General features: G+C 44.6%; 7 protein-coding genes and 1 long non-coding RNA gene across 10 annotated transcripts; 4 read left to right on the plus strand and 4 right to left on the minus strand.

Annotated features, from left to right (window-relative positions):
* Window positions 1-3879: 3879 nt before the first annotated feature.
* LOC135398562 (uncharacterized protein K02A2.6-like) lies at window positions 3880-6150 on the plus strand. Its single transcript, XM_064629953.1, has one exon. It carries the CDS (start codon window positions 3880-3882, stop codon window positions 6148-6150), a length of 2271 nt encoding a protein of 756 aa, XP_064486023.1.
* Window positions 6151-6349: 199 nt separating this feature from the next.
* Window positions 6350-7087, plus strand: LOC135398563 (uncharacterized). Its single transcript, XM_064629954.1, has one exon. The coding sequence runs from the start codon at window positions 6350-6352 to the stop codon at window positions 7085-7087; it is 738 nt and encodes a 245-aa protein (XP_064486024.1).
* Window positions 7088-8835: 1748 nt separating this feature from the next.
* Window positions 8836-66086, minus strand: LOC135396598 (serine/threonine-protein kinase VRK1-like). Of its 2 annotated transcripts, none has more exons than XM_064627648.1 (14): window positions 66010-66086; window positions 61500-61585; window positions 55802-55957; window positions 55075-55130; window positions 54915-54984; window positions 49301-49497; window positions 46872-46970; window positions 43253-43385; window positions 41318-41438; window positions 38524-38582; window positions 31820-31983; window positions 30899-31016; window positions 9421-9630; window positions 8836-9070 (listed from the first exon to the last, which is right to left on the minus strand). In XM_064627648.1, exons 2-14 carry the CDS (start codon window positions 61546-61548, stop codon window positions 8976-8978), a joined length of 1527 nt encoding a protein of 508 aa, XP_064483718.1. In that variant the 5' UTR covers window positions 61549-61585; window positions 66010-66086; the 3' UTR covers window positions 8836-8975. The 2 variants fall into 2 exon arrangements, with proteins under 2 accessions (XP_064483718.1, XP_064483717.1); XM_064627647.1 differs by lacking the exon at window positions 66010-66086 and adding an exon at window positions 62986-63094.
* A 204-nt stretch (window positions 66087-66290) lies between these two features.
* LOC135396603 (uncharacterized) lies at window positions 66291-81729 on the plus strand. The gene is made up of 16 exons (XM_064627653.1): window positions 66291-66621; window positions 66681-66823; window positions 66891-66961; window positions 67038-67189; window positions 67501-67592; window positions 67667-67776; window positions 70738-70840; window positions 70917-71003; window positions 71054-71144; window positions 71207-71258; window positions 72204-72313; window positions 72376-72544; window positions 75457-75598; window positions 79700-79783; window positions 79838-79947; window positions 81536-81729. The coding sequence occupies exons 1-16, from the start codon at window positions 66306-66308 to the stop codon at window positions 81579-81581; spliced, it is 1878 nt and encodes a 625-aa protein (XP_064483723.1). The 5' UTR covers window positions 66291-66305; the 3' UTR covers window positions 81582-81729.
* LOC135396604 (uncharacterized) lies at window positions 81682-87616 on the minus strand. Its single transcript, XR_010423466.1, has 3 exons — window positions 87591-87616; window positions 83510-83681; window positions 81682-82414 (listed from the first exon to the last, which is right to left on the minus strand). It is a non-coding gene; the product is annotated as an uncharacterized LOC135396604 (long non-coding RNA).
* Window positions 87617-92005: 4389 nt separating this feature from the next.
* Window positions 92006-98450, plus strand: LOC135396601 (microtubule-associated proteins 1A/1B light chain 3C-like). The gene is made up of 5 exons (XM_064627651.1): window positions 92006-92149; window positions 92848-92903; window positions 95838-95944; window positions 95998-96163; window positions 98255-98450. The coding sequence occupies exons 1-4, from the start codon at window positions 92104-92106 to the stop codon at window positions 96158-96160; spliced, it is 372 nt and encodes a 123-aa protein (XP_064483721.1). The 5' UTR covers window positions 92006-92103; the 3' UTR covers window positions 96161-96163; window positions 98255-98450.
* On the minus strand, window positions 96554-99978 carry LOC135396599 (mediator of RNA polymerase II transcription subunit 29-like). Of its 2 annotated transcripts, XM_064627649.1 has the most exons (5): window positions 99460-99978; window positions 98178-98533; window positions 98049-98107; window positions 97486-97579; window positions 96554-97427 (listed from the first exon to the last, which is right to left on the minus strand). In XM_064627649.1, the coding sequence occupies exons 2-5, from the start codon at window positions 98322-98324 to the stop codon at window positions 97218-97220; spliced, it is 510 nt and encodes a 169-aa protein (XP_064483719.1). In that variant the 5' UTR covers window positions 98325-98533; window positions 99460-99978; the 3' UTR covers window positions 96554-97217. The 2 variants fall into 2 exon arrangements, with proteins under 2 accessions (XP_064483719.1, XP_064483720.1); XM_064627650.1 differs by lacking the exon at window positions 99460-99978 and having other exon boundaries at window positions 98178-99431.
* A 28209-nt stretch (window positions 99979-128187) lies between these two features.
* Window positions 128188-129791, minus strand: LOC135397964 (uncharacterized). The gene is made up of 2 exons (XM_064629439.1): window positions 129461-129791; window positions 128188-128784 (listed from the first exon to the last, which is right to left on the minus strand). The coding sequence occupies exons 1-2, from the start codon at window positions 129761-129763 to the stop codon at window positions 128278-128280; spliced, it is 810 nt and encodes a 269-aa protein (XP_064485509.1). The 5' UTR covers window positions 129764-129791; the 3' UTR covers window positions 128188-128277.
* Between the last annotated feature and the right edge of the window lie 14388 nt (window positions 129792-144179).

Here is a 144179-nt window from a genome sequence, read left to right on the forward strand (position 1 = left end):
CTTTGGTTTCGAATTTTCTCTTCTTTCCAGCTTTTGTGAATTGCTAAAGCACATCTTTTCCAAACAATTAACATCATGATCAAGTAACAGCATTCCTTGCAGCATATCTTTCGTGGGGGCTACTCCGCTGTCATGGCCCTGTTTGATTTCATCCACGACTTTGCATTTGCTTTATATAATAACCTACAAATTGAAATATTGGTGTTGCATCTCTCCAATGCATTTGACCGTGTACGTACCCTATAGAAAGCTGACATGATCATGGATCATGGATTGGCTTCCCAAGATCATGGATTGGCTTCGGGACTGATTTCCTGTCTGATCGAACCCCATACACCTGGGGTATACGACAGGAGTCAGTCTTGAGACTTTTGCTGTTTCTTGTCTATATGCACGATATGTTAAGTAAGATTAATTGTAAAGCATGTTTATTCGCTGATGACTGCGTAACATATCGCGCGATATATTCCGAAAAACATAGGGATGTCTGAACGTGCGTCCTCAATATGCCGATCGTTCTCTCTCTCTGTTTCTTTTTTTTCTTCTGTGTGCTTTGCTTATGGCTCACCTTGCTCGCCTTATATTACGCACCTTTGCAAAGCAGTTTAGAACACATCAACGAGTGGTGTTACAAATTGCAAATCAATTTGAACACCGACAAAACTATGTCTATGCTGTTATATGTAGAACAAAGGCTTTGCCAACATCATAGTATACTTGCAAGGGAGCTTAGTACACATATCTTGGGGTCGCCGTCCCGTCCGATTTTAGATGGAATTTTCACGTGCGCTTAATTGGCATCACTGTCAAGAGAAAGCCTCTTCTATCTCAGAAGAACACTTCATTATGCTACTGCTTAGGTCAGACTACCGGTATATAGAACATTCGTGTTACCGATCGTCACGTTCGCCAAGGTAACTTGGGACCCCTTTGCTGCGTCTCTTTTGCGGGTTTCTTTCGAATTGTCGCCACTATCCGAGTGTATTATGTGTAGATATTATATAATTAATGTACGTTTCCTACTCCTTCCCAGGTTCCTTCTGGGACCAGCATCCTGAAATAAATGTATAAATCGCTATATTTTCGTGTCATCCCCTTTGTCTTCCGGATTCCTTCTCTCTACTGACTGCTCATATGCAGACTGTAATCAGCAATTCTATCGCTTCCGTTGGTTAGCTGCAGTTAACGTATATCTCATGCTTATAGCCCACCACCGACTTAAACATTTCTATCACAATCCCCCGTCACCGGACCTCGCAACCTGGAAGGTAAAGGTCGCTCAGATGAAGGGAACGATGAGCACATATCACGAATATCACTACCCAAAGGCAGAACCGGCTGCTCGAACACGTCTTTATCGTTATCAAAGTACACGTGTCCCAGACCCGAGGGCTCATAGGGACGCGCCGACGAATGTCAGCACTGATATCTGGGTGTGCCATTCGTTTGCTCCTGCAGGTGACACTCAAGGGGCATTTTGCATGCAGAGCAAAGAAAAGGCACGCTCATGGGTTAACGGCAGGTGTGTAATCACGTGACGAGTAGCAGTAGTAGTAGTAGTAGTAGTAGTGGCACCTAATCCCTTTTGATACAGGGCAGGCTTCCGAAAGAAAAAGAAAGAAACGGAGTCCACAGGTGCACAGGAAAGTAGAAGATAGAAAGGAGAAAGGGAAAGGAAAAACAATAACAAAATAGTCACTCGTCATTTGCCGATACGTCACTTCCACTTGTGTTCGCTGCTGCCTGTTTAAGTCGCTCCCACTTCACTAGACGGCACTGTATCCTCTTGACCGTGTCGTGTGGCTGCGGCGCACTGGTTTCGGTTTGTTGGTGGTACAGCTTGTCCTCGATGTCCTCGGTATCTGTCGGCTCCATTTTTAGTGGGATTTCTTTTAGCCTGTGGCACTCGAGAAGGATATGTTGGAGGGTCTCTGTTGCTTTGCCGCAGAGCTGACATGTGGGGTCTATATTCCCAAATATTTCATTTTTTCTGGCATTTGTAAGCAAACACCCGGTGCGGGCCTGAAAGAGGAGGGCGCTTCGCCTATCTCCTATGTAGTCTTCACAGGGCTCAGGTTGCAGCTTGTTTTTCATGTAATGTTCTAGACTCTGCTTCTTCCGTGCTTTCTTTGTCCTGTCGTCTATTTCGATTTTGTTTATTTCTGTGGTTGTTATCTTCGTCCACTCTCTTTCGTTGCGTGCTGTTTGCCGTTTCGTTCCGCCACTGTACTTTTTGTCGTATTGGTTGATTTTAGCTATCCATCTAGACTTTAGACCGCAATAGCGAATGTGTTGGAAAACCTTCTTTACCAATGCTGATTCTGGTAGGTGGATAAGGCGCCCTAGGTAATGAGTTTTGGATCTTGCATCGCGCGCTGCGGACGTAGACCACGCCATTTCCCCTTGGATTGCTGCATTTGCGGTTGCGAAATTTCCTCCTAGCACCCAGTTTCCCAGCTCTCGTTGGTGACGATCTAGAGTCTTGATTGTGACCGGAGAGAGTACGATGGCGTCATTCGCATAGGTGAGAGCCGGCACTGCTGTCGTTTTCCAGAGTTGCCTACCCACGCTGTATCGGTTGTATGCATGCCTTGCTAAGTTCCAGACATGTCCTTTTAGTCTATTTGATTGCTTTAGGATGTTTCTTTCATGTTGCTCTAGATATTGTTCTCTGTCGGTGAGGGTGACTCCCAGGTATTTGTACTCTTGAGTGTGGGCTATTTGTTGACCCTGGAGCGTGAGAGGTGTGTTGTCAGGCTGTGTGCTCCCGAAAGCCATCCATAATGTTTTTGAGGAGCTGAACTTGAAGCCATCTTTTTCCGATTCTTCTGAGCATATATTCAGCATATGCTGTAGGGCCTCTTTTGACGGTGCTATAAGAGCAATATCGTCGGCGAAAGCTATCGCCGTGATCTTTGTCTCAGCCGGTTGTCCTGTGGTCGACAGGGTATTTAGGGTGATTCCCTTTGCCTCGTCTTGCAAGCGTTTCAGCATGTCGTTGATGTATACGTTGAAAAGGGTTGGGGAGAGAGGACAGCCTTGTCTTAGACCGACCTTGATTTGCACCGGACTCGACTTGTGTTTTCCCAGCTGATATGTAGTTGCGCAATCTTTCTGGATCTTATAATTTCTGGATCATGGTTATTTCGTCGTCGAGTAACGCAATTTTTCTTAGTTTTCCAAACATAATTTCATGGTCCACAGCGTCATAAGCTTTTTCAAGGTCGAGGAAAGCGACAAACATATCTTCATTTCTTTTCCTTGAGAGTTCGATAAGTTGCGTGAGGATAAAGACGTTGTCACTCCCTCGTCTATTTCTTTTGAAGCCCTTTCGGTTTTCACTGAGGATCTGGTGGTGTTCACAGTGCCTCTGGAGCCGTGTGTTTAGGATGGAAGCAAAAAGTTTGATTGCTTTGTACTGTGATAGGACGGTACGAGTCGATATCGGATTTCGATTTGCCAGGCTTGCATATTAACCTGGTTCTTGATACTGTCCAGTCTTTCGGGACTCTGTTTGCGGAAATGATGCCGTTGTAGCAGCCTCTTAGGGCTTCTAAGCCAAAATCAGCAAATCAAGGCCAAAATCTAAGGCAAGCCGAAATCCACCCTGTTACTGAAACGGTAGGTCGCATCACTACCAAACCAGATAATCCCGCTGCCAGTAGAAGGTCACGTTCTCAACAAGAACAAGTGCGACCAGCTCAACACTACGCATCTGGGGATAACAAACGAACCGCTAAGAAGCAACCAACTTGTGGCTGGTGTGGACGTTCTCATCATTCTAGAAGCTCCTGCCCGGCTAAAAACGCCTCTTGCAATAAATGCCACAAACGAGGACACTTCGCTGCGGTTTGCCGTTCAAAGGATCAGCCAAGAGCAATGCAAGGTTTCCTGGGACTTGCGTCATCATCTACTTCCGCATCGACGTGGGACCTCGACGTCGTGGTGAATGGAATTTTGTTACCTTTCCGCATTGACACAGGAGCCGACGAATCCGTTCTATCAGAAGCTCTCTTCAACCGACACTTCTCGGAACTGACGCTACGTCAACCACTTCGAGTACTCTGCGGTCCCGACGGGACACCGCTGAACGTCGTTGGAATGGTAACACTACAACTTGCCTGTAAGGGCAACCATTCCGATCAAAACATCTTCATCGTTCGGGGACTGAAGAAGAACTTGCTGGGGAGTCCGGCAATAGAGGACCTTCGTCTACTCGCTCAAATTGACAACGTCGAAAATATGTCCGTAAACCCAAGAAAAGACTACCCACAACTCTTCCGAGGCCTGGGAGTTATTGAGGGAGACTACTGCCTTCGCGTCAAGTCCGGAACGATACCCTTCGCCGTAACTTCACCGAGGAAGGTTCCACTACCATTGTACGAAAGCACCCAGGAAGAGCTACGTGAGATGGAGCGCTTAGGAGTCATCTCACGGGTTGAAGAGGCAACTGAGTGGTGCGCGCCTATGGTGGTGGTGCCGAAGAGGAACGGCAAGGTGCGCATATGCGTCGACCTTACGGAACTTAACCGGTTTGTTCTAAGGGAGTGGTACCCGATCCCTTCAGTGGAACACACGCTGGGACGGCTGTCAGGAGCAAAAGTCTTCTCGAAGATTGATGCCAACGCAGGTTTTTGGCAGGTTCCATTAAGCAGTGACAGTCGCCTCCTCACCACCTTTATCACTCCATTTGGTCGTTTTTGTTTTAACCGACTACCATTCGGAATCTCATCAGCACCGGAACATTTCCAAAGACGCATGACTGAAGTGCTGGAGGGTCTGCCAGGAGTTATTTGCCATATGGACGATGTACTGGTGTTCGGCTCAACTAGGGAACTTCACGACGCAAGACTTCGCGCTGTTTTGGACAGTCTAACAAAAGCCGGAATCACGCTAAACTCCCAGAAATGCGTCTTTGGAGTGGAAACTGTTGACTTTCTCGGTAACACTATTGCGGCAGATGGCATCCGCCCCAACAAACGAACCCTGGATGTCATCACGAACATTCCTGCCCTGACCTCAAGAACGGAGCTCAGACGTCTTCTCGGGCTAGCGACGTATCTCGGACGTATTGTGCCCCGCCTTTCAGACCTCTTAGCACCCTTGACTTCCATGCTGAGCAGTAAAAGTGAATTCGTGTGGGAGGAGCCGCAACGAGAAGCTTTCCTGCGTTGGAAGGAAATACTGTCTTCCTCACCCGTCCTAGGGATTTACGACGTAAACCGCGAAACTATAGTTTCTGCCGACGCATCCTCCTACGGCTTAGGTGCAGTCCTCCTGCAAGAACAAGATGATGGGTCGTTATGCGTCATCGCCTACGCCTCCAGGACCCTTAGTGACACTGAACGTCGCTACGCTCAGATTGAGAGAGAGGGGTTGGCACTCGCCTGGGCATGCGATAGATTTCAAGAATTCCTGATCGGCAGGTCGTTCCGTTTAGAGACTGATCATAAGCCGCTCGTGACGCTACTTAGCACAAAGTTTTTGGACGACCTCACGCCTCGTCTTCAAAGGATAAGAATGAGACTCATGAGATATTCCTACACAGTTACGTACGTCCCAGCAAAACAACTCATTGCTGCCGATGCGCTCTCGAGGAACCCAGTGCAGTCAACGGGCCCATCGATACTCGACCAAGAAGTCGGAGCATACGTCCGGATGGTGGAAAGTTCACTACCTGTCACTTCGATGAGCATCAAAGCTATCAGTACAGCGCAGAAGGACGACAAAATTTGCCAAGCACTTATCAAGTTCAGCACGACCGGATGGCCCTCTCGCCGCGATCTTAGCCCAGAAATGAAAGATTACTGGGAGTGCAGAAACAGCATCACCTTTGCAGATAACCTCCTCATGTTCAAGGACCGGATTGTCGTACCAGCCTCGCATCGGAAGTATGTGCTGCAGCAGATACACAGCGGCCACCAGGGAATGGTGAAATGCAAAGCAAGGGCTAAAGACAGCGTTTGGTGGCCAAGTATAGCGCAGGACATCGAGAACTTCGTTCGCAGCTGTATTCCCTGCACTGAACATGCGGTGAACCGAAAGGAGCCATTACTCCAAACACACCGTTCACCCGGTCGAGGCATTACTGTAAACACCGTTCACCCGGAGACCTTGGCAAAAGGTGGCTATGGACCTTCTTTTCATTAACAGATGATGGTGGCTCATCGTAGTAGATTATTACTCTCGATTCCCGGAGATCGTCCCGCTCCACAACCTTTCATCGGCGACGGTGACAGAGCATTGCAAATCTATCTTTGCGCGTCATGGAATCCCAGAGGAGGTCATTTCGGACAACGGACCTCAGTTCTCCGGAGAGCACGCATCACAGTTTAAGAAGTTCGCCGAGATGTACCAGTTTCGCCACGTCACATCAAGCCCTCGGTACCCCCAAAGTAACGGCCTCGCGGAAGCCGCTGTAAAAATCATCAAGAATTCAATGAAAAAGACTGGCGACCCCTACGAGTCGCTACTCGCCTACCGGTCATCTCCTCTGCAAAATGGGTACTGTCCCTCTGAACTACTAATGGGTCGGAGACTTCGGACAACCATACCGACTCCTGACAGCAACCTTCTGCCTAAGATCCCAGACTACAACGAGTTACAACGGAAGGAGCTGATGCTGAAAAACAGTCAGGCAGCCGCCTATAACTCTCGCCATGGGGTTCGACGTTTACCGGAACTCAACAAGGGAGATAAGGTCTGGGTCATCGACCTCAAACGTCGGGGAATCGTGGAACGAAGGGCCGGCACACCACGGTCGTTCTGGGTGAAGACAAACGGAAAGGACGTGCGCCGAACGAGGAGTCACCTGGTGCGCTACCACTCCTCATGCGACCAAGATGAAGGGAGACTTCCAGCATCACGGGACGTGCAGTGTGAAAGTTTTCACGGAGCACTGCCATTACAGGAGACTACACCCGGGATAGAACCAACGTCTACACATGACACAGACGACTCGTCTGTGGCCACTGGCGATTCTACCGTTAGGCAAGGGGAAAGTGATTCTGAGGAAAAGTGCAGGGACTCGCACCAACATACTCGGAGTGGGCGCTGCATCAAACCACCTCAAAGACTTAATTTGTAAAGATGTTAACGTTTGTATCGTATTCTTCATTGCGAATGTTATTGTAGTTTCAGAACCAGGGATCAGAACTATTCTTGTACCAATTATACTTTGTTATATTAGTGTGCTGACGCTGTTCCCGAAGAAAGGGAGATGTACGATACGCGTGTGATAGGCTTATCAGGAGTTCATGCACATGTCAGCAGATAAGCATGTACGGAAGAGGGGGCGTGGATCGCTTCCGGTAGGTTGGCTTAAAAGTGACTGAACGGGAATAAACAAGTCTTATTCCAACTGCTCGAAGTTGTCCGAGAGTGTGCCGTTTGCCGCGTCGGCCGCAGGCCTGACAAAACAGTGATTGGGTCATTTAGTTTCAGGGCATAGTCGCTGTCGCGCTGTGGGCGGGCCGCTTGATCCGTTTGAGGCTTATCCGTGGTCATTTTCTTTTTCACTGAAATGAGCCGCGAGAGGCGATTAGATCGCGTAGCGCCGAGATACGCTTGGCGCCATCTCTCGGCAGGAACATCGGCGGGTACATATGACAACCGCCGAACGGCTCACCAGTCCTTCTAGCCCACCATAGTGCGACCAGGACCTGCATTGCGTTCGCCCAGCACGCTTTCGTCTACGGAGCAATGCATTGGATGCCACCCCTGTGTTTACTTACATCCAACATGTAGAGAAGTTCGTCTGACGGATATAGGAGCCCTCCTCGGTCTTTGCGATTCGTTAGTCGACTGGCAGTCTGGCTTGCCCTGCTTTTGAGAACATTTGGGTAACAATTCTCACACGAAATTTTCTCCACAGCAACACGGGCTATGTAGCCTCCAATGTGTGCTGTAGGGGACAGTTGAGGGCTAGGTACAAGTTCCTAGATAGGCTCATTGTAAGATTGCTTGAACATTTGTAGGATTGACTCCGCTTCATAGGGAATCATTTCCAGCACCTTTGTTTGCTCCTCTGGTGCAACATTAGTAATTGCCGGGTTTGAGTACGAGGCAACTGTGTGTGGGATACACCAGGGCCATCGCTGCAAGATGCATTAGTTTAATAAAAAGGCTAATGTGCATGTGCTTACGGCTCAATTCTTCTGCAAACAGTGTCACAAATGCCAGTGCATAGCACAGATACTCACATGCAGCCCATACGTGCAGACTGCAAGCAGAAACGTTGGCCACATGCACCGGTTTTGTGAAACGTCGAGGCATTATCCGATCAAAACAATCTCTACACAACATGAATTTCTGATATGAACAATGAACAAAAGAAATAGTTTTGCACAAATTCATACAATTATCCACTAAAACCCCACTGCAAGCAGCACACTAAGTTTCAGACGTCACTATACACCTCATAAAACGATAGCTTTTACTTTTCAAACGATGTGTAGGCTACCAAAGGTTACAGATGTCACTGAACCGGTGTGCCACGAATGCTTTGGAATCCTTGAGAGACATCGTCGGACCCAGTCCGAGAACCTCTGCTTATGTACTTGCGAACTAAAAAAAAACTTTTGACATAGGGCGTGACAAAATAGTGATGCAGGTGAGCTGGTGCATCCATGATCAGGAATGAGCATGAACTTGTTTCCTGTATGTTCTTGTGTGGCCAACACTCAGGCTTTCTCATCATAGATATGACACCTGCAGTTATATGTTAAAAGTGGCTCTTGTAAGTCACACCAATTAACTGCCCTCAACTCCGCAATGTTGAATGTTGTCTTGCTGACAGGCATAGTGAGGACTGAAGAGGTAGAGGTACTAAACAAGTACAAGATAAAACTGTTTATTGTCAAGAGCTGGAAGTTTTAGAATGAAAGCACAAACATGAAACAGGATGATGGTAATAAATATTTACAAGTAGCAGTGCAGTATCCCCCCCTGTACAGTATCCCACAGATGGGGTTTTGTCAAATTTCAGGGCTGCATCCACCATCCTCATCACTGTCAACAGGAGAAGTCTGTGATGCAGTGGAGCAAAGAGGCCGCTGCCTTGTCTTCTTAGCTGAAACATACAACAGGAACAACTCAAGCGAGACAGAAGGTAAACACAACAACTTTTACTGTGCTGCTAAACATGTAGAGTGTGGGCAGTAAAACCCTGAGCTTGAAGGTACACCTGTTTGTTTACTTCTTGTTGTAATTGTCCATCCTCAGGGATATACTGGTTACTTCTAGTTTCCATCACATAGGCTGTCTGGGACATGAACTACCACCAAGAAAAACTTAGGACTACCCATAAGGAAAGGATGAAACTTTTTGTCACGGTACAATGAAGAGGAAGATACATCAGGGCTTCTTGAAACGAGCAAGAAAGAGTCCAAAGAGCAGCTGGACGAAAAAAGTAAGACTTACCCAAGGACACGACAGTTTGGACTTTCTGATCTCGTGTTCCATTCAATGTAGGGGAGGCACTTCCCCGCTTGCTCTTACTGCTGGGAGCAGACTCTTGCTGTTGTAGTTCCAATCGCCGTTGTAGGACCTGCAGCATGGCTGGTGTTGGGTTATCCAGGCCAATGCCAGAATATCCATTTGCTCCACTTTCATTTGCTCCTTTTGTACTGCCTGAAAGTTAAAGTGCTCTATTGTGAATTTCCCAAAGGGAAAAAAAGAAGAAGGTAGGAAGAAGCACAGGATTCACAAACTCGACACGAGTACACAGCCAGGGCCAGCACGAGCCAAAGCCAGCTGAATGACGACTTCCAATACTGAGCACACAAACTGAGTATGCTGGAGTATGCGTCGCTGCTTAGCACACCCTCGCACATGCGAATTACACGTTTGCTTACAGTCCAATGCGTTCAACAGCTTAGCACAACGTAGATGGCTGGCGCTATAGACAGATTGCTCACGAAACACTGATTGTCCTTGACCTTGATGTCGGTCGTGTGTTACCATCGTTATCAAACAAGAAGCATGGCAATATGTATTGGGAACATGCGGCACAAGATACACGGATTGTCCGTGCGACGTAGATTGGGTCACACGCGCAGCACTGTTGTCAACGTAAGTTCTGTCGGTTCTCCAGGGCCACCTGTACCCATAGGTCGGCAAATTCATTCATGATGGCCTTCACCGACTTCATTCACCATCACCTCATAGAGAATGATGTGATGTTGAATGAAGGGCATGATGTGATGTGAAGTTGAAGTTGAATGAAGTCCGCGTGATGGGTTTTGAAGTTGAAGTCCGCATGATGGGTTTTGAAGTTGAAGTCTGTGTGATGGGATTTGAAGTTGAAGTCCGCGTGATGGGTTTTGAAGTTGAAGTCAGTGTGGTGGGATTTGAACTTGCAGTCCGCGTTATGGGTTTTGAAGTTGAAGTCCGCGTTATGGGTTTTGAAGTTGAAGTCAGTGTGGTGGGATTTGAAGTTGAAGTCAGCGTGTGTGGGTTTGGAAGTCAGCGTGATGGGTTTTGAAGTTGAAGTCTGTGCGATGCATTTTGAAGATGACGGATAGGTTTCGCAGTCCTCATAATAGGTTTTGAAGCCAATAATGTTTAGTCGATGTCTGACGTTCACGTGTCGTGACTGTTACTTCTGCGAACGCGTGCGGAGTGAATGGCAAATGTGTATTGGAGTGCAGCGAGCGAACATAAACGCTTCGCGTTTCGTGTCTGGTGTGGGCGTATGGGCCTGACACTGCACTGCAGATGCCTGCGGGCTCCCCCCCGTCGTTGTGTATCGGCGGACGCAGAGAGGGAAAGTGTTTGGAACGCGTTACTCTTTCGCGTAGTGGGGCACCGGGGGCAATGTCATGTAGCCGGAGTCAACTGTATGTTGCAAGTGTAAGCGGTAGATTAGATCGAGAGGCAATTTGGCGTTCTGCGGTCGCGCGGTCTGCACGTTGCGGGTGTTCTGTTTGACTTATTTGCTCGCCTATAGCTATAATGTGTGTATATATGTATATTGAATGGGTTTGGATTTGAGCCTTCGCCTTCGGTCGCGTATGCAAGTTTTACTAGACGACAGTAGATTGCTGTCCTGCTGACGACGTGTGTTTTGCTAGACTTATTTTGTGTTTTATGAGATTGTTTTTTTTTTTCTTTGTGCGATTGGGATCCATATAGGACAAGATCGGACTGGCATTGTTTTTGTGGACATCTCATTTTAAATGTAATACACAGAGGTCACTATAGGTCTCTCATATATCTGAGGTGCATAGGTCATGTTTTGGGGAATTATCTGTTCCGCATGCGTGTAGCATCCATCGGACACAAGTGTTCCATCAGAGGACGCAGCTGCTATTTCTTAGATATTCATCACCAATAAAGTACATTTCAGCAGAAATGGGGAAGTTCATTACCACCCAAAAGTTGCTAGTTACGAGTTACGTCATTTACCTAAATATGTGATGAAGTTACAACCTTCAAGTTCTGAAAATCAAATTAAGTGAGAAATGAAAGTTCTTGCTACAGTGCCGAAATGAAGTTGGGAGCGGAGGTCCGAATATATCTTGTCAATTGGGCACAAAGTGAGAATTTGAATTCCAAGTTCTGCAAGTTCCCATTTTCCGCGCACATTTTATAGAACCTTGCCAAGTGTGGCCTCATCACCTTCCCTGTTAAAAAATGCACTCCACGAACACCAAACGCTCTCCTGCGACGTAACTCAGAAGCACGTCGGAATTGTGGTAGCGTACATCCAGTACATCGCGCTGCAACAAGGCGGAGCAGACAGGGTGCTGGCGCCGCGCACGTGCAAGGGGTGGGGTCACTGTCGTCGGATTTTTCAGCAGCAAAATAAAAAGAAAGGAGCCTGCGTCGTGCGTTCTGCCTGTTTGGACGTGAAGCGGAACAGAAATTTTTAACTTTGCTCATAATACTTTGGCGAAGTTACCTCAAAAACTGACGAACACTACAGTCAAGTGATTATGAAGAGAGGTTGTTTCAAACATCAAATAAAAACGGGCAAGAGTGGGAATTGTTGTAAACTGTGTCGACACACATTTATTCACAGATTGTGAGAGAGGAAAAGAAACTATTTCACGGACTGTAAATTGGTGGTCTTGCGGGCTCCTTGCACTCTTCACTTCAATTTGCGCCTCACATTCTCTATGTATTACATGGGTCCAAATGTCTCGGTCGTTAAGAATTCACTTAGTGTTCGTCCGTATATACCCTCCACGGAGGAAAAAGAATACAATGGGTTACACTTTTCCGAGGGCGGATTCTCAGTTTTTGGTGTCAGTGATTTATCCAGACCCTCCTACATCCCTGTGACACCACCCACCCCAAAGAAAAAAAGTTTGGCGACACCCCCTGCAAAAAAAGGGGGCTTGCTATTTCAGCTGTAATGACATGTCGGTAATTATACCTGTAAAGCTGTTATCACGTAGCTGTAATAATGACCACGCCCCCTGCTTGGGATTCCGGATAAACCACTGCAGTGGTGTATTGCATGAAAGAATGAGAGTAAAAATATATGTCCAGTGAAGGTGATCACAGGTCGCTGAATTCTTCATGACGGCTATTTCCAGTGACAATATGCATCATGTCACAAGGACCCATGTAATATTGAGTGACAGGTCACGATGTATTGCGATGTCGAAGCGAATACCCCCGCGTCACGAGTGAAAAATGGCACGGCGGAAAAGTCAGTCGTACGAAGTCACATGAACGTGCAAGGTGCCGGCAGGCAAGAATGTCGTACGAAGCCACATGAACCTGCAATGTGCTATGCGCTCACTTAGCTGTCAACAACGGGCGCAACATTGTGCACCAACGCTACCGCATAAGCAACATACCTCCCACCGCCGTTCACATGCGACAGCGGAGGTCAAACGTTGCTTTCCTCCTTTCTTGGTGCACCCTGCTTCCAAGCCAGACCGAGAGCAAGGCGACCGCACCTTCCAAACAGCATACCCCTCCTCCGTTTACGCTTTCGCCGCCACTACTGGGAAATCCACGCTAACAGGAGCGAGGATGACGCCAACGTCGTAATATTCCAGCAGCGGGCAGCCGGGCACACCAACGTAGGCCTTCGTTGGTAGTCAACTTCAAAACCCCATCAGCGGTCTCCTGAAGCCACATGAACGCACAATGTGCTATGCGCTCACTTATCTGTCAACAACGGACACAACATTGTGCAACAACCCTACCGCGCAACCAACACACCATCCGCTGTTCACATGCGACAGCGGAGGTCAAACGTGGCATCCCTCCCTTTCCTCCTTCATTGGTACGCCCTGCTTCCAAGTCCAACCGAGTGCAGACTGACCGCACCCTCCAAATAGAATACCCCCCTTCGCTTACGCTTTTGCCGCTACTACCAGGAAACCCACGCAAACACAGGTGAGCAGGACGCTAGCGTCGTAATCCTGCAGCCGGGCACACCCAACGTAGGCATTTGTTGGAGTTCAGAACCCATCATAAGAATTCAACTTCAAAACCCCATCACAAACTTCAACCTCAAAATCCATCACCGACTTCAGAACCCATCATAGGAATTCAACTTCAAAACCCCATCACAAACTTCAACTTCAAAACCCATCACCGACTTCAGAACCCATCATAGGAATTCCACTTCAAAGCCCCATCACAAACTTCAACTTCAGAACCCATCATAGGAATTCAACTTCAAAACCGCGATGGGATCTGAAGTTGAATTCTGGTGATGGGCTCTGAAGTCGGTGATGGTTTCCGAAGTTGAAGTCGATGATGGGTTCTGAAGTTGAATGATGGGTTATGATGTGATGGATTCTGAATTTGAAGTTGAATGATGTGATGTGATGTGTTCTAAATTTGAAGTTGAATGATGGGTTATGATGTGATGAATTCTGAAGTTGAGTGATGGGCTCGTGATGTGATGGTTTATGACTGTGATGTGATGTGATGGGCTTAGCATAAAAATGACCATGATGTGATGTTGAATGAATTCTTAGGAAAATGCCGACCTATGCCTGTACCTTGGAGCAGTTGGGAGCGTGTGCAGTACCTGTGTTTATTTGACTGACTTCTGTGTGAGCGTACAATACTGCTCCTGAGACACTGCACGTCATAGTAGCCATCCACGTCCTTCAACCCAATCAGATATTCGCGAACATCCACGCAAAATTTCGAGAAAAATATGGGATTCAGCAAAATTCCATGCCAAAAAAAGGATTCAGCAATGAATTCCGGATTCCGCAAGATTTTGCAGAATCGTGGAAAGCCAGCGGCCTTACTAATGGCTTTGCACCCCGTTGTTTAAAAACAATCATTTTATGGGCATGATACACCTCCGCACATGTACACTTCGTACATTAAATAGCTATGAGCACCACTTCGGAGTGTCTGAGTAATCCACCTAAAGATCACATGACAACTGAAATCTTCAGTGAACATGAAATAATACGAGGGGTGTTCAAGTCAAACCGGGACTTTGTCTCCTGAGTGTACAAATGGCTCGCGCTACTTCTTTTTCGTCATTTTCACACTCGACAGGCATCCGCGTTCACCGCGTGTGGTCCAAAGTTTGTGCAAAACAGAAGACACGTGTTGGACAAGATGGCCGACAACGAGGTGAGCACGCACATCGAACAGCGAATTGTCATGAAGTTTCTCGTGAATGAAGGCATAAAGTCATCTGAAATTCACAGAAGACTTCAGGCTCAGTATGGCCACGATACACTTAGCCGCAGCTAAGCGTTTGAGTGGTGCAAACGGTTCCGAGACGGCCGTACATCAGTGCAGGACGATCCCGGCCAGGACAGCTCAGAGCCCAGTGTCAGAGTCCCTCAGAACATCCAACTTGTGGAGCACCTGATCCTCAAGGACTGACGGATAACATGTCTCCAACTGGCTCGTAAGACGGACCTTTCTGTGGGAACGTTGAACACTATCATTCATGAACACCTCCAGTTTCGGAAAGTTAGTGCCCCTTGGGTCGCGAGGCAGCTCTCCGTGTTTGACCGGCAAAGATGACTGGAAACCTCCCAAGAGCTAAGGTACCGTTTCGACACTGAAGGACAGCCGTTCCTTGATTGGATCATCATGTGCGATAAACTGTGGGTGCACCATTTCACTCCTGAGTCTACACGCGCATCAAAACAGTGGAAGCATCCAGGCTCGCCAGCTCCCAAGAAGTTCCGAAGCACACCGTCTGCAAGTAAGGTCATGACCATGGTTTTCTGGGACAAGGGTGGTGTTGTTCATGTTGATTTTCTGCCCAGGGATGTGCATAAGGTGCTGAAGCAAAAGTGCCTCATCACCAAAGGAGTCCTCCTCCTACAGGACAATGCACGCCCCCATACTGCCCCCATCTCACGACACGCACCTTACAGGAACTTGGCTGGGAGTTGCTGCCACATCCCCCTTACAGTCCAGACCTCGCCCCCAGCAATTTCCATCTCTTCGGGCCACTGAAGGCGTTCCTTGGGGGCCGCCATTTCAGCTGCGACGACGAGGTCAAGCGGCTGACAAAGGAGTGCGTCTTCGAAGAAATCCACCACCCACCCTACAGCCCAGACTTGGCACCGAGTGACTACTTCCTGTTCTCAAACTTGAAGAGGGATCTCAGAGGACGGAGATTTCAATACGATAGTGAGGTGCAAGCGGCAGTTTTCCAGCATTTTGCGGACAAAACTTCGGACTATTTTTTCAAGGGTATAAGAATGCTTGTTGAAAGGTGTCAAAAGTGCATCGAAGTTAAGGGTGACTATGTCGAAAAATGATACACTTGTTTCCTCTCTATGACTATTAAAAGTTGTTTGGGCCGGAAACTTATGGAACCACCCTGATACTACATGTGGGTAAAGTTATACGCTTCCATTTGGTTCACAGAATAAGCCCTCAAAGTCCAGAACAGCTTGCTTTTCATCTCATCAGAATTGCAGCATTTTGTAAATATATTTGAAAGCATAAAGTGATCACCATTTGATCCTTGTGCACTGTACTTGCAGACGTAAGCTTTCTGCAAGCCGGGAATTCTAAGTGTATGCTAGTGCACAGTGCTAGTATAACAATGCTAGCACACATATGCTCAAAGGAGCAAGGAGGTGACACGATTGCTCGAAACGATGCTTCATTCATAAAGCAGTCTGACAGGAGCTACAATGCACAATATTTTCACTGCATGGTGTCCTGTCACCGCGCACTTATTTGCTTTTATAACAAAAAGGGATGAAGGTCATTCACCATTTCCGACATAACACATGCTTAGAAGCGCAGCGTGTGTGCGAGAAGGCACGTGACCAAAACTGAATACTCCGTTATTTCAACATGTGTCTTCTACTAAGAGTAGAGTATCGGAACTACTCAAATGATGACCTCAATGTGACGTGAGGATGTCAATGATGGTACCACGACAGACATGCTACGAGAGGAAAAGATGCAAATTCATCGATGACCGAGACTAACTTGACACAGCAGTTTGACACTTCAGCAGCATTAGCATCAACGTTGCTGACAATATATAAAAAAGTAGAGGTGTGCAAAATTATATATCGAAAATTGGATAACCTGTATAAGTGTATATCCTGTAAAACTGTTTAATTTCGCTGTCTTAATAATTCGCGAATCCGTGTGGAAGCGGAAGTCGTGGGATCATACAGATCGGGAGGTCCATGACATGCCGGCAGTGTCGTAAAGCTGCTACATGCCATCTGGCTTATAGAGGCTTACCGTCAACTCCAATCCCATGACAACGACATACATGTTGGTTTTGTGAAAGCAGGTACTGTAAATGCAGAAATTTTCACGAGGACTTAATGTTTGCGAATTTTGCGATTGAACTTTTTTCGCGAAATTAAGGTTCCGCAATATACCGGGTGTTTCAGTTAAATCCCCGGGCTAAATAATTCGCGAACGGGTGCACCAATCCACGAACTTTCTTTTTTACAAGTATCTGTCCGATACCACCTACAAGCTGCACACTGTGTGAATGAGTGGGAGGCGCTCATTATTAAAATAAAAATGCAAATGAGTTTCGTAAAAAAGCGTAACTTCTGAAGCAGGGCGCTGTCGGCATTAAAATGGGTACTACCCCTTTTGAGACCTTCAATGGACACCTTTTAGAGAAAAATCTGCCACCGAAGCGGGTCATTTGTTGCAGTAATTAATTGGTTTCGGTTTACGTATTTTTGTCGCGGCGCAGCGCAAAAGGACGCTCTTTCGCTCCCTTATCCATCAATAAATTACGTCCTCACATTAATGAATTACACCAATGAAATACGCCCTTTTGCGCTTCGCCGCGACCAGCCGCAACAAAAATACGTAAACCGAAACCAATTAATTACAGCAACAAATGACCCGCTTCGGTGGCAGATTTTTCTCTAAAAGGTGTAAACTGAAGGTCCCAAAAGGGGTAGTACCCATTTTAATGCCGACAACGCCCTGCTTTAGAAGATACGCTTTTTGACGAAACTCATTTGCATTTTTATTTTAATAATGAGTGCCTCCCACTCATTCACACGGTGTGCAGCTTGTAGGTGGTATCGGACAGATACTTGTAAAAAAGAAAGTTTGTGGATTGGTGCACCCGTTCGCAAATTATTTAGCCCGGGGATTTAACTGAAACACCCGGTATAGGTAGCAGGGATGAAAAAGTATGGGCATTGGAAATCGCGATGATATGAGCTCCACGAAGACAAATCGACTTACTTGATGACCTTTATTCTCACTAGGGGTGTGCGAATCCGAATATTTTAAGTCGAATCGAATATTGAATCGAATGGGGGAAAAAATTCTGAATACCGAATCGAATATCGAACATTCGTGCAAAATTTACAATATGTGACTTTTGCACTAAAAGTTTCCATTTTGTAGCCCATGGCTTTAGTATAATTTTTCTGGCATCAACTGTCACAAGAGAGAATGTGTCACAATAGTGAATGCAATTCTTCTGTTTAAAGCCCCTACTCTTTAATTTTACATGAGGGTGCTTCCTGCTTTCCAGGTGAGCCTACATTTACTGAGTACTGGAGAGGTTACCTTCATTTCAAAATTTTATGTCCGGCCGTAGCATGCTACACGGATGAGGCTGTAATTGCTTCAGACAACCACAGGCCATTTGTGAAACAAACGAATTGGCATCCTGCCTCAGTTTTGACACGAACACCCTTTAGTTTCTTTGCACTCGCCCTAGGAAGTTGCACTACTGAAATTTTAGACGTAGAGGACATCTTTAAGACACCCATCTTGTTTGTGGGCTGTAGTCATTATTCAAGAGTTTAAATGCAACCTCACAGACACAAAATCAAAGTCCCTCGTCGGCACTGCTAAAGTGCATGGGGGAAGGAGGGGGGGGGGGGCACCACTCCTTCCACAGAAGATGTCTACAAAACTAACTTTGTATAACGTTATCTCAAACTAAACACCGTCCCACCAGTGTTGGTCCTGCAGCAAGGGCAATTTCGTACAGCAGGCTTCACCTCATGCACGAAAGCATCCGGTAAAACCCACTTTCGGGTTGTGTCGTTCATATTCGTGGAATAGTCGAATAATCTAATATTGGATATTCGATTCGCGAATCAAATAGTTCGAGGGTTTGGTATTCGATTCGAATTCGAGAACTCGAATATTCGCACACCCCTAATTCTCACACTTTGTTCTTGTCAAACATTTCTATAATTAAAATGCCCTTCAACATCAGTGGTTTATTCGCATAGTGTATCACTTGGCATTGCAGATACCTGCTTTCACAAAACCTGCACGTAGGTCATTGATATGGGGTTTGAGTTCACGGTAAGCTTCTATAAGCCAGCCGGCATGTAGGAGCCGGCTAATTCTTGTTGTTTACTGTCGGCAGTGTCATGAACCCCAGATCTCCCCGATCGCGTGATTTCTGCTTCCACATGAATTCGCAAATTATTAAGACTGCGAAATGAACCACAATTACAGTATTTGCAATGCCAAGTGATACAGTACGCAAATAAACTATTGATATTGAAGTGGTGCTTCAATTACAGTAAACCCTCGTTAACTCGAACTCGCTTATCTCGAAATATCGGTTATCTCGAATATTTTTTGCGTCCCGATCCATGTCCCAATGCTTCCTATGTACAGTCAAACTCCTTTAGAGCGAACGCCTTTTTAACGAAAGTACCAGTAGAACGAATTTTTTTTCGCTGTCCCGCCAGAGCCCCATAGGACTAATATATTTTTCAAATATTTAGTACGAATTTCTTTACAACGAAAATACCTTAATAACGAACAAAAATGTGGCCCCTTCAACGTAATTTCCAACACATACAACGAAGCTCCTCAGGGAAGTTCGGCGGGTTTTATGAGGATTATACGTACATACCAAGTTTTTCTCCCGGTGCGGGCCCCCTCCTTTATGATCTACATTTCCAAGTTTTGTCGTGAGAAAGGGGTGACATCATCAGATAATCTGTCACAAAGCCTCCCGGGCAATTCCCGGTCACCTTGGAGTGCGAAGCCCGATCGACCTCCTTTCTGACCTGAGTTCACAGCGTCCAGCTCCTTTATGATCTACGTTCCCAAGCTTTGTCTGGGGAAAGGGGTGACATCATCAGATGATCTGTCACAAAGCCTCCCTGGGCAATTCCTGGTCGCCTTGGAGTTCAAAGCCCGATCGACCTCCTTTCTGACTTGAGTTCACAGCATACAGTGCAGACCATAACAGCAGCATTCACGAAGAGTCCGTTGTGGCGGCCAGTTGTGCTATGGCAGATATGTCAGCGAAGGGCGGCAGTGCTACCTCTGCAAGAGCATCCTCGAAGCGGATGCAGTTTACAGTCGAGGAGAAGATCGCGGTGCTGAGAGCCGTTGATAGCAGGCAGAAGAAATCGGACGTTGCGAAAGAATTTGGGATTAGTGCTTCTACACTGCCGACTTTTTTGAAGGACCGATAGAAGATACAGAAGCAGCATGACAACAACGAAGGATCCTCAGCGCGAAAAAGAATACGTGTGGCTAACTTCGAAGAAGTAGACAAGTGCGTTTACCGATGGCTGTTAGAGGTGAGATCCCAGGACATACCCATATCGGGCCCAGTGTTGTGTGCGAAAGCAAGGGAGTTTGCAGCCATGTGTGGTGTCAAAGAGAAATTCAAAGGAACGCAGGGGTGGCTCCGAGCCCTTCGTGCACGGCACGGCATCGTGTTCAAGTGTGTGTCAGGAGAAGAGAGGTCGGCCCCTCAAGATGCTGTGCAAGGTTGGCGAGACCAAGAAATGAAACAGGTGCTGTCACAGTATGCCCCAGAAGACATTTTTAATGCGGACGAGACCGCGCTGTTTTTCAAGCTGCTACCAGAGTGTACGCTGGCAGTGAAGAATGACAATTGCAAGGGAGGGAAGAAATCCAAGGAACGCATTTTGGTCCTCCTTTGCTGTAACATGACCGGGACAGCGAAGCTGAAGCCGCTAGTGATAGGCAAGTCTCGAAATCCACGCGCATTCAAGAACGTACGCAGCCTCCCGGTAGACTACAGATGGAACCAGAAAGCCTGGATGACTACGGCGATATTCACCGAATGGCTGCTGCAGCTAGAAAAGAAAATGAAGGAACAGAAAAGGCACATCGCTCTCATCCTGGACAACTGTTCTGCACACTGCAAAGTTCCCAAGATGACGTACGTCAAAGTGCTGCTTCTTCCACCGAACTGTACATCGGTGCTTCAACCCCTCGACCAAGGCATTATTCGCTCGCTCAAGTCGCATTACCGAAGACGGATGCTGGAGAAAATCCTCGTCAACATCGAAGCAAAAGTTCCAAAACCAACGAACATAGATATCCGCCAGGCCATTGAAATGTTGGCTGGCGCATGGCGGAGTGTGACGCAAGAGGTTGTTGAAAATTGCTGGCGCAAAGCCGGGTTCATCGAGTCGAGAGACGACGAGGAAGACGACGGAACCATTTTCACCGCAGCTAACTGTTGTGACGATCATGAATCCTTGCAGAGGGCATGGGTAGGATATGCAAGAAGGATCAACCTCCCGGAAAACTTGCTTGCAGAGGACTTTGTAAGTGCCGATGAGCATGTTGCTGCACGTGCGTCGCAATCCGAAACTGATATAGTTGCTGAAGTTCAGATGGAGAAAGACAGAATTGAAAGCGAAGAGGAAGAAAGCCAAGATGAAGAAAATGAAGAAGCGCCAACTGTGACTGCTACCAAGGCACTACAGATGATAGATAAACTGCAGCGGTTCCTTTCTTCTTGTAACAACGTGCCTGAAGCACACTTTGGAAGCTCGGACAATCTGCGTATTTACTGTTCAGAGAATGCAATGAACACACTTGTTCAAAAAAGGCTAACTGATTTCTTTGTGCGCAAATAAATGTGTTCTGTAAGTGCATATTAACAATTTGAGTGGTCTCTCCCTTCTTGGTTTTATGGTTATCGCCAGGCGGACCGAGCGAAGCGGAAATGTAAACAAACAAGATGGCGGACATCCCCTTTAACGAAGTGACCTTTACTACGAAATTTTTTCGCGGTCCCCTGAGCTTCGTTCTAAAGGAGTTTGACTGTATTTGGGCCCTTTTTTGCCCGAGTACGGATATCTCGAAATCCCATCACCGGTAGGTCAGCGCACCTACGGCTGATAACGTGCATTCTTCGTTCCCCGAGGCTAGGTCAAGGTCAAAGCCTTTCAGTCCTAGTGACTCACGCCTCACGCGCCGCTAGCTGTGGCAGGCAGACAGCACTACCCTTTCCACCCAACGTCACTCCTCCTCCTCCTCTGCATTCGTCCGAGCTTCTCTTCGTTTTGTTCTTCACGCCGCCATGATGGCTGAACAACGTGCATGAAAGTCCCTGACTTTGGAGCGGAAGGTGGCACTTATCAAAGGCCTGGTAGAAAGTTCATCAAGCCAATAGCATGAACTGTTTCATTCATGCGGGTTTCTGGTCTTCCATCGCCGTACCGGAGCCAGCAGACTAGTTCAGTGGCTGTGATGAATTGTGCAACGATGTGATGCGCCACGCATGTTTTGGGGAGAGTGACTTAGGACTTGAACCGCTTGAACATCGAGGACTATGCGCTTTACGACGGCGATGTTCCAGTAGCGGTGAACTGAGTGATACAGAAATCGTCGAGAGTGGCCGCGGTAGTGGCGTGCCGGGAGGAGCGTCTCATGCGTTGCATTGAAGTGCTTGAAGATGCTTTCTTGTTCACAGACGCAAATGCCAAGCAGATTGCAATTACGGAGTTATTCAGTGTCAGGTGATGTTAAAAAATAAATGGCTTCGGAATTGTTTACGAGCCCTATTACTGTAGGAACGCTTTTTTTTTTTTTACGTTTCATAACATAGCGCATTGTAGTGTTCGCTTAACTCGAAACCCCGCTTATCTCGAAATTTTTTCCGGTTTTTACGACTTCGAGTTATCGGGGGTTTACTGTATAAGTGCTCGAAGAGGATAAATTTGCGAGAATAAAGATCGTCAAGTAAGTCGATTTGTCTTTGTGAAGCTCATATCGTCGGTAATTCCAATGTTCATACTTTTTCCTTCCTGCTACCTATATTTTGCGTAACCTTAATTTCACGAAAAAAGTTCAATAGCGAAATTTGCCAAAATTCAGTCCTCATGCAAGTTTTTACTTTTACAGTTTTTTCGAATATACAGTAAACCCTCGTTAACTCAAACTCACTTATCTCGAAATATCGGTTATCTCGATTTTTTTTGCGTCCCGATCCTTGTCCCAATGCTTCCTGTGTATTTGGGCCCTTTTAAGTCTAAGCTTTTTTTTTTTGCCCGAGTACGGATATCTCGAAATTCCATCACCGGTAGGTAACCATACCTACGACTGATTACGTGCATTCTTCGATCCACCAGGCTAGGTCAGGGTCAAAGCCTTTCAGTCCTAGTTACTCGCTCTCATCCTTGCAACATGCCACTAGCTGTGGGAGGCAGACCACACTCCCCATTCCACCCAACATCACTCTCCTCCTCCTCCTCTGCATTCGTCCAAGCACCTCAGTTTCGTTTCGTTTTTCGCTGCGTGATGGCTGAACAATGCACACGCAAGTCCCTGACTTTGGAGCGGAAGGTGGCACTTATCAAAGGCTTGGCATAAAGTTCATCAAGCCATTATCGTGAACTGTTTCGTTAAAGCAAGTTTCTGGTCTTCCGCCGCCGTACCAGAGCCAGCAGACGAGTTCAGTGGCTGTGATGAATTATGCAATGACGTGATGCACCTCGCATGTTGTGGGGAGAGTGACTTAGAGGACTTGAACATCGAGGACTATGCGCTTTACGACGGCGATGTTCCAGTACGTGGTGAACTAAGTGACACTGAAATCGTCAAGAGTGCCCTCAGTAGTGACGTGCCGTGAGGAGCGTTTCATGTGTTGCACTGAAGTGCTTAAAGATGCTTACTTGGCAACAGAAATTTGAATTTTGAACACGCAGAAGCGGCCTACGACCTACAACTACCGTAGCACACGACAGCAGCAGCTCCTATGAGAATGTGTAGAATGTTGATAATTGCAGAATCCTTCGTCTAGCACAGAATTTCCCTTATTTTTAGGGGTGTGCGGATATTCGAGTTCTCAAATTCGAATAGAATATCAATCACTCGAAGTATTGAATTCGCGAATCGATTACCCAATATTCGGGTTTCCGGATATTCGACTATTCACCGAATATGAACGACACCTCCCGAAAGTGGTCTTCACCGGAAGCTTCCACTGCACGAGGCGAAGCCTGATCCACAAAAGTGAAGCCTGCTTTACGAAATTGTTTATGCTGCAGGACAAACACAGACAGATTGTAGTTTAGCTAAAGATAATGTTAGCCCAAGTTTATTGTGCATACTTTGCGTGAGGAAGGGGAGGCTGTGGGGGATTTTGATTTGATATCTGGGACGTTGCCATCAAAGACTTTTAAATAATGCCTACAGCCCAGGAACAAAAAAGGGTGTCCTAAAGATGTAATTTCCCCAGGGCATGTATTGTAAACTCCTTCCTATAAACTCTGTAGATGCTGAAAGATCTTTCAGCAAGTATAAAATGTAGGGGTGTGCGAATATTCGAGTTCTCGAATTTGAATCGAATATCAAACAGTTGAACTATTCGATTCGCGAATCGAATATCCAATGTTCGAATTTTCGAATATTCGACTATTCCACGAATATGAACGACACAACCCGAAGGTGGGCTTCACCTGATGCTTCCGTGCATGAGGTGAAGCCAGCTTTACGGAATTGCACTTGTTGCAGGACAAACACAGGCGGGACGGTGTTTTGTTTGAGATAACGTTATCCAAAGTTACTTTTGTAGACATCGTCTGTGGAAGAGGTGGCGCCCCTCCCACATGCAGTTTAGCGGTGCCGACGAAGGACTTTGATTTGATGTTTGTGAGGTTGCCTTTAAAAAGTTAGAACTCTTGAATAATGACTACAGCCCACGAACAAGAAGGGTGTCTTACAGATGTCCTTTACGTCTAAAATTTCAGTAGTGCAACTTCCTAGGGCGAGTGCAAAGAAACTAAAGGGTGTTCGTGTCAAAACTGAGGCAGGATGCCAATTCGTTTGTTTCACAAGTGGCCTGTGGTTGTCTGAAGCAATTACAGCCTCATCCCTGTAACATGCTACTGCCTGACATAAAATTCTGAAATTAAGGTAACCACTCCAGTACTCCAGTAAGTGTAGGCTCACCTGGAAAGCAGGAAGCACTCTCATGTAAAATTAAAAAGTAGGGGCTTTAAACAGAAGAACTGCATGTTTCTCTTGTGACAGTTAATGCCAAAAATATTACATTAAAGCCACGTGCTTCAAAATGGAAATTTTTCGTGCGAAAGTCACATATTGTAAATTTTGCATTAATATTCGATATTCGATTCGGTATTCGGAATTTTTCCCCCATTCAATTCGATATTCGATTCGACTTAAAATATTCGGATTCGCACACCCCTAATAAAATGATTGCAGGTGACAGACCGCATCAGATGAGAACATAAGATATCATGCATGGGTAGTTTCATTTTAAATCGAACAACGTATGAAAGTCGTATTTTTTAATTCGCCCAGAAAAAATATATGTTAGAGGACAGTTCAAATGACGCAAATCGCGCCACGTGCGATGCTCGTGCGTGTAGTAGTTTCCGCGTAGGAGAGGGGGAAAGCCGGAGGCTACTTGGGCGCGCTTTCTTCTGGACCGACTTTGACGGGATCTAGAACCGCTGCCTTTATGCCTAGGAACTGGAGGATTTTTGTGATTATAGGCTGCACCATAGACACTGTCGACAGCCACCCACAGAACTCTGAGAGCCACAGATTTTCTGTTAAAAAATGCCAAACTTGGCGTAAACGTTCAAAAAGGCCAAACTTTGTTACCAATTTTCTTCATGACGGAACGTCTGAGAACATCGAGCTTAGTGCCATTCGATAGGACGTTGAAAGAGCTTTCGTGCTGTATAGAATTCATTTTTCTCAGCCCAGTTGTTTCTGCGTTATTAGCTTGAGAATCACACATGGTAGGCGAAAATTGCCAATGTTGCATCTCAATTTTCTCAAAAATGCCATCTTCGATTTCCTTGATTATTTTTCAATAGGTGGCGTCATGTCTCTACTTTAGACGCCAAGTGAGAAAATCTTATTTTTGCCTGAGAGGCGCGCAGCGATTTTTTTTTTGTCAGGCAGGGTGCACGAGGCTGCAGCCTTGCGTGCCCCACCCACGAGGACGCGACCTTACACCTCTTCTTTGCTACGCTTCTTCTTTGCTATGTGTCCCGCTGACGGAGAAATCAATGACCACACTGCGTGAGCTTGTTGTAGTGTCCCCAGAGCATCACTTTACGTTTACCCAATGGTCTCTCAGTTCCGTCAGGCTCATTCAAACCGTGGGAGAGTACATGAGTTGCCTGTGCACCCTTGACGAGAAGCCCCAGTTCGACGAACATACCGACAAAGCTGTGAGAAGAAACGAAGCGCCTCGTAGAGATCTTTATCCACTCGTAACATCTTAGCTTTTGTTTCAGGTTGCCGCCAGTCCCTCAGGCAGGGTGAAAGGCACATCCTTTTCATTGGTAAAAGAACAAAAACCGAAAGTTTCGAAAAACGTAAAATGTGCCCATTGCGAGACCCCTGCAGGTGGTGGCTGCCACCATTGGATTAGCATCATCCGATAGCTTTAGACATGACCTTTCACATGATATAAAGTGACAGGGTTCAAGCGCATTCTTTGTCCGCTTAGTATCGCAAAACCACGAGTGGTACGCGAAAATTTTGCATGTTCGATCTTAATTCTTTCTGAAAAGCCGGAATATTTTTCACGATTTATTCCACAGGGGCAGAATTATGCCGGTACTCTGCGCTGCTGGTAAAAAACCTTTTCTCTTTTTGATTGAGACATAGGACTGCCTTTCCGCAGAGCGATTTTTCCACACAAAGGCGCTTTTCGTATGTTTACGAGCGCGTTTTGCTTCGTAGTCTTTGCTTTGTATTTAATACCCAGATGTTGCATTATGTACTTATTTTGCACTTATGATACGTATGTTAATTTTTTCCTTTAGAGACGCAGGGCAATACTTTCGTGGGCGACTTGAACTTGCTGTTACGCACTTTCATGGGAGTCGCATGCACGACGTGTGGGTATACGCACGTGCGCATATTCACTATTCTCCCGCACATGTGCTTGAGGCAATGCACATACGCACGCTATGAGGCTGTCGTGCGAGTTAATATTAAGAAAACAGAACTATGGCCACAGGGGACAGAAAGGTACAGTACCTGAGAATACAAATTTGTGGTCGCATGGTTGCAGTCGCCTCTTAACGTGGGCGCAATAAGTGATAGTTCCGAAGGTGTGTATGCTCTCTTTAATTAGTTTTATGCTCCGTAGCGTTATTTCGGAACCACGACGAGTGGTATAAAACCCGTAAGGCCGCTGTGATGACAGTTGCTGCTCTCAAGTATAACACGTTCGCCCTCACCGAGACGTGTCAATGTCACCGTGGGAATCAAAATTTCCGACAGAACAACGCACAACTAAAATCCCTCGTTTCCGGTAGCCGTAGGTTAAACCCTCGGTGTGGTCTTCAGTAGTCCTTCTGGCATCCATGCGCTTGAACCCATTCACTTTATATCATGTGAAAGGACATGTGTAAAGGTATCCGATGATGCTAATCCAATGGTGGCAGCAACCACCTGCAGGGGTCTCGCAATGGGCACATTTACGTTTTCGAAACTTCCGTTTTTCGTTCTTTTACCAATGAAAAGGATGTGACTTTCACACTTCCTGGGGGACTGGCGGCAACCTGAAACAAAACCTAAGATGTTACCAGTGGATAAAGATCTCTACGAAGCGCTCCGTTTCTTCTCACTGCTTTGTCGGTATGTTCGTCGAACTGGGGCTTCTCGTCAAGGGTGCACAGGCAACTCATGTACTCTCCAACGGTTTGAATGAGCCTGACGGAACTGGGAGGCCATTGGGTAAACGTAGAGTGATGCTCTGGGGACACTACAACAAGCTCATATAGTGTGGCCATTGATTTCTCTGTGAGCGGGACACTTGTAGCAAAGAAGAGGTTGAAGGTCGCGTGCTTGTGGGTGGGGCGCGCAAGGCCGCAGCCTCGTGCAACTTGCCTGACAAAAAAAATCTCTGCGAGTCTCTCAGGCAAAATTAAAGATTGTCTCACTTGGCGTCTAAAGTAGAGACATGACGCCACCTTTTGAAAAATAATCAAGGAAATCGAAGATGGCATTTTTGAGAAAACTGAGATGCAACATTGGCAATTTTCGCCTACCATGTGCGATTCTCAAGCTAATAACACAGAAACAACTGGGCTGAGAACAATGAGCTCTATACAGCATGAAAGCTCTTTCGATGTCCTATCGAATGGCACTAAGCTCGATATTCTCAGAGGTTCCGTCATGAAGCAAATTGGTAACAAAGTTTGGCCTCTTTGAACATTTACGCCAAGTTTGGCATTTTTTAACAGAAAATCTGCGGCTCTCAGAGTTCTGTGGGTAACTGTCAACAGTGTCTATGGTGGAGCCTATAATTACAAAAAAGCTCCAGTTCATAGACATAAAATTAGCGGTGCTAGATCCCGTCAAAAATCGGTCCAGAAGAAAGCGCGCCCAAGTAGCCTCCGGCTTTCCCCCTCTCCTACGCGGAAACTACTACATGCACGAGCGTCGCACGTGGCGCGATTTGCGTCGTTTGAACTGTCCTCTAACATATATTTTTTCTGGGTGAATTAAAAAATACGACTTTCATACGTTGTTCGATTTAAAATGAAACTACCCGTATGTAATGCTGAGCCACAACAGTGGTTTGAATCTCTAATTTTATAAAATATTTTTTGTTCCCATACTACCCAAGTAAATAAAGTGTTTCCCTTTTCACGCAGCCGTTTACATCTCGACGCGGAATTTTGAATTTGCCGCAGCAGAAAACTGAGGGCCTTATCCATCATCGTTTGCGGTGATCACAACTGACTGTGGTTGCGTAGTGTTGCAGTATGTCGTCGGGAGTGCCATATATTGTTTCCGGTGCAAGCACGGGAGATGTGCACAGCATCTCGCCAGTTCGTATCATCCACCACAGCTTTGTGTTTGTGAGACATTTTCACAGACAAAAGTTCGATCAGTAATTGCCTTGGAATTGGGCAGCGCATGTGGGCGTGTTTACGTTTGACATGTGGGAGTCCTCTAAACCAGTGGTTCTCAAACTGGGTTCCGCGAGCTGCCTTCCCGTGTTCCGCGAGAAGGCTGCCGCCTCGGCCCCTATCTATTCACAGAACTTGAATTCCCCCGCCCAAGCTCGCCCCGCAGGCCAGAGGCACGTGCACCACGGCTGCGGCGTTCGTTCGCAGAGCCACGTGACCAGTGTTAGTCACCCGTTCAGTCGCCGCACGTGGTGCAGACGTGTGGAGTGCAGCGCAGAACGCCCTTTCGGTACTTTCAAGTCGGGAGGCCAACAGCAGATCCCGTATGAGTAAGAACGGCAAGTTTAGGGCATACTGCAGCAGTTACCTGCAGTATGGCTTTATCGACTGTGCGGGAAATCCTCAGTGCGTTATATGTGGCCAAGTCCTGGCGAACAGCTCCATGAACCCAGCAAAACTTTTGCGGCACCTAGTCACGAAACATCCATCGTACAAGGATAGGACCAAAGACTTCTTTGAGAAAAAAAAGCAGCAGCTGGAAATGCAGAAGCTGAACTCAGCTAAACAGGTAAGAAAGCTGGAGATTTCTTGCAAAGTTCAAATTTGAATAGCCTGCTGTTTCTCATCACAGAAAACGTGACCGTCCCATAGCACAACAAAAGCAACGTACCTGCTGAGCTACCGGATAGCGAAGAATCTGAAGCCTCACACAATATGCAAGGACCTTATTATTAGAGCCTGAAGTTTTCGGGAAATATTTTTTTCTAAATTTGGGGAGTAAAAATCGGGTATATAAACATGTGCTCTAAATTCATGCAAATTCGGGTGGAAAAACTTCCAGCACGCTAAATTCGGGGAGAGATTGGGCTCAGTTACTCAAACTGGTTCGGTACAAATGGTGATGTAACTGTATCTGTTGCCAAACAAGCTAGTGTCCATTCCTACAGACGTCTCAGTCAGGGCAATTTGCCGGGTAAAAATCGGGTTTCACCCTAAAGAGGCAACCTTCAATTCGGGGACGAATTGGGTTAAACCCTAAAACTTCAGGCTCTACTTATTATGCCCTGCGTACAAGACGTGGTGAGAACGGTGATCGGCGAAGAGCACTTGAAAAAGGTGCAACAGATTCCGTGCTCCAACGACACCGTTGGACGAAGGATTCGTGAAATGGCGGATGACGTGGAGAACCAAGTGATCGGGGGTGCGAAGAACTCATCAAAGTTTGCCATCGCCATCGACGAGAGTTGTGATGTGTCTGGCCGGCTCCAACTGGTGACATTCGTGAGATACGTTTTGGATGGTGCAATTGTACAGGAGTTCCTTTGCTGCATTGAACTGGTGACGACAACGACTGGAAGGGATATGTTCAACGCGCTAAACGATTTCATTGTTAGAGGAGGACTTAGCTGGATGAACTGTATCGCGGTTTGCACTGATGTGCCAAACCATGACAGGACACGTGAAAGGACTCGTTGCGCTGATCAGGCAAGTGAACAATGACGTTACGTTTACCCACTGCACGATTCATAGAGAAGTCCTGGCTTCAAAAGAGCTGAGCAGCGATTTAATGTCTGTGATGAACCATGTTGTCAAAGTCATAAACAGCGTCAAGGCGAAATCCAATGCCGCCCACCTTTTCAAAGCGCTGTGCAATGAGAGGGGGGCAGAACATCAATACCTGCTGCTCCACGCGGTAACGTTTTAAGCAGGGTCTTTGATTTCAGAGATGAGCTGGCTGCTTTCCTCTCTGAGGATTCAGCCCTAGCAGATCCATGCATGCAGCAGTCTTTTGTGGTGCGGCTAGCGTACCTCACAGACATGTTTAACATCTAAACCTGCTTAACCAGAGCTTGCAAGGGAAACAGGTTACTTTAGTCAGCGCTGCAGATACCATCGGGGCAGATACCATAACTAGGAGGAAGAGGAGGAGGAGTATGACTGGCACAGGCGCCACAGGGGAACATCTGTTGCCTTCTCCGCTAGTTCGTATCACCCGCAAAGGCAAGATCCTATCATCCGGCCGGGATTCTGGCAGGTACCGGAAAAGAATTTGCATCATCCATAATCGAATCATTGAGATTGCACTGTACTAAAGTTTCCAGACTTTTCAAAGTGCTTATTGTAGGTTAATTGCGTTCCTTTTTTGGTGATTGCAAGACTGCCAGCAGAGACTTTCATGGACCCATGAGAGCTATGATGGTGTTTCACGAACCTCCATAGAGACAATGGTAATTCGAAGTGGCCGCATAGCAGGACCACTAAATGCCAATGTGTAACACGAACCAAGCGAGGACACACTGCACCATGCATGGAAAGTTAGACACGCCGACCAACATTACCTGTGCCAGTAGATGATGTCTTTCGGCATTTAGCACTTGGGTAGTGCCCTGGAGATCGGCCCACTTTCTTCTGCCTTGGCTCGCTTTCCATCGCACTGTTTTCCACCTCTGCCACCCTCTGCAGAGAACACAGAAAAGAGAGCAATTACTTCAAAATTCTGAGGACGTTTTTGAGTTCTGTGTACAGTTCCCTCCAGAAAAGTCATGTGGAGCAGAAACGAAATGCAAGCAACAGCCATGGCCTGCATACACAAACAGCTTCAAAAAGGCATCAAATGTTGCAAGTACAGTGCTCAACCGATATTACAGACTCCAGAAGTTCAGATTTCCCAATTTTGTTGACAAAACTAGTGGTTCAATAGCGTAAGCTAGTACATAATACATGACAATTCCCTCTGGTGTAACATTTGATATGTACAGGAACAATGCTAGCTGTACAAAAATATGCGTCAAGGTAAGTGACGACGAAATAGTCAACTTCTTGACTTGCCAACAGAAGGCACAGACGGCAGCAACGAGGATACTGACATTACCCTGGCTACCGCGGCGATCCTTGCAGCCACCAACACGCTCATGAATGAGTACAGCAAAAGTGTTACACTTGCAGAAATTTGCCACGAGATATTGTCCCATGTCATGCAGCAAAGCACACACACACAGCTTTTTTCGGGCCACTTTGAATATTCCATGTTAAGACTTTAGAAACCAAGTGCATTTTTGCCACTCACTAAAAATTCAGAGTGCTCAATAATGTGGAGTAATTCTGCGGCTCCTAAAGGCCTGAAAAATATGTCCACAACTGCATATCACAAAATTAAATCAAGCTCGGTGAAGTTTTCACTGCGCCATTGCAGAGGGCACTTCCATCCTGCACCATATCATGGGAGGATCGTGGGCACACAGTGACTATTTGGTGCTTACCTTTAGCTTCGGAGATTTCTTTGGTGGGGGGAACTCCAGGATACCGTCGCTTACTTGGCCCTGTGACCGAATGCCATCTGCGAGGGCCTTCCGTAGCCGTTTGTAGTCTGGTGCCTGGTCAAATTCCATCCCTGCCACGTACTGCAGATATGGCATGATGCCGGCTGCCACACACAAGCGTTGTCAGGTGTCAATGAGTGAAAAAAAAATAAAAAAAAAATAAAAAAAGTAAGAGTGACTCCCACACCGTAAGTCTGGAAAAAAATCTATGTGCCACACCGCTGACATTGCGTAATCAACATCTGGCAATTGTATAATAATTAGAATGACTGAGAGGGCTGCCGGTACATGGCTACATGAAGAAACTGGAGCGATAAGGACAATGAAGCAGCGGTCCCGTTTACTCGTGTCTTATCTGTTGCCTTATAGCTCCAGTTTCTTCACATAATTGTATGATAATTTTGCATTTGGAAAGCTGAGAAGAAGATAATTTCTGTGGAGAGGACGTTGCAAAGCACAAGAAACTGAGGCATCATACCTAGGGGTTTGTGTTTTAGGGTTAAAGCCTGTAAAACCTGTTTTTACCCCCAATTTGCAACATTGTCACTTCCGGTAAGCCCCCCGAAAGCTAACTTATCAAAGTGCCAATTCAGCCACCAACATGCACACTGGAGAATGCTAAGCATTGCACATTCAGCATGGCTGTTCCACACATTGTGTTCACCTAAAATGCAAGAAGTGCTTAGTTTTATTTTCGACCCGAAAATTTGCTTTTCCACTCAATATCGCCTGATTCAGTAGGAGGAGAAGTAAGCAGACCGATCTCGCCCGGCGCTGCTTGGAGAAACTATGGTTCCTAATTCCTCGAACCTTTTGTGGCCGCGCCGTGGCGCTCGCGTGCCTTGGGAGGCTACACTACGCAGCCTCTCGCCTTGGTAATACACTTTTCAAATTCTACTCGTGTAGTACATACACACATAAGAAAATAATTCGATAAATAAACGCGATCTTCGCATGTCCAGCAAAAGGTCACTTTTCTTGAATCTTTCCTTCTGCTTCACATTTTCGTTCAAAACTACATGCTCCTTCAGCACAGGCTGGGCAGATCAGATAAGCCTCCATACAGAGGATTCCCTTTCTGTGCCGTGCAGAAAAACAGTGTAAACGCGTGTGCAAATGGCTATTCAGTGAGTGTCGGCAACAGGATGAAGACAAAAAGCAGGCTAGCTGGTGATACATGATTACATACAAAAACTGAGAGACACATGAATTTCAGAGCACAGTGCCGCCTCATGCGTCGAAGATGAGCTTTATCATGCAGAAACAAAACAAAAACACATGTATCGGGTGACGCTGTCCGAACTGCCTTTATCTTGAGTTGCATTTTCTGTTTTCTTTTCATCTTTTTCCAGGACGCAAGAAGCGACAGTGTGCTCCTTCACCCTCTCACATTGGGGGTGAAGGAAAGACAGGTCTCCGAAGATGCGCAATGAACAAAAAAAAGAAAAAAAAAAAAGATGTTCCTTCACGAATTTTTTGCGGACGATCTACTGAGTGGATTTTTGTTCTGAAAACGGCTACAATATCAGGTGACCGAAAGAAACAGATGTTCTCATTGAGACAACTTCGTAGCTTTTATAATTAAAAAGTTGATTAACGATTTGTTTAGGTAATTAGTTACTCAACGGTTGAGCAAAAGATGGCCAAGAATGTCCGCCGGCCCAGAGATGATAGGAGTAAAAACAGGATGTCTGTAGCCCTTAGTTTTTAAATGAAAAATCAGTGGCGAAGAAAAAAAAGACACCCTGTACATTATGTTTTATGGGAAGGATATTGGGGTTCCGGAAAAGCCACATTATAAGTTGGGAGTGACTTTTTCGGATTAAATGCGTTTCTCAGATTCGGGGGGTAAAAATCAGGCGCTATTTTTAAATCTGTAATTCGGGAGAAATCGGCGATAATTGTGTCTTCGGGTGTTATCGGGTGTTTTTGTCCTCTTGTCTATTGAGTCCTTTCCTAATCTCTCTTTTTTGTTTTTTGTTGTTGTTGTTTTTGCGGGATCGTGACCTGCCAGCGGTAATCCTTGAAGGCATAGACAGTGTAGACACACATGGGTGTATTGCTGGGAACGTAAGTGACCCATTCTTACACTCGTTACACGTGACGACTTTTATTTGTTTTCAGTGGAAACGTCACTTGAGGATTTCATAGTGACTGGAATTCGGGGAGAAAGCGGGTTTAACCCAAATTGGTCGGAGGTCAGTTCGGGGGGGAATAACCGTGCGGAATTGGGTTTAACCCGAAAAAGTCTCTCCCTAATTATAAGTGGTCCCGCACTGTAAGCGGTTACGCTATAAATGGTCTCCACTGTACAAACAATTGAATGGATGGTTACACAACTGTAACACGACGTCAGCCGTGTGTGAAGCAATGTTTAATGGTTCTTATAATGCAATGGTTGAAATGGTTCATCATCATACGATGTCTGTCAGTCAGTCCAGTCGTGCCTTTGTAACAGACGCTGTAAAAAGTCGTCCAGATTTCGAACGATAGATCCCGCGCAAATTGAGATAGGCGCGTGAAATTTTAATACATGAGAGAGGAATCGTTTGACCTCAGGATTCCGTTTGTGGATCCAGTATAACATATCGTGAGAGAAGGGTCTCTGTGTTGTGTATGGTAGGCTGCATTAGTGGGATAAACGGCATTGAGAGTTAGTCAACATGTTCCATGCAGCCTGCTTTGTGTGCATCTCCTCACTTCTATGTTTACATTGTGAATTTCCTGTACTTTTTTTAGAAACTGCGCATATTTCCATCTGTTACTGAACATAACTCTGGAAGCTGGGAGTACATTTACTGGAACCTGCAATGCCCAGAGTAATGTGTTGACCATGAGCTCACAAGATTTGCAGACTATAGTGACAGAAAATTGTAAACAGTATAAAGCAGGGTCCACCTAACGCTCGAGTGTAATGAGGTCAAGCCGACTAGCAGAATGGAGCCACACACCAAAAGAACAATGCATGGGTGTGATTGGGCTTTGCAGTTTTGGAGCAGAAATGGTAGCAGAGAAAATGCCTGTTTGGAGTAGCAAAAGCCAGTTTGGTAGCACCTTAATAAACTGACAAAAGTGCAGTGAGGACAATGTTTCACGAAACGTTTAATAATTAACTGCTTAAAACAATATATTTTAGTAATCAAGTGCCTCGTTGGCTATTTCTATTCCACTATACCTTTCTAGATTTGCAGGGGCTGCTACAAGCTTAGCTCTGCTTTGTGATAGGAGGGTCCGACAGCGCTCTATGTCTCTAAAGGTGGTTGATTTCATACCATTTGGGATCCACTGCATGACATGACGTCCTTCTTGCATTTTCAATGTCATCCCGCAGTTTGTGCTCCGTATTTTTCTCATTCGTACAAATTCATAGTAAAGAATTAGGATGTTGAAAGCGCATTCTAAGGACATAGGCGCAGTTTAAAGCGCAGTGACACAAGTGCCTTTGAATTTGTTTTGAGATATCGACAAAAACAAAACGATCTAGCGATGAATTGAGTATGCATTTGTTAACGAATAGAAGTCCTAAACAATATGAGTATGAATGCGACCTGCATCTACATATACAATTTTATACAAGGACCAAAAGCAGACCAAGACAAAAACAGACCAAACAAAAGACCCCTCTGTAAGAACTTCTTTTGTGCAACAAGGTTCAAATACTAAACTGCTGTAACTGCTGCCCTAGCAAATAAACTAGTCGTGCAAGCCAGCCAGGCCGATGTCAAAACAAAGCGCGACTGAGAGACGCACGGTACGTATTAACATAGACTGAGAAGTTGCCCGCCAAAAAGAACTCGTTACAAGTTACCGTGTGAAAAATGTAACTAAGTTAATAACGAAGTTCTTCAGCCTGAAATATAACTCGCAGTTACTGAGTTACTTAAAAAAAAAGAACAAGTTACTTCCAAGTTACTTCGGATACAAAATAGCATTACGCAGGTGCAACACGCTTAGATCATTTTCGTTTATGTCCAACAACATACTTCTCCCGGTTTGTAAACAAATGACGTCATAGTGTTCGACAGCGCCACAAATTTGGTAGAATTGAACTATGCTCGAAGCTAGAGAACAAGGTCGCACCCGGAAGCGACGGTCTTGAGGGGATTACGGTATGGTCCCTTAAAGGAACTTGCTCCCTGTGGGCGCACAATGGTTCAGCTTAATTTCAATCTCATTGATCGAATGTCACGCTTTATGGCGAAAGATGCCATGAGGGAACCGGAGAGAAAGCAAGAAAATATGTGGATGCGAGTGAAAAGCGAGTTAAAAGTAACTTGGAACTTAACTGAAGTTACTCTGGCAGAGTTACCTGAAAAAGGAACGAGTTCCTCTTAAGGTTACCAAACTGCAAAAGTACCGAGTGAAGTTCCAAGTTACCAAAAAAAGGAACTTAGTTACAGTAACGAGTTACCTCGAACTCTGCGTATTAATGAACACTCTCTCTCCTATGGGTACGGCTATAATATCAGCTACGAAGGCCATGTTACAATAAAAAAAAACACAATGAGCTGATTACCTGTTACTTTCGACAATGCCAAAGCCATGCAGGTACCGCAATACGTGTTTGAGCGTGCCCGCAGATAGTTTCACCAGAAGCACAACCGGAACCATGTGACCGCCGCATGGCAGTGCATGACTCAGATTGGGTTACATAAATGGCTTAACATGGCTTGAACTGACTGGATAGTCGACAAAGCCAGTTGGGTTAGCCGGACGTGTAAGCCAGTGAAAGCAAAAACTGCTGTTTTCTTACTGTTGTTCTTCAAAATGGGGGAAGAAATCAAAATAGGCGCACAGTGGCGCAGGAAGTTCAACATTTTGGCTTTTTGTAGCAGAATGTAGCAGGATCTCGCCTGGGCTAAAAAATGTGCAATCGGCGCAGCAATCACACCCCTGACAATGGCAGTAAAGTGAAGTGGGATTCACCTAACTCTTGAATGTAATGAGGCGAAGCCGACAGAATGGCGAAACCGATACCTCGCTTCAGAACTATTTGAAAAATACTCCAAAATTCCAAACATTGAAAATAGGTTGCAAATAATATTTCATAATTGGAAGTTTACGTCACAAGACAACTGAGATCAGAGCGACGCCACAGCAGTCGGTCTGTGGACTGCTTTTGCCCACCTGAGGGATCTTTAACGTGCGATGAAAGCTCATCACACGGCACCCTGTATTTAACGTCCCTCGCGGAAGATGGCGTGCCTAAGCAACTTGTACCCTGCCATCAAGTTGCTGGCGTCCTCGGCCGGGTTCCAACCCGCGATCTCGGGATCAGAAGGTGAACACGCTACCGACTGAGCCACAGAGGCCGGTAGGTTGCGAATAGCATTTGAATAGCATCAGATATTCATTTCGTATTCCAAATTTCGAATATTTGCACAGATCTATCAGATATGGTAACTTGTGAAAAGTGAAGCAGGGATTCGGTACGGGCATTCACTGTGTGTCGAAACAAATACAGTAGAATCTCGATGATACGAATCCCACGGGGTCGCGGAAAAAATTTGTATCATCCGAAATTTGTACCAAACGAATTAAACCAAAATAAAAATTGAGGCAAGAAAATTGACAGTGACTGTTCATTATCCGTTACTGTCAGTGAAAGAGGTCGGTCGTAACGCTTTTGTGTCTCCGTTTTTGACCAATGCTGCCCAAATACGCGAGATGATTCAAAAGACGTAGCACGTGCTTTCCACCCGCGAGTCGCGCGACAGTGGTCTAAAGCGAGCTTCTCCTAAAGCACGCAGGCGTTAGGTGAAGCCGACTTGCGGAATGGTGACGCGTAATGTTGCCACAAGTTGTCCCGATATGTTCCTTCCACGTGTTCTGGTCGCTGTTTTCCGCCAGAGCTATGTCACACAGCTTCGCGGTTTATTGTTGCGAGGGGGGGGGGGGGGTAAAAAGGTCAAAACAGAGATAAGGTGATAAGGTTCCGGGCCGTGCAATCCCTTTGATCTTATCTCCTCCACCACCACCACAAGGAAAGTCATTGCTTGCATTGCGCTACATGATGTAAGGGCATTCGTGGTGAGGATCGCCCTCCCTTTTCGAAAGAAGGAGCAGCATGACTCGCGTGCTCTAGCGTCATGGGGGAACGACCTCTGTCGCATCCTTGGCTCATTCGTATCACCCGTAAAGGCAAGATAACGCGTTCGTATCATCCGAACTCGAATGCATGGGAAGAAAGGCATTCCGGCCGGGACCGGAAAAGAATTCGTATCATCCCGAAATTCGTATCATCGAGATTCTACTGTATCTCCAAAATGCTTGGAGAGTGAATTATCCTTTTATGTAAGTGCACATGGGCGGCTGGTAAACACAAAAAGGGTAAAGAAATACAGCTGTCATTGGGGCCCGTGCCCGGCTTTCTTTGGTGTGGTCTAGAGAGAGGACGTTGGTGCTCCCATCTGTCGGATCTGCCACTGTAGACATACTGCAGCAAGCACAAGACACGATGCCTGGTTCTGTGTTGTGTCCCTCATTAAATCGCTGCGATATGTCTACACCATCACGTTACCAACTACCCCATATATCTACAGTGCTGCACCTGATAAGCCCCTGTTTCATTGAATATGACTAAAAGAAGATATAGCTAGTTGGACCCTTACGCACTGCTCAGATAGACACTCAGTAATGCTTACCAGGTGGTCGTTTCCCAGGAAAGCAGCTTTTCATCAAGGATTGCAGGTCTGCCATATACCTGTCATAGAACACTCATAATTAGATCCAAAGTAAAACAAAATTAAGGGAGGTGTGCTAGATGTGTTTATCAGCTTGGTTCACACACTGGCATGATGGAAGATAAGGAACAGCCTTATCCTTCTCTACCAAACCGTACTCAGTGCTTACAGCTGTCATTAGACAGGCGAGATAGTGTGCTTTTATTGTACTAATGATGACAAATGCACCTAGTGCACTGTGTACCAGTTAGGTAGAGAAGCTGGTCCCGAGTAGTAAAGCCTGTAGTAAAATTCAAAAGGTACAATCCAATTTTTATTTAACTTGCGAGCTAATGGAAATGACTCACTCACTGGTGAGCACTTGGCTGCTGCCTTAAAGGGGCACTAAAATGCAAAAAAACAAGTTCACCTCAAATTATGTTACACACTATGTTAATTTCGTACTTGTTATCATAAATGGAAACTTTGATTCTGTTATGGAGCTACAATCGAAATTATATCAGACTCTTTCTTGCTTCGGCGCTAAGCAGTGAACGACGCTTCAGCTTGTGCATCGGTGTTTTTAGACCATGCTGCTAAGCGGACTGGTGTCCGAAGGACGTGAAGGTAAATGTTGTCAGTGGAACATTCGCGAGAACTGTTGTGGGTTACAATGCAGTGAATCGGTATTGAAAAATGCAGCAGTGAGCACCATGCCACGCATATACGGAACACTACAATCGGACCTGTTCCAAAACCACACGTCCATGATAGGTATGCGCGCAGTTCTCCTGCTGTCTCATTGGATGACGCCAATTTTGCCTCTTGGGGATCCCATTCGTTGCCGCCAAAGACGGCTCTGTTTTCGTTGAGTTTTCCTTCTAAACGGTAGCGCTGTGTGAACTAATTTTGCTTGCATTACACTAATTGAAACACAGACTTTCATTTGAGATCAAGTTGTTCTTGCATTTTAGTGCCCTTCAAGAATGTTTACCAAATGGAAATATCTACGATAGCTCCAACCATTTCTCAATTATTGAGGGATTTTCCTGACGCCCCGGTATAGTTTGGAATTTCATGGCCATCTCATACGTGGCCCACACACGACCCTGTAACTTGATGCTTCAACATGCTGACAATACAACAACACTTCATAATGGATCTCACATCTGTGACATCTGATGCGAAAGTGTCGGAAAGAAATCTGTACGTTAACGAAGGCAGAGCTTCATTGTAAGGTATTGTATCTGAAGTCGCTTCACAGTTCCTGTAAAAGCAGCAGTTGTGTTCCAGAACATTGCTGCAGGAATTACATCTTTTTGTCACCCAAAATGGAATATCATTCACTGTTATGACAAGATGCCGCCAAGAGACAGCAGTACAACCTACAGAACATGCGCTACAACAAGTTATAGTTAAGGCCCCTGGTCTTCTGCTGCGGCAAATTCAACATTCCACAATTTTCCGTGGCAAGGAGTCAATGGCTGCTTGAAACGGGAAACACTTTATTTTCTTGGATAATGTGGGAACAAAAAATATTTTATAAACATACAGATTTAAAGCACTGTTGTGGCTCAACGTTACATGATATCTTACGTTCTCCTCTGACAATGAATGCCATCTGTCGCCTACAACCATTTTATACCTGCTGAAAGATCTTTTAACACCTACAGAGTTTGTAGGAACTGACAAATACTTGATCGCAATAGACGCTAAATTTGGAGCGAGCACCCTTATTCTGTTCCGAAACCCAATTAGTACCGTATCTACTCGCATAATTTGCGCGCTTTTTCTCCAAAAATAAGTCTGAAAAGTTGGGGGTGCGCAAACTGCGTGGCAGCGTTCGCTACAATATTCAAACGATGCAAAATTTCAAAATTTTAGTATGCCGGTCATATAGGCTCTCGGTAGAGCCGATATTGATGTTATCACTACATTGCGCGAGACCGAAAGGAGTACCCAAATACCGCGCAACCTCTGACGGCTGGAGGCAAAATGCTGGCGCACTACCACCCATATGCCGGTGAAATACGTCGAGACGCTGCTGGAAGACGCTGCTAGTCGCACTGGACAACTGAAAGCACGCCATGTTTGCCAACTTTGTCATATTGTGGGTTTGTAATAGCGTGTTTGTCCACCGTTAGAAGTTTGAGTGACAGTATCGTCCATCCATGTCAGTAGGCCATCACCCGAAAGTGTGCACAGATCAAACAAAAGCACTGCAATAACTTCGGTAGCACTGACAGCGTTGCAAAAAGCAATCGCCACGGTCGCCGACACACGCGTGCCAGATATCCGCCCGCGAACAGTGCGGGTGCGCAAATTCCCATTTTTTGTTTTCTTGTCATTTTTAGTGCCAAACTAGGGGTGCGCAAATTACGCGACGGCGCAAAATATGAGAGTAAATACAGTTGAAGGGTCACATGTACCATGGAGCAGTTGGGAGATTTTATCTGACTTATTCAGTGTGAGCGTGCAATACTTCACCTGAGACACTGCACGTCGTAGTAACCGTCCACATCGCGTCCTTCGACCCAATCGGATTTCCCCGAAATTCCATGCAAAATGCTGCGGAATTTCGAGCAAAATATGGGATTCCGCGAAACTCCATGCAGAACGAAGGATTTTGCGGAATTGCAGAAACAACTGGCCCTTACTTATAGTTACCATTTGGCCATCATCACACATTGTGTTGTTCTAGTAGACACAGCCTAGCTGTGTCAGAAACTAGGTAAGTGAATTATAGTAGAATGGACATTTAAAAACAAATACGTACCTGGACTTTTGTCGGCTGACATATTCAGGGTCCCTGAGGTTGTCCTCCCAGGGCAGCCTTCCACATAACCATTGCAAGATGTTGTAGCCTAATATCTCCAAATCTCCTCTACGAGAATGAGCTGCCAAAAGAGCAAAATGCACCAGGTGAACAGTATGCGCCGCAATAAAAAGGACATATTTTGGCTCACACCATCTGACGGCTGTCCAAGGCACGTAACGGGCTGACCTAACACACCTCCCTGCAGCCCCAACTATAATCACACTAGTGACTAATTTCAAACGCATTACCCACAGCAGGGCAACTTCTTTTTAGACTTGTGGCGAGACTTCTGACACAAGCCATGGCAGTTTATGCTTTTATCCCCAAAATATTATGTCCAGGCTTTAAAGCAGGCCCACCTTTAAATCAAATCAGGCTTTAAAAACATGTCACGTGGTTGCAAACTGCAAGGGAACAATGCCTTGAATTGGTCACTTTTGATACAAATTGGCACATTACCACATACGCAGTATTCACATCAGAATCCACATCACCATGCTTTATTTAAATACTCCTACCAGCAAGGATCAGCATAGTCTCCAGATCACTGACAAGCCTTATAACAGTGCCTTGGATTTGAAACTGATTTCGATTAGAGTGCTATCTCAGTGATCCTCCATTGGGAAACCATCGTCAGAGGGCTTTTGCCGTTTTCGGACACCACCTCCCATATTAGATTTGGAACCGAAGCCTGAGATGCATTGCATGAGGAGCATGAGGATCATATATCATTCCAGGGTACCCTTCTGCCCTCATAGGAAGGTGCTTATAAAGCTCAGCTACCAAGACAAACACAGTCATTCATAAGCTCTTGATGGATACAAGTGGCTACCCATGAGGCTTATATCTGTTTGTCTCCATAGCTATGGCCGGGTTCTTGTGGCCGAGGTGGTTTGTGTGAGGTCACATCTGCCTTTGTATTTCTTTTCTATCAATATAATGGGCAGCCACATGGCTTTTTGAGGTTTTGCATGCATATTCTTAAGTTACGTTGCTCATAAAAAAAGGCAGGAAAAAAAAAAAGAGAGCATGTGTTAGACATGAGTGCAGCAGTTTGTAGATGACGCAGCACCACATGCAGCATTTTATTGCTGCATGACATAGGAGTGTGCGATTCAAAGAAAGCTAGGGCTATACGAATACGGCTATTCACAATATTCTAAGTATTCAATATTCATGTATAGTAGTATAATAGCTACTGGTATTTGATGATTAGAGTCAAATAGTAGGGTAAGATTCGGGTGCGCGAACACGAATCGAATATTAATCTCTATGATATGGCTCTCAGAATTCAATATTGATGCAGGAACTGAGACCACCATGTTTGCCCTATTCTCATGCATGGAAGTCAATGTTTTTGTCGCTCTGTTTATTCTTTTATGTCGAGTATGGCTCCCACAATTTGTCTGTAGCTTTCGCACTCATAAATGCACCACTGGAAGTTCATCAGATAAGTAGATAACAAGTGAAACGTGTAAATGCCGCTTGGGTTTCTCTGCATACACCATGAATCATAATCATTGCATCATCTGCATCAATGAATCATACGAAAAACTCATCCTGCAGCATTCCCATACAAATAGCACTCTTTTCCCATAAAAATTCAAGAGTGTCCCCATTTTGGCGCTGAAACCACTACCAAAATGGTAGTCAATCTCCTCCAACACTTGTCCCTATACAATAACTGCTGTAAAGGGGCTATAGAAGACGTGAGTTGATCCTAACGTTCCGAGATCACATATCCCAAATGTCTAGTCATAGTCACAATGTCACACTGAGCCTGTTTCACCGGTAAGTTTGCAACTGTCACAGTGTTTATACTTCATCGCAGACTTTCTCAAACAGGTGTCCGCTACAACTGTAGAAGCAATAAGTGTAGAAGAAACAGAATACCTCCTATATGTGCGTCCCTGCTTGTGAATTCTATAGTGCCGTCATGAGCCTTTCGCAAGTCTTCCTTGTACTCTTTATGGGTTCCATCATCCGACCGATACCGGCATGCCAAGCCAAAGTCCACAAGATACACCTGCAAAAAGGTATACAGTCTTCCCTCGTTAATATGGACACTTTCGTCCCCGACCAAAATTGTCCATAAAGCGAATCGTCCATATTATTGAATACCAAGGAAATAACAAAAACAATGCTGAAGGTTTATTGGAAAAAAATCCTGAATTAGTGCCTGCTTGAAGGTATACTTCGTTGCACATTAGCAAAACGTCGGCAACACGTAAAGCCTGCTGCTCATTGTCCTCAAATAATTTAAGAGCAGTCTGTAGTGCCTCTTGATCCATAGCAGACATGACCATTGGCTTGGCGTTGCTGAAGTCGTCGACGCCAGAGCCTGACAACTTGCCTTGACAACTGTACCACCTCTGTTTTCATGAGATACCGAACGACTGCAATATGTTTAGCTAAAGGCATAACTGCTTGCACCAGGATCAATTGCCCGTGGGCGTGTTCCGACCTGTCATGACGTCATACAGGATTTTCGAGGCTCTTCATGTCCGCAAATAACCCCCTTTCCACTTATAGTTCTTGTGGGTGGTTGCAAAGGAGAGGGCATAGCTCCCTATATGCCACGGAACCTCCTACTTTAAAAAATTATCCTGTAGAATGTGGGGAGAGGCTTGCCCTCCACACCGATACTGTACATAATAACGAGACTAAAATACATGGACTATACAGGGTGTAACAGCTAACTGTGAACATATTTTTAAAATATATATATATAACACTTTCTCCAAGATGAAATCAATTGCAATAGAGCATATGCTGAAGGGCACTCCCTAGGAGGGCATTAGCAAAGTCCAAAGGCAATGCCTTAATTAACTTTCATTAATTAACTTTTTAATTGTAAAAGCTACAAAGTTGTCCCGATGAGAACATCTCTTCCTTTCGGTCACCTGATATCGTAGCCGTTTTCAGAACAAAAATCCGTTCGATATATCGCCCGCAAAAAATTCGTGAAGGAACGCCATTTTTTTCTTTATTTTGTTCATTGCGCTTCTTAGAAGACGCGTATTTCCTTCATCCCCAACGTGAGAGGGGAAAGGAGTACAGTGCCGCCTCATGCGTCGAAGATGAGCTTTTAACTTGCGGAAACAAAAACAAAAGTATCGGGTGACTATCGGAACTGGCCTTATCTTGGGTTGCATTTTCTGTTTCCTTTTAATCTTTTTCCAGGACGCGAGAGGCGATAGTGTGCTCTTTCTCCCTCTTGCATTGAGGGTGAAGGAAAGACGTGTCTTCTAAGAAGCGCAATGAACAAAATAAAGAAAAAATGGCGTTCCTTCACAAATTTTTTGCGGGCGATCTATTGAAGGATTTTTGTTCTGAAAATGGCTACGATATCAGGTGACCGAAACGAACAGATGTTCTCACTGGGACAACTTTGTAGCTTTTATAAGTAAAAAGTTAATTAATGAAAGTTAATTAAGACATTGCCTTTGGACTTTGCTAATGCCCTCCTAGGGAGTGCCCTTCAGCATATGCTATATTGCAATTGATTTCATCTTGGAAAAAGTGTTATACAGTCGACCCCCGCTTATCCGGACTTCATTTATCCGGATTCCGCGGTATCCGGACAAAAGGCGCGGGAACGGATTTTCCTCCATGTATTTTGTTCTCGTTTATCCGGACTTCAGCTTCCGGACTCGGACAAGAATTCAAGGGAACGAAAGTCGAAAATTCTCGTAATCCAGCTTCAGTTATCCGGACTACCGTGAGTAAGAGGAGACGCTGACCCCACTTCGTCACCCTTTTCGCTGTTTCGGGGTTATTCCCGTCACACGCCAGGGACCTACATTCCTCTGTAGGGGAGACAACCGTGCATGATGACCCCCTTTTCTATTGGTGTGCGTTCGGGCACGTTGACCAATCGAGTCATTTGGAAATATCTCGAGGAACTGTCCGGTTCTAGAGGGGAAAACTCCAACCCGAGGGCCTGCTGCTTACGGCCCGTTGAGCTGCGATTCCTGATGCAGAGGCTCACTGCGACTGCCGTAGATGATGCTGCGGTTTCTGACTACGTTGACGTTGATAAGGATGATGACGCGTGTGCAGCTATGACTGATGACGGTGTGATTGCTGCTGTTGCCTCCTATCACGTGCAGCAAGACGGTGCCGATGACGCCGGTGAGAAACAAGGCTCGAACATTGACACTTTGCGACCGCACTGACATTCTTCGAACAGCGCAACAGCGTGGCTCAACTCTATGCAATTAGCAAAAGTTTGCAGGAATCGAGTGCCTACACTACTATGTAACAGCAGTCATTGACGAGATTTCTGTGTTTTAATTCAACCTTGCTCTGTAGGTCGTCTCTATTCGGTCGATTCATTTATCCGGATGCCCCGGTATCCGGATGATTTCGCCGGGAACGGCACCGTCCGGATAAACGGGGGTCGACTGTATATATTTTTAAAAAATATGTTCACAGTTAGCTGGGACACCCTGTATACTATGGTTTGTACAGTGCTGGACCGCCCACTGTCCGAAAAGCGAGTTTCCATATTAAGGAGACGAAAAATGCATTGAAAAAGTTTGGTCCTCACAAAAATCGTCCATAATTCGAGTTGTCCATATTAAGGGGGTCCATATTAACAAGGCACAACTGTACCTGAGATAGTGCACCCACAATTTGTGCTACAAAAACTCAGAGTTCGAGGTAACTCGTTACGGTAACTAAGTTCCTTTTTTTGGTAACTTGTAACTTAACTCGGTACTTTGTACCGTGGTAACTTTCAGAGGAACTCGTTCCTTTTTCAGATAACTTTGCCAAAGTAACTTAAGTTAAGTTCCAAGTTACTTTTAACTCGCTTTTCACTCACCTCCACATATTTTCTTGCTTTCTCTCCGGTTCATCCATGGCATTTTTTACCATAAAACGTGATATTCAATCAATGACAGTATTTTATTCAAGAAGTAAAAACCGCTGCCATTGCAATGAAGCTGAATCATTGTATGCCCACAGGGAGTAAGATGCAAAGCGTTCGAATATACCTCTACCAGAGAAACGTCATCATGACATTGGTAGACAGACTGAAACCGAAACAAATCGGCGGGAGAGGGCTGGGTTCCACGAACGGGCACTTGGTCGCTGCCTCACATTGAAAGAAAAGTAGGACTGAGGGTCGCGTCCCTTTAAGGGACCATATCGTAATCCCCACAAGAGCGTGGCTTTCGGGAGCGACCTTATTCACCTCTAGCTTTGAGCGTAGTTCAATTCTACCAAATTTTGGCGCTGTCGAACACTATGACGTCATTTGTTTACAAACAGGGAGAGGTCTATTGTTGGACATAAACGAAAACAATCTAAGCGTGTTGCACCTGCGTAATGCTATTTTGTGTCCGAAGTAACTTGGAAGTAACTTGTTCTTTTTTTTAAGTAACTTAGTAACTGCGAGTTACATTTCAGGCTGAAGAACTTCGTTATTAACTTAGTTACATTTTGCACACGGTAACTTAACTTGTAACGAGAAACGGGTAACTTCTCAATCTATGCAAAAACTCACCTTGTTTTCATTGCCCTTCCCATAGCCAAGCAAAAGGTTTGATGCCTTCACATCTGCATGGATGTAGCCAAAGCTGTGGATATACTCTAGAATGTTTATCTGAAAAGAGGTCAGATTTTCCGATACAGGCTTTGCAGTACAACTTGTCCTTTTTTCAACTCTAATTGTATGCGGGAAACTTACATCGCAGACTGTGAGCAGAAATTGCTACCTCGTGTGCCAGTATTGTGTAGACTTTCGTTAATTCAAACCGGACGGACCACAGATTTTATTATGAATTACAGTAAGTTTGAATTAACAATATTTTGCCTACATATATGCTGCATGACAAAATTATGGTTCCTTATGCTTGTATGTGCACATATAAAGCACATTGTTTCCTCTGCTAAACACGTCTATTGTATCAACATTCTCACTTTTAGTTGAGGACGACATTTCAGTATTTCTGATACTTAAAGATGCTTGTAGTCGAAGACACGCGTATTGAAAGATTAGCACTTGCAACCGGTCTGAAACGGAGGATTCGGAGCAACGAAGCTCTGCCTTCCCAAATGTGCGGAGCTGCACTTATGTGCATGCGTCATGTTTGAAATAGACTTTGTTTCAAAAGGACTATCGCATCTGGGAACACATGTATGAGACAGATACGGTAATGTTCGTCACCGGTTCACAGTCAGCTTGGCAAAGTTTCTCTTCAAAAAAAGAATAAAAGTTTTATGTTCCCTAGTATTCCAGCTCGCATGCCCACCTGTCAGTCGCCAAGGCCACCAAGGTCCCACCCCAGCCACTCCTTGATTGGTCACGTCCACACCTAAGGGTGCTCACCGATTGGCCGTGTCCGGGTGACGTTTCCAGAGAGGGAATCCCGGAATACTCTCAACATGTGTCGTCGGCTTTTGACACGCATTACATCAAACTGCACAGGAACAACGCCACCAATTGGCGCCAGACTTTCGGCGTTATTGTCAGTGACGAACGTGGAGTAAAACGAAACTATAGTTTCAGAATCAACTGAGACAGATGCGATAGTCCCTTTAAGTGCAATATGAAATATTGGGCACTTCGGGTGTTCAGATGAGCTCCAAAAACCATGCAGGTTTGAAGCAAGATGAGTATGGTCCAAATTATTGGACACAGAAATACATTGGTTCTGTGGGGACATTCGATGGTACAACAAAACTGGAAAGCACAGATTATCGGTAGGGAACTGTATGCAACGGAGGACGATGTCTGTGTATGAGCAACCCAAGCAGCTGAAGTTTCGTTGATGGGCATGCATTTTGTGCTTGTGCATTTGGCTCGTGTTTCACACTGCCCCAAGAAATGGCGTAACCGATAGAAAACAGAAGCCACTGTGCAGGCTTCATTTCGCTACTTCCTGCGGGCCGAAACACTTGACGAGGGAACGAAAAGTTTGAACTAAGAGAAGAGGGCGTCCAAATTAAGGAGCTTATCATTACATTGAAAACAGAGCGGGCCAAACAAAAATTCGAAATATGTTTGAGTTGACCGAAAGCACGAAATATGGAGGTTTGAATTAACGTGAGCCTACTCTATATGGTTTTTAGGGGGACATCAGTCAATCTCGTATGCAGGCAATTTGTTATATATTATAACAAAAATCATATCACTGGGGTTTCACTGTAGAGAGTACTTATTACAAAGTACTACGAGGTAGCATTTGCACACAATGTACCACAGAAGTACGTTTTCATATGGTGCTGGATGGATCCTGCATAACTAGCATAGTAGTGATGTGGTACAATCCTACACTGGCATTTTGTGATTCTGAAAGCACAACACTGCCCACAAAGGATCTGGTACATTGCGTCTAATGTGAGGAAAGAAGGTTTGCCTCCGCTACTGCTGTGACAAGCATCCAGATTTTCTTCAGAGTCTGTACATTAAAGGGACCATGAAGAGGCTTCAAAACATCTACAAACATCTTTAATGCATTCCTACCGAAAATTAGTTAGAAAAACGGAGATATGTACTAACTAAAAATCATAAGTAGGCTGCAACACGGCTGCTGCCGGCACAGCAAAGGAACTAGATATGATGTCAGAAGCAGGTGATGTTCCCCATTGGTGGGATGGCTTGGAATGAGCAAATGATGTCAGGCCGATCGTAGTGCGTGTGCTGCACGGCAGCTCACCGCTATTTTTCAGTGTGAAATGCAATGTGGTAAAAATTCCATGTTTCAGATAAAAGCTATTCTTGAGAACTATCCTCAGCAAAGAACTTAATTTTTCAGTGTCGGTTCATGGTTCCTTCAGGCTTTATAAAAATCCGAAAAATTCTGGTATTTTGTCGTCAACTCTCAAGACACACACACCTCAATTGCGCAGGTACATTTGTAATTGTGTGTGGCGCTTTGTGCTTCTTGAATACAGATGCAGCAGGTTATCCTGCAGGGAGTTCAGTCTTACCACATGTCTGCCGATCGTGTAGGCAGTTTTCACAGGTAACATCCGGTTGCTACGGTCAAGCACTTTTTGTAAGTCCTCCCCAAATCTCTCCATCACCATGAAACGATAGCGGGAGCCAGCGTGGTCATGTGAGCCAGATCCCATGAAACGTGGCATTCCCAAGTAATCCAGCTGATGCTTGCGAATCCAGTTACTTACTGCATACAGACAAACTTAGGCTTACCACATAGAAAAGAAATAATAATAGAAATGGGTTTGGGATTTACTGAAAAAGCCAGCTCTAGCTGTAGATTGGAGCAGCTTTGTGTCACATCCCATGGAAACTTCAACAACAAAATAACTGCCAATATCACATAAGGTTTGGCACTTCCAGAGATTGATGCACAATGATGATGATGATTCCATCGCTCACCATCACATAAGTCATTATCACTCCCACTATTGGGTCTGTATTGTCAACCAGAAAGCACCTACAACATTTAATTCATTCACACGTATATGAGGTGTGATGTGCAGGGTATCGGAGCGAACCGAAAACCGGAACCGAAAACCGGAACCGAAAACCGAAAAAAACCGCTATTTTGGTGCGAACCGGAACGGAATCGGAACCGTATACGTTTTTTTCGCTCAGGAGGGAAACCGAAAAATATATTTAACGGTTTTCGGTCCAAGAAAAAACATAGCCGGTTTGGACTACGGATAGGCGAATGAAACAGACGTCGTGTGCTCTGAAGTCATGTCATGGATACTATACGAGGGTTACGGTTACGGTGGAATGTATGTCGGTATACTATGACCCTTAGGCTCCATTTGTAATGGTTTATCGTTCGCGCACGCACACAGACTTAGAGGTACATGTGACTCTCTAGCAATGTGCCGTAGTGTTCGTTTTAATTTGATCCCCGCAAACTCTCCTCAACTAAACAGCGACCCAAGGGGGCTGCATAACGGCTTCTTTATCGGTAATGTCGCGCAACGCGTCCCTTGTTTGAGAGCAGCTAAGTTGAATACATTTACGTATAGCGAGGGCAAGCCCGTGCGAAGTGGCATCTCTTTTGTGGACAGGACACGAAGAAAATAAAACGGAGCCGTCGAGCGCGTTTGTGAGTGAAGGTGTTCCTCGATTTGCGTCGTACTCGTGCGGTGGTGCTTGCTGGCTAGACAGTAGCAACAGACATTCGGATGGGTCGCGATCGCTGCAATCCAGCAAGAAAGTACTTTACGTATGACATCACGACAAACAAGTCTGTTTGTAGCATGTGCTTCAAGAAAGGAGAAAGCCCATTTGAACAGACAGTAACCTACAGGAACCATGAGCTACCAATTTCACAGCTGTCTATTAATATTAAATACCATGTATGCGGAATAAACGGGTTTAGATTTTGTAACTTTTTTTTTTTTTGTGGGGATGAATATTCCCAGCAGAAGAACCGGTTAAAAACCGGTATGAACCGTTATTTTTTTGCTCCGGAGCAGAACCGGTACCGGATCGTTTATGATGTAACCGGAACGAAAACCGGAACGAAAAACGTTTCGGTTCGACACCCTGGTGATGTGTAACTGCCTGCCAATCCACATTTTGGAAATCACCATATTTTGCAACAAGTTCTTGTGCTGGTACAAAATCTGTCAAGCATGCACAACTTCAGTTATAAGGATCAGATTTTATGTTGTCATCAATGTTGTTAGAAAGGGTGACTGCAGCAGCTACAAAGTGGCTGGTGCATTGTGGGCTGTCTGAAGTGTGCTGCACGGGAAGCACTAGGGCTACTACAGATTACACACTGGAAACTGCATTGGCATGCACCGTAAAAGCTTAACACTGTACGATATGCTTGCAGGGACAGCTTTGCACAGTTCATGCTCACTGCACAGGATAACATCTGTGGCCAATGCAGTGCATCAATCTGACCATAATACTGTGACACAGAGTTCAGTTTAAAACAGACAGAAGAATTTTCATCAACACATCCTTTTTCGCTTCATGTTCGATGTCGAATTTCAGCTATTTAAGTGAACACGTGAAATAAGTTTACTTCATGTATTTTTCTTAATGAAAACTTCGGAGAATGCGGGAATAAGTAAGTTAGAGTGGTGAAAAGTTAGTTTAGTAGACACGGGTAATGCGGGTTTATCTCATTTTACCCGCAACCTGCAATGACATTGAATTTCTACCCGCAAATCGCAAAAGTACGCGGGTATCTCCAGGTATACCTGCACCCACCTCTAATTATGAGCAATGTAATTGGTACTACACATGTCCCCTAGTTTTCGTTACCAAACGATTCAGTTTGACACCTATACACTCTGCAAGTAACCGAGCATTCTGCGCATATCTCCTCTCCCGGTTACTTCACTCGGGAAGCCCTATTGGCTACGGCGGCGCCCTCCCTCTTCCCTCTCACTATGGTAGCTAGATGAATATTGTCTGGTGTGAGGAGCGGCCGCAGCCTCCTACCCGACGGAGTGGGACTGTTGCGGAAGACGGCCACCAGGCGCGCTGCTCCACGGATGTATGCTAGTTTCTGTGCGCTCTGGCTAGTCCCCAGGCGGAGTTCGTTCGTGCGTGACGTATCAGAGGGTGGGATAAAGACGCTGCCGCGTCTTTGAAGTGCTTTATTTTACTTTATCGTCGGCTGGGCACTGTTTTGTGGAATGGTGAACCTTGAGAAGACATCTAACGCCAGTGTGAAGAAAAAGCAGCGTGCAAAAACGAACAGAGCGCAGACCATCCGTCGTCGTATATGAAAGAATTCAACATGGATGGCCTACGCTACTGTTCATAAACACTCTTCAAGCTTGTCTCCAAACTTGAAGATATCTTCACAAGGTTCTTTTCATGCCGTAAAAGGCGTGCAGACAGCCTATAGTAGAAGTCATGACATGTGCTATGGGCAGTACTTGATGTACCAAGTACCCAAGTAGTACTTTAAGTACATTTCTGTGTACTTGTACTTTACCTTAAGTACATTTTAAACCGTGTACTCTGTATCGTACTTAAAGTACTCTTTTCTGAGTACTTTCCCATCAAGTACTCAAGTACCCAAACTGGACTCCAGACAAAAAGTCACAAAAGAGTATCAAAAATGCACCCTACTAAAAGCGCTAAAATGACAACAAGAAAACGAAAACCCATAGATAGCACTATTTGTGTGTTTTCGTCTTCTTGTCTTCATTTTAGCGCTGAACAGCCCAGTTGACTGATTACCTCTCAACATGTAACTGCAAATTATGTCATTTGATTAAGTTCATATTCACAGGTTAGCACTTAAGCTAGGACTTCATGGCATTAGAGCATTTGTCAAGAATGCTCGCTAAAGTTTTGCCAAAAAAGCAAGACACATATACTAAACAGTGAAATGCAAAGTGATACAAATTAAATTCACAATGTACTTGATGAATACTTGAAGTACTTTGCCTAGTACTTTGTACTTTGCACATCACTGGCTAGGGGGAGCCTTATGGAAATGTTGGCCGTCAAGCCCATAGTGAATATTTCACGATGAACATTGTAAAATTCTATGCTGTGATGAGAATGCACTTCCTCGTAAAGAGCATTAACCGTTCTCGCGCAGAGCGGAGCAAAAGCAGAAACTTCCAAAGGAGTCGCGTCTCCAGTGAATACACTTATGTGAGCATTCAGACTCGTGTACAGATGTTCTTTTTCATTGTGTGAATATGTATGTACATATATATCCTGATGAGGGGACGAAACAGGTTATTTCTATTGCTGTGTATAATAAATCTTGTTTTGGCATTGCCAGGTTGAAGTTTAGATATGATCGTGTCTTCACTGACTGATAGGAAACTTTATACATCGAGGAACAAAAAGAAAGATCAACAGACCTTGTTGTTATGACATTAAAAAAAGAAAACTAAAAGGAAGAATGGACGAAACAAAACTGATAAAAGGAAGAGATATAAAAGTTGAAAAGGGAGGTTGCCATCAGCTTTGTCACGTCCGAGCTACGCATGGGACATACCAAGCTGAGTACCTGATCCGTTGCATGCTTGGATAAGCGATCTTCAATGCGTTTTAAGCTATTCGTTTTCCATCTATATTTACCTCTCACTGTTCCATTCCTCCGCAAAACTTCTCGGCCACACGGGCGAAAACGGCCCATTCAGCAGACGCGCTTCGGGAGCGTTCGGGAGAATCTTCGCATACATCCGTGTTGGCGCGCCACCTGACGGCATCTTCCGCGAACGGGCCACCTCAGCTGCGGCACTCCTCACACCAGACAATATTCATCTAGCCACCATACTCTCACTGCCTCCTCTCATGCGCAGAGACACACTTGCACAGGGTATTATGTTTTATCAACCGATTTTTCCCCCCCTCTTTTTTTGTGAGAAAAAAACAAACAATAAAAATGGGGGGGGGGGGGGATCATTTCACAACCAGGATTCTAGGTGTCGCTTTTTTACGGTGCTCGAGCATTTGCTTGCAGAATTAAATAGTATACGCAAACAGTTCATACACAGGGAGATTCCTCTTCGATATAGATGCACTGCTTTTTTCCGCGCATGACAGGGGTGTATCCCATCCCAAAACCAAACTTTTTTTTCTCACACTGTCTGCAAGATTTGATATAACAACAATGATATACAGCAATAGAATACAGCATTTGATAGCACTATACATGTCTCCTTTCATCAATTAGTGGGGCAAATTAGTGAAACTAATTATGGCTTCCATGAGGAAGCCTATTTTTGGACTCATCTTGTAGGCCCCTCAGCTTGGAATGTAAATACATTAGCCCCCCATGGCAAAAATTAATGCGTCTAATTTTAAAAAATTGATTAAAATGAATCACACTATGCATACAGTCAGAAACAGTTTCAAAGGCAATGTTTTGCCCTGGTGATGAAGAATTTAATCTGCCCTCAGGGTCGCTGGTCGGCCAAGAGGAAAAGAGAACATGCACTATACATCGTCTACTCAGTAGACGAAATAAAATGGGTATGTGAGAGTATCTGCGCACCGATGCACATCATTGGGAATAAATGCCTTCAAACTTAATAAAATCTTTGGATTCTAACATAAAAAAGCATGTATATATTCTCTACGAAATATCGGTACTCTTCTAACAGTGATAGTGCAATTAAATAAAAGTCAAATAAAAGACAAACGTACCAACAGACAACCTTTACATTATAGTAGAACACTGTCTGGTGGTTTGATCACTATATATATTAAAACAAACTTCATTCACGAGAACAGCGTTCTCTAAAACATGGTTCGATGAAACGAGCCTTCCTTTCGTCAAAATGTAATTTGCTGAAGTGTTACCTCTTCTCTAAAACGAGGCTCGCTAAACTGTAGGGGAACCCAATTGTAGCCGAAGGTTTGTTCGCATATAGGCATGTATCGCCCACACTACAGCTCTAAAAAATCGTGGCACGTGATTTCCGCTAATACAGCAGTAAGGCAGGGAACACGCCGGACACGACCATCTAGTAAGGGTGCTATGCACATGGGGAGGGGGTTGGCGCTGCAGTCACCAAGCGAAACCTTAGTATTACAGGCCCACAAAGGTGTTACATGAGAATGCTCCTGCAGTGCACACCCTGTGTGTGTGAAAAAAATAAAATAAATGGACGTGACACTCACTCTGCTCTTGCTTGCCCACCCTGTAGTAGAAGTGCATCTCTGCAAAGAGGGGGCCGTTGCTGTGTGGTTCCTGAAGAGGAAGTGATAATACTGCATAACACGGTGTACAAACAGCTACCATGTTTGCTGCTTATGAGTTCCATCCAAGTCCCGCACTTACTATTTTTACTACATACGGTGCGTCCGCAGTCACAGGCTTTGAAACTTGGTCTGAGGCTAGAAAGTGAATGCACAAGGGAACAATGAGTCAATAGGTAGCCAAATATAAAGGGATATAAAAGGAAAGTGTTCTATCTTGACTCACATGGAAAAATAACAGATGCACTTGATAGGAAATACACACACTGCATGGCTTACCCAGGAAAGCGTCAAGCATCACACATACCAACATGAGAGCCTGAAAGATTTCCCCCAACACGAGACACAATAAACGAGCAATGATCCCTCGTACGAGTGAAAACTTCCATCCTTAACCAACTAGAGAGACGTGCTGCAGTGCCACCAGGTGAAAGATCGACACAACACAAGATATTCGACATCAAAAAAGCCTTTATTTCCAAAGGCGGTACCAGTAAGACACACGAGCACCTGTTCAGTCGATCTGCAAGTGTACAAGCACAGAGTCCGTAGTCACATCACGCTCACATTTGATGAGTGTCCAAGATGAGGAGCTCGCATCCACTTATACATGACGAGCATGCACTGTCCTACTTGTCATTAGGTACACAAACACTCAATGACATGACACAATACAATACAACTGAGTTCAGGCACACTATTCTTCTGGAAAACAGCCTTCTAACTATCTCTTACTAAGGGTATTCACCTGAGAGAATACATTAGCGGAAGACGGGCCTCATCGGAATAGCATAAAGTGGTGCACTCACCCAGGTAGATCTCCCCAAATCCTCCTAGGCCCACAGCACATCCCAACCGCCACTGTTTCTTGGTAACATCTGTGAGAATTACCCCCTGCGGTAGAGGGTCTGGCAGTCGGTGACCATTGGACGCAATCCTTGGGGCTGAGGCAGCTTTCTTGGGAGCTGCAACAATCAAGTGTACAATCACTAAAGCATCTAGCTCTCCACAAATCCAGAAAATTTTACAGAATTGGCTATGTCTCGCAGAACCAGCAGTTTCCCTCAGAATCGTGTTTTTTTCACGGAATATTTGATATAGTATCACAGTATTATGTAAGGATTTCAATCAATCTGCAACATTTTCGCAAGTTAAACCAGATCAGTTGTGATTGCAATACATGACACAACTGATACTGCTAACATTTACATGGCTGAATGTGCCACGACTAAAGAAAATTTAACGACAAGGGTGCCCGGAGAGAAATTGTTAGAGTTGAGTCTAATTTTCTTTGCGCACTGAAACGCTAGGAAAGGCCGGAAAAGTGCGCAGGTTGAGTCGGTGAGCAATCTTTGCAGAATGCTGCAACGTTTTTTTTTCTTACTTAAGGTTTTTTTGCAGTAGAGAGACAAGGACAGAAGAAACAGACAATAAAATTTTCCTTTAGTTGTGAGTACACAGCATTCCTGTCTGTTTCTTCTGTCCTTGTCTCTCTACTGCAAAAAAACCTTAAGTATGACTTACCAACTACCCCGTGTCTCTACCTTAGTCAATTTTTTTCTCTCATGCCCGCGGAATCCTGCGGGAATATAAATTGCACTTTGCGGAAATGTTAATGTTTCACCGCAGAAAACTAGGGGCTTTAACAATCACTGCTCTTGTATGATAACTCAGAAATGACAGGCCACAAAATAGATGCAATAATCTTGCTTCCTTCTGGCTAAGCTCCCATTTGCAGGAATACTAACTAACAAAAATGTTACACCCTTTGCAACTTCTAAGAAACAAAAGAGCACTAGTCAAGGACTCCAGAACCCTCACTTCAACCACCTCTATGAGATGAGAGCAATAAAAACGAAAGGTAAATTTTCCCTCAAACATGCATCTTCCGCACAATGCTGCTTATCAATTCAAAGGAAGATGAAAATCCTCTTCTCTGAATGGTATTTTTCAAATAATCAGATCCAAAATAAACTTGTTTGAGTCTCATTTACCTTACGTGACATCTGCATGTAAGAAGTGCAGGCTCCTGGTTATTAGGTAGAACTAGTGTGGGAACAACCAGAACTAGGAAAGGCAAACTTCCCAGCTAGCATATAGGTCTTGCGATATAAATGCTGATGCAAATGTTTCATTCACAGAGTGCTTCGTTTTCAAATGTGCGCCTCGTTGCCTTTGGTGGGTCATCATTCACATGGAGTCGTTGAACATGAAATGTATCAAGTTGTTTTCGAATCTGGGTCAACAAGATACACCTTCCATGCTGTGAAGCCCGATCACACGAATGACCAGACAAATTAGCCTTATTAGGGTGTCACTACAGACTAAATCTTGCATCTTCAGAACCTTACCAAATTTATTTTTATTTTGTATTTATTTTCTAGCGCCCACTAGCATCCAGCCTTTTTGGTGCTTCAATACACGTGTGACACTACATTATCTCAAAATATTGTTTAAAGGTAAGCTATCTCACACGAAATGGTGGCATAGTACGACCGTCACTCGACAGAATACATGACAAGAGCAGACGCCCGATATAGAGCATATTCACCTATGTCACATTGTGACGTGCATGCGTGAAGCTCCTCCCACAGGTGGTCACTTTTCGTGGTGGCAACATTGAAAGATGTTGCCACCACCATAATGTGGTAACAATAGTTTTCATAAAAGAGAATGTGAGAACGAGAATGACAAAGGGTCTTCAGAAAAGAGAAGGAGATCGGCGCCACTGTATTATAAAAAATTTTCCCACGATAACAAGATCTAGATCCCTCGCAGAGTTGATCAGCATATCCACATAGTATGGAATGTAGAAGGTTTGCAAAGAGCAATCACCATTCGAGGCTTCGTTTCTGGGCAGACGCTACATCAACTCGGAAGCTGCGCCGAAAAAGTGACCACCACCGTGGCTGCAAATGCACCCTATTGAGAGTATGTCAGAATTCCTCCTCTGGAAAAACGAGAAAACTTCACTCCCTAAGAACCGTACCTTAACCGGTATGTACCTTCAGAAAAGGAATGCCGCGGCCATCTCATACGGTTACGGGGCGTCTGGACGGCACGCCACCGGAGCTTCTGAGGACGCAGATCTTTAAAATTAGTCTATTTCATATCTAAACACTTTTTGGACAAAAAAATTAGCCAGGTAGATTGTCGGCCGGTGCCGAACATAACGGTATCGGTTTCATAGATGGGTTTCCGGATACGACAGTCCCTTTAAAGGAGCACTAAGGTGACTCAAAATTGTTTTGGTCTTGGCTGCGCAGTGTTCTGCAATGAGTATGCAATGAGAATGTAAATGAGCTCCAGCGAAAGAACGACGGGCGAAGGTGACCTGCAGAACTTGGGTGAGCCACGATATAGCTATTCTGGGTCGCAAGTCTAAGAGTCTGAGGCTCTGTTAGGGCATCCAAAATGGTCAGCCCTTCACAACAGCGGCAGTGATGAGGAGACGGAAATGGACCTTTGGGGAGCAATGTTTTGCATTGCAGATTGCACACCCTACGACGTCATTTTTCTCAAAACTATAAATTAATTTTGTGATGCTTCCCCTTTACATGGAGAACTACTATTTTGGGAGAATAGACCTTTTTCACACTGGCCTATGCGCATGCGTGTGACCTTGAGGCGCCGGAGGGGATTATCTCCGTCTTCACTAGATGGCGCACTAGGAGGACAACAGAAGTGGAGACCAGTGGGGAGACCGCATGAATGGCGCGACCTTGTCGGCCCCACCTCCGGACCGGTTTTAGTCCTTTGTGCTACCCACGTGGATTTGTTTGACGCGCGCCGAGCATGGTTCGTTGGAGAGCCACTAGGATACGACACGTATGTGAAAGAGGTCCATACAGTGAGAGACATGTGGATGGCAGAGACATAAATAGAGTAACGTTCTCAAGACACACGATGTAGTCTGTAGTGGCAACTTAAAGGCGTAGCGAAAGCATATCCCGTAAATGTTTCGTTTTTAGCTGCAGCAGGCTGCGCGATAAATACCATGTGCTCCTATACAAGACGAATAACGCGGATGACCCGTAGCTTTAGTGTGTAAGCAAGGTCTTTGATATGGGAATGCTCCAGCGTGGTTCTTACTGAATTTTTGAACAAAAATTTAGTGTCTTGCAAGGACCTTGCTGGGATGTAAAACACAGTTTATGCCCAGAGCTTCAACATAACACAAAAATATTTGAGCCACAGGTATCACACGAGAGAATACATGTGGAGGTCCTTTCTCGAACGCGATAGACGACTCCTAAATGTTAAAGAACATAGCTTAGAAAGGAAGGCTGGTAAATACAACAGAGGGCACCATTCATTTCTTGCGCTTCTGGTTTCTGCTGCTGATTTCTAGTGCAAGGAGTGCTAACACCTGTGGCTTCGAAACTACAGTTCTGACTCCAGATAAGCAGAATTTGCACTGCAGCTCCACGAGAATGAGAATACCGATGCAAAATCGAGGGTTTTCGAGGACTGTGTAAAATTCCAGTTTTCCAGACGTTCAAAGTGAATTTTCAAATTCCAGGGTGCAAGGAGCAGTGGGAACCATGTCTAGAAATCCCAAGACTACTTCAACAAGTCCATAAAAGTAGGGGAGAAGTTGGCACCAGCCCGTGACACAGCGGACAAGATGGGCATGAGGGCTTGGGGCTTAGTTTGTGTCACTGCACCAGATCAGCCTGGGGTTCAGACGCTACTTCATATACTGCTAATTTTTCGGGAATCACACAATCACTGTTAGAATAAAATATTAGGTTACTTGATGAATTAGGTATCATAATATTACTCCCCCCGAGACCAGGGAAGTACGAATTATACACACACACACAGACAAAGTCTTTATGGTATACTATTGTAACAGCTAGAGAAGCAGGTTTGAATGAAAGGCTATTGAGAGAGACACTGTTGATCCGTTACTGTGGGAACTTGATAGCTTTGCATCCTTTACCTTGTGGTTTTCTTTATACTGTAAATGTATTTTCATTCGCAATGTACAGTCAAACTCCTTTACAGCGAACACCTTTTTAACGAAAATACCACTACAGCAAATTTTTTTGCGGTCCCGCTGGAACCCTATAGGTCCAATACTGGACATCCTTTTTAACGAAAATACCTTTACTGCAAATTTTTTTTGCTGTCCCCTGAGTTTCGTTGTAAAGGAGTTTGACTGTATCAATTTTCGCAAATCATGCATGCAGTCATTTTAGAAGTTATTCGTGAGTATTGAATTTCGCGATTCCAGGGCTGCTTATTTTGTGGGGTAAACGTCAAGGTGTGTTCCCGAGTACGATTTTTCATGATTTTTAGCGGTCGTGAAATACGCGATAAATACAGTCGACCCCCGTTTATCCGGACTGTGCCGTTCCCGGCGAAATCGTCCGGATACCGGGGCATCCGGATAAATGAAACGACCGAATAGAAACGTCCTACAGAGCAAGGTTTAATTAAAACACAAAAATCTCGTCAATGACAGCTGTTACATAGTAGTGTAGGCACTCGATTGCTGCAAACTTTTGCTAATTGCATTGAGTTGAGCCACGCTGCATGTTGCGCTGCTCGAAGATTGTCAGTGCGGTCGCAAAGTGTCAATGTCCGAGCCTTGTTTCTCACTGGCGTCATCGGCACCGTCTTGTTGCACATGATCGGAGGCAACAGCAGCAATCACACCGTCATCAGTCATAGCTGCACACGCGTCATCATCCTTATCAACGTCAACGTAGTCAGAAACCGCAGCATCATCTACGGCAGTCGCAGTGAGTCTCTGCATCAGGGATCGCAGCTCAACGGGCCGTAAGCAGCAGGTCGTCGGGTTGGAGTTTTCCCCTCTAGAACCGGACAGTTGCTCGAGATATTTCCAAATGACTCGACTGGTCAACGTGACCCGACGCACACAAATAGAAAAGGGGGTCATCGTGCACGGTTGTCTCCCCTACGGAGGAATGTAGGTCCCTGACGTGTGACGGGAATAACCCCAAAACAGCGAAAAGGGTGACGAAGCGGGGTCACCGTCTCCTCTTACTCACGGTAGTCCGGATAACTGAAGCTGGATTACAAGAATTTTCGACTTTCATTCCCTGGAATTCTTGTCCGAGTCCACAAGCTGAAGTCCGGATAAACGAGAACAAAATACATGGAGGAAAATCCGTTCCCGTGCCTTTTGTCCGGGTACCGCGGGATCCGGATAAATGAAGTCCGGATAAACGGGGGTCGACTGTAATACATCGCAAATAAAAATATGTTTACAGTATTTGTCTGCGAGTCTAGTAAAATTTCAGCTGCGTTTGAGACGTTATTTGCATGTGTCTGTTTCGTACTTCCCTAGTCTCTGAGGTTTTAATATGATGAGTTCTAATCAGCTCCCTTGCTTTTCAGTCATTCTATCCTGGCATTAGGCATAGCTTCATGAGACCCTAATTGCCATTTAATTCCACCATTAAGGATCATGTGTAGTAGGTACTTTGTGGCCATTTCTGGCTCTGTGGAATTATCTAATAGATAAAGTTCCTTTACCTTTTCTCTTCTGGGGCAGACCCTCTTCCGGAGAGTTTCGTTTTGGCATCTTAAGTTTGTGCTGGTAGCATTCTAGGCTATACTGCCTGAAATATATCCAAGTGAGTGCTATCATTAAACAAAGTTTTCACACCAACAGTCATGGGTTAAAGCAACAATGTGTAGATGATCAACTACTGTAGTCGAAAAAATAGAAAAGAGAAAGTTCCCTAGACTAGCGAAGCCTCCTCATTGGCTGAATCAAACACACAACAAAAGAGAACGAGCCAAAAGCTCATCCTCTTCCACTACCCTAATGCAAACAACATTATGGTGAAGCTGGTAGAGCTACAAAAAATTAAAATCTTCACTGAGTATCTTCAGCATATCAGTAGATCATGGTTGGGGTTTCAAAATGTGGGAGAGTCAGTTTACTTGTAGGCAGACACTCTGTCAGACAGAGTATGCAACTATCTAATTACTTAAAATTTGAAGATTTTTTAATTAGATGTTTTCCGGGAAATGCAACACAGCAGAATTGGAAGCAGTCATTATTTGAAGCCTCCCCATTTCGCTTTTTAAAACTTAGATCTGTGCATATTTTTAGACATCCATCGCCAAGTTTTGCACGCAAATAAGCCAAAACCGAATCCACACACTTCGGGAGGGCAGGAAAATGATAGACTATTGCCTCCAGGAGTTTACTGGGTCACAAAGCAGTTTATCTGGCTGGCAGGTGAGCACCTAATCCAATCTGTTCCATCACTCCAAAGCACGTGGCTCTCCGACGTTAAATGAACATTCCTGTCCCCATGGCTGAGACATGCTTGGTTTCAGTTTTGGCTCACTTGTGTAGCAAAATTTTGCAATAAATATCACAGAGTACATGCACGTTTCGGTATCTTTAAAAAAGAGGGTGCACCTTTAAATATGACTGGCTTCAATTCCATCTCACATTTCCCTAAAGACACCTATCTAAAAGTCAGAGGTGTACAGACTGTACACTGTTAATATGATTCAATTTGGAATAGTGAATACAGCAGTTCCACATTTTTGAATAAATATTTGATTAATTTTAAATTCACAGAGATACATTATCGGTTATTGCACAACAACTATAAATGACAGGGAGGACCTTAGGAGTAACATAGGTAATGATTTAAGTACTAAATGATTAAGTTAAAAAAACATTAAGTTAAAATACCAAATACTGACTCCAGTGATGGAACTGACAAGAGGCTGCCTGCAGCCAGTCTTGGAGCAGAAAAATTTTGGTTTTGTAGCCACTTTTACAGTCCATGGAGAAGAGTGTACCGAATCCTATTTCTGTTACATATGGTGTAAGTACAACTCTACATCACAAACTTGTTATTGGCATAAGATTGCACAAAGCACTTGCCTCGTGTGCTAATATGCAACTAAGTAAAAAACGTTCCAACCCCCCCCCCCAATTATTTATTCAGAGAAAGGACAAAGCACTAATTTTTGCATGAAATTTGCAGCGTACAGATGTGGGCAAATGGAGACGACAGCAGGAAGGAGCGGACTCCCCCTCGAAACCCCTTTTCGTCCCACACGCATCACGCTCTTGCGCAAGGCAAAGCATGCATCTCTGTGTACCTGCGTTGAGGATTCCAGTGCGTTATACATTTCTCTCCCTGAAGGACACTGCTGAATTTTTGCTGCCTCTGCGTCAGATGCACAGCGCTCATATTTTGTGCATGCGTATGATGCGCAAGATGAAAAAAATGATCAGAGTTGTCGCTACTAAACACAAAGAAAGAAGGCCGTGAAGCACTCGGAAGGTTAAGTAAAAAAATGCGAAGTACAGTAAAACCTCCAAAGTCGGACACCTCTCTACCTCGGACAACTCCCCATGTCGGACAAGATTTCATAGCACCGGCAGGCTCCCATTGAAATTACATGGAGACGAAATTCTCTATGTCGGACACCTCCCTATCCCGGAAGTAGGACAGGGTTTTGCCTGCTAAGTCAGACAAAACCCTGGCCAAATTACCTCAATATCGGCCCATCTTTGCACCGAAAAGACCCCAAATGAGCCAGGGCTCTTGACTTTCGCCTTTTTCCCCCCTATACTGGTCCCAGCATTTTGTTGTTTTAGTTTTCTTTTTCTAGTCCAAAAACGGGTGCTGTAAGCCTACATTCTAGCTATTCTTTGTGTGAGCACTTGTCTTCGGTTTGTCTAGAGCCTTGGAACGTGCACTGCACCAAGGCAATGAAAAGTGGGCTGACGCTTCAGAGACAAGTCTTTCAGCTCAATTCTAAGTGGGATTAAATTATCAAGCAAGCAGCACGCTGCTGGAAAAGCTCCAAAGGTAATGCCATTGAGTGGAATCTGCACAGAATTGAATCTACCAAATTAAGTACTAATTATCAGTGAAGAGTGGGTAGAGAGTTACCTGGCACCACTAATGACCATGAATTAAAAGAGGGACATTTCTGGCAACACAACTGTGATCTTTTCCATTTTTGTTTCCCTCGTATTCTGTAACTCGGACACCTCCCTAAGTAGGACACACTTCGGCTGCACCGCGGGTGTCCAAGATAGGGAGGTTTCACTGTAGTTGTAGCCTGCTGTAACCGAACTACTGTAGTTAACTACAAAAAAATAAGTTTAACTAGTAGTTGTAACTACCATTTTTGCAAGTAGTTTCTAACTACTTTTTAACTACCATGCTGCAGTTTGACTACAAGTAGGTAACTACTGCACATCCCTGCTAGAGAGCACTCTGAATTTGAGGTGTCTGTAGCTAACAGTTACAACATTGTCATTTCTACATTCTGCCAGGTAACCATCAGCATTAGTGGTGGAGAGGGATCTTTAATTTTCTTGGAACACCTTGCATTGAAACATCATATTCAATCAAAGAAAGGTCTGAAGAAAGGTCAAGAAATCACACAGCGATTTTTGCCAAACGTAAACTCCAGAAAGTCAGAACCCTACTTGTAAGCTTGTTATGGAATGGAAAAAGTATGTCTGTCTATGTAGACAAGCAGAGACACTTAACTGAAGTGCTTTAGGCTCTTAGGCATATGAGCCTCCTCAGAGCCCTTCCGTGACGAAAAGTTATGGTCAAACATGACATGTCTGCGCTGCATTAAGCTTCACCAATTAGTGAAGTTGGTGCTTTGAAATTTTACATCCATTTCATAATTTTCGTTTCAGCTATTCTGGTGAGTGCCTCGCAAAGGTTATTTTCGGTACCTGCAGCAACATAAAACAATGCTCCAGGTTGTACAAAACAAGACATGCTCACACGGAGCAAGTAAAGCAAGAAAAACAATGTTCCATACAGTCCACATTCCATGGACAGGGAACATAAGTATTCACCCAAAGTTATGTAAACACACATGCTAAGTGTGTACTTATGTGGGTTAGTGCTTCACTTCAGAATGCAAAGCTCACTTGACCTCTCATGACTTGGAACATACATGCAGGCTTTGTTTTAAATCCTAGGTTTTAAGTCTATTTGCACCTTGCACTGGCCACATACAAATCTGCACCAGAGCCAAAGTTGTTGTTGCACCAGAGCCAGCGTGTACTTGTTCTGCATGCCTCAGTAAAGGCCGTATTACTGATATGTGCACTTTCAAGCTTATGTATTGCCAACTGCGCTTAGTTAGCATATTCCAGCTGAAATGTAGCCCAGGTTCAATATATATGTTCGTGACCGTCCCTTCATTTCACCAAGAGCATACCACATTGATGAACGTGAACACTAGCCGAGCGGACCCATTTCGTGCGGAGGGCGTGTGAAAAGTAAGCTGCACAACAGCCGGGAAACAATGTCCGAAGTCAGACTTAAGACTGCTTGTGCACAAGCCTTAGGTGACGGCAATACCTTTGTTGTTTCACTTCATCATACATCTTTTGCGAAAGATAAACCATTCGTGAACGGACTCTGCGTGTTCGTGTGATACGACCTGTCATTGGAATTAAAGCGATCCACATAGCCCAAGCTGACAATGAGCGTTTGAACATACGGCTAGAAATTTGGTTCACAACGTTGACAACAGTCCATAACTTCCTCAACAAGCATTAACTTTGCACTTATATAACAGTCGTGGAAGTGGGTATGTCATGCGCCCAAATTTCGAAAATACAAACTAGCAACGGCTGGTCCTTTTTTTTTTCTTCTGTCCTTTATCTTGTACACACACGGAGCACGAATACCCACCGTAGTTGTATATACACAGATGTAACATCAAATTGCGTCCGACACCAGCGGTGTCTACAAATATAAATGTCTGCTGATCAATGCCCCGTACATGTTTAGTGTCAAGTTCTCAAATGCCGCTAGATCAACAGAGTGAGAGGCACTCTAAGCCTACCAACACTTTTAGGCCTAAGCAATGACGTTGATCCGTACACGGGACGAATTTCAGTGTACAAACGCGGCTAACGTATGGGCCAAAGCACTTTTTTTAGCTTTATTTGTTAACTTCGCGTTGTTTCCGAGCCAAATACAGCAATGTGCAACTCAAAGAATATGTGAAAAAAGTTTCAAACCTCCAAAACAGAAGCTGCCGCCATTGATTCAAATAACAATTTAAGCTTGGAACCCAGATCGCCCGATGCAAGACGAATCCGGCTCTAGCATAGAGATCAGTGCCCCATGCAGATCTCCTATTTTATTATAAAAACTGACTTTACAAATCTGTCGCACGTATAATACATACACGAAATACTTTTGCTAGCAAAACATATCCCTTCTTCCATTTTTTTATTTTAAAAAATTGTTTGGGCCGGTACTGTCGGTTTCCGTTTTCATATGTTTCCGTTTCCGGACGTAAGCAGCATGGAAGATGTCTGCAGACTGTTTAACGTTGTTGTGCAGTGCAACGAAAGCAGACAGAGACCAAGGTTTGCAAGAACTGCAGAAATATTTGCATAAAGCTCAGAGCAACGAAATAAAGCATTTGGAGGAATGTCTATTTAAGATTCTGGAGGAAAAGCCTTCTTCATGGAGGTTCAAGCTTGGCGGTCTGCTAGGCATCAAGTCGTTAATTTCACACATGAAGGATGCACAATACGAAGGAAGGGCAGGTTTCCGAGACAAGACTGTTGCGATATGTTTGGATTTTCTGACGGACTCCGAAGTGAGAGTGCGCCTCGAAGCAGGTATTTCATTGTAACTGACATGGCTAATGCTACATACACTGACACGTCTGTTGAGACAGGTCAGGTACTGGGATTGCTCTGCGCTTTCGACGGCGTTCAGATATATGCAAAGTGCCACCCCCGCCTTGTCAACCTCATTACAAGTAACCTTAGTTGTGAGAACCAGCATGACATCTCGATCGATGAGAGCAGAGAATTGCAGGTTTGTTTATGGACAGAAATGTGCAACTTGTAGCACATGTTCTTCACTATCATTTGTTTCCTTTCAGAATGAAGGACGGAGCGCAGCCAAAGTACTGAATGACACTGCCCCTTGGCGTTTCTTGGAGACAAGCCTAAAGCAAGCCTATATTTATACTTGCATATTTCATTTCTCACACGTTGTAGTTATTGTTCAATTTAACCATCGCTTTCAGGTGCTTACAAGCCATTGCAGGGGGCTGTTCAAGTCGCTTCAGTCCATACATTGACAAACCTTTCATCGATTTGCTGATGCCCGTTTTGGTGCACATCAATCGTTTTGTTCGTGAAGCTGGATTTTGCCTCTTGTCAACAGTGATTGGATGCTGTAAGTGCCTTGATGCCTTTTGATGATAGCAGCCGGGAGAAAATACGGGTGAAGAGAATACATCATGCTTCACAGTACGCCTGCTATCCTTGAAATGCATGCCATCCAGGGACCATAGCTCTACTCATCACCAATAAGAGGGCGGGGCCTGCAGTAGAAACAATAAATGTTGGGAATCTCTATTAGAGTAGGATTAGGGCAGATGTACAAAGCATATGCAGCATTTCATCGCTGATAAAGTGAAGCATCTAACCCAAAGAAGCATGGTCTGTTGCTCACTCTTGCACTCACAGTTGTACTTGTTCCCCTAGGTTCAGGGCCAGAGACAGTGTTTTCTGTACAACAATTAGGTCCTCAAGTGGCAAAAGGCTTGGCCAGCGGACTTGCTGACAATTGGAGTCAGGCAAGTACACGTTGTCTTTACGATTCCAATAGCCTCGTGGAGGCGCACGATTTATTTGGGCTCATGGGCTTCAGGTTCGTCTAGCAGCGTCAGAAGCCACACGAAAATTTCTTCTCGCATTTCCTACTGAAGAGGAGCGTCAAGCTTTCTTTCCTGTACTCATACCACAAATGTGCCTAAACAGGTACCATTTATTTTATGAAATATAACCGCAGTGTGAAACGTTCATATTCATCTTGCATATACCACATTTTCCAGTTATCACTGGAAAATGTGTATAAATGTGTGTGTGATGGATATAATAAAAATACAGTACTTTTTATTATATCCATCACGGAGGCAATGTTTGTTCGAAGACATCAAAGCCTTTGTAGACTTGGGTTTCCTCACCACTCGTTGTCTCACATTCCTTCCCAACAGTGTTGGCCTTCTGAAATGAGTCCAAGATCACCGACACCTCGAAGTTGTCCCATTTCTTGGACACATTTCACTACCTCAGCAAGCTTGTCACCTCTATCCGTTCTTTGTGTATACGTGCTCGCCATCTATCATTTCCCCCATTTTTTCAGAGCATGTCGTCTAAGCGAACAATTTATGCCCATGTCACACATGTGGACCAAGGCTTGAGGTTGCAGGGCGTCTCCTTAGGAACGGCTCTTACGGGAAAAACTCTCATGTATAATGCGCAGTGGTAGATCATGTGCACTGCCTCTTCCAGATACTTTTTGAAACATATAACATGCACGTTGTACAGTGGAAAATATGGTAGTTGGGTATTGGATGGAGTAAGCTTTATAATTGGCTGTCTTTGATTCAGTGTATCTTAATACCACATGTTGTTTAGACAAGAGCATGTCTGACCTCTAGAGCCTTCTTTTTCGAATGTTTCCTACTGTAGCCGTTGTTTGAGGCGCAACAATTTCAGTGGGAGCACCTAGGTTCGAAAATAACATTGATACTGGAGGCCTCATGTAGGAGAAAAACTGTTAATCAGAATGGATTAACTTCCTGATTGAACTCCTTCTTGTTGCCAAAGAGGATGTGATGAATGATCGACACATTGCTCAGGATGCACGTTGGTGGAGCATTACTTTGAGTAGTAAAATGCCATGTCATAGTTTATTATGTTGGTACTTGTTAGTCCTGCGTGTTTCGTACCATGAATAACATTATGTAGTCCGGATTAGAGCACTGCACGGGCCTAATTTTCAGGCCCGGCCCAAGCCCGGCTACTACGGCTGGCACCCGGCTCGGGTCCGACATCTTCTATATATTTCCGGCCCGGGCCCAGCCCGTACCCGACTGTTTCCATGCTCAGGCCCGGTCCTGGCCCGCCTCTGCTCTATCTGTTCTCGAGGTTCGGAGGCGTATTTAGATTTACTAAAGAGCACAGCGCACCAAGGAAAAGGACGCAGGTAGTTGGTGGAGATTAAGGAGGTACACTCGAACGCAGCAGCGGCTGTGTTTGTCTGCTGGCAAGCCGCTCTGTGCTTGGAGCTTGCTTGCTTGGGAACACAGCGCGCAGCGGCGTATGTACATTGCGGTTCAAGAGAGACTCATCGCCGCTCTATTACACATGCTCCGATGTTAGTTCCTCTTTCTCTTACTCTCACGCAAACGAAATATATATCAGAACACCTAACCTTACCGACCCTCTTGCCAGACTCTCATAAAAACGAAATATGTCAGAACACTTAACCTCACTGACCCTCGTGTCGGACCCTCACGAGAACGAAATATGTCCCAACACCTAACCTAAGTGATGCTCGTGCAGGACCCTCAGCGCGCATGCCACACCAAATGTCCCCAAATGTGAGTGAGTGCATGCGTGAAATCCAGACCCATTACACGAAATAAGCATGATCACATGTAAAAAAGTGATAGTTCTCAGATGAGAATACCTGATATCCCATACCCAATGGGGAAAAAAAGTAACGTGAAAATTCAGCTGTCCAGTCTCGTGAGATATGTTCGCGTACATGCCTGACCATGGCCGGCATTGTCAAGCTTGTACCCGGCCCGGGCCCGGTGGCTGAAACCTGAGCCCGACCCAGGCCCGCCCAAAAAATGCCCGGCTCGGCCCGGTCCACGGGCTGGGCTTGGGCTTTCGGATAAGCCCAGGCCCGTGCACTGCTCTAGTCCGGATCGTTTTTTTCAAATTCATAGCTTTGTGGGAAGTGTTAGGCCGTCCTGACCAAAACGCACGTGTCTCAAGCTCGATCATTTCAACTGTCCTGCCAGCCAACTCGGCTTAGTGCAAAGGACGAAGCAAGAAAAGACTGTTGTGCAAATCCTGCTTATGTGGTTCTTTCTCCCCTCTCTCTTCTTGTTTTCTCTATAAATTAAAAGGTTCTCAAGATGCTCACCATGAAAGTTTGTTTGTTTGCATGAATAATTGTTTTAAGGCTGTCACAATGCTGCCGCGTGCTTCTGGAGCCTTCTTATTGATTCTAATTCTTATTGAATCGCCACTTATATTGAACTTTTTTTAATGATCCTGTCGACTTTGTTATAACGAGGACTTGTAGTATACTACTATGGTACTTTAGAAATGCTAATCAACCTATTTTGAAGTTATAAGTATTGTGCTTAGTTGTGCATTTCATGTAGATGCCGCATATGAACCTTCATTCAGTAGATCCTCGTAGTTTTTCAATAAATAAGAAGACACGCGTCTCGGGTGCACATCTGGTGTGGGTCTACGTTGGCCAAGCCTTTAGCCTAATTCAAGAGTAGGTGCACCCTTCAGGGCATAGCAGGGGCGGACGACCGAGATTATGGTGGTAAAGGATTGTCTTGATGCATGTTAGAATACAGCCTGCAGGTTTTGTCTTGAATTGGTGGCTTCAGCGCTTCATAGGGCAAAAATTAGGAAGTTGCTGGCAGTGATGTCCTGGCATTGAATCTGCTGGCTAATTGGTTGCATGCTCTATTGAAATGTTTTGCATAGTGACTCTTGGCATCACAAGAGGTCATGCAACAGCAGTTTTTTAGCACTGTTGATAGTTGAGGTAGTTGGTAACGTGACATAGTAGATATTATGCAATATCTACTATGTAAGAGCGGTTTTTTAGTTTGATTCTGGACTGTTGGTCAAACCACTCTGTGGGATCTGTGCTCTGAACACACATTACCTTCCTCTCAGATACTATACAGCAGACGGTGTTCGAATATACTCACAAGAGACTTGGAGGAGAATAGCAAAGACAGAAGGGAGAGAACTGGTGCAACGATACATAGATCCAGTGGTAATTTTCTTTTGCACTTCCATTCTGTCCTGCCCAGGTATGGCAGTAATATGCCCACTTTGGTATTCCCTTGCAGGTGGAGTATTACATATCTCAAACAAAGGCTGACAATCATGCTGTTCGTGAGGCATCCTGCACTTGCATCGCAGAATTGGCATCCAAGGTATGCCTCACATCGGATGCCAACTTGTGTTATGGATGATGCCGTTACAGATCAAGCCGGAAGTGGTGCGACCATACGTGACGAGGCTTCTGCAGACGCTCATCATCTGCTTTCAGGATGAGGCCTGGCCTGTCAGAGATGGTGGGTTCTTCTTGCAACAATCTTACATACCTGATTCATAAAATGTATTCTGTTGTATGTAGCTGCATGTCTGGCGTGTGGCAGCTTCTTGCTCTCCTATCCCCAGGAGTGTAGGTAAGTTGCTTGCAGTTGAAAAGTGCACAATTTCTGTTGCAGTGGGTAGCTAGTACCATAGCTGTGCAGCATGAAATACCAAAAGCAACACTCTTGCTGGGATGGTCAGAGTGATGGAGTGCGTAGAGCATGCAAGGCAATGTGAATGTTATCAAGCATGTAGAGTTTAGATAGGCAAACAGGCCGAGGCGAGCTCCATCTAGGGACAAACACAATGCATATGGTGTAAAGGTAACATCCCTCACTAATATTCAGGAGGGTCCAGGTTCAACCCTTGGCGCTGGCACTTGTTGGCTTTTTCGTGAAGTACTTGTTGATGCAGAGTTTGCTACCAATACTGCTGCAGTCTCATTAATAAAACACAGAATCCACTCGTGGAAATTCACATGTGTAGTAGGAAATGTGCTTGACAACGGTGTAGAGTTCGGCTAGTTGATACGACATAACTGGAAGAAAACAGTGCAAGAAGACGAGGACAGTGGGACACGATACAAGCGGTATTTAAATGTTTTTCGACTCCATAAACCTGTAGTTGCAAGTCAGCGCTTGTATCGTGTCCCACTGTCCTCATGTTCTTGCGCTGTTTTCTTCCCGTAGGGAATGTGGTTCAGGTGGCAAGTGGACGGCACTGCGTGGTTAAGTCTTTGTCATAATCTAAGCTCTGCTCTGCCCCTTTCCTCTCAAATGTTGTTAAGGAACGGAAGATTCGAAGATTTGTGACACTTTTCACAGAGACAAATCACCCTAGTGACATGGTATGTGCATTGGATAGCATATGCCAGAGTAATGAGAGAAAAAATAATTATGCTTCCGCATTACATATGGATTGAGATATACCTTCTTGTGTATCCACCTATCAGCAACTTTGATTGTGGATAATGTTGATTCGAGTAATCATTCGGCTATACTGGATTGGATTGGTGTAACATGATTGTGTGCGTGTAGGGGTGCACTGGAGTCCCTCTACCCATTGTTCTTCAACAACTTGGGAGGTTGCATACTATCCGTGAGGCAGGGAGCAGCTGTGGCACTCGCTAATGTTGTGCGCGCATACGGTGAGTTATCCTTTATTGGATAGGAAAGCGATAGGAAAGCGAACAAAAATATCTACCAACAGGTGCAGAGGCATACAGTGTCTTGGAACCAAAAATCCGTGGAGGCCTCGCTGGGGTCCAAAACCAAGGAAATGTACACTACGGCCATTCAGAGTGGATGGCAAGCACCAGGTGTGGTCAAACAGACTGGAAATATAACAGACCTTCGGAACCCTGGGAAGTGGCGGACGGGTACGTGTTGCCTTTGCAGCGTTTCCATGTTTTCCTTTACATTCTACGTATAAACTTCTCAAACCTTTCTAGCAGGGTATCTATTCCCAAGTGATATCTAGGACCTGAACATTTTTAAAAAGCTGCAAGCCTTGGCATGTGCATGTTCAAATGCTGTTTGGCCAATCAAAAGATGGAGGCCACAGCAACATGCCTCCCACAAGTCGAGAACTCTAGGCCTGTGCGAATAGTGACTTTAAAACACAAGTGAATATGAAGCCAATGGTTATGTACCTGAAAGAAATACCAAGTGAATACTAGTTATGTAACTGAAACAGATACGAAACAACTATCTATATAGCCGAACCCAACACATATACAGCACGTACTATGTATACAGTTATACAGCGTATATACAGGTATGTAGCATATGCATATACAGTGAACTCCCGTTAAGACGAACACGAGGGGACCGCGGAAATTTGTTTGTCTTATCAGAAGTTCATCTTAACAGAAGGACCCAAAAGTGTCATAGAAAATGTCAAAAACAGGGTAGCAATTGTGAAACGGCATATTGGCAACATGGCAGCATACAATAGCTTACTTCCTGCCAGTTTGGCCACCTACTGAAGCGTTATTAAGCCGCTGGTTGCCCACTGCTGCGCACGCGGATAGAATGGGCCCTAACAGCACGCGAACGGCAGTTCCCCCGAGACTGCACGCGAATTGCGCAATCGCACGTGCCGCACTGTAAGGAGCGAACGTATTCCGAATGCCTGCACATCAAAAGACACCACAAAGTTTGGGTTTCATGTTATGGTGCACTTGCAAAAGGGGGAAAGGCTGTGTGTGGTCGGCCCAAATAGGGAGGGCTAGATTTTGAACTTTTCGCCATCCCGTAACGTTTGCTAAACGCTCGTGCTCCCCGGTTGACGGCCAATGCGCGTGACGGATTGAGCGCGCAAATTTTGAAAAATAGCTATAACGATCGCTATGTGCAGATCAAGATTGAGCCCCAAACGACCACAGAGTCTTTCTGCGTGGCGGGGGTGGTGGAAGCTGAGCCCCAAAGGTGCCGTGTGCACAGCATCACGTGCCTTCCTCGCTTCCGTGCGTGCGGCGAAGCCCGTTTACAGGCGCCGCGGGCGCCGGAAAAGTTTGGGTTATCCGAAGTGCCCGCGGTGTCTGTTCGTGTTAAGCGGAATTTTTTTACATGGCGTCTATGGGAAAACAAACAAATGTCCGTAATTTGTTCGGCATAACCGGAAATTCGGCTTAAGCGAGTTCGGCTTAACGGGAGCCCACTGTACAAGTGACACATGCAGGCAGATATCAGCATGAAGCATCACCTTGCTGGTCAGAGAAGCGCAATGCCTTAGAAAGATTATCCTGGGCATATGTTTTTGAGATAAGCTGCAGCATCTCGTCAGTACCTTCCACGTATTTTCTTTTTTTGTGTCCAGTAGAAACCAGACACCTGTTGCACTTCACAGGAGCCATCACTACTATCTGTCCACATCAGTGTCCAGTGACTGAACTCTGTTTGACCAAAAGGGGTCCAAGAGTAGAACAAAAGGCTTAGGCAGGAGGCGATGTACCCCGGTAACAATGGCAATGCCAGCAAATATACTAGTTAACAAATGGGCGGGTTAGTAAATGCCACAGACGGAGGCTGCCGACACATGTTTCTCTACAAGAAAATCAGAATGACACTGGTTGTGGAACATTGTTTCTAGCACTTGATGTCCGGGTACGAATAATGAATCCCGATAACTGGATAAAAAGCAATGTTAGCAAGTATGTTCCCGATCATGCCAGCGAGTATGGATAACGAGTTTCCAGGTTAACTGAGTTACAGATTAGCAAGACATGACTGTATTGAGTTCAGAAGTGACACCGCTTTCATTTGAAATTTGGATATACAATTTCATATTTAATTCTAAATTTGAATCGAATATAATAATTATGCACTTCAGTATTTGCACAGTCCTAGGGAACTCCTTCAGGAGATTGACTGGCTTTCCTTTTCTTTTTCGTACACGCATGTTTATATGCAATATCGTCATACTACTTTTGCCTTGTGACTTCTTCGAAGTGACTCTAATGCTCCAGCACACATTTAGATCCCTGCACATGACTGTAGAATATGCTTCAATGGGGTTGCCAGCAGCATTGGTTTCACAGCAGGGCCCACTTGCATAAAAATTAAAGAAATTCCTCAGTGGTGTCCTCAGTAGCTTTGCCAGTGCTCCACGAGCCAACAGTGTTGAGGTCAGTAGCGTGCACCGAAAGCACTGCTCCTCTCGCACACCTGAGTGGGAAATCGAGAGGTGACTCTGAAGCTCCAGAGGATGCCACCAAGGAAATTGCACAATATTTGGTGTAATGCCAAGGATCTAATTGTACACATATGGGTGTACAAATTGTGTGAATACGTAGATGCGTAGGGTATAAGTTATGCATAGGGCCCTATGTTTTCGGGTTTTATATTTCTTGAAAATCGGGGGTAAAAATTGGGTTTTATTTTAGTAGCCGTAAAACAGGGTAAAATTGGGCAATATTGGCTGGGAAAGCAGATTTTTGGATGTAAAAAAGCGCTTCTCGCATTTTATATGAGCATGAGATGCAGAACAGCTGTGCTGAGTGCCTAATGCTTAGCGTTCTCCAGTGCCCATACTGGTGGCTGTATTGGCGCTTTGCAAGTTCATTTTCAGTTTTTTTCGTGTTTTACCCGAAGTGATGGTGGTGCAAATTAGATGGTAAAAATGGGGTTTACCGGGTTTTACCCTAAAACACAGGGCCCTAGTTATGCACGTTCCACATACCCACGAAAATACCAACATTTGATTATTGAGACAATATGCTGTCACTTCTGACTTTTGTCCACTCTTGCACTGTAGCGTACTCACTGATGGCATTCTGTGTACATCCAGATGCATCCACCTGGTTGCAGAATTGGCGCAGATACCGCAGATGTCGCAAGAAGTGACACAGCTCCTGCCCCTTGTGGCACAGGCTGTCGGGCACAAGCACTACCTTCATCACGTCACTCTACTGGAGACCATGTGCAAGCAGGTGTGAATCATTCTTGACAGTCACATTCATCTTGCACATAGCTTGACAAGAAGCTGTATTGTCCTGTAGTATGTGTTTTGCATCCCGGTTTAACAATATGCATGTTGCGCACATCTCCGCTTTATATTCTTCAAGGAGCAGTGCTTCCTATTACTCTTACCCAGTAAGTACTCGATGACTTACCATGCGACATATTAATATGCAACACTGCATTTGCATTTTTTTGTGCTGCTCCGAGCACATAAAAGCTGCCTTTGCGGGCAAGTTCAATGCAAGCATGTTTATAGTCTTTCTATTACTAATTTTCGTGCTTTTGCAGCAACCAGGAAGTTGTTAAAAGCACATGTTTTTTGAGTGGTTGCCAGGCAGTACAGTGAAGGAAATCACTCTGCCATCACAAAACAAAGTCTACTAATGATTTTGGAAACCACATTTCGCTGAGAATATCAAAAAGTGGAAAGATGTGGTGAATGTAGATGAAAACAAAAGCTTCAGATGAGAAACTGCCGATATTCTGAGCAGAGGCTCTTCTTCCTCAGGGCACTGTCTTCGACATTGGCGTTGTATTTAAAGGGACAGTGAACTACATGTTAAAGCTATGGAAATTACATGTGGAGTGTTGTGAATGAATCCCTGCACGGATCAAAAAATCCAGCTGCTGGTCCTTGTAACTAAAGCAAACAGCCTTCGTCCTTGAGGCCCTCTGTTACGATGGAGAAGTGGGTTACTGCTGTGGGTTGGTGTGTGTTCATATCAAATTAGATGTGAAAGAATGGGAAATCGAGAGGTGTATTGAGTGTAGAGGTATAGCCTGCAGATGGTACTTTCTTTTTTAGTTGTTTGATTAGTATGGATTTGAGATGTAATATGTAGCAAAATATTGAGCATGCAGGAAAATAAGTTCTGAACACTTAGAGGAAAATCTATCTGGTGGAGTGTACCTTGAGTTCCTTGTGATTTATTGATGCCAAATAGGTTGATGGCATTGAACTTATCTGTGAGAAATTTTCTATCGCATCTGCCCTGTCTGCATCTGAACTCAGTTTCTAGAATATGCAATTTAATCTCTTAGTATGATTACGTATGTAGTATAAATAATAATAATTATATAATGTTGTTAGTAATGTAATTTAATCATGCTGAAATGTTCAGAGACCTGTTTCAGCAGTTTGTCCACTGTCTCTGGTGTTTGACTAGTAAGGCAGTTGTTGGTTTGTTTCCCAGCTTCAATAGAGTACTGCATTGTGAAATCCTGGCATTCAATGCAGTGCACGCAAATGCAGATCAGAGAATAGTTTGCATACAACAAAACTGACTTGACATTCATTACTTGACAGGACACTCAAGTATGAAGCTATTTCACATATGTATACGTATTATACGTATACACCCTTGTCTCAGATGAATTCCATGGCCGAATAAATTGAGAATGGCGCCACCTATCGGGAAACTTTCGGTTTTGTAAGCATCTATGACCTGTCGTCCATTAGCCATGCAGTGTGAAATTGATGTGTGCACGCGCATTAATTAGCTGAAAATAATAATCAATTCCCCAAAAATGACAACTTTCGTGCGTGGGACAGTACGTATCGCGACATTTATTACACCATTGGGGATCTTGAGTACATACCTCTCAGAGAAAAAAATTTCATTGGGTCTAGTTATTGGGTCTAGTAATGAATTGGTTTTGGATGACATATTTTCCTCGCGTAGGACCGCAAAAAGCAGCTCTTTCACACCGCTATCCACCTCGGAATTACATGTTCTTCCGCATGTTTGGCGACAGTGGGTGCGTCCGAATAGTCCGAGATGCGTCACCACATACTGCACACCGGAAGTGCCGCCATAATGGTGCGTCATCGGGATTCTCCACAGGCGCACATGTGTGTCACAGAAAACACACTTTGGGAGGTCTCCTCCAATGCAGGCTTCACCCAGTGCGCTTCGCGTTTCCCACTTCCGCCGCATTTCGGGGGAAGGCGCGTTCGTCGAAACGTCTAGCAGACAACAGTTTTCGGCAGCTGCAGGCAGCTATTTTGTTTGAACAAATGGTGGCATACGAAGGTAAATGGGCATACCGCGAAGGCGAAACAGAGCGGAACAATTACACTGTGAATTTAGTCTCTCACATTAGATGCGTATTAGCACTAAACATTTTATCCTTCACCCTTTGGTTAATTTTAAAGCGACACGAGTTTTTGCACCTCTGCACGGGAATGAGAAACATCGCAGGATGGGTTGGAAGATCTAGAAAATTGGGGGAAGACCCAGAAGATGAGGTGATCAGTGATGAGCAACCCACGAGGTGCCGTCGCTGCCGGTCCCCAACACATATTGAAGTAGAAATGTTAAAGGAAATGCGAAAGCAGACTGAGCTGCTGTGATGGTTCTATGGTTTATTTGTGAATAGATTAATAAAACTACAAACAAATTCTCCCTGTGCAGGATTGTCGCTTTGAGCCTTGGATAAGTTGTCAGAACACAACCGTTCAACCTTCTTTCAACAACTGTTGCTCATGACGTTGCATGATAGTCGTCATCGACGGTTGCAGTGTGCCTTGGGTAGGATAAATGCGCAGGAAGCCGATCCCGATACTGCATCACGCTACTGTTGTCAGCAGCAGAATTCTCGTCATCTCATCTCTTCTGGGGGCTCCTTTTGGGAGCGCTTTGTACTATGCTGTGCTTACTTTTCATCCTTCCGTCAGTTGTCGTGCACGACTTTTACACACCTTCAAACAACCTCACTCTCTGTGCACATGCAGATAAACTGCAAGACAAATGAAAACACCATAACTGCCTCGGTGCCCATGCTGAATTCTGAGAAATTATTGTCGTCTGCTATTATGGCTGATTTTGGTGTCCCTCATACTATGCACCATCTGGAGTCTTTTTTATTAAATATACGTTGCAGACGATCAGCACCAGATGGCGCGTGTAGCGGTGCTCGTTCAAATTTTTTAGGTCGGAGGCGCACATGTGATGCACACTATGACGGCATGTGCGACACGCCGCTATTCGGATGTACGCAGTGTGTGCTGATAGGAAAGTAACAGCCTCAATGTTATGGCGATAAATGCACTCTATCCAGCATACGAGACGGCATGAGAGCAAGGGCTGTGCATCAATCAGATAAACTGGAAAGAAAGAATGGCGAAGTGGGTCTTGGAGACTGTTACTTTTCTATCAGCACACCCTGTTGCCAAACATGCGGAAGAACACGTAATTCCGGGGTGGATAGCGCTGTGAAAGAGCTTCTGTTTGCGCTCGTACGTGAGGAAAGTATGTAATCCGAACCCAATTAATTACTTGCAGAAATGAGTAGACCCAATGAAACTTTTTCTCTGAGAGGTACGCACTCAAGATACCCAATGGTGTAGTAGATGTTGCGATACCGTCTCACGCGTACTTTGAAAGTTGCCCTCTTTGGGGAATTAATTTTTATTTTCGGCTAAGTAATGAGCGTGCGCATATCAATTTGACGCTGCACGGCTAATGGACGTTGCCTCAGAAGTGCTTATAAAAAAGGAAGTTTCCGGACAGGTGGCGCCGTTCTCAAATTATTCGGCCCGGGGATTTATCTGACACACCCTGTATAAACTGTCAACACTCTGCTTTGGGCACGTTGGTAATGACCCACAGTCATGGATGTGCGTATGTTGCGCACGTGTGCAATGTGTTAGCCTGCCATCATTAACCTTGACAAACAAGGAAATCCTGTTTCTGTCAGCATAAAAGCCAGATGTGAGGTGTGAGTAAATTCGTTGTTGAAAGTAGCGCTCTGAATGTCTCGTCTTGTTTTTGGCCTTGTCGTTTTCGTCCAGTGCACCCATGACTGTGAATGTATACAAAATTGTCTGAAAGGTGCACTTTTGTGGTGATTTGTTCTGTATGTGTGTTATATGGACACTAGTACTAGTTGTAGTTGCTCATCTGGTTTGTTGCGCTTGGCTGTGGTGGTGTTCTTTTTTCCTCTCCCTCTTTATGCTTTTGTTCATTCTTGTTCTTTGCATGCAGTTAGTGGGAACAGCGTGTACTTCCGATTTTGTACTTACATAGCTAAGTAAATTGAAACTGAAAAGTGATATCTATGCCTTTCAGTTGCCCAGTATAGCAAGAGGTATAAATAAGAGGAACTTCAAACAACATCTGGAGAAGTTTCTGGGCCCCATCTTCTATGGCTTGGTAGCAGTACTGAACTGTGTTAAACCCGATTTATATTAAGCATTTCCATTTCAGAGCTGCGAAAATGGACTGACATCGAGTGCAGCCAGCCAGTGTTTGAATCAGTTGTCAGGTTTCCTTGGCCCAAGTATACTCAGGGCACGGGTAGAGCAGTGGGACAGCAAGCAAGTACCCCTTATCTTTATATGGCAATAGTTGCAGTGGGCGAGATATCCATAGCGTGAATGTGTGATAGTTGCGGACATGTCCACTCACTGGCACCAAGGTTCAATTACGAACCTGAGTTGCCGGCAACAGCAACTTGATGGCATGGCAAGAGTTCTTTTGGACACTCTGCAAGAAAGGTCATGCAATGTGTCTTGTGTGCCAAGATTTTAGTGCATATTAAAGACCAATGTGTAGATCTGCCAGGCTCCAACAGCTCTCCGTAGAGCCCATAGTTTGAGATAATTCACACAACACTGGGCACACGACCAATGAAATCGCAACGTGGTAGATATTATGCATAACCAGTTAGCCAATCAGGAGCCTCAATGTTTGGCTGGCCTTTCGGCCGGTCCTGGCTACCATCGACTTCTACTGGATTTCAGGCCTGGTGTCGTTATTTGGTATTCAAAATAACTAAGCGATTTTTTGCTACGAGAAACATTTATTTGACACAAAGCACTGATTCAAAGATCTGATACATGGGTGCATTGTGCGTACAAAGCCCACTGCGTTGCTGACACACTGGGACAAAGTTTGAACTTCAAGCAGAACAAACACACTTTTCAACTCCTAACACTGAGCAATCTCATGAGTGCATACCATTTCATGATGAGCATCTTTTTTCGCTATTTACGGTGCATCGTACATTACAGCGAAGTGGAAAGCACTTGTGTGGCACGTAATCCTGTCTTTGTTGTCAGTCCTCGAAATCCAACGGCACCCAAACTTGTTCTTCATGCTCGAACTCATGAAGCATTCCGGTTCCGCAGCTGATAGGCTGTTTGTGACATAATAGTTGTGTCCAGAAACAGCACAACACGCGTAGACTCACAATGATGCACGAATAAACCCGCGAACATATTTCTGCAAACTGTTCTGTCGCTTGACACCATGGAACACAGGAGGACGCCGTGCCGGACGTGCTATTTCGAAACTATGCTGAAACGTCCGAGACGCTGCACGCACATGCGTGCGTACAAAATGCGATTTCAAAACATTGTCGACCAATCGGAGTGCACGCACAGTCTCTGCCAATAGGCTTGCAACATGGTGTATGAGCTCAGTGGTAGATACTCTACAGCCGCGTCCGCGGGTACCTGAGGCGGACTGGATCTACCACTGTGCTGCACCCATGATAATAATTTTATTGTAACGTAAAACTCGAAATTGGTAGCATTAAGATAAAAAGTAAGTTAGATAGAGGAGTGCTGTCACCAGGGGAACCTTGATGATTCTTGAGCCAATGAGGGAATAATTTTTTGCGAAAATTCCCACTAAGCTCAAAGTTCTGTGGAAAGGCGAGGTCTCAAAGATTTGTGCAACCCTTGATACTGATGCAAAGCTCATTGTGTGATACTGATGCAAGTTCATTCAAAATTCATATTGTGCATGAAACTCTTAACCTGTCTCGCACACATAAAATTTGTCTGGATCTATGACTGCTGTTTTCACTGTATCTCACAAGAACTGACATTGTTTTGAGTGTGTGCAGTTGTCACTCATAGTAAAGCTACCAGACTGACAACAGCTTCTTCAATGTTGCAGGTACTTGGAACAGTTGGATGCGAATATCCACATTGCGGGACTCTGAAGCACGTCAAATATGTTCCTATGTTCCTTTATATGGATCCCTTTCACTCACTCGCTTGGAGGGGTGCATATCAATTCCTATACTTGATACAGATAACACTCCACTTTATTGTGTACTGTATGGAAATAAATTGAACACAGTAAGTCGACTCACATTAACCTCCACCATTTTTGCAGATATTGGTCACAAAGCGAATTGTCACACAAAAGAAAAATATGTACTTTGCACCGATGAGAAACCTGTTGGGACACAAAAGAACGACAACTGTTCTGGGTGGTTGAGAGTGCCCAACTGACCTTTATAGGTAATGTGTCGCGAGGACACGCGAAAATGATGATGTAACGTTGATGCCATTGGCAGCTCCACGTGTGTTGCTCACTCACACACACTGTTACGTGAAGCACCATTACTTTGTTCTGTGAGCTTTACTGGCTTCCCTTGCAGCAACAAGGAAGATTTCACGCATCTGGTCTTGCAGCACACTTGTCAGTGGTCGATAGCTTTGGAGAAACAGGTTTCAAAATGTTGTTGGAAAGCACTTCCCCAATGTCTTCTCTGTTGTCACTTAATTCGGTGTTGTATGACTGAAAAGCCATTTCTCTGAATCGCTATGGACTGTGGACACGGTAGATCTTCCTCTATATAAGGAGAGTTCCCTATTAGTCCACTGGGCTTGTCTCCGACGGGTGGAAGGGCTCTCCTTAAATAGAACATGTAGTCGTTTCTTCATTCGAGCCTCCATCCGCTTCATTCCACCCATGCTCTGTACATCTGTCCTGTACGGCTGCAGGTATAACCAAGTGTCCAGGTCCACTGTTTTTTTTAGGTATATTCTGGGATCACACAGACAGAGACAGGGGTCATCCCAAAGCTTTGTGTATAGTTCGAACACACATCATGGAAACCCTCAAACAACTTGTAGGTCTTGGTGAGCACAACTGCTGGCAGTCATAATATAGAGAGTAAAATGCGCACATTCACTTGTATCCGTGCAAAAAAATCTGATCTTTTTGTCAGATAAGTGGAATTGTCATACTAACAAGGAGGATTTCCATGGTTTGAGGCGGACATAAGGTTTACGAGGAGCATGGGATGGTTTCCACTAGGGCTGAAGCTCGACTCGTTCCAAATTCCTTCGAGCGAAGAGCGGAATTTACCGATACTTCTTCGTGAAACATCTTTCGTGGTAAAATATCAGCAAAATGGCCTTGTATGGCCTTTCAACTGGCATGAGCAAGAAATAACTGGCTGGGTGGCAAACCTAGCTCCCACGCAAACAGGTAGTAAAATGCGGGTGTGAGACTTACGATGGTCATATTAATGAGATAGCCTTTTTGTTGGTCACACTTGTTGTTGTACTATGTCTGTTATTTTATGTATGCCTGTCAGAAGCAGGAAAGGTGTATTCGGATAAGAAATATTGGCTCAGCATACGGAAGAACAGCATAATGTTTGAGTCCGTAGGCAGGATGTGCAAGATATTCACATCAAGTGGGTACTTAGATTTCTAATGGGGGATCAAGTCTGACAGCCATCTTTAAGGCTTTTTCCCAGGTGCTTTATGTATTTTGTTTTTGGGGGGTCGTAAGACCTTCGGGGTAGCGGTTAGGATAATCCCTGGCCATACGATAAAAAAATTTGGTAAAGAGGCCAAATAATATGATGTCACTGAACTCCAAATTAAGATGTCTTCCAAAATGGCACATGACATATGGACTGTGTGAATGTCAGCAGAGAGCAAGATACAAATTTCTGAGCAAGCAGCAGAAATTCATGAGACAACGTTGAACGTAAACGTTGCGTTCTACAAAGTAGAGTGCAGGCAAGCTGGTGTACATGCAAATAATGTAACATTCCTTCACATTTGAGGGAAAAGTGAGACACAAGACAGAACAAATGTGTACTTTGTGTTCTGTTATATGTCCTACCTTATGCTTGCAGCTGCTGTTGCAAATGAATGACGACGAGGTACCTTGGGGCCAAGAAGTGCGCCTTACGCGAGGCACTCGTTCAGTTCCTTCTTTCGGTTTGAGGTTAAAACGAATATGGTATCCCCAGCTGACGGTCGTCTTCGGTGTCTCCTGTTTCTTTTCCCCACAGCTGCTTTGGAAAAAAGAGCAAAAATGTCTTCGAAACAGAAATCCAGAGTAGTAGTGATAGTTCATGTGTAGATATATTATGAAAAGACTTGAACACAGTGTTAGGTAGAAAGCCGGGCACATATTCCGTAGAAAGCATTACGGCAAACAAAAAAAATATTAAGCGGACATGTCTTGGCAAATAAGTTTAATAGATACTTTGTGTCACTATAATTCTAAACGTCTCAAAGTACAAGCATTAATATCCCAATTATGACGGGCGACTCTGTATTTCTACCTCACACAATCAAGAATGAAGTCATATTGATCTTACCAAACCTAAAAAATGCTAAATGTACTCACATTGATGGCCTGCAAACCTGCAAATACATATCATATAACAATATCCACATGTATAATACACTTCTAACTGCTCCATCTATGATCGTGTTTCCCTAACAAACTAAAAGCAGCCAAAGTAACATATTTAAAGGTAGAGATAGAAGTATGGTTTCTATCTACAGGCCTATTATTTCGGTCCTACCAGTCTTTTCGAAAGTCCTGCAGAAGATAATCTATATGTGACTATAATCATTTTTTACAAAGCATTGTCCAATTGTGCCCCAACGGTAGTTTTAAGAGTGGCTATTCAACAGAACTCATGCTGTTGCACGCACCCAGCAAACCATTAATATCCATGGGACATCCCTACAAGGTCGCGAACGTCCTGAATATCTCGACATCCATAAGATATCTATGGGATATCGCACAATTTCATTGCGTTTTGGGCTTACTCCAGTAAACAACAGATGTCCCTGGTATGTTGGAAGGATATCGCACTCTGGATGTTTGAATGTCCCATGACAAGCAGCCTGTAGATCCTAGGGATGTCTATGGGAGATCCAGGAAATATTTATTTGTCCTTATAGAGACGGTAACCTGAATTAAAAACACAGTAGTTGATAGGAAGGGATGTCAGAAATGTTGTTGGGTATACTGTGGGTTGATGCAGAAACACAGGAATTGCAAAGATACAACCTAGTCACCGTTACAAATGGTTTACGCCACGCTACCCCTAACGAACGTGTGTGTAACGATTTGTATTTCAGTATATGTTCCATCCAGCTCGCAAATAGAGGTTACTGCGGGTTTTTCCAAGTGGTCCAAGTGAGGCGGGCAGGGTTCGGCACTTATGCTGGCGTGTCCCATGGTGTTGCTGTACTGTGATGAAACCTGTTAGGCTAAGGTAATGTATTTGTTCCCAATAGTATCAAATGGGTTAAAACACACAATAAATATTATTTGCTGGAACACAGTTGCAGTGGTCTCTACGCACTCTACAAACACTAAATATCTGATGCACAAAATTGTTAAAAGCAAAATATGTACGATATTCGTAATCACCCGTATATATCCACCCCAAGAACACTCGCGATCCTCAGGACTTCCTCAAAGTGTCATCGCGTCCTCGTCCGTGATGGGATGTACGGAGGAGATCCCGAGAGTGTCATCATGGGATCTTCCAGATAGTCATTTGCGTACATCCTGCGGCCGCCAGCCGGAGGACATATATAGGAGGAGTAAATTAGTTTAATAATGCGATGTGCATTTCTATGCCTGCGCCCATTAATTAGTGTTTCGGTTTGTTTCTCATAACCAAATGCAACCAAATCAGCAGTAATCATTTATAAACTACAAAATACCAGAAAGAGAGAATAGTAGAATAGAAAGAGAAAATACAAAAATACAGGGATACAAATTGAATGATTTCAACGGATACTTCATGCACTGGGTTCAATATGCGATAAAATATAGCTTGCTACACATCTCATTGTGATCTTGTTGCCATGAACATCCGTGCAAGGTCCCTGACAGGATTCTGCACGGAGCATTTTCGTGGAAGATACAGAAAAGTGATGGCATATTACAGCGCGTGCTTGACTTTCGCTGGATGTTTTAAATCAACTAAGTAGGAAACACGGACGCTACCTTGGTTGTATCCTGATACTCCAAGGAATTTGTCACTGGTGTGTTACTTATATATTAAATTGAATTAAACTTAGGTACCTCACCCTTGGTTCTGACTGCGATGCTAGGAGGACTCTCGCACATGCGAGAGTTCGTAAGATAGGCAATACATAGTATATGTTGTGTCTGCGAAAGGAAATGCCACTGTTGGATACTCCTTTCAAAGTCAGCTGTCTTAGTCTTACACTTAGTGGCACATGACCTTTTATATTTTTTGCTTTTTATATCACGACACCCATTCTTCGTTATCGAAAAACAATCAAAAATGAGAGACGGAAAATGACAAGCTGCTGGCCGAGGTTGAAAACTGCAAGAGAGGGAGTCCGTTTCCACTGTAAACGCCTGCACACTGCTAAAAGTGAGAAATGAAAGCAGATTTACTGTAGAATTTGACATGATCCTATAGTGCTCCTAAGAGTATCCCAGTCTTGTCCCCAGATGTTGTCCCTAGGACCATCTCTGGAGTCTCATTCTAACACTTTTCTAACAAATTGAGGATCATGTGGGGATATTCCCAGGATGTCACCGCTGTCCCGCAATGACATCCTCAGGATAAGTGAGGGATGTCACCGTGTTCTTGGGGCAAATATCCGTGACAGACGTCGCAGGGACTTTCAGTGGATCTACAAACATGGCAGAAATACTCGTCGCTGGGATATCGCATGGATGTAAAACGGATCTGTGGCAAACTCCACTGGATATCCAAACGTCCCGGGCGAGATATCTTACGGATATTTGTTGGATGTCTCTGGTTTGCTGGGCAGAAGAAAAAAAATAATTCCGTACATTAATGACAGACTTTAACACCTTGGGTATTCTCCCTGATTTCTCAGTAGCTTTTGACTCAATTAAGAATGATATTCTAATTAAACACTAATTGCTATTTGCGAAGGCAGAAGTGTTTCGGCTCAGGCAATTACATCGGAGTTGAGGGAAAGCACACAACGGGTTTACCTTTCTGATGTGAACATATCTCATGCATTTAATATCATTTCTGGCATTCCTCAAGGAAGCATCCTATGTCCTCTTGTTTAACATATACGTGAAAGATGTTGTGATTATATCAGATGATGTACAATTTATCTATAGATGATTGTAGCACATTCATATCTGGTCTTAGTGCTGACAGTCTGATAGAAAAAGCAAACTTCATTCTTCAACGCCTATATTGGTGGGCAGCTAGTACTTTGCTACAAATTAATCCTTCAAAAAGCAAAGCAGTTGTGTTTAGGTGAAGAAGTAAGTTTCAACGAAGAATGCACGGACTTCAGCTAGGCTCCTCTCCCATTGAGATTGTAAATCAGGTAAGATACCATGAAATGCACAGGTTAACTCTGTCTCCTGCACACTTGTGAGTGTTGAAGGTCGAATAATATATAGGCTTCAAAATATTCTTCCACATAGGGTAAAGCTGTTACAACACAAATTATACTCATAGTTAGTATGGGGGACGACAACTGGAACTAACCTCACAATTCTACGGAACATACAAAGGAGTTTTTTCACATGTAATAGGGAATCTACCTCTTCATCATTCATTTTCATCAAAGCTTTCATTCATCATTCAGTCAAGTCATGAGATTTTTAGACAAAATACGAAGTAGTTCTTGTAAAAAAATTCCTCAAATACAAATGCTTATGTACATATGAAGCAGCATTAAAAGATCACAACATAAACTTTCTGCACCTGGCAGACCTACGCCCTAAAACCAAAAGTTATCCTACCAGGAGAGATATCTTGTGGATTGTGCCTAAGAAACGCACCCTCACAGCAACCAAAGCATTTCTGTTATTTTGCTATGTATTTTAAATGAATTCACAGGTTTTCTGTGAAGGATAGTTTACCCCAAAAAAATATTTGAAAGCGTTATAAACCTGACATACATTCTGTATACTAACATACGTAGTTATCTCTTTAGCCAGAAACACCCCAGACAACCACCAACGTTCCAGGAACATCCTGTGGACGTTCGTTTTGGGACATCTGGACATCCTAGGGATGTCCACAAAAATCCCTATGACGTCTCGTGGACGTCAAATTTACTGCCAAAGTTGCATCCATAGATGTCCCAGGTCAGTCCAGTGGATGTCCTTACTGACGCTTCAAGGATGTTGTACGGTCATCCTAGCCCACCCTCACAAATGTGATTTACAGTGACTATCAAGCTATGTATGTTGCCAAATTACATGCTGGCTCCACTGAACTACACCTAGGTTATTCGAGGAAGTATGCTCTAGTATTACACTCCTTATATACATGACCTCACTTATCCTGAAACAATGCACAATTGCCGATCGGAATACTCCCAGACAATCATGTTTCTGTGTATAATGTTGTAATCTCTGCAATATATGTTTCGCAATATAACTGGTAGTACAAGACACACCAAAAGTCTTTAACGAATCTAGTCAAATTTATTCAGCAAACACATGACATCACATTCCTAGGAATGTCACTATAGCCTTGTGACATACTTCTATAAACTTCATAGAAGTGAGTAAATGTCACAGCTTGTGGTTACATTAAGAAATGAATAAATAAATAAAGTTCTTAGAGGTTGTAAACATAGGAGCACTTCAATGAAGTAACTGTAACATAGTGCAGAATGAACTGTAGCTCGTTTATCACAGCTCGCTAAAACAAAAAAAGAAGTTGAAATTATGTGAGCATATAAGAACACATTTACAGATATACACTCTTAAAAAGGATCTTCGCCGCGCATAGCACGCTCCTAGCCAGCTATATTCTCACATGATATCGTTATCTGCCCTGATTTGTTGAAAACGGGAGGAGTACGCCGTTTTTGTGACACTTATGATGTTCATAATTTTCACAGAAAAGGCGTACGCTTCCCGTTTTCAACAAATCAAGGCAGATAACGATATCATTCGTGATGATGGTTGGCTAGTAGCGTGCTATGCGGTGAAGTTCATTTCTAAGAGTGTAGGAAAATCACCACCCCATGACGGTACCCTACGTCATTTGCTTCTCTAAAACTCTACAGTCCAAGATAGCATTCTCTCTTTTATTTGTACGTCTAACAATACTCCAAATGAAACATTTCACACAAAAAAGCACAGTAGAAAGGAACACAGGGTGGACACTGTTGAGTTTCATTTTATGTTTGCCACGTCTTGGTAGGCATATTCCCTTCCGCTCTCGAAAATATCTCTTCCCCGCGTAGCACGCTCTGCACCAACCATTGCTACGAATGATAGGATTGTCGCTTCTGATTCGAGGACAGAGCGGTACGTACGCCTTTTTGTGTCAATTTGGATATATGATAACTGACACAAAAAGGCGTACGCCCTCCTCTCTCATGGAATTAGAGGCTAGCCCTATCGTTCGTGGCCATGGTTGGCGCAGAGCGTGTTATGTGGTGAAGTTCTGTCTTTAGAGTGGAACAAAGGAATTTTTCAAATCAGCTTTTACGGTACAAACTTCGCTCGATAGCACGCTCCCTTGCCTAGACAGGCTCCAAATGAATTCAAATTTCAATCCACTATTCACAGAATATCGGCTCAAAATATGATTACAATATATTATATCAACAATAATTTGTCTTGAGCAGACTGAAGTAAATCTGACACAAGATTGTTACCAGCACACTCTTAAAAACGAACTTTACTTCATAGCCTGCTAATCCCGAATGATACGTTCCCGCTCCTGATTTGTTTAAAACCGGAGGCGTGGCCTTTGTTGTATCAATTATGCAATTGATAAGTGGTACAAAAAAGGCGTACGCCTCCCGCTCCCCCCAAGTCACGAGCGAGAACGATATCATTCGGGTTGACATGGCACTGATAGCATATGCTTAATGTAAAGTATATATGCTATACACTCAACGGCCCACTTCCTCAAAGAAGTCAAAATATGCGGTTTTTCATTTACATTTGGCGTGAACGTACCATGTACAGCCGGGCTCGATTCTCTTCTGCCTTGGAAATCACATTGAGTACTTTGTGTTTCAAACTGTTGAACAGCAAACTGTCCGGACGCCATTCATCATCTCACAATCAAGTTGTTGTTCAGAACTCTCTGATGTCGACGAATAAGTTTCCTCAATCTCCTCGGCGACGGGTGGCTGACTGGAGGGACTGCTGAGAACACAATTCTCATCACTTTCAATCAACATGTACACGAAGGTCTTGATCTTGATCCCGTGAACAAGACGCACGACACTCGTATTGCTCGCGTAGCGTATTCAGGGCGTCAGCCGAAATCGCATGGAGCCTTTTTTTTTTCAGCCCGTATAGTGCCTTCATGTACACACACCTTTCACCCTTAACTTTCGGCATCACGGCAACTTCGTGCACATTCAATAAGCCCACCTTCAAACTTGGAACAGCACAACGGAAAGAGCCACTGGAGAAAGCACGCCGGCACAGGCGAGCGGATGATGATGATGAATGTGGGCGCTATTGTCGATATCCATGGCGCTTTCTGCCTTGGTCGCGGCGGTGCAGTTAGTGTAGCAGACGACGCTCAGCAGTGGACAGCAGGCAACATTTCTTGCTCTTTGATTCCGGCGAACCTAGCGTGTATTCCGATTTGATACTCTCGCAGTTATATGCGCATTAATTTATGGAGGTATTGAATAAATGAAGCTGGAGTAATATTTCTCGCACGACGCCAATCCAAACTGATCATAGCTGCTAATATTGGGCAACAAAAAGTTACATTATGTAATTTCAGGCATGTAGTTAATATTAGCTGTGACCAGAATGCACCACACCTTAAAACTGTTAGCCTCGTTGTCAATTTCACGACACGTCCGAAATATATATCTACATGACATCCAGGGGACGTCCCTCTTGCAACGTCACCCCTGGATGAATCTAGGAAATTTATGGATATTTTTGGATATCCATGGAATGTCAGCTGGACATCCATCATGGATCTGGACGTTATGACAAAACATGGATGTCCTCGGGACGTTGATGATTGTCTGGGACACTTCTATTCCCTTCTCCCTTTTCTCGACTTTCATGGTTCTTCTTCTTGATCTTCCCCTTCTCCGCAAATTCTTCTGGTATTGCCTTTTCCATAAGTTCATTTACACACCCTCCTTGTGCGGCACTTTCATCCTGCGTGCATCTCATCTCTCACAAGGGCGTGATCATCTCATGAAAGTAGGCTGTCTTACTACCATCGTGCTTACTACTCATGCTTCAGGGTGGGTGCTTTAAAAGGTCAGTCACATTTTCGTGCAAGACGTGATACCTCCTTGATGCACAGACTTCCTCTGCCTCGGAGTAAAGAATTTATGCCAGAGCAACCACAATTTTTTTGTTGGCCTTTCTTTCGTCTCCATCCATCGGTATGGTGCATAGGAAATACATGAAGACGAAAGTTTGCGGGGCCATATTTATTTTGTTACAACACGGTGCTTGGTAACCACGATTTTTTCGTAGGTTTCTCTGGCGTAGCTTATACAGTGTGTGGCTGCAGCAGTCTGTCTGTGAAGTAGGTATATAGCGTCACACGTGAAATTGTGACTGACCTTTTATAGCACCCACCCTGTATATTTTTCGGAACCATTCTTTCAACTGAGCTCCAAACTGGGCTGGCCTTCCTGAAGCCCTCGTTCTCATCAGTGAACCTATCATTTTTCGTATGAATTTGTATCCTGTTCTTTTTAACTGAATCGTGTGTATTGTGTGTAGCGTTCTTTTGTTTGTTTTTGTTTTGTTTTTTGCTACGTAATATGTACCCTAATGCAATGCCTGCTTGGGCACTTGAGGTAATGCCGTAAATAAATAAATTTACATAAATAAATAGTAGCATTTGTGGCTGCTGTCATTGTTGTTGGTATCATTTGCAGCACTTTGTTGGCCATGCCATGATGCATTATATTTGTGCTGTCTGGTATGATCATCTGTACAGCAATGTTGTTGTTTAACACGATGAGGTGTTGTGGGTGGCTGCCTGTTCCGTGTCATTTGCAGCTTTCATTGGTTATTCTCGTGTACCACCTCATAATGCTGCTTCAAATTTTCGTTTTCTGCTGATTCTGGGCTATATAGCTGCTTGTCCTGTAGAAGCCCAGGGCCTGTTGCCCAGCCTAAATTTAGCTTTTTGTTCTGCGCTCTACCATTTCTGTGGAAATAAATAAAATACAAATACAAAATGTAACTGAGGTCTCGAAGTTCCGTCTGTGACATCAGCCTCCGAAAATTGCGTAGATTAATTAGCCAGCTGCACCGTTCGCAATCGAAAACAAACACGTGACAAAGTTCAAATTGTGGATGTGAAATTTCCGCGTGCAAGTGATGATGATTCATCAGTGACGTGGGCGAGAAAGAGAAAATAAACCAGTGACGTTGGGAGTAGCTCACCACATTGGGAGCAAAGCACGTGGTCACGTGGTCAGCAAACAAACAACAGCTGAGTCGCTGAGTGAGTCTAGCAACGAATGGAAGTAATCGAAGACGGCTTGTTCAAGCGGCGAAAACCCTTCGGTAAGAAATGGAAAATCGGCGCTTTGCGTGGTGGAATACGACTATTATCGACGCCGCCTAATTAGAGTTCAGAACAGGTGGTTGCGTGCCTGCCTATACTGCCGTACTGTCACTCGCCGTCGCGAACACTCAGTAATTCAGCCAAGTGTTGTTTGTTCAAAACTATCGTGATATCGTCTTGTGATGTTGCTTGTGGCAACTCAACCGCGACAAAGATCTTCGGAGAGGCGTCCCGCTGTGCATGTAGCCTTGAAATTGAGAAATGACATTATATTTAACGGGAAGGTTTTCGTGACGTGCGCCTGTTTATAAAGCAACAGCCGTCTGTTCACGACTCGGAGATGGTACTATCACACACTTGTTGATCACACAGGCAACTTTGATGTCACGTGTCGACCCCAGTATACTTGCATGTCTAATAGAAGTTGCAGCAAAAATACACATGAAAACTGCATGGTTCTGCCCATTTCCATTGTAGAAAAAGCCTGAGCTTTGGCAAGAGAACGACAGAGAGGGCGACAGTGGATTTCACCCACCAGCTTGCCCGCATTTATGCCATTTTATTAGTTCTGCCAATTTCTTGACTGTGACACCTCAGCAAGAAGTGCTAGGTGTAACATCCTCACATTGACGTGTAGTCCTACATATTTTTAATGCAGCTCATCTGCAGTGTTTAACATAATAATGTTTTCCTGCAGCCATAAGGCGTGAAGAAGCAGCCGGCATACGACGCAGGTTCTCTACGAAGATCCCTGTAAGTCATGTCATTAAAGTATATGGAAGGACAGTGGTTCTAATAATTCAGTGGGTTTCCCACCACCCAATTAGCAAAAATTTTTTTCATGCAGTTTTATTATTAATTGTACCGTCTATCACATTTGTTAGATGAGGACAAAAAGAATTATGTATCTGTTGCACATGTAGCAGGGAAGTTCTTTAGTTATTTCAATTTCATAAAGACGAGAGATATTTATGATAAGTAATTTTCAGTTTTCTTGGGTGCTCTGTGGAACTTGTGTTGGCGAAACTGTTAATTCATACCGACAGAATACTTGTAGTAGACAGCAATCGACAAATGACAGCATCATCATGGATGGCTTGCCTGTAAAATATCAGCCCCATATTCCTGAGAGATAACTGAAGCAATAGTGTAGGTTATGGAAAGATTAGTGTGCTTAGTACAATTGCATTAATAAGCCGAGAGAGAGAGGCAGGTTGGCGTATGGTTTAATGGCAGCCGAGCGAAAGAATGCGGGTGCTCTGAAACTCGCCCTAAAGGGCCGATGGCGATGAGCATGGCGATGGTTCTCCCTCACAATATACTTGAATTTGAGTTTGCATATTATTCAAACAAGATGCAATATCAAATTGCAAGCCTTCCACATTGTGCTACTGTGCTGTTGTTGAAGAGATCGTGACCCCTTTACAATATGTGCAAGCAGGGGCCGCTGGAACAGGGGGAGCGACGGCTCCCCCGGTCAAAGTGCAACTGTCGGCTCATGCTGAGCCCCAGACTGCGCCAGGAAAGTCAGGCTTATTCGCAAAAGGCTTGAAGGTCAGACGATGTTCGCTTCCAGTCCCGGGGAATATAGCTCCAGATTTTCGTTGGAGTTGGCGTTCTAGTCATGCTGTGAGACAGTGTGTGGCTCCTTCTGTTGGCCTGCCAGAGTGACTTCACAGAGAGAATATTTCTGCCAAGTCACCTTGCGAACAGTTGGGTATCGGCAAAAACTGTAGCGACTCTTGTATTTGTTCTAGTGGCTAATAGCGTTTGTTTATCTTTCCTTGTTTGTAAAGTATGTAAATTATGTTTGTAATTATATTAAGATTATTTTCACACTGACATATTCATACACATTACTTCTGTGATGTTATTTTAGGTCTACTGTACAAATATGCATATCGTAATTTGCCTGGAGCACATTTACAATTTGTGTACCACCCCTGTATAGCGCCTGCATGACTCTTCAAGGAAAATAAATGATGATGATGTGTATCGTAGGATTTTTCAAAACTTTCCTAAAAAACGGGTCCTGTGGCTTATCTGCTGTGCGACTTATTCACGTGAAATTACGGTAGCAGTCGCTAGATTGCTGCTAAGCACTCTGTTCATTGCAAATTTTTTTTCCTATTATCTCTACAAAAGTAACCTGCAGATGCAGCAGTGTTGCTCATACCAGTGCACCATGCACGTAACAGTAAAACGTAAGGAAACAGTGAGATGACTAGAGATGAGTGCAGGTACGAAAATTCGTACCAGCATGTCATTGGTGCGACCCGCACATCCCGACGGGTACCCACAGGCGCGCATGCAGCCTAATGCATACACGTTTCAGTTATGCCACAATTGTCACAGAACGAAATGATATATTGATGCTGGGGACATATGCCGTTAGCAAACCACTTTTCCAACAGTCAGTCGCTGCGGCGGCAGTTGACATGGTTGCCAGCTTACTAACGCGAAGCGTACCACTCGTAGTGTCGAAAGATAGCCAAAATTAGCCCTACGTGGCTAACATAGCCAAAGAGTGACAATAACAAAAACTTTATTTTGAGATGATGACTCGGGAGTTTCATCGCCAGGGGCGATACCCTACCCCACTCTTTACTGCCCACACTACTAACCTTCCTGAACCGCACTCTCCGGGTCTCATGATCAGCTCGACTCTTGGCCTCCCTCTCTCTGAAAGAGTAAGCATAGAACGTAGTGCCAGTAAATGACAAAGCTGTCATCATCTTGTACACCACGGAAGGACTGAAACCTCGAGAGGCTGGTTTTGTGCCTGCAGGTATTGCAGGTATACTCGCGTAATCCGCAGAGGCAGTGCAGGTCTACCCGCACCTTACCCGCAATGACACGTAAATGTGTACCCGCGAAGAATAAACTTGCACGGGTAACCGCGGGTATACCCACACCGCACTCATCTTTAGAGATAGTACAGAAAATCTCACCCTACACATCGGTTGTGAGGATGACTGTTACCATTTTGCAGTGAGTATTTGAAATACTCTACTTAAAATACTGTATTTTAAATACATTTTTCAGTATTTTACTGTGGTATTTTAAATACATATTTTCTGTGAAATGGTCACTTTTAGCATTTGGAATTCAGGATGTGCATATTTCCATCCGTCCTACCAGCTTTAATGACCATAGGTAGCCACCAGTAAATTCATTTGTCAAGCACCTTTCATTCTTCCTGTTTGCATGTAGCGGCAATGACCTGCATTGGTTTGCCACAGCGAGGCATGACTCACCGGTCCTCGCTGTCATTTACGGGACACAGATTTTCTTGCTCGCGCTTTCCCTCTCGCATTCGCAGTCGACCAATTTTATGACTGTAATTTTGAGAGACAGCTTCTGCTTCGAAGAAATAAAATGGGCTGGTAAAAATTTTTCAAAGTTGAAACAATAAAGCATTTTGAAGGTATCTAAATACTTTTTAGAGTATCTAGTACTCTACTCAAATACTTCTGGCAGCTCAGTATTTAGTACTCTACTCAATTTCGTACATCACTGCCATTTTGTTGGGGGAGTACTAAAACTTGTCGACGAGGGACAACTTGTGTGTCGTAAGAATTTCATAGGGGAGGAAATTCAAATAACTGATGGAGCATTTGATTAAATGCCAGGCCTTCAAGCGTGCAGCCACCACCCAGATAAAGATACATGTTACTTTGTGCTCAGGTAATAGTGGAGCGTTATTCCAAGGAGAAATATCTGCCTTCACTGGACAAGACCAAATTCCTGGTGCCTCAAGAACTGACCATGTCACAGTTTGTTGCCATAGTCAGGTGAGAATTAAGTGGTGGCCGTGCAACCTTGACAGTTGAGATGACTTTGGCAGGAACCGGTTGGAACTCGGAGCAAACCAGTCTTTTTATCTGCTAGTGAACAATCGCAGCATGGCCTGTTTATCAAAGCCCCTCTACCAGATCTATGAAGAGTGCAGAGATGAGGATGGGTTCCTCTACGTCACCTATGCTTCACAAGAGATGTTTGGGAAATGACAGGTACCTCATGTTTATATGTTCTGATCTATGCCACACAGCACGAGATCAAACGAAATATGAAAATTGTGTCATTGTTTTGGCTGAACATCCTCGTTGTTGCCGCTCTGGATATGAGAGGAGGAAAATAGGAATTTGGTTAGTACTTAGCACTGTAGAGAAGTAAGTAGAAGCACTGTGTATGTGCTCTCAATCCTGTCTCACAGTCCAAAATAGCTACTGACGATCTGCTAAGGTGTCGTATTAGATTACATGGATGTACCAACCAGAAATGGCGACGAACCAATTCAGTGCATATTAAGCAGAACGCCCTTGTGCCAACACACATTGTGAAGGACTATTTCAGAGTCATTTTGGTGTCCTTCAGCATAATTTCTGGCCATTGAAAAGTGGTAGAGGGAAAATGAATGTGTTTAATGTGCAAAAGGTGCATATGAATTCAAAAGTGGCAAATAATGCAGATGAAACATTTACCCAGAGTACCATTAGTTCATTTTTTCTTACCTTTTCAGATCATTTTGCACTTAATTTCCTTACAATTATATTCAGAAAAGTTTTCAGCACGAATGTTGTCTTAGCTTTGATAATCACAAATTCTCTTGAATAAGAGGTAGTTACCAATGTACACTATGCCAGACACTATCCTATGCTTGTTCAATAATATATGTGCAAATGGTCAGTACACTTGTTTTTTTTTGTTTTTTTTACTTATGCATTACAGTCAAATTCCTTTATAGCGAACACCACTACCACCGCGAAAATACCACTACGGCAAATTTTTTTAGTCCCATTGGAGCCCTATAGGTCCAATAATGGACATCCTTTTTAACGAAAATACCTTTACTGCGAATTTTTTTCGCTGTCCCCTGAGTTTCGTTGTAAAGGAGTTTGACTGTACGAGAACATGACAGTCAAAAGCTAGTTTGGAGATCCATAGAAAGGCAGTTGCAACAGCATTTCACCAAGTTGTATCTCAGGCTTGCATATAATGCATCCAGCAATGTAACAATCCAATCTCATGCCAGTGTTGAGCAGATTTTCACTGTTAGTCCCCAGTTCACTCGTGTGAAAGTTGTCGTGCTCCTTCATTAAGCACGTCGAGCACAGCTTTGGCAAAGTTGACCTGGGCACGAATGGTAGTAATGTACTGGCTATAGGACAGAGTTCCATCTTGCGGGTTACTCGGCTCTGGCTTGGAAGCAACAACAGGCACCGGAAGGTACTGCTGACTGTCCCGAAGCTGCAGGGCACACTCTTGTATTGTACGCTGCAATACAATGAAGACAGTGAAGGGCGGAGAACACACCGTCTAGAAAATATCTTACCAGATTTAGTTCGATCTGGTTGCAGACAGAGAAGAAATCTTCCAGAGTCTTGTCAAGCCTCTTTAAGCTTAATTCTTCTTTGGAGCTTGGCCGCCTACGCATGAATAATTAAGCAGTCAAAGATAGTTGTGTGGTGTTCAATTTGAGATTCAGGCCCGGTTTCACCAATGCTGGTTAACTTTAAGCCGAGATCAAGGGTTGTTAAAACTTGCCAAGGGTTGCTAAGTTAATACTCAAATCTTTTTTACAAACGTTTGTTGGTGACATGATGACAGCTTCAGTGACAATAACTCCCTTTAGTGAAGCGTTAAATTCAAGTTAAAGAGCCGTTGGTCTCGGTTCATATGTGTGTGTTCTCGGTGTTAGTGAAACGGAGCCTCAGCCCCGTTACGCCTTCTGTTATCGTTGTAAACCAGATTAGCTGAAACTTTGTCTTTTTGAATTAGTAGTGTGCATGCACCTTGACATGAATGACAGTTTACGCGACGCACTCGTCGCAAGGATAAAGCCTGACGCTACCATTCAGATGCTGTGCTCAGCGAGTTCGTGTTGAATATACGTACATGCCGTTGTCGACGGCCGATGTGTGGTTAATATTGTCGGCTGCAACTTGCACTAACGTCTGCAACAAAAAGTTTGGTGGTCGTAAGGGTGGTTGGACTCAACAAATTTTCATCGATCTGGTGCCTTACCGCTAGTGCTTCTTTCAGCGACCACACCAAGGCTTTTACTTTGACCACATTGTCAAACTTGAATTCTGTGGCTGCAGGAGGATGGCCGCTCACTTGACCAGGATGATGAGACGTACCTGGAGCGGACGCCATGGGAGCCGCGGCCATCTTTAAAATTATAAAGCCGGTTTCTGCGGCGCCACTGGCTGGCTGCACCAACTGTACATTGTGGAAATCCTGGAACCCTTTTATAATTTATTGTATCTTCGAAATATACTTGTGTTTACATTTCTAGTGTTCGCTAAACAATGTAGTTTTCAGTTGGGTGGTCACGTGATACTTGCGTGGCGCGGTTTTTTCAAACTTGGACGTTGCACCTGCAAATGCCGAATGACAGTTTCAACTTGGAACGGAATGTTTCGCGGATTGAAGAGGTTGTAGTAAATTTTGTTTCTCTGGAAAATACGAAAAATTAGAGTCTGAAGTTGGATGAAGAATGGGAAATTCCGAGAACGAGACAACTTTTCGAGAAGTTGGCAAACTGACCAGGAAACTAGAATACATATAGTGAAGCTAGAGATGGGACGAATCCGTATGAATCTTACGAATCTCGAATGGTTTAGTGTTTTGAAGCAGAATTTGATATATTTGTATAGTGAAACACAAATTAAATAGTAGTTCCCTTTCAGGAGAAAATATGTTGTTCATCGACTACAGGAGATACATGACCTTTCGTGTCTGAATTCTTTCCGTAAGACTTAAAAACAGTCAAAAGCAAAACCATGTTACAAAAATTGTAAATGTGTAAATGTAAGAGCAATGTAAACAAACAAAAACACTGACATTCTCACCCGCTCAGGGTCCGGCCTGCTGCGTTTTCGAGCAGTTATGACACGCAATGTGCTGATGACTCTTTCTGGCGCTGCTGTCGGTGGGGGTGTGATCAGGAGTTTCTCGAGAGTTTCCTCAAATCGGGATATTTATGGTTGTCCCTTCAGTACTTGAAGATGTCCGCAGAAGCCAATCAGGCTTTCGGCGGACTCCGGACGTGCCAATTTAAAAAAGAAACAAACATGGTTGATGGATTCGAAAGATTCGATTGGGAACTGGGGTTCGTATTCCCGAATCTCGAATCCCTATCTGGGATTCGAGGATTCTGTTGGCTCATCCCTACATGAAACATATGCCGAAACTAATACGCATGTTCCTTGACGGTGTGTATGATGTGTGTTCATTACAGAACACGGTTGATTAGCTTCTGGAGTCCTGTTTAACGTGTAGTAATTAAAACTGCCCTACTTACGTGTCGCATCTTCTGGGTACCTCCGAGGGAAGACAGGTTTCGAGCAAGCGTAGGAAATGTTGTGCGTGATTTTTCTACACCATTGGGGGAGATTATCGATTCTACAACACTGCACTGCACGCAGCTTCCAAACCCAAGAAAAAAAGGCGGGCACACTGGCTAGAGTAAGGAATACAGATGGGCCATGTGCTCCTATCCCCCGCCCCTGGCACAAATATTTTACAACACCCCCAGTAACAACCTAACACGGCTGTCACAATCCCCCCAAAATAACACCACACTACGATCCCATTCACAGGGGGTTCCGTTCTTAACTACACCATGGATGTCCTCTTTTTTCGTGGATTCGGATAATTTGAAGGTAAAGCGAGCGATGTAACCTCTCTTGATGGAAGAGTAAAGAAAGAAGGTGAAGAGGAGCAGAATGACCAGTACGGTGATCACCACGTTGATGCAAAGCATGACCCGATTGCTTTCTGTGAACGCTACTGGAGGCTGTGTGGGACTGTGGAAAGAATAAGGTCCGTTGGTGTTGTGCGCATTGTGAGGCATCCCACTCACCGCAGTGCGTTAGTACTCGAACGCATCTCTCTTTTCTTCTTCGTCCTCTCTCCGGCATCTTTTTCTTCTCTTGGTAAAAGGTGAAAGCTCGCTGGCCCGCTCGACTGAACCTGCCTCGCAAATGCTACCATAGAGTGCACAAAAGTGGCATTGCACTAATTTGTCGTGGCGTCGAATGATTTATCCAGAACCCCCCACCCAAAAAAAACAATCTAGAGACCCCCTAAAAGTTTGTATGATTGTGCACTATTTTGTCCCCCTTGCAGAGCCCCCTCCCCCATGGACGAAATTCTGGGTAAACCACTGGTGGTGTCGGAGGTTTGCAAGGGGGTGACTTCAGAAATCCTACTGAATTTATGCCGTTACAATGCAAGCGTCTCGTAAAACATCGCTTCCTATGTGAAACGGGAGTTTCCAAAGTATAGTTTTGATGCGTATGACGTCACGTGGTTCAGTGTTGTAAGACCGAAGGTCGACTTCCACGGAGGAAAGGACAATAATATCTGCAAGGAATAATAATTTCACAAGCGAGTTGGTAGGAGGCTCAGGCAAAAAGCTGTTATGAAAGCAGCTTGACGAGGCCTGGCTCCCCTACAATTAACATGCAGCATCAACGGTTAATAGAAAATTTTCAACATGTAAAAATATATGGGTGCATAAACATCATGTAACACCTTATTTCTAAACATGACAAGTTCTTGTACTCATGCACTGTTTCAAAAAGTGCTACACTGTGATTAATATATAATAATAATAATAATACCTTTATTAATGTGCCCAAGAACAGCCGAAGCCTTGGTGTTGGCGAACGTAGACAATGCAGTATTTACAAATATATATATATATATACTGGAAGAAAGGGGTTCGGGCGACCGCGAAATTAAATAGGTACTAACAAAATCTCTCTGCCTCATATTTTGTTAGTACCTATATATATATATATATATATACGCTACAAAATTTAGGTTCGAACGACCAGGATGTTGAATATAGATAGGGGAGAAAAGACACCAGAGACTGAAGTAGGGAGTAGGGGAAGTTATTTATTAAGCTGGCATTTAAACTAAGGGTCTGGGGAAGTCTACGTTTCGGCGGAAGCTCCGCCTTCTTCGGGACTGAGACGAAAATCTATGTACAAGGTCTTTTAAAAGGTTACAAAAGTGTCGTCACAGTTGGTACAATTCCACTGCGAGGCAGTCGTCAGTGAGTCATGTTCTGGAAGATTCCGGAAGGTTCCTGGGTCATCGGCCGGGGAGATTACGTGTCAGAGTCTTGGGTCGCGCTCGTTGAAAACCTGTTGTCCGGGGTGTTCTTAGAGTCATTGTGTCCAGCTGTAAAGAAAAGAAGAAAAGAGGCAGCGGGCACTCCGAGGACATACAGAAAAAAAGTTATCCGGATATGCTTCTTACAGTTGATAGCACTCCTTTATCCTCATTTACCATACCACGTACAAGCTGCATACCGTGTGAATGAGTGGGAAGCGCTCATTATTAAAATAAAAATGCAAATGAGTTTCGTAAAAAAGCGTAACTTCTAAAGCAGGGCGCTGTCGGCATTAAAATTATTTCATGGCGTATTTCATTGGTGTAATTCATTGGTGTAAGGACGTAATTCATTGATGGATAAGGGAGTGAAAGAGCGTCCTTTTGCGCTTCGCAGCGACAAGCCGCGACAAAAATACGTAAGCCGAAACTAATTAATTACTGCAACAAATGACCCGCTTCGGTGGCAGATTTTTCTCTAAAAGGTGTCCACTGAAGGTCCCAAAAGGGGTAGTACCCATTTTAATGCCGACAGCGCCCTGCTTTAGAAGTTACGCTTTTTTACTTAACTCATTTGCATTTTTATCTTAATAATGAGCGCCTACCACTAATCCACACGGTGTGCAGCTTGTAGGTGGTATCGGACAGATACTTGTAAAAAAGAAAGCTCGTGGATTGGTGCACCCGTTCGCGAATTATTTAGCCCGGGGATTTAACTGAAACACCCTGTATATATAAAGTAAAAAAATAGCCGAAGCTCTGTAGCTGCACGCTGAGCATATGTTTACAATTTGATCGTGCACTCCCAGCCAAGGACAGCTGTTTCGCTCTACTTGGAGCTCGTCAGCCTGGCGTAGGGAAGTGACACAAGGTAAGGTCGTAAGGTCGGCACAACAGTGCGTCCGAGACGCACTGTTGTGCCGACCCAAGATCGTGTCACTTCCCTACGCCAGGCTGACGGGCTCCAAGTAGAGCGAAACAGCTGTCCTTGGCTGGGAGTGCACGATCAAACTGTAAACATATGCTCAGCGTGCAGCTACAGAGCTTCGGCTATTTTTTTACTTTTTATATGTACTTGCTGGCTTGCACTGCGGCCTCCACAGGTGGCGTCGTCACCGTGGAACATTGACGTCTCGCCGAGACGCACGGGTGTAGGACAAAATGTCCCCGGACGAAACGTCGCCGGACAAAATGTCCCCCGAAAAGGCCCCGGACAAAATGTCCCCTGCTGCCGTCACTCAGCCGTCTGCCAGTCCTCAACTGCGTTCTTGTTCGGCGGATTAAAAAATCAAATTATTCAGATTTTGTCATTTAAATATGATGAATATTGATTAAATCACTCCGTTGATTTTTGTCTTCTAAGACAGATCTTCACCTCATGGCTTCCGTGTGCCACCTCGTAGTAGCGAAATCACTTTTTGAGCACATACAAAGAAGGGCGTCTAGACTTCTAACAGTGCGGCTAACAGTTACTAGCTAATGCAAATAGAGATCTATTTGAAAACTATATATTATGAATTACACCGAATAGTAATAGGAAAAAGAAATAACTGGAAAAGTTCTACGCTCGTGGAATGACCACCCGCCATGTGTAACCAAATTGTTTGCCAGTGTGCCGGAGCCACTGAAGGGGTCGCGTGACGCTGTTTGCGCTAAAAGTCACTGAAGTATAATATATTTCAGGCTGTGGTTCATTTCCAGGCTCAGTCTCATCTTCCCCAGCGTCTCCAGTTTTAATTTACTATTCGAATTCAAACATAACATAAGGGAGGTGATTTAAATCTTGATTAATATTCATGACTTAAATCGCGATTAAAATCGGTGATTTAAATCTGGCTGATTTAAATCAATCAACCCTGCACATGATAGCATGAAAAACATTTGTCACATTTGAGGTACCAACGGCTGTGCAACCGGACGGCATCTGGGGACATTTTGTCCGGGGACATTTTCGGGGACGTTTTGTCCGGGGACATTTCGTCCGGGGACCATTTGTCCGGGGACCATTTGTCCGGGGACATTTCGTCCGGGGACGTTTTGTCCGGGGACATTTTGTCCGGATCCCGAGACGCACTGTTGTGCCGACCCAAGATCGTGTCACTTCCCTACGCCAGGCTGACGAGCTCCAAGTAGAGCGAAACAGCTGTCCTTGGCTGGGAGTGCACGATCAAACTGTAAACATATATATATATATATATATATATATAGGGTGAGGTAAAAGGATTATCAAACGGCCACGAAGTTTTACAGAAGTTCAAAAAAAGACGCGGAAACAGATTTTAGGGAAGTTAAAAACACTAGTTTATTACATGGGGAGACGTTAAAAAGTAAAATGGGCAAGGGGTCGACGTTTCGACAGTGGCACTGTCTTCGTCAGGACAAAAAGTCTTTTGTCCTGACGAAGACAGTGCCACTGTCGAAACGTCGACCCCTTGCCCATTTTACTTTTTAACGTCTCCCCATGTAATAAACTAGTGTTTTTAACTTCCCTAAAATCTGTTTCCGCGTCTTTTTTTGAACTTATATATATATATACATATACAGATTAGGTGAAACATAATATAACATATTCAGGAAGAGGAACGTAACAGGTAGATATTCACACTGATACCAGTGGACCGTGCTGATACGTACAGTACAGACTTCGAGATATACAGGACGTAGCACTAAAAGGGGGAAAAAACGCTTCATGTGTTACTTAGTGAACGCAAGAGGAGAATTTTAAAAACGTTTGAATGGGAGTTAAAGATATCAACAGAGGGATGAATTGCGTTTGTCATTTATTGAATACGTACGATCGGATTAGCAGGCATATGGTGGGATAAGTACAATATATTCGTGTGTCGGGTTACATTGACAGGTACGGCGATATGAAGCTGATGTGATAGAGATGGTGTATCGAGAAAACTGTGTAAGATCTTATAATAGAGCATAATATCATGAAAACGGCGTCGCGTTGAGAGTGGTTGGAGGTTAAGAAATGACATTATCTCACTATAGACATACATTCTAAGGTGAGGGCTTTTTCTTAAGAATACGCTATGTACAATGTGTAGAAATTTCTTCTGGACAGATTCAATCCGTGACGAGTCAGACCAGGGAGGAGAGTTCCACACTGGAGACACGTATTCCAGTCGCGGTAAAATTGAGGAACGATACAGGTGAAGAAATACAGAGTGTGTGGAAAATATTTTGCATGTATATGTGAGCAAGCCAAGAATTTTGAGAGCTGAAGAGCATGCGTAAGAGACATGATCATGAAAACGCAGTTGGGAGTCGAAAATGACCCCCAAATCCTTCAGTACATCGACACGCTTGATGGCATCGGAACACATGTATGTATTGCATATTATGTTAGTTTTTCTTGAGTAAGTCACATGTTTTGTCTTCAATTGATTAATAGTCATCCCATTTTTATAGCACCATTCAACCATAGAGGAAACTTCAGTTTGTAGCTTATGAACATCATTTGGGTCATGGATAACTTTAAATATCTTCATGTCATCGGCGTACTGAAGAACACGAGAATGACGAATGTGCCCAGCTAAGTCATTAATAAAGACATTGAAAAGGAGCGGCCCCAAAATTGAGCCTTGAGGAACACCTGAAGGGGGAAAGTAAGGAGAAGAAAAGGCACCGTGCACCTTTACGACACAGCATCTGTTACTCAGAAACGAAAGGAAGAAAGCAATGAGTGCGTTTCCGAGACCAGTCATATGAAGTTTGCGAAGTAAAATGGTATGGTCCATCATGTCAAATGCTTTTGAAATGTCGAAATAAATTGTATCTACTTGCCCTCGTTCTGAGACACAAGGAGCCACAACGGACATAAACGATACAAGATTGGTGACAGTGGATCTGCCTGGCATAAAACCATGTTGTTGCTCACATATCTGCGACTTGAGAAAAGAAAACGTGCGATCATAGATTACCTGCTCAAACACCTTTGAAAACGCGCACAGTAGACTGACAGGACGATAGTTGTTGTCCAACAAGTGGGGAACACAGAGTGACGTAGAGACAGGTTGAATACATGAAGGAGGACGGGTGCAAGGAGGTCAGCGTAGGCTTTAACGAATACTGCAGGAATTTTGTCGACCCCTGGGATCAAAGTAGGTTTTAGCTTCCGAATAGCTGCGATGACCTCCTCGTGGGACACTGCTATACAAGGAAGGTGATAAGATATGCGTTCGACACGGAGCTCGAATTAACAATTGGCTGTGGGTTACCGCGTTTATATATTGAAGAAAAATGTGTAGCGAAGAGCTGAGACATCGAGGTTGGGTTAGAAGATACCCCACCGTTAGTGTTCAAAGCGCATAGGCTGTTTTCGTTTTTAGAAAGACGCACGCAGGATTACTCTTGAGATCCATTTCAATGGATTTGATGCGATTAGCATAGTCACGTGATTGTGCCTGCTTAAAGAGTGTCCGATAGTGAGCAAATAGTATGTAGTGTGTTATGGAGTTATGCTTTTTGAATTGTCGGTGGTGGAATTTCTTCTTCTTTAGGTAAGATCTGGTCTCCTTCGAGAACGAAGTAGGGTATCTATGAACATTATGTATGGTCCGAGTGGGGACAAAGGAACTTATACCTGAATTAACAATATCTGTAAATAAAACAGCAGCACTGTTCGCATCAGTGGCATTGAATACGGGTTCAAAATTAGCAGCTGCGAGATGATGATATAGACCAACGTAATCACCTCGACGAAGGTCGAAAGTATCGGATGCTACATGATGATTACGGAAAGAAGTAGGCACGGACACTGCAAAAGGGGGGTGATATTTGTCTGGCGGAATCAACGGGGAAGCAGGCCTAACAGACGTAACGTTGGCCAAGCGGACGAAACAAAGTGGGTGGGAAGTAGTGAACACCCACAAGTAAGTTGGGGTCATTGAGGCGATGAATTTCTATCCATACCGACCCAGGGTATTGCTCCAAGTCGCGGCGACGTATAACTTTCAAGGTATTGGACACTGCAATTAGGCACCCACCGCCACGTGCAGTAGCTTTCCCAGGAACAACGCGATCTGAACGGAACACACTATAGCAATCGGGAAAATAGGCGCTGTTCGGGATAAAATCATTTAACCAGGTTTCAGAAAGACAAATGATGTCGCATTCGCACTCACACACAGCAGAGAAAAAGGTCGAACTCTTCGTACGCAAACCACGCACGTTTGGTAGTAGAGACTTACCCACACCCCATTCTTGACTGCCATCCGTGGGAGCATGTTGGTCGGAACTGTAGATCATGCTGCTGTGGAGCCGACCCCTGAACTGCTTGACTAAGCAGCCAGAGGGCCACATCGCAGGATCGTGAAGGAGGTCAAAGGCAGCGTCGTCAGTTGAGATGTGGAACGAGGCGTAGGTTTCGAAACGTGATTTTAACTTTGTGCACTTGATAGACGAGGAGTCAGCTTTCTTTGCGACGAATGCAGTGATGTCGTCTACGAATCCCGGACAAAAGCTCACCGCACCGTACTCCCCAACGTGTGAAATACGTAAAAGGCTCTCCTGAACTAACCTTGGTCAGTCTCGACGGGTGCATATTCTACATGAACTGACCAACTCTCCAACGTGTGAAATGGGTGTAGGAAAGAATGTCCCCGGAAATAACGTCCCGGAAAATATGTCCCCGAGAAAAATGTTCGCGAAAAAATTTCAACGTTCCCAGCCCATCAGGTAAGATTATATAGCGCAAAACAATGCACCGACTTTTTGATCATACCAAAGAAGGTATTTAAAATTCCACTACATATCTACAACTGTGGGTGGAATAGAGTAAGTTACGAGAGTGAATAAATGCTATTATTCTCAATAGGCACGAAACAACGGTGAGGCGAGTAGAAGGAAATGCCGTACATTATATTTCTTTATTTTTTTCTACAATTCTATATTTATTCATGTACTTCCTGATCCACATGTGTTCGGCTGATGTTAAAACCGTATCGTCCGTCCAATGCCGCGAAGTAATTGCTAAAGGGCTCTTCTCTCCCGGTGTGTACTGCATACAAAGATTCCGAAGCCGCATTTGCACGTTCACTGTCGTCAGCTTTACGCACTTTAAAAGCGATAAAACCCGTTAATTAATTCTTTGATTAACCATTTTCGATAGCATTACGCGCTTTTTTGGCGGTATTCCTATTGCTTCTATAGATAAATTAAAGCAGACTTGTGTGAGCATCACCATGTAAATGCGACAGCAAATGAATCCTTAGACGGTAATTGTGAACAGGCTTACCTTCAACTAACTCCCTTGAACACGCTGGCCCTTACTTGTCAGCACAGAATAAGCATCAGCAATGACAGGACGATCAATAAATGTACGGCAACAAAATGCGGCCTAAATACCATGCGACCGTATCCTCAACACCCCGTTCTGTTCAGTCGCAGTCGTTCAGCCGCAGTCGTTCTGTCTGTACCTTATGTCCACAAATATTGCAGTATGCTATCCCATCAACGAGCCCAACTTTTTGCACTTGTTCAACACCCCGATTTTGTTTTTTGGGGAAACTGCGGGTAACCTCTCCACAGGGGACACTTCTTCCGGGGACCTTCAGCTTATTGCTTGGAAATACGTTGACCCTCATTTCACAGCACAGAATAAGCATTAACAATGACAGGATGCTCAGTGAACGTGCTGCAACTAACTGCCGTCTAAATACCATGCGATCCTAACCTCAACACCCTTGCTTTGTTTCTTTCGGGAGCTCCCGGTGGGAGTTTTTTCCTACACCCGCTCCCAGTAGCCTTTCCACAGGGGACATTTTTTCCGGGGACGTTCTTTCCGGGGACATTTTTTCCGGCTCCCGTGTGAAATAGTAAAAGGCTCTTTTGACCTAACCCTGGTCAGTCTCGACCGGTGCAGTCCCGGTGAGCTTTTGTCCGCGCCCCGTCGTCTACAGTTGTCGCAGCAAGGAGCTTGGGGACGAATAGTGCCTTGTTGGCGCGGCGCGGTTCCACGGCACGGAGGCCTTCGGAAATCGACGTGCCGAGGAAAGCTCTGGGCTGAGGTGTACGTACGTTGGGCATTTCAATCGGCGACATCTCACCGTTAGAAAGACTTGGTGAAGATGTGTTACTTACAGGTAGTTTAGCGGCCTGTGCCGCGAACGTGACTCCCGGCATTCTAGTCAAATTCTTAGAAGGGGCCGAAGTAGGGAGGGAGGCTGTACGCCGAAATAAAGCGTGGATTTTCTCATGATTTATATTGAAGAGTTTATTTTGCAAATTTGATATTTAAGAGATTTATTTTTGAACGTTTTATTTGTACATGATTTATTTCGGCGTCATCCCGGGAAGGAGGCTGGTTGCGACGACGCCACATTTGCACAAAAATTCGGAGTGACAGCTGCATCCCTACGAAGAAAAGCTTTACGCAGTTCAGTTCGTAGAGAGTTGATCTGGATCACCATAGCCGAAGAAGATTCTTGAAACTCCTTTTTGAGTTGGGCGTTCTCACGGCGGAGCGCGGCCACCTCGTCGGTCAGGAAGGAAATCCCCTGAACGTCCCCGGAAAAAATGTCCCCTGAGGAAAATTCACTTTTGGTACGCGTGGACTGATTGACTTCGGACGTTGACTTTTTACTATATAGGACGCTGTGAATGTTTGGATTTTTGAGCACCGAAGCGAGTAATCGTATATCCTATTCCATTTCCTAATCAAATATGGAATTCAATGTTCGAATTCCAAATCGAATTGATGCTTCTACTAAACTGAATATATTTGAAGAGACCCGGCACATGGAGAACAAAAAAAAAAAAGTAAGCGTTATACTTACGCATACATATACGTACCGTACATGTTTGTATTCCAATATACGCTGTATATGTATCCAATTACGGTTATTCAACGAGTCGCTTAATTTATTCGTATTCAATTCCATTTTAAAATGACTATTCACACATAGCATTTCTTTGCCTAGGTAGTCGCTGTGCGTCAGTTTTGGTGAATTTATTTCATTGTGTCTTGCAACAATGCGGCCTTCACAGTCATGGGGCTGCCGAGATGTGACACCGCTAGACATATTGAAATATATTTTTGTCTGTCAATTTTGTTGCTTTCCCCCCGCATTTTATTTTCCTCTTTACACATCACCGTGCACGTCGATCTGCACACTTCTAAAAAAGAACTTGACATGCTCCTGGTCATTCCGAATGACGTCTTCTCTCCTGATTTGTTGAAACTAGACGGCGTACTACTTTCTGTGACACTTCACATTTGTGCTAATTAGCAGATAAAATGTTTTTCCGTGTTAGCGCTGCGAAGCAACTATTGCTGTACGCGGTGTACAGGCGTGGACAGAGGACAGCAGGAGGGAGGGTGACTGGGGGTTAGTATGCGTCCTGGACCGACTTCAGGGCTAAGTGAGCCGACATTCATCAGGAAAGTCAGACGGAAACCCCAGGGAAAACCTCAGAGAGCACACCTGGTGACAGGATTCGAACCCGTGTCACGTTGTATCCACGAACGTGAAATTGTTTGCGGTGTATTTTCTACGAGAAATCGTAAGTGAAAGTAGGTCGAGCTTTCAAAGTAAAAACCCTTAGTAAGTGGTTAGGAATTTTAGTATTTATTTTGAGCCGGAGGACTTCAAGACCTTCAATATCGCAACCGGGGATTTCGCAAAAATTCCACGCGTACCAAGAGTGGATGTCTCTCGAGGGGACATTTTTTCCGGGGGACATATTTTCCAGGGGACATTTTTTCCGGGGACATTTCTTCCGGGAACATTTTTTCCGGTTCCCGGGGAAGCCGGAGACGATGGCAGGTTGGGCTCGTTAGGCTTTGTGTTCACCGAAGGCGATGGCACAGACTCACAGAGCGGGCATAAAAAACGACTTACGACATCCGGAATTTTCGCATCCTCAGAGGTGAGATGCATGCATTTAGCATGCACCCGTTTGTCGCACTTTGTGCACTTCAGAATAGATTGTTTACCGTAAAACGGCAGAGCGCAGATGACACATGTGTCGGCACTGGGCGCCATCTTAAAAATATGTCAATATCAAATATGTCATATATCAAAACAATAGAAAAAAGTACAGAAAAGGAAGGAATATTTGCTGGTGCCATTGTTATATATATATATATATAGATACTCATGAAACGATGCGACAGCACCAGAGGACACGTGTTTCGCCGTGTTTGCGGCTCGTCAGCTCTGGGTAGCTGCGCGGTTGTGCCTCATATGCACCAAGTGCTCATAACCTCCAAACGCTCATATGCACCGAAAAAAAGTTGGTGGTTTTGAGCGTTTGGTGGAAATGAGCAGGAGGGGAGAAGCTGCTCATAAGCACCAAACGTCCAGAACATCCGAATGCTCATATGCACCGAAAGGCGGGCGACCACAAAGGCCGGGTCTTCTCTCCCGCATTTGGAACAAGGTCATAGGGTGAGAAAGGTGGAATGAATAGCGACTACCAAAGCCGCTTAATGTGTCAGTTTGAAGTTTATGTAACAGCTTGGTCCTGCTTGTATGTAGCCAGAACGAATAGCGCCTTCTCGTTTATGGATTTCAATTTGAGCTTTATTTTCATAGACATGGAGATAGCCTAGGACAAAAGACTTGATTCTATAGCTCGAAAGGCACTCGGCTCCCAGGGCTGTAGCAACAAAGAGCGTGGTCCCCTCCGAACATATGCCCGGGTTCACTTACAATGCAGAAGCTGGAATACGATATTGATATAGGGTTTATATTATGCATACATAGGCCGCAGTGAACAATTGCGTAAAACCGTTCTTTCGAGCCTTGTTCTTCGCAAGTTGGTTAATCAATGCGTCATAGTATAGAGATATGATAATCGTGTTTTCGGTTGACTACGAACTCAGAAAGCCTGACATCTCTTATGGTTGAGCACAGGATATTCTTGATCGGTCAGTTTCATTGTGCTGAGGCTTCTTTCAGCATCAGCGACAATAGCTGGTGTGGTCAGAAAATAGAATCCTGACGCAAATGCAAGGATTCAGATATATCTCCTGGAGGCTTTCTTGTAGGCGTCTCTTTGTTTGGCGTCCTCTCTTTTTCTCCATGACACGAAACGATATTCCATTATAAGTTCGCTGACATCGATGTCTACCATTTTTACTTCAAAATTTTTGCTGCGATTCTCCAGTTCAAGATCCCATTGACACTGCCCCAAGTTGTTTGCGTTTTACAGAAATCCAAACAACTTTTACCACTCCACGAGTTGGCCGACAAAACAGAAGATATGGCCTGATCAGTGAGAATAAGAAAGAACTGAGATTTGAATTTTCGCTCTGCACAAAGAGGACTATTCCTTTTTTTTTTTTTCACTTTTAGGAGAAGGTACACTGTTAGAAGAAAAGGTATACAAGAGGTATAACGAAGGTATAAACCAGGACTAAGCTACCATATTTATACCTCATCACCAACGTCTATACCCCGTTTAAACCATGTGGGAGGTATAAATCGCCGAGGCTATACCTTCCACGCCAGTTGAGGGTATAACAAGGCACTTCTTTACACAAACTTTAAGCATAACTCACCAGAATTCATGAATCCCGTTGTACACCCTTCATGTGTCGATACGAGGAGAGTGTCACCCTGTGGTGTTTGCGCTCACCAGGCGACGTGACTTAGCCGCCCATGAATAAACCCATGGTGTAATTCGTGACACACTCCTACACCGTTTCAGCCACTTGGGAACACTACAATGCTCAGGTTACTGGATGTTTCACTTCGAAGTTGCACCTATGAATGCAGCAGTGACAGTGTTCAGCGCTGTACGTGTGAATCAGCCGATAAAAATAAGTGCCTGTGCCTTTCATTATGCGACGGCGATAAATGAAGTGCGGGACTAGCTTTGCTTGAGAACCGTCTGCAGGACAATGAAGAAGTACGAGAGTGGTTCAGGGCGGTAAGGCACCTGCCCTTCCTCCCCGAACATTTCCGTCTCCCGTTCAGCGAAGATTTTATTTCCAATCCACCTCAGCAAGTATCACCTCTTCTGAGCGCTCTGCTGCGGCACTTCATATCCTACTTCCACAATTTTGGCTGACATACGTTCCCGTCCGTGACGTATAGGACCACTTTGGCAACTCCGGAGCACGCACCGCGAATGTGGTTGAGGGTTGGCACAATGGACTCCATGACCAACTCCCGAACCAGAACCCGAGTCTCGCGGAACTGGTTGTATTTTTTCAGAAGGTGCAGCACGCCGCAAAGTACCAGCTGTGGCTTCTGCTGTGCGACCTTGCAGCGCTGCCCAAGCCACAAACTTCACGAATCCGGGAGAGGAACACCCGGCATGCCGAAGAGATGGAACTATTTAGCCACTATTTTCTGTGTGTCCCCGTTCAATATAAAGACATCGCAACGTACCTGAAACGCGTGATAGATGTTGGGGTTTTGCCATGTACATAATGTTACAGTCCGCGAATGAAGCGCTGTTTGTAACTGATGTACCTACCAAAATATAGTATGCACTTTGCTATTATCAATTATGGCCGCGCTGCTCACGAAACTGTGATCTTTTGCTGTTAAGTCACTGCTATACCTTTGGTGATGGTACCGTTGCGCAACTATATAACGAGAGCAGCACACAGATAAGATCATTAAAGACGCGTTCATGCTTAATTCATTTAGTTATGTATTTTATTTTCAATGTCTGCCACATGTTGCAGCCACACGTTGTGGACGTGAGGCTGGCAGGTCAAGTTCGCGCTTGAGCAGCTTCCCGTCGTGACGGGCCATCTTATGCTTGTAAAAGCTTTATTGTGTGTGCGTGTTTCTTTTCTTTTTCTTTTTTGAGACTGTCTGCGGTTAGTTTGTACTGGTTCCCGTTTCAAGTTCGTCCGGGAAAGAATGAGGTGGAAATGAAAGCCACAATTTGATAAAGTTTTCGCATCGAATTTGGATGCAGACGTCCGCGCGTCCCATGCCAGCGTATGTTTATTGAAAAAAAAAAACGGGAAAAGGTTAGTCAGGCATAGGCAGCGCTGGCATAGGCCGACTTGCTATTCCTTCCATAAAAAGAAAACAAAAAGAAAAAAGAAAGAAAGGAAACACACAAACAGCAACCGCCTGCGGGTTGTAGTCGTCTTGAACACAGGCAGGTTACCTGTTCACTCCTGTCATTCCTAATCCGGGCTTCTCCTCCCGTCGACCTTCTTGCCTCCCATCGCCCCCATAGCAATTTTTTGGCCGTTACGTCCATCGTGTCGTTACATCCATCGTGTCATTACATCCATCATGCTGTTACGTCCAACGCGTCGTTACATCCATACCGCGCTATTACATCCAACGAGCTGTTACATCCATCGTGCCATTACGTCCATCGATGGATGTAACGACACGATGGATGTAACAGCTCGTTGGATGTAATGGCCCCGTACCGGTATTTTGTATACCTTTAGATATGAACCTGTGGTACCACATTAATTTGTGGTGGAGACAGTACCATCTCAGCTAAGCAGTAATTTAATTAAGAAACATAGTCAGTAATACGGTTACATCGTAATTAATAGGGCGAGTGGTCTATAGCAGCGTGCTATTTGTTCCTAAAATGACCAAATCTACGCGTCCTCACTCATATAGTTGCTCGGCGGGCGAAGACGCCCCACATTTTGTGAAGCCACGATGTATTATACCAGTATCTGTTCTCCACCAAATCCTCCCACGTTGCTTCTTGCGTGGCGAGTAATCTGCACGAGCTCTCCTCTATGTTTTACACATGTCTTCACTTTCTGAATATGATTTTGTGGGTACGTTTGTGTGTGTATGTGTCCAGGTATTTTCTTTCTCTCTTTCCTTCTCGCGGCAGTTGTTGTTATTAAAGGTACTGTAAAGCAGAAGACAAGCATGATATGCCGGTGATGTGACTAGAGACTTTGTTGCTTCTAAATACCATATGCGGAACCATACGACCGACAACGCGCTATAAATATTTTTAATTTGCCATGAAAGATGCGGCGTAGCGGAGCGGTGCGACGCCTGGTGTCAAACAACCCCCTGTACAGCGGGCAACACTGAAAATTGGTATTACACACTATTACACCGGAACTTCGTTATTTTAGTAACCATATTATTAGTTTTCCTGTTTACCTATGTATTCTGAAACCCCTGTTAACAGTGTTTTTTGCGAAGTAACCCAGCGCTGGCCGTTGTTCGATGGAGGCTCTCCCTACTTCTCTGCTGCGCCTGCGCGCTCCTTCTGTTCGCGGTCTCTTTCGAACGAACAAACTCTCCCTGTGAACCTCTGTGAACAAACAAGTCCCGACGCTGTCTAGCTTCTTGAACGTCTGACACATTTTTTTCAAAGGCTCAGCATTTCATTTCAGTTCGCTTATCCGCTTATCCTCAGATGTGGATCGTAGTGTGCAGTTGTGTGGACTGCGGGGGCGGATTTTATGGTGGATTGTGGTGGATTGCAGGGATGGGCATAAATACATTTTTTGAGTATTTAAATATAAATACAAAATACTTTGTTGACGGGGGTATTTAAATACTCTTCATAAATAGTTTTCAACATGAGTATTTAAATACAAAATATAAATACTGTATTTAAATACCTTAACTACTACCATAAATACTGTGAGGAAGATGTCATCGGGAATTATATAAATAATTATGATCATAAGAACAAATCAGCAAGAAAGAATAGCATTTATTTGTTAGATTATCATGGCGATTTTAATATTAGAAATTTCTCGAAGACTGCTTCTTTTAGGCATCTTCTGTTCGGGTTGTGCCTCATATGCACCAAATGCTCATAACCTCCAAACGCTCAAAACCTCCAAACGCTCATATGCACCGAAAAAAAGTTGGTGGTTTTGAGCGTTTGGTGGAAATGAGCAGGAGGGGAGAACCTGCTCATAAGCACCAAACGTCCAGAACATCCGAATGCTCATATGCACCGAAAGGCGGGAGACCACAAAGGCCGGGTCTTCCTCTCCCGCATTTGGAACAAGGTCATAGGGTGAGAAAGGTGGAATGAATGGCGATTACCAAGGCCGCTTAATGTGTGAGTTTGAAGTTTATATAACAGCTTGGTCCTGCTTGTATGTAGCCAGAACGAATAGCGCCTTCTCGTTTATGGATTTCAATTTGAGCTTTATTTTCATAGACATCGAGGCAGCCTAGGACAAAAGACTTGATTCTAGCTCGAAAGGCACTCGGCTCCCAGGGCTGTAGCAACAAAGAGCGTGGTTCCCTCCGAACATATGTCCGGGTTCACTTACAGTGCAGAAGCTGGAATACGATATTTATATAGGGTTTATATTATGCATACATAGGCCTGCAGTGAACATTTGCGCAAAACCCTTCTTTCGAGCCTTGTTCTTCGCAAGTTGGTTAATCAATGCGTCATAGTCCAGAGATATGATAATCATGTTTTCGGTTGACTACGAACTCAGAAAGCCTGACACCTCTTATGGTTAATTGAGCGCAGGATATTCTTGATCGGTCAGTTTCATTGTGCTGAGACTTCTTTCAGCATCAGCGACAGTAGCTGGTGTGGTCAGAAAATAGAATGCTGACGCAAATGCAAGGATTCAGATATATCTCCTGGAGGCTTTCTTGTATATGTATGTGTACGTTAAAAATTGTTTGGCGTCTCTTTGTTTGGCGTCCTCTCTTTTTCCCAATGACACAAAAAGATATTCCATTATAAGTTCGCTGGAATCGATGTCTAACATTTTTACTTCAAAATCTTTGCTGCGATTCTCCAGTTCAAGTTCCCATTGACGCTGCCCCAAGTTGTTAGCGTTTTACAGAAATGCAAACAACTTTTACCACTCCACGAGTTGGTCGACAAAACAGAAGATATGGCCTGATCAGTGAGAATAAGAACGAACTGAGATTTGAATTTTCGTTCTGCAGAAAGACGACTCTTCCTTTTTATTTATTTATTTTTTTTCATTTTTAGGAGAAGGTAGCAGACATTGTAGAACTGCTTCATGATCTTGTCGCGTTGTCTGTACTCCGCAAAATAAAGAGAGGAACAGAAAGAACAGACGCAATTTGTATAATACAAGCGGTGCAGCAAATGGAACCGCTTTTATGTTCCTCATTAAATGGCGTGCAGCATTTATTGTTCATTAAGATTAATGTTAATTTAAAAAAGCATTTCTTCCAATGTCGAACAAATGAGGAGTGCGAATGATAGCACTTGATTGGCTATGATTCGGTTTATCAGATGTCCACAACGACACTCCTGTATTTTTGGGCGCACGGAACCGCGCGAGACCATTTCTTCCGCCACGCAACTAGGGACCAATTTTTCCGGGACGAACTTTTCCGGGACTATTTTTTTCCGAAACTCCATCCAATATGCTCTACACATTCTCGCTCGTATAGTTATTCTACCTTCGTTCTGGAAGATGACTGGCTTGGTTCTTTGGATGATTGGTTTTCAACTCATTTCTGTTTGCCCACCGTTTTAGGCATTCAAGAACAACATTACTTCCTCTTATAAGTAGAACTCGGAAATTTACGTGCCAAAAGCATGAAAATAGTCAGATATTTAGACCCAAAAAAATACCTAAACAGGCAAGAACATGCAAAAACAGACACGTTGTAGCACATGCCAAAACTACTTCTAATGTACGCTTCACGACGCAGAGTTTATACTGTGGAACTGTAGCGAACGCTACAGAACCATTCGATGACGCCAGTGCCTGACTGCGACGCTGTGCAGCGCCAATCCTCCTTCCTGCACCGCTAGTTCAAGCTCACTGGGTGTTATCGTTGAACCCCTAACATATATTCAGTTTAATGTTATTTCTTCAGTTTATTTTTACTACTCGTTTTCTCTTGTGTTTACTCGTTTATGTAGCTTAAGGCGCTATGGAGTAGACGGCGTTCCATGTTGATATCCGTTCATCGGCCACATTTTCTTACACGTTTTGTCAACCACACTCTACCTCAGGTAGGCGAATTTAATTCACTGTGGTGACGATGAAAGGTCTCGCCGTTGTTGGCCTCACAGCCGTGGGCAACGTCACGACTGACGGCCTGGGGGAATGTGCATCCTGGTCGACTTCTATAGGAACTGTGCCGACATATGATTTGGTCGAAAGACATTTCATCGAAGATCGAAACGGCAGCGGTCGTTTGATCGATTTTTTATTGGTTCACTTGGAGTGTCGAACGCCGGAGTTCTAAATGCCGTTATCCTAAGCAACATTTAACTGCGTGTAACCCGTTTGCTCGTAAACACATCCCTCATGCTAACCCACTTTGTCAAATAATAATTGATTTCAAGTATTAAACATTCTTGGCAAATAAATAAAAACAAACTAATGACATTTTTCGATTATTTATTCCTGTTGAATGTGGATAAATTTTAACAAGGTATTATTGTTTCTGACAATCAACTGACCATTGTATAGGAGAAAGAACAGTTTTAGTTTATTTACTTTTCGCCTATGTGCAGGTGAATCTAAATTTAGTTCTTGCAACAGACAACCGAAGAAGTCCTTCGAAACCTAGACAAGATAAGCAGGGCAGCAGATCTTTGTACTTTCTCTATTTTTTCGGATAGCGTGCATGTGTAGTGACCCAGATTGCAGATGCATACACTAAACGTGGTTGAACTAAGGTTTTATATGCTGTTAATTTAATATCTTTCGTTGTGCCATGCCGAAAATTTCCTTCTTAGCATCCACAGACTTCGAGAGGCTTTCGCGCACATATGGCTATCCCGTTTCAGACCGTTCCCTTTAAATATGTCACCAGCAATGAGAAGGGTGCTCAGAAGAAACACAGACTATCGGCTGCTCCCAACCTGGGGCAACTTTCTTCAACATGTGTCCGACTGGTTCGTAAATTACAAACGTCTGCAAGTAACCAGCGGTCTCCCTGCAAAAAGAGAAAAAAAAAAATAATAAAAATGAAAAAAAAAGCAGAGTACCCTGATTGCCAGCTCCGTATGCTCGAGGCAAAAGTTATAGAAAAAGAGGTGCGGATGACACAGTGCATGCAGTTTTGAACTCCCTTCGAACAAACGTATTTCGAACAAGCGGCGTCGATCAACCGGCTTTCGATCAAACGGTTTTCGACCAAGCGGCGTTCGATCAAACGCCTTCGATCAAACGTCATTAGACCAAACGGCGTTCGACCAAATGGGCGGACACTATGGCGTTCAAACACCCATTGACTCACGATAGATAAAATAAACTTCCACAAAAATTCGTTCTGACTACATACAAGCAGGACCAAGCTGTTACATAAACTTCAAACTGACAGATTAAGCGGCCTTGGTAGTCGCCATGCATTCCACCTTTCTCACCCTATGACCTTGTTCCAAATGCGGGAGAGGAAGACCCGGCCTTTGTGGGCTCCCGCCTTTCGGTGCATATGAGTATTCGGATGTTCTGGACGTTTGGTGCTTATGAGCAGCTTCTCCCCTCCTGCTCATTTACACCAAACGCTCAAAACCACCAACTTTTTTTCGGTGCATATGAGCGTTTGGAGGTTTTGAGCGTTCGGAGGTTATGAGCATTTGGTGCTTATGAGCTTACAATCAGATTCGCAAAGGAGAACAGCATCTCCACAGGTGCCGATGAACAAATGCTTGTATTAAATTTGACGAAGGTTCTTCGTAGAACAATGTAATCGGGTAGTCACCACCGTTGTCCGCAACAACAGTGAAAAACTCGCCATCTAAAATGGTTTGTCGCATGCGCATGCTAGCGCAAACCCGGCATAATTGCGCCCCAAACTCTCCCTTCTTCCCGAAAGGTCAAATGCAGGGCAACTTTAAGATATGAGTCAGTATATTCTGTATTTAAGAGTATTTATAAAGTATTTACAAAAACAAATACCCGAAAATTGGTATTTAAATATAATTATAAATACATTTTTCAAGTCTGTATTTAAATACAAAATATAAATACATGTATTTATATTTTAAATAGTATTTTAATTACAATGTATTTAAATACTGCCCATCCCTGGTGGATTGTTATGTGGGGCCCAGTGTTATACGCATGCAATGTGGTTGCCGCCGTATGTGTCAGGAGTACGGATTCATTTCGAATACCTCGTACAGTGTTGCCCGTAATCTTTAATTGTAATTTTCTAATTAATTGCACCGTCGATTGGAATGAAACTTGCACAGTTTTTGTCCTGGTGGCTTGGACTATCGAATAGTCACACTAAATGACATTTGATCGGTGCTGCTTTACAGTACCTTTAAAGCACTTGTCGTTCAATAATATTTTGTTACCAGGTGGATCAAGAAAGCGCCACTCTTATATAGCGCTGAAATAAATCGAATATTCCACTTTTCCAAAATTACGCTGCGGGTTTGAAAATATACCTTCAAGGGGATATATGTTTATACCATGAGGTGCAAATAATATACCTTCAGGAAGGTATTAAGTTACTATACCTCGAAGGAGGTATAGTGTTTATACCCCAAAAGGTATGCGCCCTGGGCAAGCCGTTTATACCCTAAAAGGTATACATTTTTCGAACAGTGTAGCAGACATTGCAGGACTGCTTCCTGATCTTGTCGCGTTGTCTGTACTCCGCAAAATAAAGAAAGGAACAGAACGAACAGACGCAATTTGTACAATACAAGCGGGGGGGGGGATTTATTGCAAAACAAAACGAATAAAAAAAACACGAAAGAGGGGAAAGGTTAGCCTGGCTCCAGAAGCCGACTTGCTATTCCCGCTTACAAAAAACGAAAAATAAAAAGAGGAAAAAAAGACAAAACGAAAAGAGCGAGAGAAGAGGCGCAGTCACAGGCTCAGCGCGAGCCCTGTGTCAGTAAGGAAGCGTACGAGTTCCCTTCCGACGCGCCACTGAATGGGGCGTTGCAGAGTGCCCAGTAGCGTTGCCAGCGTGACCTCCCTCAGCCCTAGGGCAGCTAGCCGCTCCATCGGAGTGACACGGGGAGCGGCGAACAGGCGACAGTGGAGGAGTAGGTGGGAAGTGTTGCCCTCGGTAGAGCAGGCTGCACATGTAGGGGTGTCAAGCGTGCTGAGTTGGAAGAGCCGTGCTGGCGTTCGAGCCACGCTTCACCGCAGACGGTGGATAACGGACGCCTCCCTCCTCGTGATGTTTGGGGGAGGGACGTATTGCATTTTTGGGTCGATGGAGTGCAGAAATGTATTGGGCGAGATGGCACGTTCTATGAAATCTTGGACACAGCGAGAGCGCAAGCGACGTATTTGGAGCAGGCAGGCAGGCATTGAAAGCGGGATGCTGAGACTCAAGGCAGCCGTGGTATGGGCACGTTTCGCAGCAATGTCGGCACGGGTATTTCCGGGCAACCCGACGTGACTGGGTACCCACTGGAGCCGTACGCTGTGGCCGGAAGCCAGGAGCTCGTTGTATCTGGCGAATACAAGCGGTGCAGCAAATGGAACCGCTTTTATGTTCCTCATTATATGGCGTGCAGCATTTATTGTTCATTAAGATTAATGTTAATTTAAAAGAGCATGTCTTCGAATTTCGGACAAATGAGGAGTGCGAATGATAGCACTTGATTGGCTATGATCCGGTTTATCAGATGTCCACAACGACTCTCCTGTATTTTTGGGCGCACGGAACCGCGCGGGACCATTTCTTCCGCCACGCAACCAGGGACCAATTTTTCCGAGACGAACTTTTCCCGGACTATTTTTTCCCGAAAATCCATCCAACATGCGCTACACATTCTCGCTCCTATAGTTATTCTATCTTCGGTCTGGAAGATGACTGGCTTGGTTCTTTCGATGATTGGTTTTCAACTCATTTCTGTTTGCCCACCGTTTTAGGCACGGGGCGTTGTTGGCCTCACAGAGGTGGGCAACGTCACGACTGACGGCCTGGGGGAATGAGCATCCTGGCCGACAACTGTGCCGACATATGATATGGTTGAAAGACATTTCATCGAAGGTCGAAACGGCAGCGGTCGTTTGATCGATTTTTTATTGGTTCGCTTAAAGTGTTGAAAATGAAAAAGGAAAAGAAAAAAAAACAACAACAAAAAACAACGCCGGAGTTCTAAATGGCGTTATCCTAAGCAATATTTAACTGCGTGTAACCCGCTTGCTCGTAAACACATTCCTCATGCTAACCCACTTTTTCGTGTCCAAGGAGCGGTCCAAGGCCCCATGTCGTTCACCGTAGCCCGTTGGACAACCTGATAGGCTTTTCCGCTCTGACACATAGTGACTAAACATGCCATACATGTTAATCCCCCAACCCTTTGTCAAATAACAATTGATTTCAAGTATTAAACATTTCTGGAAAATAAATAAAAAATAAATTAATGACATTTTTCGATGATTTATTCCTGTCGAATGTGGATAAATTTTATCAATGTATTATTGTTTGTAAACAATTGACCATTGTTTAGGAGAAAGAACAGTTTTAGTTTATTTACTTTTCGCCTATGCGCAGGTAAATCTAAATTTAGTTCTTGCAACAGACATGTAACCGAAGAAGTCCTTCGAAACCTTGACAAGATAAGCAGGGCAGCAGATCTTTGTACTTTCTCTATTTTTTCGGATAGCGTGCATGTGTAGTGACCCCAGATTGCAGATGCATACACGAAACGAGTTTGAACTAAGGTTTTATATGCTGTTAATTTCATATCTTTCGTTGTGCCATGGCGAAATTTCCTTCTTAGCATCCACAGACTTCGAGTGGCTTTCGCGCACATATGGCTATCCTGTTTCAGACCGTTCCCTTTAAATATGTCACCAGCAATGAGAAGGGTGCTCAGAAGAAGCACAGACTATCGGCTGCTCCCAACCTGGGGCAACTTTCTTCAACATGTGTCCGACTGGATCGTAAATTACAAACGTCTGCAAGTAACCAGCGGTCTCCCTGCAAAAAAAAAAAAAAGAGAGAGAGAGAGAGAGGAAAAAGAAATAATAATAATAATAGTAAAAATGAAAAAAAAAAAAAGCAGAGTACACTGATTGCCGACTCTGTATGCTCGAGTCAAAAGTTACAGAAAAAGAGGTGCGGATGACACAGTGCATGTAGTTTTGAACTCCTTTCGAACAAACGGCGTCGATCAACCGGCTTTCGACCAAACGGTTTTCGACCAAGCGGCGTTCGATCAGACGCCTTCGATCAAACGGCATTCGACCAAACAGCGTTCGACCAAATGGGCGGACACTGCACCCCATCTGATACATGACATGCAACGTGGGTCAACGTGGGTCATTTTTTAATATATTGTAGAGGAAGGCTCGTTCTATAAAACTGCATTGGTTTCAGACATCTCTTCCGACCTCTTCATTGCGTGTTTTACGCTCGATTGCAGCGATCGAATTTTGGAAAAAGTGCATACTTCCCCTACTTTTCCTGCAATGACTACGAAAGTTACGTGTCTTGCGATTTTTCCTGTTGAAGTATTCCACGAGACCTTGGACGGAAAAAATATTCATTAAAATTTAGTGGTTTGTTTTCCACAAAAAATAGCGAATTAGGAGGAAAATTTCGAAATTTCCGGTCTGTGTATACGAGCACCGATTACAGCACGACAACCAGGATTTGCGACGCTGTGTAGAGCATGGTTTCCTCTATACGCAAAAGAAAACCGCACACTTCTAGATGCTTTCTATGAGCCGGAGCTGCCGTTCACGCCAAGCACGGATTTCGCCAGCGCTGCGAGCTTTGCTCGTGTCTAGCACCCGCCACGTTGATATCTGGGAACAACAACAACATATATATTGTGATGATGAAGTGGGGAAGAAACGTTTCATGGTATGTCGTTTTGCATGATTAGGGACTGCTAAAAATTTTTTCGAAAAAATTCACGTTCGTTTTCTGAGGGCCGAGCTGGATCGTTTCGCGTGGAATCGCCCAGATGTACTTGTTCTCTTCTTACGCGAGAAAAAAAGACCAGTCAGCGCACTTGCATCCCGTCTGTAAGGTGCCATTATCGCCCCTTGGACGAATTCCGCCTGCTGCTGTTCTGCCAAGTTCTACCAACTTTACACTCACAGTCGCTGCTTCGTAACAGATTCGTCGTCATTTATGATTTTAAGCAGAAAAATCTTCCCGGGAACAGCACCGGAAGCGACACTTCCCCGACGACCTTTTTATCGGCCGCCGACCGCGTTATCAGGGGGCCCCTCTCCAGTATGTGAGGGACTGGCTTCCATTTGCCTCCCCCCACCGCTTACGCGGAGTTGAAGGGAGACCTGAGCATTGCTTTCACATACCTGAAGTCGTCTGGGGGGGGGGGGTATCTTTTATCTAAAGAAATAAAAAAGTAAGAAAGAGAGGGCGGTCTGCCTGCCGAGACGGGCGGCAAGTTGCCACAGAGAGAGAGAGAGAGAGAAAAAAAACGGGACACAACAACTAGACACACGACACATGGCGATGATACGTTCAGTGCAAAGTTCGGTGGCTGTGCCATCTGGTGGTCACCTTCGCCTCACACCATACAGTTCACCCTAATCACTTTCAGTTAGTCACAGGTTCGTTGTTCACAGTTGTCATAGGTTGTTGGTAACTCAGTTCCCAGCGTTGTCCATTTCTTCTTTGCTGTCAGAGAATACCTAGGAGCTTACTCTCCTTCATGAAATCTAGGACTATGATTTGCGTTGCCCGCCGCGTTGACATTGGTCCAATAGGGTAAATGAGTGACTCCAGAAGGGGGTCTGGGTGTCCTAGGTTCCTCATTTTTTCCATTAGGCGTTTCCTTTGCTGTTTGTATGTTCTGCAGTGAAGCAAGATATGTTCTATATTTTCTTCGACATCACAGGTGTTGCACAGCGCATCTTTACTTCGTCCTGTGATGCAGAGGACGTCCTTTGTCTTGGCTCATTAGAAGCGAAGTTTCTTCCCTTGTGAAACCCCTTGTGACGCAGAGTGGGGGAGCTGTTTGCATCGCTGTCCTGGCATCGGGGTGAAAGCGCCATATACATGTTCATTTATAGCATTTGTGCTTGAGCATTACTTGGAATAGCGGGGAGTGTAGGAGGAAGACTTGCAGCCTCCTTGGCTAGTGTCTCGGCTCTTTCATTTCCAGGTAGGCCCTTGTGCGATGGCACCCATAATGCAAGGCGATTATATTGCTCCTGATCTCTATAGTTCTTTTATGATTTCGAGAATTTGCAATGCAACAGGGTGGTCTTCGTAGTTGTTGGATATTGTTTGAAGGGCGGCTTTTGAGTCTGACAGAATTACCACGGGGCCAGGTTGTCGATTCATTTCTTTTGTTTTCCTTAGTGCAGCCAGGATAGCGGTCATTTCAGCATCTCTAGTCGACGTCGTCCCATGAATGGCTTCTGCCCAATTTACGTTCAGAGCTGGAATGCTGCTGCACTGGTTCCAGCATTTCTGTCAATTGATGTGTCCGTGAATATTTGTAGTGAAGCATAGTGGTGTTCGTGTATGTAGTCTTCGGTTAGCTTCCGAGCAACTATGCCTGGTGTATTTCCTTTTTTCTTCATGCATGGAATTGTCGTCTTACAATGTGGTTGGCGTACAGTCCATGGAGCTGGGCTTTTTGACGGTCGAGCGAGAGCGTTGTCTGTTCTTAAGTCGGTTAAGGAGAGCTCTTCCTGGTTTTGTCTTCTCCAATCTAGTCATTTGTTGTAGCAGTTGTTTGGTTGCGAGTAGGGGAAGAGGCAACGCTGGGACTTCTGCATACGCTGCTACGTTTCTCGTACACAGAGGAACTCCGATGGCACTTTTGAGTCCCCTCAGGTGAATCCTTTCTAGCACTCTTCGTGACGACTCACTAAGCTTTGCGTACGGGTAAGCGTACATGAGTCTAGCCACTGTAAGGGCACTATGAACGAGTTGTATAGTGCTCTGTGGACATCCTGAAGTGGAGCTTGCTAGTCTCCGAGTAAGATTGAAGGATGATTGGCAGCGCAGTTTGATGTCCTTCGTGTACGGTGCCCAGGACGTTCGACTGTCTATGGTCGCCCCTAAGAATTTGGCTGTTTTAACCCTCTTTACTGGCGCGTTGTTCAAAGCGAGAGGAGGAAGTCGTCCCCAGCCTGCTCCTGGGCCAATTAGCATAAATACTGTTTTTTCATTTGATAGTTGAAGACCCCTACCGGTTACGTAATCGTTCACAGAGTCGACTCCTCTCTGCACCACTCGTCTTAAAGTACTGGGACTTTTGCTTGCTGCCCATATGCAGATATCGTCCGCATACAAGGATATCTTGATACATGGTGTCGTCTCAGGGATGGCTGCTGGAAGTCCTGTCATAACGAGATTGAAAAGTAGCGGGCTCAGCACACTGCCTTGCGGTAGTCCTACATTCTGTAATCTTGTACTGCTGAAGATGTTTCCAAGACACACTTTATAATGCCGGTCCGTAAGAAAAGCGCAGACGAAGCGCACTGTACGCCCGCCACTGCCTACTGCTGTTAGTGCGTCGAAGGCGCTTTGTGTTGAAACCATATCGAAGGCCTGTTTAATGTCGAAAAATCCCGCGGCAGTGTGTGTGCCGCGTGTCGCTGCCGCATCCGTAACGGGAAAAAACCTCGTAAGAGCATTTGCATCCACTCTGTGAGGTACCATTATCATCACTTTTCTTCCACTGTTTGCTGTGGATCTTACTGCGCCAGCTGACCGTAGCTATTGACATCAGAACGCGACGTAACAGTCTTTGGAAACCGTTTGTTATGGTCTCGCGCGCACTTCTCCCACAACAGAAAGTAAAAAAGGGGTAGGAAATGTAGCTGTACGCGGACTGTCTTTGTTTCACTGGAAGTAGACGTTTTTGCTGAATATACCTGAACAGAAGATAAAAACGTCTCCGGAAAAAATGTCCCCGAAAAAAATGTCAACGTTCCCAGCCCCTCATAGCGCAAAATAATGCACCGACTTTGATTTGATCATACCAAAGAAAGTATTTAAAATTCAACTACATACCTACAACTGCAGGTGCGGAATAGAGTAAGTTGCAAGAGTGAATAATAAGTGAGTAATTATTCTCAATAAGCACGAAACAACGGTGAGGCGAGTAGAAGGAAATGCCGCCCATTATATTTCTTTATTTTTTTCTGCAATTCAATATTTATTCACGTACCTCCTGATCCACATGTGTTCGGCTGACGTTAAAACCGTATCATCCGTCCAATGCCGCGAAGAAATTTCTCCAGGCTCTTCTCTCCCGGTGTGTACTGCATACAAAGGTTCCGATGCCGCATTTGCAGATTCACTGTCGTCAGCTGTGCACGCTTTTTCGGCGGTATTCCTATTGCTTCTTGATGAATTAAAGTAGTCTTGTGTGAGTATCAACATGTAAATGCGACAGCAAATGAATCCTTAGACGGTAATTGTGAACAGGCTTACCTTCAACTTACTCATTGGAACACATTGGCCCTTACTTGTCAGCACAGAATAAGCGTCAGCAATGACAGGACGATCAATAAATGTACGGCAACAAACTGCGGCCTAAATACCATGCGATCCTAACCTCAACACCCTTATTTTGTTTATTTCGGGAACTCTCGGTAGCCTTTCCACAGGGGACATTTTTTCCGGGGACGTTTCTTCCGGGGACTTTTTTTTCGGGGACATTTTTTCCGGCTCCCAGTAACAGTACCTTCTGGTGCCCTGGATGGAGTATGCCCGATTGTGCTTCACGTTCAGTAATTTCTTCTCCAACCGTAAGTCCTCGGCAGTGAGCCACAACGCATGCACTCTCTTCTAGCTTTTTTTAACCCTTGCAGAGGAAAAGCTGTGCTAGTGTCAGAATACCTGCATTCAATAGGGGCGCTGCAAGCTAGCCCTATAGCTGCCGACGTTAAACTGTACTGCCAACGCCAGTGTTGTACGTAACGCCGTTATACAGTATTCGATACTTTTTTCGGTATCGGAGTGCGGAACGCGATACTTATTTACAGTTGTGACGGCGTTGGCCCAACGCCGTCACATTGCCCTTTACTACGGGATGAGACAAAAAAGTGCTACGTAGCATGCCAAAGTCATGCTTGTGGAGACAAAGGTTAGCAATTGTATTTTCTGTTTTTCTAGTGCGACACGCCATCAGAGATGTGATGGGATGTGATAAGGAAAAAATGGGGATGGGGCCATCAGAGAAGTAGTACAGTTATCGGACATTGTTCAATAAACAAGTGAGGAATGGTGTGTACCGTAACATTGCCATGACTCATGAGTCAGGCAACCAGAAACGATGACGAAGAGCTGCTACGAAGAGGGGCTGTGAGTACTCTCTGGCATCGTGGCCACGATGACAAATTAGCAATATGCGCAGGAGGAGTTATGCGACCTCGTTGAACACCAGAAAATAATGAAAAAATGGCTAGGAAGCAAGCGAGCTGGTGAAGAAGTCTCAAACACAGCTGCAGCTGTGTTTGAGACTTCGTGTTGTGTCTGTCCTTTCGTGTTCCCTAGTCTCGGGGTTTTACATTATGCACCAGAAAATGCCCTCGAAGCCGAGTTAGAGTTGGAAACTCAGAGTGCTAGTAATGTTGCCAGATGAACGTAACGGGTACACAAAGGGAAATTGAAACTATGCTTAAAAAAAAGGCATCTTTAGGCTCCATCAACTGTATTTCGACACGAATCAAGCAGGCATTTATGCACAATCAAAGCTAGGTTAAAGTATCCTCTTCCCCACAACCGTGTTTTTATATTGGGTAGGCACGATAGGAGTACATAGATAAAATAGGCATTTAGCCTAAAGATCCGCCCTCCTGTGAGGGCATTCATATCTTGCGTACCGGACTGAGCTATCTTAAGTGCGAGCTGAGTGATTTATAACACGAAACAAAATAAATATCTTTTTATATCCAGTAGTGGCAGTTACGGTGTATGCGGTTCATTACATCATGCGGCATTGTACTTCGCGCATTATTGGGGATAAAAATAATTAGTTATTGACTACAACGCCTAACTTCAAATATTTGGCTCCAGCTGCTGGCAAATCGAACACTAAGGTTGACAGCGCATGGGGAAGATACGCAATAATCAAGCGCACGACATTGTGCGAGACAATGCACGTTTATTCTAACCTTTGAAAACCTATAATACAACGCTACGAAGTCATTTCGATACTATAATGTACAGATAGTTGCAATTTAAGCCGTCGTCTTTGCGATGGAAGCGAGCCGCATCTTCGCAATCTCTACCAGGGACTCTGTTGACTTGTCGCAAGTCTTGTACGTCTCGTAGCAAACGTCACGGGTATCAAGGGTCCTGCCCAGAAGAGTCGCTTCCCTGTACGGCATCCATGGCGCATCTGCTTCCTGCTCCAGAGAAAGCATGAAGTCTGCAACGGTCTTGCCTCGATCTCCAATCAGATGAGGTTCGGCAGCCACCTCACACAGCACTCGCTGCACGCATCTGTCCTTGTCGTAGCTGTTCACGTAGGCGAAGATCTCGCGGAGTGGCGCTTCGGCGCCAATGTGTCGCCTACGGCGTAGCTGGACCATCGTCCGCGTGAAGCCATAGCCGAGCTCTGGATGACCGTAACGGAGTGCGTGCTCCCATCCTGTTGGGGGCAGGACAGCCGGTTCAACGTGCTTCGTTGCTGTCACTGGTACGATGGCAGGTGGTGCGGCCAGTTTAGATTTCACCTGAGCAATCTGCGTGACAAAGTCAACGGGCACTCAGCACAAACCAACAAAGCCAAAGAGGAAGCGCAGTAATAATAATAAAATGCAGCGCTCCACGCGCAGATATTCGTACCGGAGAGAAATTATCAACATAGACTCCGACAAAATTACCCGACTTTCTACACACGTTTTTTATATTAGGCTCATCCTGCTCGTGGTTCGAAGTACTCGACCCACTCCAATACCATGCACAACCACGCAAACTTCACCTCAATCTTGGCAGAGTTTGCGTGAATGCATGAATCAGAACACGCGAAGCCTACCACGGCGCGTTCAACAGTGACGATTAAGACGCGCGCTCTGATAACACAGTCAAAGTGGACGAGCCTGTTGATATGAGGTTTTGCGCTGGATAGAAAATGTGCACTGCTCCACGCATCGAATATTACACCTGTGTTTCTCCAGATATGAAAGCGAAGGTTCGATAGAAAATTGTATTTCGCGCAAACATTTTCTAACTTTCGCGGTATTACCGGCTTGGCCGTCTTGGCATTGTATGGACGATATTAGGGATTGAGTGCACAAGCACAAGAAATGCAAATGTACGGGCAAGTTTCCGATATAACGCATCCTACAACACGGTAGCGTTACAACATAGCGAGAAATAGGAAAAAAATGAGAGACAAATAGACGAAAGATTACTTACTTTTGAGGAGACTGCCTCCTTCGCCTTAACTGCGACTCCAACGCCGGCGAGCTTGAGCAGGGCGGCGTTGGCCAGCGATGCCTTGACTCCCAGAGCTCCGATACTAGCCAAGCCGAAACCAGTGATGCCTCCTGTTGCGACGCCCAAACCAAGAAGTCCCGCACTCTTGAGCCCGATGAGAAGTGGCAGGGCCCAAGGAAGAGGAGCAACCACGGCCAGAGGAAACGCTAACGGGAAAGGCAGCGCCGAGAACAGAGAGCTGATGGAGGGTAGAGCAGGCAGGGCGGGCAGGAAATTGAACATGTTCCATGGGCTCGTAGCGCCGGCCAGGGTGACGCTCACCACCAAGAGGAAAAGCAGGGATGATGACTGCATGATGACCAGAAGCTGCTGTCGATGTGTGTGTGTGTGCCGGAGAGGTAAGATTGGCTTATATAAGAGAAGTCTAGCAGTGACCTCGATCTTTGAGGGCCGAAGGGAAGGCGATGGCCTTGGGTCCCCCGGGATACTTGGCCCTGGCAGGAGCTTCCCTTTCGGTCTGGCTTGCATTCCAAGCCGTTTCATGCCTGCCCGACCAAATCGAAGAAGCTCTCGTAAAATGCCCTGACGCACGAATGCATCGAACGCTTTTTCATCCAACGATACTACATATATTACACCCAGCTATCTTTCCAGATAGCTTCGCGGTGCGTACTTTATGCAGTTAGCACAAATGAGTGGTATTTATTAATAAAAACAATGAACTAGTCAAAATTCTGAAAAATGAAGTACGTGATGCATAATGTAAAAAACCCCGAGACTAGGGAACACGAAGGGACAGACACAAACACGTCTGTCCCTTCGTGTTCCCTAGTCTCGGGGTTTTTTACATTATGCATCATCTTCACCAGCTCGCTTGCTTCCTAGCCATTTTTTCATGAAGTACGTCTCATGAAAAAAAAAAGTAAAACTGTACAATTTGTCATTCGCAAGACCTACACAGAAAGTGGGCTATTACAAACAAAATGATGCCAGACCTACTTCCTATTCCTGCCTTCCTATATCGACTAAAATTCCAAGTAAGAGCTCGGAGTGGCTTACAAGAATGTGCAGCGTACTGGTGTGGAGATACTTTGAAAAGCTTCGTATTGGCGCATCGCACCTCAATAATTGTTCAGAATGCACTCGTTGCGAAACGTTGTAGGTTTCATATTTGTTTTGAACAGTGGTGCGCGACCTTTGACTAATTACGCGCAAAAATATAATGAATGTATTGAAGTTAATCTTGACAATGAGAAAACTGCATATTTTTGGGTGTCAGACATTTTTGCATTATTCGTTGATGGCTGTCAGTCGGTAACATAGCGAAACTCGCAATTAGTGCTGAATTACCGCTTCCTTGTTCTCCAAACTTTGACGTAGAAGCTGCTGATAAAACCAGTATATAAATGCATTTTACGTTTATGTTTACGTCTGTTTATGGGAGTAGCCGAATTTGTCATGTGATGAATTCAACCTCTCCCTAGTATTTTCAACATCAACATCAACAACGTTTCTTTTTATAAGTTAGCTTTTTAGTTTTACAGTCTAATAGTTACAGTGTTTTAGTCACATTGGGATTCGTCTAAAGTCTTCGGACGTTGTAGCAATTTGATACACCAGTGATATGTTCCTCGTTGAATTATGTATTACATTCCTAGCTACAACAGGCCCGTAATCAATCTATCTATTCCTGTAATACCTACGTACACTCATGCACCTTCTTATCGTTTCGTTCGTACCAACCTCGAACGCAGCATAGTATCGCCATCATACGTTTTTTGTTGTTGGGTGTTAGAATTGGAAACGGATGCGGATTGGAATGTGGACGTTGTGTCTATACGATAGTGAGAATGGATGAAGTGGCTCGTGGTGTCAGGTACCGACAGTTAGGAGCGGTGCGTTCTCAAGGGAGCCGACGGGATGTAAGCAACACCTGGAAAAGGATGATGTAAGCAAGAGGAAAGAAAGAACGAGGCAGAAGGAGCTCAGGTGCCATCAAGGAGAGTTGGCCAAACGCTCACGTGCCTTCTCGAAGTTGTACATATGGACCTCTTTGCATAAAGTATGTGCTTGTTAAACATCGACTGCTGCAATCTATTTTCCTGAACTATTGGGGAAACTTTAGGAACATTCTTGGTGGGAAGGTGTTAGAATTGGAAACGGATGCGGATTGGAATGTGGACGTTGTGTCTATACGATAGTGAGAATGGATGAAGTGGCTCGTGGTGTCAGGTACCGACAGTTAGGAGCGGTGCGTTCTCAAGGGAGCCGACGGGATGTAAGCAACACCTGGAAAAGGATGATGTAAGCAAGAGGAAAGAAAGAACGAGGCAGAAGGAGCTCAGGTGCCATCAAGGAGAGTTGGCCAAACGCTCACGTGCCTTCTCGAAGTTGTACATATGGACCTCTTTGCATAAAGTATGTGCTTGTTAAACATCGACTGCTGCAATCTATTTTCCTGAACTATTGGGGAAACTTTAGGAACATTCTTGGTGGGAAGGTGTTAGAATTGGAAACGGATGCGGATTGGAATGTGGACGTTGTGTCTATACGATAGTGAGAATGGATGAAGTGGCTCGTGGTGTCAGGTACCGACAGTTAGGAGCGGTGCGTTCTCAAGGGAGCCGACGGGATGTAAGCAACACCTGGAAAAGGATGATGTAAGCAAGAGGAAAGAAAGAACGAGGCAGAAGGAGCTCAGGTGCCATCAAGGAGAGTTGGCCGAACGCTCACGTGCCTTCTCGAAGTTGTACATATGGACCTCTTTGCATAAAGTATGTGCTTGTTAAACATCGACTGCTGCAATCTATTTTCCTGAACTATTGGGGAAACTTTACTTTGGGTAACGCGGGAAACCAGGAATAAACTCGTCGGGGAAACAACGTCGGGGAAACTATCTACGTCTTACTGTTGATATAGTATTGGCAAAGATGCAGTCACTAGATGACAAGATGACGTATATGCAGGCCAGCTGGTGGATGAACTTCATAATGTAAAAGCCCGAGTGTGTTCGTGTCGTCCCTCTGTGTGCCCAGACTGAGGCTTTCACATTATGCATTCACTAGATGCACAGTCGGAGTAATCTGCTCCACGTGGATGACAGGAAATAATAATAGAAGCAAATAACCCCACTTCAGTTATCCTTTCCATATGTTAATCTACTAGCAACAAAAACTGTCTGTGCGTTTAAAGTTTTGCGAGCTAGCTCGACTCATGTGTAATGAATGAAATGCTCCTGACAAATAAGATGAAACTCACAGGACGATCGTTCACTGCTCATCTTCAAAGCGCTTCTGGACAATAACTGCTCACCAACTTGGTCAGCCAGTTGTTATTTTGTGGGTCTATAGGACATTTCGGTGAGGACGTTTCGGTGCACGGACATTTCGGAGGACGGACACTTCGGTGCATGGGCATTTCGGTGCGCGTTCTTTTTATTTTTAACACTCTTTTTTAACACACTCTTTTTTAACACACTTTTTTTTTCTTTTTAACACTCAGTTGCTTTTTGTGTCATTTTATTTCGTTTTACTTTTAACGTACTAAAAGTCCACGCGTGCACTTATGAGAGAGCGTCTCTTTCTGGAGGTTTTTCGCTGATAAACACTACTCACACTGACAGACGATAATTTGAAGATTTATCGTTTAGCAACGACACGGATGGACGACTCAACTTGCAGTTATTTGCGTTGAAAGCATTTATTACAAGCTCAAGGAAGTACAAAGCTGCGGAAGAAAAACGTCAGAAAACACTTCAACAGACGGGAGAACACATAGTGTAAAAAATTGCGTATACTCCGGCTGGACGCAATAACTTAAAAAATAAAAAATAAGTAAAACGTACACGTTCCACCACCTATAGAGGCGGCATCCTCGGTACACAATTTGTCGAAGTCAAACTACTTACCTATCATTGTGTACTGATACTGGCGAGGCTGATGATATACTGTAGAAGTGTTTTTTTCCGCGTGGAAAATATTTTCGCGTTTTCGAGCAGAGCTGCTTTGTGGATTCATTCGCGAGAACTTAAATTCGCGACACGGGTTTCCGGGAGTGCTTTGCTCTTGCATATCGTGCCGCCGTCAATACTCGGTCATATTTTGGCACGTACTAAGACATCCGTTGTTCACTTGGATTGCGGCATTCTAGGTCTATTCCTATTCCTTCTCCTCACAGAGATGGGAGGAAAGGCCCTGTGAAATGGCCTTTAGGGACCCTGTATAGGAGGCCATAGTACTGGCCGTGTGCAAGTTAGCCAGTTTATTTTAGCAGTTCTTATTAATTATCACTCGGGGCACTGACCAGTTCGGTTGAGATGTGGTACTATCATTGAAGCTGGTTTTGAGAATGCGGGGAAGGGCATGTTCTGGCTTCGTGGTATAGTGGTATATTGCATGTATAGTGCAAAGCGTTTATAGAAGTAACAAAAGCATGATGAATTTTCATTTCTTTTCATCTTGCCTGATGGGATAAAACAATCTTCTGCGCTTGCTTAGACTGTCTACGCTACATGGAGTAGAAAGGGTCAGGTAGTCGCGGTATAGCGTCGAACGCCGAACGATTTTCGCCCTCATATGGCCAGAGTTATTCGCGGGAACTTAAATTCGCGATTTTGGAGGTGTGCGCGAAAAACGCGAAAAATAATTCCGCGCGAAAAAAAAAAAAAAAACACTTCTACAGTATTGTTCTAAGTTATTGCGTCATACCGGAGTAAACGCAGTTTTTTTAAATTTTATTTTTACAAAAACGGCAGTGCACTTTCTGCTTTTTAGTCGCCATTTGTGTGGTACTGATTTTCCAAGAAAAGAGGAAATAAGTGGGGATGAAAAACCTTCCAGGTGCTCGTTATCTGTACAGGGAATACTACGAGGGGTGTTCAAGTCAAACCGGGACTTTTCATCTTTCGCAAAAGTACTATGAACTTAGAGGCGAGAAATTAGTTTTATTTTTCAACGTAATCTCCAGCTGCACAAGTGCACTTGTCCCAGCGTTTCACGAGGGCTTGGATGCCAGCAGTGTAGAAATCCTTACCGGCGCGTAGCAGCCATGATCGGACCGCATTCTTGACCTCGTCGTCGCAGCTGAAGTGGCGGCCCCAAGGAACGCCTTTAGTGGCCCGAAGAGATGGAAATCGCTGGGGGCGAGGTCTGGACTGTAAGGGGGATGTGGCATCAACTCCCAGCCAAGTTCCTGTAAGGTGCGTGTCGTGAGATGCGCGGTATGCGGGCGTGCATTGTCCTGTAGGAGGAGGATTCCTTTGGTGATGAGGCCTAGCCGCTTTTGCTTCAGCGCCTTATGCACATCTCTGAGAACCTGGCAGTAATATGCACTATTGATGGTGGTACCACTGGGCAGAAAATCAACATGAACAACGCCAGCCTTGTCCCAGAAAACCCGCCGTGACCTTACCCGCAGACGGGGTGCTTCGGGACTTCTTGGGAGCTGGCGAGCCCGGATGCTTCATCTGTTTTGATGCGCGTTTAGACTCAGGAGTGAAATGGTGCACGCACGTTTCTTCGCACGTGGTGATCCGATCAAGGAATGATAGTATTGATAATGTTCAACGTTCTCACAGAAAGGGCCGTCTTTCGAGCCAGTTCGAGACATGTTATCCGTCGGTCCTTGAGGATCAGGCGCTCCGCAAGTTGGATGTTCTCAGGAACTCTGACACTGGGCACTGAGCCGCTCCGGCCGGGATCGTCCTGCACTGATGTACGGCCGTCTCGGAACGGTTTGCACCACTCAAACGCTTTGCTGCGGCTAAGTGTATTGTGGTCATACTGAGCCTGAAGTCTTCTGTGAATGATGGCCTTCATTCACGAGAAACTTCATGACAATTCGCTGTTCGATGTGGGCGCTCACCTCGTTGTCGGCCATCTTGTCCAGCACTTGTCTTCTGTTTTGCACAAACTTTGGACCACCACGTGGTGAACGCGGAGGCCTGTCGCATGTGAAAATGACGAAAAAGAAGTCGCGCGAGCCATTTGTACACTCAGGAGACAGAAAGTCCCGGTTTGACTTGAACGCCCCTCGTAGAAGAATAGCACCTCACATACACAAAGCAGGATCACTCCCAAAGATATGACGTACAAAAAGACCTTTCCGATGTTCACCTACCCAGGGAATCTCCATTCCTTGCAGGATTACGCAGTGGAGTCATCCGACAGAGTATACTGATAACCGCCTTCCCAGCGTCCCATTATATACTACATGCTATTTAAACAAATCGCAGCACAAAATTTTCAACGACCACAGGGCCTATATGCATTTCGCTGCAGGGCCTATATGCATGCTTTATGCTGCATTTTTACAGCATTTCGCGAAGTGAGGGTTAAAATCTGTGGGTGGATTAGTCTACTTGCCACAAAGCCCGATATTGCCCTCACAACATTTCGTACACGGATTATTTTTATGCGCTTTTGCTCTTGTCAGGCACGCGAAATTTTCACTAGTTAAATCAGTCTGCTGCGCAACTATTAAATATATTTTTGGAAGTAAATGAGCAATAAATGCATCTGATCATTACACCGCCTTTACCGGCATAACCCACTACCACGGGAGTCCTAATTCTTCTTTGATGGTGATGGCAGAGCCGTCACGAGGCGAGTTTGCGCCAGGGATGGGCATAAATACATTTTTTGAGTATATAGATATAAATACAAAATACTTCGTTGAAAGAGGTATTTAAATACTCTGCATAAATACTTTTCAACATGAGTATTTAAATACAAAATATAATCACAGTATTTAAATACCGTAACTATACTACCATAAATACTGTGAGGAAAATCTCATCTGGAATTACAGAAGTAACGATGATCATAACAACAAATCAGCAACGAACAATAGCATTTATTTGTTAGATTATCATGGCAATTTTAATATTAGAAGTTTCTCGAATATTGCATCTTAGGCATCTTCTGTTCGGCCGTACAATCAGATTCGCAAAGGAGAAGAGCATCTCCACAGGTGCCGATGAACAAATGCATACAACAGTGAAAAACTTGCCATATAAATTTTTTTGTCGCATGCGCGTGGTAGCGCAAACACGGCATAACTGCGCCCCAAACTCTCTCTTCTTCCCGAAAGGTCAAATGGAGGACAACTTTAAGATATGAGTCAGTATATACTGTATTTAGGAGTATATACAATGTATTTACAAGAATAAATACCGAAAAATTGGTATTTAAATATAATTATAAATACATTTTTCAAGTCTGTATTTAAATAGAAAATATGAATACATGTATTTATATTTTAAATAGTATTTTAATTACAATGTATTTAAATACTGCCCATCCCTGGTTTGCGCCCGGAGCAGGGTCAATTTGAAGCGCCCCCCCCCCCCCCCCCCCCCCACTGCCGTCAGTAGCCTTGTAAACAAAGAAAAGAAAACGGCCATCTGCACTGCCGAGACCGTAAATTCAAATTTTCTTCATTCCTACTTAATACTGTCCAAACAACCTGCCAGGGCTTGCCGTTCGGCGCCCTCTCTGGCGAGGGCGCCCGGGGCGGCTGCCCCTCTCGCACCCCCCTCGCTACGGCTCTAGGTGATGGTGATGTGATAAAGAAAAAAGTGGGAATGTAAGATTCCACGAAGTCGATCTGAGTACCACAGTATGCTTACACGCAGAAAGTACAAACAGATGATGAGATGATGAGAAAACAAAGAGATGATGACCAGAGAAGAACTCAGATGATGATCCTTCTATGCATGTGCACATGTATGGACATGTATGGACATGTATTTTACTATGTGTATTAAGAAGCTTCAGTCAGACATGACGCAGAAATTTGATGTTTCCCATCCCCACAGCCACAACACATCTCCTGCAACGAACATTTTTCTATTATTTGTGTCTCCAGACACGACACATAGCCTGCGAAAACAACAGGACCCTGCATTCGAAGCGCTTTTTCAATGAGATAAGTGCACAGAACAACACAGTAATATAGGCGAAATAACATGATTTTTACGTAGTAAAGGCTCGCATCCGTGAAAGGCATTATCGAAATTAAAGCTTGCTAAATTCTGAATGTATGGTGAATGGGGAACGGAAAAAATAGTCTCTGCTGTAATTTTTCTTTTCCTTTTGCACCGCCGAACAGAATGCGCACCGGGTTGTCCGTGCACTGAAACGTCCGTGAACCGAAGTCTCCGTTCTCCGAAACGCTCGTGCTCTGAAATGTCAGTGCACCCACCGAGATGTCCGTGCACCGAAACGTCTGCACCGAAATGTCCTGTTCCCTTATTTCGTTTCTCGTTTTTCCTAACATAATAGCACATACCAGCTTACATCAGTTGGCTTACATCTGCATAAAAGACGAGCACTGAGATGTTTACGCTAGGATGCGCCTTCGGAACGATGCGTTTTCAGGAAAACCAAATATCAATCGAGTGTGAGCACCTCATATTCTCACTTTCTGCCATCACATCAGTTCATCTCACCATTTAGCATACGCACGTAAATGGGATGATGATGTAGTTGGGCAGTGTACCGCAATAAAGGCGGTGAATTACCGCCGTGAATTACGCGGTAGCAGGGTACCGGGCAGTACACTGCCCCATTGCTCTCGTTGGAAGGGATGAGAAGGGGATGATGATGGAAAAGTGTCCTAGTAGAGGGTCCTATGCTGTCCCAGAGTGTCCGCTGCCTCCATTTATGAGGCCAGCAACGCATGGTCCCTGGTGGCGTGGGCGGAAATAATGGTCCCGCGGGGTTCCTTGCGCCCAAAAATACAGGATCGTCGTCGTGGACAGCTGATGAAACGGATCATAGCCGATCAAGTGCTATCGTTCGTCCTCCTGGTTTGTTTAAATTGGGAGAAATGCTTTTTTAATCAACGTTAATGTTAATGAACAAGAAAAGCTGCACGCCGTTCAATAAGGAACATAAAAGCGGTTACATTCGCTGCACCCCTTGTGTTGTACGATTGCGTCTGCTCTTTTTGTCGCTCTCCTTTCTCTCTCTCTATTTTGCGGAGTATGAACAACGCGACAAGATTAGGAAGCGATTCTCTAAAGTCATGGTACCTTCTGCGTATTTCTGGCAGATAGGTTGAAAAAATGGTGCCCGTGTTCTTTTATAAAAGGATACAGTAGTGACTAAAATGACCAAAATGGCACGTTACCTTCTGTATTCGCACCAATGAAATAAAACGCATATAAACGCTTTAAACTGAGCTCACTATCCTGAGGCTCCGACTTCACGCTAGCTGAACGTGGGTGTCTTCGGATGTAGTTCCCAACTCAACCTGGGGGCTTAATCGCAAGTCCACCTCACGAGCTAACGTGAGCAACGGCTATCGTTAAAACTAGCGCGAGACGGGTTTCACGGGGCATATTTCGTGCTCGCTTCGTCAACGGGACACTGGCGTAATCTCTGACCACAACTTCGACCGAACATACTCGGCTGCATACCGAAATGGGGGAAGGTACAGAACCCGAGCGATGCGCGCGGCGAAGCAGGAGGCTACCGAATAGAACAAACGTAACGACGATATCCCCTTGGCGCAATCGCATTTATTCGTCAACCGATGTCGTTAAGTTGTGGGTGTCGTTACGGCTGTGCACGTGACATTAGCTGACTACGCCTGGGGCGAGAGCGCGTCAACGTCATTTCCGTCACTTCACTTCTTCAGTTTTTCGACTATTCTTTGGAAGGCAGCAAACATGCCGTCGTCGCGTGGTTCTCGCAGTGCTCGAGCAACTTCCTAGCAATACGAGGTTATGGCCCCATGCATGCAAACCAACGGTATTTTAGGGTGTATAGTTCCGTATCGGGACCACTCGTTTTTAAAAATTTGTGAAGGAGTTAGGGAGGTAAATATTGCAGAGAAGTGGAAGAAGGTCATATACTGAATCTAAAAATGTTAGAATTATAAAATTCTGTGGACTAGAACATTTTTTATGCATTTCAACAACCCCATCTGATTCACTTTTAGCGCAGGTAGCCCGCCATAGCGCAGGGGAAACACGGGACTGCTAAGCCTAACGGAGTCGAAACTTGCCATCTTGCAAGAGGTAGGGTCGTTGAATTGGGCTAAATCGCCCCCTCACTTTAGTGAGGTTAGTCTAGGTTAGGTTCTACAGATTGGCAGGCTCTCCAGGCATACACTATGCGGTGCGGGCGTCGAGATTGTGCCTCGGGTTAGACCAGAAGGTCCTCAGTAAAGATGGCGGATCGCCCTCCAGAAACGGGCGATAAAATTAAATTGTGATACCTTTCACGCAATATACGAGGGTCATTCCTGTTTAATTTCGTTACTAATTAGTTCCTCTTTCACGTAAAAGCATTTGATTTTTGTTTTTATTCGTTTTTCTTTAAAAAAAGCCCGTGGTCCCGATACGGAGCTACATCCGTAATATATTCCGAGGAGCATTTTCGTCCACCATATACTGACTGGGAAGACTTAGGAGCCAGGCTGAATGCTGTTGGAGGTGCCGTGAAAACCGTGCCGGCGAAAGCGACCCCACATTTTCCGAAACCATGTATTATACCAGTATCTGTTCTCCATTAAATCCTCCCACGTTGCTTCCTGCGTGGCGAGTAATCTGCAGGAGCTCCCCTCTACGTGTTACACCTGCACATTGTGAATATGAGTTTGTGTGTACGTTTGTGTGCGTTCGTCTCCAGGCATTTTCTTTCTCCCTTTCCTTCTCGCGGTAGTTGATGTTACTAATGCACTTGTGGCTCAATATTATTTTGTTCTAATTTTGTTACAAGCTAGATCATGAAAGTGCCACTCTTATATAAAGCGCTGAAACAAATCGAATATACCAGTTTTCCAAGATTAGACCCCGGGTTTGAAAATACGCATTCAAGGGGATATATGTTTACACCATTAGGTGCAAATAATATACCTTCAGGGGGTATAAAATTACTTTTATACCTGGGACAAGCGCCCTGGGACAAGCTGTTTATACCCTAAAAGGTATAAAATTTTCTAACTGTGTAGTACGTGGGCTGCTCTTTTTGACAGGCGGAATAGCTTCCTAAAATCTATTTCATCTAACTGAAATCCAGCTTGAAGGTTACGGCTGCGTGGTTCACGGTTCGCAGCTTCCGTTATCTTCCAGGGAAAGAAACCGCCATTCCGCCATTTTCTTGTTCTTTGTGGGCGCATGCAACGTTAACGTCTTTTCACCTGGGTTACCCTCTCGTATAATACCGATCACGGTAGTTTGCCTAAGCCAAAGATTGCGCCACCTTTAACGAAAACGAGGAAGTTACGTCATGCGTCACGATGAGCAAATCACGGGCCCACTATGCCCGCTGTGACAGCCTCGTTTCCTCGTTATGCGTGCAACTTCGTTATCATTTTTCGTTTCGGTAAGCTAACGATTCCTTATGTCGGTTCGTTTCGCTCGCGTAGCGATTGAGTTGGTCAGAAAAAAAAAAAAAAAAAAATTGCAGTTGTTCTCATTCTTTCTATGTCGATGAACCGTACCTTCAGCAAAAGCGGAGCTGTAAGGGCAATGGAACAATGGATGAGTGGGTGTACAGCATTTATTGTCCATAAACATCGACACAGAAAAGATGGAGGGCACAACTGTAAAACGGATGCAGTAGATGCTGGCCACGACATACTGCTTCAGTGGATTCCTGAACATATTGGCATACGGGGCAATGAAGCTGCAGATAAGATAGCAGGTATAGCGCACCTATCGTCAACGGAACGGGAACCGGAAAAAATGTCCCTGGAAGAAATGTCCCCGGAGAAAATGTTCCTGGAAGAAATATCCCCCGGAAAAAATGTCCCCTCGAGAAACATCGACTTTGGTGCGAAATCCCCGGTTGCGATATTGCAGGTCTTGAAGTCCTCGGGCTGAAAATAGATACTAAAATTCCTAACCACTTACCAAGTCAGTTGTCTCGCGACGTAAACACCCAATTATTACTTACCAAGTGTTTTTACTTGGAAAGCTCGACCTACTTTCACTTACGATTTCTCTAGCGGATACACTGCAATCAATTGTCACGTTCGTTGATACAACGTGCACACTTGGCTGGGATATTCTTATTTGTTTCTTTCTTCTTATACTAGGATGCATATCCTGCGTGACGTCGTACTGACTGATGTGCAATCAGAACGCCGGGATTTTGAGACTAGATTTTAGGCCTACCAGCTCCGGTGGCGCAGCGGTAACGCGTGCGCTTGGAGACTGGGAGGTCCGTGGTTCGAATCCGCGGGCCGGCTGTGCCGTCTGGGGTTTTCCTGGGTTTCCCTCAGATGTGTAATAAGCGTATGCCGGCACAGTTCCCCTGAAGTCGGCCCATGGACGCAGCTATCCTCCCCCCGAGCGGATTCCGCTTGGTCTTCCACTTTCCCCTCCTCCTCTCCACCACCTTTCCCATTCCGAGAAACATGCCGCCTAATCAGGCAGGCAGACCTCTCGGGTTCCTCCCAACGACACTCCTCCTCCTCCTCCTCGATTTTAGGCCTGATGACACAGCTATCCTTTCAGGTTTGAGGGAATTAACGTCTCCCTAGTATTTTTCAACATCAACATCAACATATAAGCGGGGCGTAGTTTTATCTGTACCAGCTCGCGTGCAGTAGCGGTTTGGATGATCGCCTTTCACGTCGAGACTGGGAGGCGACGCGGGTTCGAATCCTGTCACCAGGTGTGCTCTCTGAGGTTTTCCCTGGGTTTTCCGTCGGACTTTCCTGACGAATATCGGCACGCACTTATCCCTAAAGTCGGCCCAAGACGCATACTAACCCCCTGTCACCCTCCCTCCTGCTGTCCTCCGTCCACGCCTGTACACCGCGTACAGCAACAGTTGCTTCGCGGCGCTAACACGGAAAAACATTTTCTCTGCTAATTAGCACAAATGTGAAGTGTCACACAAAGTAGTACGCCGTCCACTTTCAACAAATCAGGAGAGAAGATGCATGTCATTCGGAATGGCCAGGAGCATGTCAAGTTCTGTTTTAGAAGTGCGCAGATCGACGTGCAGGGTGATGTGTAAAAAGGAAAATAAAATGCGTGGGGAAAAGCAACAAGCATTGACAGGCAAAAATGTATTTCAATATGTCTAGCGGTGTCACATCTCGGGAGCCTCATGACTGTACAGCTAGGCCGCTTTGTTGCAAGACACAACGAAGTAAATTCACCAAAACTTACCCACAGCGACTCCCTAGGCAAAGAAATGCTATGTGTGAGTCATTTTAAAATGGAATTGAATACGAATAAATTAAGTGACTCGTTTAATAACCGTAATTGGATATATATACAACATATATTGGAATACAAACATGTACGGTATATGTATGCCTAAGTATAGCGCTTACTCTTTTTTCTCTACATGTGCCGGGGGGGGGGGGGGTATATGTTTATTCACACAAAAAGGAGATGCCAGAGATGATGTGCCAGAGGCGGGGGTGGTCATCCAAAATAGACTTGAGGAATAACAGGATGGCATACAACTCCACAGATGTGGCCGAGGTGCGGGTGTGATAGGCGGAATCTATGTGAAATTGCACTGAAATGCAGCAGATGAGCCTCCAGTAGTGGAGGAACCGTCCGTATATACGGCGGTTTGGTTTCCGTATGCAGCGTCCAACAACTCCAGAGTAGCCTGCTTGAGGACTGGAGCAGGAGTTTGGCTCTTCGGTCCCTTGACCCCCGGGATGTGAGACGAGATGGATGGTTTCGGCAGTGTCCATGGTGCTACTGAAGAAAGAAAAAAAGAAAAGAACAGGAAAAGGAAAGGTTCACCGGACAAAAAAAGAAAAAATCGCACACACTCACACATATACAAAAACAGACACAGGGGGATGGTTATTTCAGAGAACATTGCGATCGTACGAGGGAGGACGCAGGCACATTTATACTGCTTGCCATGTTAAGACACTTCAGTGTATAAGCAACACCTTAAAAATGACTTCAGGAAGATCTGGTACTTTTCGCCTTGTTCCTTGGCTTAGGTCTTGACTTTAGCAGTTCAACTCACAAAAACCCGCTAACTTGATCCATTGTTACCGTTGTTTTATGGCAGTGATCAGGCTAGGGACAAGGCGAGAAGTCCCAGATCTCTCTGAAGTAATTTTTAAGGTCAGGCTTAAACAGTAGACTTCACACGGCAAGCAGTATAAATGTGCCTGTCCTCGTACGCTCGGTTACATCCCATTTCGCCTATTCCCATTTTGCCTAAACCGGATTATCGGATTAAAGAGGCGGGATGGGTGACTGGCGTTAGGCGAAACGGGACTGCTGCGCAATCTCATTAGGCGAAACGGGACTGTCGACAAGTGGGCGTTACTTGCCTGCCCCGCCCTGATAGTGACGTGTGCAAGAAATGAATGTCCGACGACAACCGTACTCGTCCGACGACAACCTTACGTCGTCCGAAACAAGGACCCTTTACATTTGCAAACGTAGATGTGTGCGATACCACAAATAATAAAATCAATAGATTATTATTGAGTAAAACGTTTTCGTTTATTCATGAATGGATGAATGTTTAACGTAAAACAGAGATAAGTTTCCGTACAGACTGGACACGGAAATGGACCCGTTGCACTGTAAAAACTGAACTTCACCGCATAGCACGCTCTGCGCCAACCATTGACACGTATGGTAGGGTTTTCGCTCCTGATTCGAAGACAGAGGGGGGCGTACGCCTTTTTGTGCAATTTGGATATATGATAATTGACACAAAAAAGCGTACGCCTCCCTCTCTCCTCGAAT

The sequence above is a fragment of the Ornithodoros turicata genome, chromosome 6, assembly GCF_037126465.1.
Source record: "Ornithodoros turicata isolate Travis chromosome 6, ASM3712646v1, whole genome shotgun sequence".
NCBI classification, from domain to species: Eukaryota; Metazoa; Arthropoda; class Arachnida; order Ixodida; family Argasidae; genus Ornithodoros; species Ornithodoros turicata.

Coding starts and splice junctions, on each gene's coding strand:
- LOC135397964 (XM_064629439.1), bottom strand. CDS start 129,763: ATGTTCAATTTCCTGCCCGCCCTGCCTGCTCTACCCTCCATCAGCTCT. Junction 128,785..129,460: donor AGGAGGCAGTCTCCTCAAAA/GTAAGTAATCTT, acceptor TTTGTCACGCAG/ATTGCTCAGGTGAAATCTAA.
- LOC135396599 (XM_064627649.1), bottom strand. CDS start 98,324: ATGGCCGCGGCTCCCATGGCGTCCGCTCCAGGTACGTCTCATCATCCT. Junction 98,108..98,177: donor CGCTGAAAGAAGCACTAGCG/GTAAGGCACCAG, acceptor TTTTTGTTGCAG/ACGTTAGTGCAAGTTGCAGC. Junction 97,580..98,048: donor TCGGCCGTCGACAACGGCAT/GTACGTATATTC, acceptor ATTCATGCGTAG/GCGGCCAAGCTCCAAAGAAG.
- LOC135396601 (XM_064627651.1), top strand. CDS start 92,104: ATGGAAGTAATCGAAGACGGCTTGTTCAAGCGGCGAAAACCCTTCG. Junction 92,904..95,837: donor GGTTCTCTACGAAGATCCCT/GTAAGTCATGTC, acceptor CTTTGTGCTCAG/GTAATAGTGGAGCGTTATTC. Junction 95,945..95,997: donor CAGTTTGTTGCCATAGTCAG/GTGAGAATTAAG, acceptor TGACTTTGGCAG/GAACCGGTTGGAACTCGGAG.
- LOC135398563 (XM_064629954.1), top strand. CDS start 6,350: ATGTACCAGTTTCGCCACGTCACATCAAGCCCTCGGTACCCCCAAAGT.
- LOC135396603 (XM_064627653.1), top strand. CDS start 66,306: ATGTCTGCAGACTGTTTAACGTTGTTGTGCAGTGCAACGAAAGCAGAC. Junction 71,004..71,053: donor TCGCAGAATTGGCATCCAAG/GTATGCCTCACA, acceptor ATGCCGTTACAG/ATCAAGCCGGAAGTGGTGCG. Junction 72,545..75,456: donor CCCTGGGAAGTGGCGGACGG/GTACGTGTTGCC, acceptor GTGTACATCCAG/ATGCATCCACCTGGTTGCAG.
- LOC135396598 (XM_064627647.1), bottom strand. CDS start 63,059: ATGCGTGTGGGACGAAAAGGGGTTTCGAGGGGGAGTCCGCTCCTTCCT. Junction 41,439..43,252: donor CAGGGACGCACATATAGGAG/GTATTCTGTTTC, acceptor CTCTTTTGGCAG/CTCATTCTCGTAGAGGAGAT. Junction 31,984..38,523: donor TCCTGGGAAACGACCACCTG/GTAAGCATTACT, acceptor TGTGTGTGGCAG/CCGGCATCATGCCATATCTG.
- LOC135398562 (XM_064629953.1), top strand. CDS start 3,880: ATGCAAGGTTTCCTGGGACTTGCGTCATCATCTACTTCCGCATCGACG.